The sequence below is a fragment of the Scleropages formosus genome, chromosome 6 (assembly GCF_900964775.1).
Source record: "Scleropages formosus chromosome 6, fSclFor1.1, whole genome shotgun sequence".
Taxonomy (NCBI): domain Eukaryota; kingdom Metazoa; phylum Chordata; class Actinopteri; order Osteoglossiformes; family Osteoglossidae; genus Scleropages; species Scleropages formosus.
Genome location: NC_041811.1, coordinates 14,978,691 through 15,101,228, shown reverse-complemented (window position 1 = coordinate 15,101,228; position 122,538 = coordinate 14,978,691). Strand labels below are relative to the sequence as shown.

The window sequence follows — 122,538 nt, the reverse complement described above, 5'->3', positions numbered from 1 at the left end:
CTTCATCTTTTTATTACTGTTACTGTACATGCCGTATGTTTTTTAAATCAATAAATGTAGCATGTACAACCATATTTTTACAACTATATGAGACAAACAGGAGAAACTGGTTTTACTTTACACTCTGTGATGGAGTGAAGTCCCATCCAGGCTGCACCCTGGCTAGCCAAGTACCCTGTACTTATGGGACATGCACTCCGGACCACACGCTGCTAGGACAAAGCTGTTATCAACAGTGTGTGGAAAAAGTAAAGTTTTCTAGAAACCCAGTTAAAACTTAATTGATAGATGCAGGCATAAGTTTTTTGAACCTTCCATTTTCAACTTTTTACAAGCCTTAATAAAAAAGGATGGCTATCTTCACATATTTGTGCAGAGTTGCAGTAGTCTGAGCTCATTAGTACAGCAGGAAAGTTATTGGTTATGGATGCAGACTCCAAAACAGGAGGTTATTGGTTCGAGTCCCCGCTCAACTCCTTCTGTAGCAGCCCTGAGCAAGGTGGTTGACCTTGTGGGCGCCACTCGGACAGCAGCTGTGCAAAAATAGTCAGGGACTGACTTCACTAGGGGCCTTCCAGCGTTTTCACTCCTCACCACACCCATGTGGCGACTTGGCCAGTCAGGCTTGCCCTGCTAAGGACATTTGAGGCGCTCTGGCGACGTGCTGCCAAGACTTGGGCGAAGGAATTTAATGCCTCCCGTAGACGCGGAAATCCTCTCACACATGGCTTTAGGAGACTTTCCCGTGCAGCAACTCCGCCCCCCGGCTGATTCTTCCCACAGATCACTCTCGTTCGGACCGTCACGCCACGGCGTTCCCGCTTCGCACTTCCAGCCGCTCTCTGGCTCGTCCTTACCTGCTCCCACCTCTCCCCACTCCCTCGTGCCCGGCCATGCGAGCTCACCTCGCCTTGCCCATGATTCTCTGCTGGATCTGCGCGTCCTTCTCCACCGTCCCCGTGCACGGGACGCGCTCCGCCAGCTTCACCTGCGCGCGCTCTCCTCCGGCACCCTCCTCGGTGCAGGAGCTCGTGCACCGCTCCGGGGTTGTGGTGGAGGGGAAGCTGCAGGAGGAGGGTCGCGAGAGCGACATCAACCAGCTAGAGCGGGAAGCTCTGCTGAGGGCGCGTGGCGCCGCGAACCGGACCGCGAGCGCCGAGATAGCGGACTTCGAAGAGCAAGTCGGCAAAGCCGCGGAGGAGTCCCTCCCGAACGGAACCTCGGGCTCCGAGCTCTACCACGTCAGGGTGAGGGTCCATCAGGTGTGGCAGGTGAAAGCCGGGGGTCTGGAGAAGGACTCGGTCGTGTCCCTGATCTGGAAGGTGCGCGAGCGCTGCGCGCCGCTCAAGCGAGGCACGCGCTACATGTTCTTCATGGAGCCCACTAACGACACGTCGGTGTTCCACGCGGTCTTCCCGCCCGTGGAGACCCGGAGGAGCGTGAGGAGGAACGCCACGCAAGTGCTCTGTCAAGGTTGCGGTGAGTGTCGTTTAATTTAATATACTGTGTCCTGAAATAGAATGACTTAGTAGAATTACCCGAAGATAAGTACTGAAAGCCATTTACAGGTGTGATCGCCGTAGCTACACCTCTCTGAGCGCTTAACGCCCCGCGGAAGAAGTTCCACCAACAATAACTTAAGTGCGTCGCACGGTCCAGCAACAAAGTTCCTTTTACTCGGTCACCTGGACTGGATGGAAGGCGTGTAGCTCTAGCTCACAGAAAGTTCGAAGCCTTTTGTTTGTTTTTGTGTGTTGCAAGGTTCACCCTTCACTTCAGTTCTGTGGAATTTGCCTTTCTCACGTCCGTAACTTACAAGGTTGCAATGTGTATTAACAGTCAGTGCTTCTCTGCCTAAAGCACTATGTCCTTCGCATTTAGTCTCACCTTGTGGAGCCATAGTGAAGTTCGGTGCTGAACACGAATGCAAATTCGGACTTTTCCTCGAGCTCGCTCTATTTGGACACGAGACCAATGAAATAATGCGCGTTTCTCTATGGAGCTATGCACTGAATTCAATGTGTGAATGGCCTTGTCGTAAACCATGGGACGTTCTGCACATCGGTGAAATGTGATGTTTTCAAACGGCCGCGGAAGCGTCATTAACGTAGACAGAAGTGGGGAAGCCGCTACAGCAGCGGAACGTGATCACGTGCTCGTGCCCGTGACGCCATGGCAGCGGGAGCTCTCCACAGGGTGTGGTGCTGAACTTGATTGACAGGGAAACCCCGCTTTCTTTGACACCCCCCCCCCCCCCTCAGTTTCCCCCCCGTGGAGTTTGTATCCGTTCCGTCCTGGCAACAGCACCTTCCATGTTAACAGCCAGTGGAATGATTGGGGATAGGGAAATAGCGGCATGTATTTTTCAACCATATTGCGTTTTGTGATCGTTTGAGAAAAATCTATCTATCTATCTATCTATCTATCTATCTATCTATCTTTAAATTTGAGAATTTCAATAACTAGATTAAAATAAGGTAAAAAGCACATTTGACTTACTATACAAATGTTAAACCCCTATGCTTTATTGGTGCGGAACACTAGTATATATATTATGTGTATTTTATAAATGTGCATTGCGGTGTTCATTTATCTCACCTCCAGCTCTAGTACCCTTGAGCAAGGTAGTTTCGCTAAATTGCCCCAGTAAGAATTATCCAGCTGTACAAATGGGTAAGTAATAGTAGACAGATTAACAATGTAAGTCACTTTGGAGAAAAGTGTCAGCTCGCGCATTGTCTGAAGCTGCTTGTCCCAAGCAAGGTCGCGGTGAGCCAGAGCCTAACCCGGCAGCACAGGGCGCAAGGCCGGAGGGGGAGGAGACACACCTAGGACAGGACGCCAGTCCGTAGCAAGGCACCCGAAGCAGGACTTGAACCCCAGGCTCCCTGCAGAGCAGGCCCTGGCCAAACCCACTGCACCACCACGCCCCCTTACAAATAAACATAAATGTAAATCTCCTGATTTTCCTATGCAACTCCTATTTTTGCCTTGAAATTAATGCATGTGTCCCCTCCCCCCTCCAGCCTTGCTCCCTGTGCTGCTGGGTAAAGCTCCGGCTCGCCGCGACCCCACTTGGGACAAGCGGCTTCAGTCAGTTTGTGTGTGTGTGTGTGTGATTAAAGCATGTGATTAATTCTCTGTGCGTTTAGAAGATGACAATGAATACTGTTGAACAGTTCAAGCGATACTGTATACTGTAGGTGTACTGCAATAATGGACACCTTTTCTGCTGAATATAGCTTAAGGATTGTACTCTCAGCTCATGCCCCAGAATGTCCCTCATAGAAATGCAGTACAGTGTGTCTCAGACACACATTTTTTTCAACAAATTTTTAATATTAGGAAACAGGTAACACTGCTGTTTCATGGCATGTGCACTGTTCCAGAGTGGGTGTTTGCATGTTCTCTCTGTGTTTCTGTAGGTTTCCTCCAAGTGCTTTTTTCCTTCCGTAGTCCAAAGACGTCTGTTTGAGAAGAATTGGGCAGACCCATGATGTGTGGTTGTATATGTCACACTGAGATGGGCTGGTATGCTGTCCAGTGTACACCCAGCTTATCCAAAACTATCACATGTGAAACATCCATTTTTAAATAAGGACAATGTTACTTTGACAGACATTTTTTCATGTTTTCATCTTTGAGTGTATGATTTTGCTGAGTGTTTTAGAATTTAATTATACAAAATTTATCCAATTTTCAGATTTTGAGTTCAAATATACTGTAATTGTATACCTGTCCAGTTAGCATTTAATTTGTTGACAAGGGACATTTTTGTATTTATTTGTACCTCAGAGTACTAACTACTTTACTTTTGGATTCAAAGCAAGATAGCTATTGTCCACTGGTCATATGATGTGTGCAAATGCATGACCATTTGTGCATTTGCACTCTGGCATCTGATTGTACAAGCTCATAAGGGGCTGTAATGCGCCAGCTGCATTTCTGGGCATGTCTTACAGTGTTGTAAAAGTATTTCTACAGCTGTTGCATGCATGGTGAAATAAAGACACATTTATGACTAAATGGTTGTACATGGGTGAAAGTGGAGTAAAAACTATAAACAGGAGCTAAGCAGAAAATGCTGTGAGCAGCGCATGAAGGATATGACACAAGTCATTTATCCTCAAAAATCAAAATTCCAACCAAGATCCGAATGTTATTGAAATTTTAAAAAGCCCCAACTTATTTTTAAGGAGTTTGACAGAGGGACATACAAAATTTTGACATGCTAATTTGCAAGGGTTGTGACTGCAGAAAAAATATTTGGAGGGCTTTTCAAAGAGTTGTGGTACTGGAAGTATTTTGTCACATTTTCAGCTATTCAGTGGTTTATGAGACAAAGCTGTACATGTAACAAAGCTTGGAAATTATTGAAACTACTTACTTTTCTATAATTATATATTACAGTATTTTAGGATTTCTGATTTATTAATAGTTATAAGGAAAATTATGTATGATGTTTCCATCACAGGTTTATTATATACAATACCACAGTCAAATAACACAAATTACTTTGGATTTCATCATAATTAATTCTAGTGTGTCTTTGAAAGAAGTTCTGGTAGAACAAAGAGTTTTTGAAGTATAATTAAATGTGCAACAGTGATTCCACAACATTTAAAATGTAATCTCTAATGTTTAATGATTTAATAATTTCATGTTTATGGGGTAATTGTATTGTAGATAATTATTTTCTGAAGGACAATACTTCCATTATTTATTGTGCTTTATCCACAATATCATTCACTCATTTACTTTTTAAAATTCTTGTCCTTCTCAGAGTTGCTATGTCTGGAGTCTGTCCTGGAATCAAAGGGTGATTTGGTGGTCTATGGCAAATATACCTTGGATGGGACACCAGTCCATTGCAGTCCACAATGTTAGTGAAACATTAAGTACAATAAAGTCTGACTGTGATGGACTGGCATGCTGTCGAGGGTGTGCACTTCACTAACATTACACCCTGTGCTTCCGGAATAGGCTCAGGCTAATGACTCTGACTTGGATATGCTGTAACCTGTAGTGAGTGAGTGAGTAAATAAAGTTTGACCCTACTAGTGTCTATGAACAAAAAATTTAGTATTATATACTGTAAAAATATAACTATCACATCTTCAGTATTGCCAAATACAAGTGGTTAGTGGCTGTTTAAGTGAGAATATGTGTGCTAATGGTTTGTTTTGCCTGAGTGAAACCGTTTTCAGTTTTGCAATGACACTAAAAAACTAGTCAGATGAGCAAGTTTTGGAAAGAGCTCTCTGTCATTGTCAATGTATGGTTTGCAGTGCACAGCAAGAATCAAGAAGTGGGATTAGCATTTATATCATAATCACTTATATTGTTATGACTGATTGGTTTACACCTACAATGTGAAAAGATTTATATTAAATGTACTGAGGGGGAACGTACTGTAAATGATGATATGCCAAACCTTTTCTGTTTCATTTCAGTTTAAAGCTCTTGCTGTACAGTATACGCCTTCAACATTGTTTTTCTGAACTTGGCTTCTGTAATTCCAGAAGTCCAAATCCTTGCTTTGCAACTGTTGCTTCACTGGGTATTGGTACACAAATAATGCTGTAAGGAGCTTTGGAGTGTTTGTAAGCTGAATGTTGTGTTTTGTTTTAGTAGTGTCCTTGAAAAATAAACAAAGCACTGATTTTACCCTGGGAACTAATTTTGTTGGGTCACCTCCAGAAGAAGGGTCCACATCATAGTACTTGTAAACAAGGAACTTGATTTGAACAAAAATATTCAGGGATAAGAGCGGTCAGGTGCTGTCAGATACTTTGAACAAAAGCATAGACTAAATAATTTTTAATAATGAAATAATGACAGAGATTAGATGTGATTATTAGTACACAACAGTGAGATTTTCAGGACTATTTTGTTCCTTGTAATTTGAACTTGTTCCCAGAAACCTCATTTGTATAGTAATGATGAACTGCAATCTATGTGTGGATCTTCTTATGTCAACATCACTATTTTTAATCCAAGGATTACAACCTTTCGGTTGGTCATTGACACGCCTTCCAAAAGTTTGGCAATGAAATCAGCAAATTTTTCATGTTTTTTGCACTCCTCTGAAAGTTGGAAATCTGCATGATTTGATATATTTTGAAAATTATTATAGATTAGGACAGCATGGTGATGCAGCAAGTAGTGCTGCTGCCTCATGGCACCTAGGCTATTTGGGTGTAAGTTTGAATCCAGCTCCATCTCTGTGTAGATTTTGCACATTCTCCACATATCTATGTGGGTTTTGTCAGGGTGTTGTGGTTGTTTCAGGTTCATTGATCACTCTAAAATGTCCATAGTGTGTGCATGTGTAAATCAATGAGTGTATGGGGCTACTGATGTGATGGACTGGCATTCTGTTCAGGGTATACCCTCCATGGCCTTGCTTCTGGGATGAACTATGGACTGCTGCACCCCTAACTTGGACAAGTGGTTATTGATTGGGAGTGAGATATTATATATATATATATTTTTTTGGTGGAGGGTGCGGTGGCGCAGTGGGTTGGACCTCAGTCCTGCTCTCCGGTGGGTCTGGGGTTCGAGTCCCGCTTGGGGTGCCTTGCGGCGGACTGGCGTCCCGTCCTGGGTGTGTCCCCTTCCCCCTCCGGCCTTACGCCCTGTGTTGCCGGGTAGGCTCCGGTTCCCCGTGACCCCGCACGGGACAAGCGGTTCTGAAAATGTGTGTGTATATTTTTTTGTTCTCTTCATCAGAATTTTCAGTTAGTGAAAATACAGGTCTGTGTCATGGCTAACAGAGGACACAGAGGAGAATGGACCTAAGTACATGATCATTTATTCAGAACCAAAGGACTAGACATGTTCTCATGATCGGGGACGGGTGAATGGTCGGACAATCAGCAAACTGAACAAAGGCAAGGATCCAAAGTCATGGTCAGTGGACAAGGCGGTCGTTATCAAAGAGACGTAGAACAGCACTTGGGGAAAGCAGCATGAGGTTGGTTCAAGAGCACAGGGGGGGGACAGTTGTCTCAAGTGAAATTGTGCAACTGGGAAGTGGTAGAGTGGTGTCTTTTATAGCCAAGTGCTCCGATTAGAGCCAGGTGCTTAACTGGACCCAGGTGCTATTGGTTGAGGTGCAGGCATGGTCGTGACAGTCTGAAGTTCAGTGCATGAACTTATAGCAGCTGAGGTGGAGACTGAATTGAAATACTCTGCAAAATGTTGATACTGAGGTGGAACAATTGCTTGGTTTCACAAAATTTTTTTTTCTGAATCACTGAGAAGCAGTAATTTGTGTGAGAACAGTAGTCAGAATAATGCTTGAATAAAGTTATTCAGGTGATTTTTAAATTGAATTGATGACATTTATTTATGACATGATTTATTAAACTGGGAAATTGAATGCTTCATTCACCACACCTGAGGCTGGACTTGCTAATTATGGAATATTTTGTATTCTTGGAGACTTTGCTGGATAACCAGATGCTATATGTTGTATTATTGTAAAAGCAGCTTGTTTCCAGGTATAACACCAAGGTAAAGTTCTTTAGTAAGCACAAAATTAAGTAAAAAGCAAAGAAAAAACTACAAAAGTATCCTTGAGAGGTCAAGAAACTTCTAATTTTGTTGTTTGTGTCAGTCTGCTCCTGCAATTTACTGTAGGGATGTAAACAAGCATAGAAACAGCTTGTAACAAACTGATACAATGAGAAAGTTGTAACTCATATGCTCTAGTTTATATTATTTGGATGGTGGGGTGGCACAGCGGGTTTGACCAGGGCCCCCTGTGTGGTGGGTGTGGGGTTTGAGCCCTGCTTGGGGTGCCTGCCACAACCCCACCCAGGACAAGCGGTTGCAGACAGGGTATATTTGTATGATTTTAACTCATTTTGCAGGTAACTCATGTTTACTGGTACTTGAAAGTGCAACAAATTCTACTGGATGAAAAAATTTTTTAAAAAATTGTTAGATTTTTCAGACTCTGTGCTTTACAACTTTCCATGTGGCCTGAAAAGCGCAAATGATACATATGATCTTTACTGCAAAACAGTATCCAAAACAGCTGTTGGGGTGTGGCGGGGCTGGGATGGAGTCTCAACAGGAGATATTGTCTCAGTTCCACTTATATGGACTTTCTACTGATGTACAGAGCAGTGTTAATATAGTGATTAGAGCTTTTACCTTGTGACTGGATGGCCCAGGTTGGAATTTTGCTTTATGCTGTAGTACCACTGACTAAAGTACTTACTCTGAATTTCTCCAGTAAAAAATACCCAGCTCTAGAAATGGGTAAATGATTGTAAGTAGCTTAGTGTACAAGCCTACCATTGTAAGTTCCTTTGGAGAAAAGCATCTGATAAATGTGCCGTGTGTAGAATTCTTGCAGATTTTAAACCACAAAGACACATTTTTGAAGTTTCCTCATGTTTCTGGTTTGACCTTTCTGTGTACAGTCTGTGGTGAACTGATTTTCCATTGAAGGTGTATCTTATACCTTATGTATAGGTTCTGTAAATTGGTGGATCCAGGCAGGTGGAAACTGGTGAATTTTTTATCTCAGGCAGAGAAGGAAGAACAAAGTAGTTTTTAATGCTTTGCTATAGTGACTTTGGGCATAAAACAGCTTTGGTAAAGATAAATGGTTTTAATGAATATATTTACTGAATTTGCTTTTTTAGATTGGGAAAGTTATTGTACTCTGTGGTAGGTTCAAAAAGCACAAACTTAGAAATAAGCTTCCAGTACCTTTGGGCTCTGCTGAGCCACAGCCTACTTCTGTTAATGTTTCATTTGTTTTCTTCACGGCTTTAAGAGAGAACCAACTGAGCAGTTAGTGAGAGTGCATTGTTTATATTACCTGCAGTCTTTGTTAAAAAGTAAAACAGTGCAATGTTTGTCTCGTATGTCTTTTGATAGAAAAAAATTGTTTTGTGACATGCACAGGGAAGATGTTACAAGGCAATCTGCTTAAAATGTAAGAGGCTTTTCTGAAGTGTTCAAATACACCTTTCAATTGAGGATTGCTTCAGCATTAGTGAACAAGGCCAAGACTTTCAATGCAGCAAAGATGATGGACACCCAGATAATTAAAAACACAAAGCCAATTTTTAGACATGGCCACATTTACAGAAACTGCTTAAAAGTAATAATGGAGTGGAAGTATTTTTTGTTATTTAGGGGACAAAATACCCTTTATTGTTGAACCATGGCAGTTATACTGATTCATTTGAAAGTCTTGCTGTTCCTCAGGCGGCAATGCCTTTTGATCGCCATGAAAGCACTACCATGTTAGTTCCTTTCACTAATTGATGGGTATTGATTTAAAACACACTGAACGGTGCATTTAATCTATGTGTTTAAGAATGTCGTTACGATAAAATGTTCCTCTCTTTGTAGACTTTAAGTAGCACAAATGAAAATATGAAATAGTTTTTAACCAGTATTTTTAAACATGTATAAATAAATATACACATTCATTCATTCATTACTGACCATGTGAATAACTACAGTATAATGTATGTTGGGCCGAACTGAAAGCACCAAATGGAAAAATGTACATATGGAATTATGCATTTTTATACATAACGTACTGGTTAAAAAACATTGTTGAACTTTCCTTTGGAATCTGCTATAAAGAGTTTTTAACTTTGCATTATATTTGTTGTAAGAGACGAGGCAGGAAACAGGAGATGCAGTCGCCCGTTGCTGTGGGCTTTTATTTGCCTAGACAGCGGAGAAGGAAGGAGATGGGAAAGGGGGAGTAGGGGACAGGTAGGGAGAGGTTTCGTGCTGGTTGGGGGGACTGGGAGAGTCGGGTCGGTCGGGACGTGGGCTTCGTCTCAGGGTTCGGGTCTGCAGTCGCCTCTGTCTGGTTCTCCTCCTCAGTCTCTTCCCCCTACTGCTGGGCACCAGGGAAGAAATAAGGGATGAAATCAGCCCCAACTGTGGCTGCTTTGCCCCCGTCTCCGCCCCCTCCCCGGGCAGCCTCGGCGTGCTATACTGTCTGATGTTGAATTTTCCTAAAAAACGCAACCTTGGCTTGTTTAAATAGAGACATTCTACCAGTGTTCATGCCCCTTACAACAAAGCTCCATGTTCTGCAGATGTACACATTACAATGTTATTGTCTGCTTTTCCACACACCTGCAGTACCTTTTGTCACAGTAGATACTTGGCAGCAAGCATAGGTTTAGGCATCATTATTCCTGGGGTCAGAGCACATGTTTACAGCCAAAACCCAATTAGTCCATTTACCAACCAAATTATGCTTACTATAGTCACTCTTTTACTGGTTATTGTTTATAGTGATGGATTTACACACACACACACACACACACACACACACAGTCTGAAACTGCTTGTCCCAAGCGGGTTTGTGGTGAATCGGTGCCTAACCCTGCAACACAGGTCCCAAGGCTGGAGGGGAGGGGACACACCCAGGACGGGATGCCAGTCCGTTGCAAAGCACCCCAAGCAGGACTCAAACCGCAGACCCACCAGAGAGCAGGCACAGACCAAATCTGCTGTGCCACCACGCCCCCATGTGATGGATTTATCTTGAGAAAATATAAATGGCCATTATGACAAATCTTGATTCTGCAGTAATGCAGTAGGACTATTCTGGAACTAATGTATGCAGGCTTATGCTTTTTTTAATTGCACTTTTCAATTTTTAACATTATTAAATGAAATTTTAATGACACTTGTGAGTTTTATGAAGAAGTCTTTCAGAAATTCACTGCAGAAAGACTGTACATATGCCTTAGTAATAGCTGAGGGCCCACAAAGGACTTTAGTAATGATCTTAGGTTTCATACATTTAAATATACCACATTTTTAAGCAAAGTTTCAAGTCCTAAAATCACTATGTTGGGAAGTACCAGGTCGACTATATCGCATGACTTTGGTCTGGATGGCATTATTTCTGTATGTTAATTGATACGTACATTTGCTTGATCAATGAGAGTATTGATACAGAAACAAATCCTAAAAGTGAACAAGGTGGGGAACAAAATAGGAACCTTCTGAGATGCTATATATGTCACTGGAAAAAACTGAAGTTCCTTAATTTTGACATTAGTTGTTACAAGTACATGCGTTTTTTCAGCGCATACATCGAGAAGTGGTATGAAGGAATGTAGGATATCATTTACAAGAAGTCTGTTCATGTGTTCAGCTGTTTCCCATTGACTTAGTGCCAGAGTTTATGGGCATAGCACTAACAGATGCATTATCCCCAGCTGGCAGAATTTTGCAGAGGAGCTAAAAAAATAATATAGTACTTATCCTGTTTAAGAGGCAATTAATTTCTCAGTTTATTTTCAAGAGAACAACCAAAATTCTTACAACATGCAAACCCTATTATTATTGAAAGTGAGAAAGTACCCTGGCTTTCAAAGAAAAACCTGTTACCAAACTGTAGACTTCACGTAAATTAAATATAATAAATTTATCAAAATAATTTGATACATTTTTGTAGCCAAATCTACTGTCAAGAAAAAAAAATCCATAGTAAAATGATATAATATCTTTTTATATATAAAAAAATCATATTTTTTTTTATCTCAAATGGCTGGTAGACACCGTGTATTTAATTTCAGTTCCTACAGTATTTTTATGTTTACAGCACTGGTGAAATGTTGACTGTCTTTATAGGTTGGCTATAGAAAATATAGCATATTTCCAGTGTATCCATTTTAAATAGCACTCAAAAGTCTTTTATTGTACCTACATTTACATTCACATTTATTCATTTAGCAGATGCTTTTGTCCAAAGCGACGTACATCTCGGCAAAAGTACAATTCATGCATTACGCTAAAGGAAAGAGACGTAGCTGCAGACATGAAAGTCTCAAGCAAACCTAATTTGTTACCTACCACTTGCTGCACCGAGGTTCATCATTCAAGTAGGTGCATAAAACACAGGATAGAGAAATCATGATACCCTCCTACCATTTTTTTTTAAAATAAATAATATTAAGACACACAAGCAAACAAATACAATGCCGGAGTAGTAGCTGATAAAAGGCTTTATCTGGTGATGCTCATGCAGTTACGATGCATGAACATTTACACTGTACATGAGCTGGAGAGTACCTTTGCAAGATACGGAAAAATACAGTAAAATAACCCAATAATTTAAAACCATGTCATTATAGGAGATTTCATCAGATAGCCTCAAATTTTTCTAATCCCGTATTTTTCAGAAGATTACCCAATAATTTCACATTTTGTGTGCTAAGGCTTATATTGTCATTACTTCAAATTTAACATTTCTTGATCAAAATATTAATTTATTTGTTTGAGGTCAATATCAAATACAAAGTATTAGAAATGCTTTTGTTAATATATATGGCTAATACATGCTTTAGCAGTATTTTAAATAGTCCTGCCATTTGACCCTAACATGACTGCTACACCCCAATCAGACTCCTTCACTTGTCTACTTCTGCTCGCTTTGTGGTCCTGCGCACGAAAAGTAAAGCATGGAGGTTCTTGCTTCTGGCTCCATTGTGGTGGAACGACCTCCCCCTCTCACTCAGAACTGCAGAAACTCTGTCTATATTCAAGAAGGGTCTGAAAACTCACCTTTTCCAGACTCACTTCCCCCAAGATCTCTCCAGCTCATGTATGGCATAAATGTTCATGCACCGTAACTTCATGATCATCCCCAGATAAGCTTTTATATAGCTGCTACTCCGGCATTGTATGTGAATGTCTGTGTACCTTATTAAAAAAAATTGTAATACAGTAATACATAAATACAGCCTTGTACCATGAAAATCTTCAAAGGGCATTAATCCAGAAATAGTCCCACCCCCCTAGCATATCATTACATATTTAGCTGACACTTATATCCAAAGTGACTTGCAATGTTAAAGTTACAATTATTTACCCATTATTCATTTATACCCAGTTTTACTGGAGCAACTGAGGGTAAATTACTTGATCAAGGGTACAACAGCCAGAGGTGGGGAGCAAACCTGCAAGCTTTGGATCTAAAAGCAGTAGCTTTAACCAGTATACTACCAGTTATCCATCCCAAAGTCATCACAAAAAAAATGTTAAACATTGTCAAACAGTATTATATTAACTATCTTGAGGAAAAACTGTCACCCATTTTCCAAGCTTTTGCAAAATGTGCACATTTCCAAAAAGGACTAGAAAGCTCAAATTAAAAATAAAACCCCAAAACCCTTTTTGTTTCTGGCTAATGACAAAGTCCTCAGTCCTTTAAAGGAGCGCCAACAAAAGTTAATCAGCCTCACCTTGAATTCACTTACATAAAGTCCTTACACAAGGATAGCCGTCAGTGTTGAAGTTGCGGATTCTGGAGTGCAGCCGCAGCAGCTGTTTCACACATTGTACTTCAGCCATAACCAAAGACTCCTTCTGACCTCCTTCTGTTAGGTCTTTCAGATGGACAGCTGGGTTTTAATCTGTAACGGAATTGGATGAAATTCTAGGCTTCAACTGATCCAGGCTAATGCTAAATACTCATACTAAATTCCTTTTGCTGAATGCTAAATTCCCCAAATTTATTCCAGTTGTGCCAACATGGAAAAATGTTTTAAGGCAAAGATCTCAAATAGATGTCTTCAAGACAGAATCAAGAAGTCATTCGATTTTTGTCTTCTTCCCTATTCCGTATCCTTTCATTGAAAGCATTACTGAGCTTTATAAGTGCACCAATGAAATGACTGACAGCTTCTCGATTCCCACATTTGCTAGCCTCACCAGAGGTTCTGCTCAATCGCCTTTGCGTACCTGTCTGCCTAACATGACACCTCCTTCACTCAAAATCTCTAGAACCACAGGCTTCTGTTCTAAAGCCAAGTAATGTACTTCATTACTAAGAAGCTTAGCGTTGTGCACATTGCCAGGAAGGTTACAATGTCAAAGCCGATCCCTTGTCACTTGCAATGTTTTTTGTGAAGTTTGAAGCTGTGGCAAATTTTTGTTGGAAAGTCTCACCTGCAACCAAGCATGTAAAAATTAATATTTAAATATATGGGTGTCTTTATACCAGTCGAGACCCTTGCCGATGGCTATAAGCACTGCACTTGGTTTGCATGTGCCATTCCTGCTGTGCCTTAGAGTACAATGATATAAGCTTTGTTTTCTGTTATTTTTTTTCAAAATCTCCTTCTTCACATTTAAGTAGAACATTCCAGGTTTCTAGTTTGTGCCTTTCTTAATCTAATCCTGAATCTCTCTATGCCAAATTACCTCACAAGGCAGGACAAGCAAAACATGAAATCTAAAATAAGGAATACTAGTGTTACTAGTGACACATTTGATGGGAATTTTGTCATTGTTTAAGAGACAAAAAAACATTTGAAATAATCACTCCACACATTGGCAAGAGCTTTATCCTGACAGTACTCATAAATCACTTTTGAAATGAACTCTCCAATGCAGCTTACTAGAAGAACTGTTCACTTTCAGTGGGTGCATCTTCCACTTGTGTACCAGCTGAATGATTAGATCAAAGGAAGCTTTAAATTATTTACAGCTTTCCCAACAAACCAGAGTGCGCATAATGATCTTACTCCAAAATCAAACTGTTTTGTATGTCTTTGCTTAACTACATTATTTTTTTAATATTAATAAATATATTATTTTAATGGAAATTACCTTTTCCATTTGCGCAAACATTTTGTTGTGTATCTCTTTTTTGAATGTGCTTAAGGATATGTGGATTATGCATATTTATAAGGATATTTAGCCTAGTTAATGGATTATTTTACTCAGATGCAGTTTTGTTATTTATTTTCCTAATAATCATTATAAGATATTGAAATGACATCCAGAAAAGCAAAAATATGTAGGGAAGAAAGAGTGGATTTTAATTTTCGCATTATAATTTACAAATATATTTTCAAATTGAAAGGCAGAATAGAGCATGTCTTTGTATTTCTTGCAGATCTAGGTTGAATGCAGTTTTAGTTTGTTACAATTGTTGAATCTCAAGTGTTCCCGCAGTTGAACAATCTGAATATCCGAAAGGAACATTTCATTAATTAAAGCCTTATTGCCATTTTCTCATACTACACTGTAGTTTATTTGAGTTTTCCCCTAAGACATTCCAGCATGCTTTACACTTACATTCTGGGTGTCTGTCTTCAAGTACAGACAGTAACAGTTCGGATTTTTTTTTTGAGTTCTTTAGACAAAGTCGATTTGCATGCTGTGGAGGAGATAGTGATCAGCAGACATGGAGATCTACGCTTAGTCAGCTGCTGATAAAGAATCTGCACACGTAAGCCAAATTCTTATCGCCTTTGAAGGTGGCTCAGGGAATTTGCACCAGGGAATTAATTTAAAATGAATATATTTTTACATACACTTTCAACAGGAAAACCAGACTGAAAAGCATTATATTTTTGTACAGTATTCTCCTCATCTCATGCCAAGTACATCAGTATCAGCCAGTTGCTTAGCTCTTAGTGAACGGTTAGTGAATATAACCAGCAGGACCCCACATATCAACATTATTGCTATAGTTTTCCATTGATGTATGCTTCATCTTTTACATTGAGTCATTTCAAAGTTAATTTCACCATAATGAACACCTGGGTACTTTGGTGACCATAGGAAGACCCACGTTGCCATCTAATGGGTAGTGCTGTGCTGTTTCTAACAGTGGGATTTGAACTAACCCAGTGACACTATCTTACTGACTCCTGCATAAAATATCAAAATGCTTAGTGTTCTTTATAGTTCATATCTTTGCCCGTTGGTATTTTCAGGACTTTCATTCTAACGAGAAAGCACAATGAATTTATATGAGATCATAGGCACACATTGATAGATTAATCCAGAAGGAAATTTCACAAAGGCCACAGCACCATACATTCAAAAATGTAGTGACAGGACACACTGGAAGGTTTTAAGTTGACAATATAATGTTTTAAGTGATTTTACAGATAGTTTTCCTTCACTAAACCAGTCTTTGTTTTTGTGCTTCTCTTCAAACCGCTTGGACTACGGCCTCTACAGCTGGATTAATTCAGCCTAATGGCCCAGATCTGTAAGCTTCTGACCCCTGTGGTCATTGCAGCACCAATACAATACCATGACACTTAACCAGAAGTAAAACCACTGATAACAGGGGCACTAATGTGATGAAGAAAGAAAGACAGAAACCCAATTCTTTGGACACATGGAATTCTTGGCCACTGAGTTCCACAGACATACTGCGTGGAGTGAAAATTAATATTTGACTGAATCCAGGATCTTTGGATACTGCATATACAGTTAGAATAAACAAGCTGGGATACAACATTATTTTTACAGTCCCGGCTGATGCTTAACATCAACCATTCATCTTTGCAATGAAACTGCAGAACATTTACATGTTTTCACTTCGCAGATACTTTTCTCCAAATTAATGAACATTTCAGTGTAAACAAAAATACATTCCGCAGCCGATGAACTTTAGACACAGACATATAATCAGCACAGTTTTTCCGATACTGCTGTTTTGCTGGCATACGTTTCTCATTACACATTACAGAACAGCAATTTAACAGACTGTATTTTTGTTTTCCGGGAATTTTTGCTCCCTGTGGAATATAGTTGCCCAGTTACACAAAATTTGAACACAAAGTCTAAGAAAGCTGTTCCTTCCCCCAGAGCAGAGAAGGGTATGTGTGTTCAAGAGCATAGCACTTGGGTCAGGGATTGACATATATGATGAAATCCCTGGTGGAGTCGTTTTGTTGCCCTTGCTCCCCACAGCAGCTGCTCCTGTTGTCAGAGGAAGTTGGCTTCACCTTTTTCATACGGGACACTTATTGAGCAAGTAGCTGAAACATGAAAACACGAGACAGGTGGTGTGTTTGTCATGTTTAGTGGCCTGGAGGCAAACATTTGGCCAGCAACTGTTTCATAGGTTCGGGGTGGCTCAATGCACAGCACTCAGTGGTTGTGAATTTTTTTCTTTCCTCACTGTTGAGGTTGTACATATACAGTAAGAAGACAAACTGCTACAGCGACATAGCTCATCAGATGCAAGAATCCTGCGGCAAGAATTCCTCAGGAGCATGTCACATACATAGTTCCATCTACTGTAAAAAATGACAAAATAAATACAAAAACAAGCTAAGTTCATTAGAAAAAGATTTCTCCCGCAGAATCAGGCTGAAACCAAGATGGCCATTTCTTACAATTAACATGATATTCATTGTTTGGAGCACCACAAGGCACCTGTGTGCAATACGTGCAGTAGCATAGTACTCAGTTCTACACATGAGGAAGAAGAATGCTGTCAATGTTTAATGAAAATATTATAGTTTACATTTATTTAAAGTTTTTCTCCAAAGTAACTTACAATATCAAGCTACATACAGCTGTTTAATTTAGGCACGTTGAGCACAGTTCTGAAGGGTACTGCACTGAGAGGGGATTCAAATCTGCCTCCTGTGAGTAAAAAGGTGCAGCTCTAACCACTATGCAAGCTGCTGCCTCTAATTATTATAGTAAGACTTCTCCTCGAAGGACACAGTGGATTCAGATGCATCTATTACACATCTATTGTTATGCTATTGTTTAAGTTTACTGAAAGCCGGATTATAAAATGATACTGTTGTAAATTACAAGACAATGACAGAATAAGAATTGAGCTCTCAAAGAAAGCAGAATGCATGGCTTTAGAACAGGGACTGCAAAAGTCCTGAAATGAAAACTGCAAGTACTGCAAGATATGAATTTGATAAAAAGAATGTTCACTTTTCCCCTCCCTACTAACCATTTCTGAAGACAAACTATATACACTTCTCCATGAAGGAGAAAGGATTTTTTGAAGAACAGAAACCATGAAATAACTCACTTATTTGTCCCTGTAAGTGAAAATGAAGATGCACACATCCTTATTTAGTTCCTGCTTGTCCAGTTAGGTTCACAGTGACCCACGGTCCGTTAAAGAAAGCACGGGGAGTACAGTAGGATAGACCCTTCATGGCATGCTGGTTTTCAGATATACTGTACATGTGTTGAATGAAGATAAATTAAAAAATGAAGTAAAACTTCAATAAATTACTTAAGTACAATTTAATTGAATTATCACACAGTTAAAATTTAATTATTCCTTGCACTAGGTGTGGTCCCTGTTAATGAATATTAAGCTCATTAAAACTACAGCAATGAATTCTTATGAATTAATGTAGTGTTTGTTGATTGGGACCCAGAGTTTCACAGCAGTGGGATGCAATTGGCACTGCCTCCCACTGGGGAAAAGAGGGCAATTCAGCTGGCCAGGTTATGCCGACTGCAACCCCTGCAGCGAAAGCCTGTTAGCAAGCTGCAGGTGCCCAGACGCCAGCAGGGATGAACACATTACACCTCCGATCTGACCATCCTTTCCACAAGGAGTATGACACTGAAATCTGTGTGAACCTTTAAATGTACCAAATAGTGCAAACTGCTATTTCTGGCCACATACACAATTTTCTGTTAACTAGCTTTGCTGGCATCTGATTACTTTCTAGTTTGTTTCTCTATAGCTGTGTTCATATACCAGCAATTAAATTGGAACTGCAAATTATTTCATCCACCATACAAGCATGTGAAATATTTTTCTCATTACAGGAGTATACTGTAAAACTTAATAATACATTAAAACCAGAGAAAATACACACGTTTAAAAGTTAATTTTCTGTTTACCTTTTTCATGCAATAAAAGTTAATACACAATGGTAGCAATGGAGAAAATTCCAGTTTTTTGCATTTTTGGATTGCTGTCCTGTATCACACATCTGATCGTATGGTCCGTAATGATTTTTTTATATTATGAATTAAAAAGCACCTTGTCCATGTGTGTGTAAGAGAGGGAAGCCTTGGTGGAGAGGAGCCAGGTGGGAGCTGCAAGTGGGGAAGCCATCCCAGGATCCCAGGGAAGTCCTGTGCCTCCCTGTGAGGACGCGGCATGCATGCGTAATGAGGTGTTCTACCCCTGCAGAGCTTGCTGCAGCCCACAGTACAGTAACACTGCCGCTGTAGCTGCTCTTCCAGGGCATCGATGCTACCCTGCACCACACACACAAAGATGTTTATGTCGCCAGAGCAGCATGTTAAGAATGAGCAAGGGACTTCCCTTTACTGCAGAGGAGATTCTGCTGGCAGTGCACACAATACAATACAGATATGCGTCGCAAAAATGGAAAATGCTTATGTTATATATCCATTTTTATGTACTGCGTGAAGCACATTAATTGAATAATAGTGGTAATGGACTTTTTAATTAAAAATTGGCTAACATAGAGAAGCAGAGTACAATATTTCTAGAGAATGATATTATTACTTATGTGTCTTGGCTCTGATGAGGAGTTCGTAGAAACATAATAAAACTGAATAGAGGCGATGATGATGACACTGAACAGAGGAAGATGGAACTTGTTCATCTGGTTCACATGCTCCTAATCAGAATAGTAATAACATTTCAGTCAGCAACCATGTATGTTTTTAATGTATTTTTTTCTTTTTCTTACTATTTTTATCATGTTATTATATTTTTGTTGTATTGTTCTTTATTATTTTTATTATATTTTACTTTTTTATTTTTTTTTTAGATCTTTCTGAGGTAATGCTTCATGGAAAGACCAAAATTAGAGCTCCAATTCACATAACGTGATACATATGCGCTGTGGTTGTTTCAAACGATACGTTTTTTTGCACATTTCTTCTGCATTTAATTTTCTTTTGCCTTTAAGTTCTGTGCAATAGCTGTAACTATGCTCTGATATTCATTATAAATAAGCCTATTAAAGCTCATAGTGATGTACATCCTATCCCAATCTGCCCTGTGAGTGAAGCATGTCTGGTGTTGCACACAGATGCAATGTACAGGGGTCTGTTTTCGAGCAACACGGCATGATGGACTGCAGAGACCGTCTTCTCCAGAAAACATCCTCTGCAGCACAAAACAAAGCAACTAAGCCTGGTGATGGACAGCTAATGAGATTCAAACCTTTGTGCCTTGTTTCACAAACCATATGCTCTTCAGATGGTCTGTGTGTGTTGCACATCAGAACTGCAGTCTCAGTTCATTTAGCACTGGGACTGCCAGCATCTTCCAGACAGCAGTCCCATCAATGATGGGAGGTATCAGTTAAGCTTTGCATGCCCCAGGCATATTTCCGGTTCATTGAGCATCATCTGGATGCAACAGAGTGTACGTGCTTTTCTCTAAATGACACATGACAATGTGTTGCCATTATGGGGGGAAGGCCAGAGGCAGACCGATAGTCGACAAAGAGCATCTCAATTCACCCTCAAATGTCTCAGAGTCTGACAGGAACCAGAAAAATGGTGAAGCATATCGAATTACTCGGTATAACCCATAGTGAATAAATATAAACTTGTTCTGCTGTGCCTGAAATCATTGTGCACCAACATAGCTGCCGGAATTCTATTATATGTTGTTATTCAAAGCGACTTCTGCAGTAGTTTTCTCCATTGATGCAGCTAAATATTTCACTGAAGAGATACAGTTTAAGTACGATACATTTCGAAAGCATCCTCCAGTAGGAGCCCATCTAAGACTCACACAGAAAAGCTTCCAGGTAGTGTTCTTAACATTAGGTGCTGCTCTGGAATATCCTTTAACCACGGATAATTACAGTATGTCATATCAATTAGAATTACGCTGGTATCACCAAAAGATTACCAGTCCAGTGGTTCTGAAGCGTATAGGGCCATGATTTCAGTAGGTCTGTTTTACTTAATAAAATTAGATTTGCAATAGCCCGTTATTAATAAATGGTCAAACACTGTGAGAAAGGATTAATTTTTTTAATGGAATTTAAAAATGGAGAAAATTACAAAGGGGACTGAAGAAAATATAAAGTAAATTGTGTCTCTTCAACCCCTTAAGAAAGCACCTTTAATAGCTAAAAACAGCTCAGGAAATCAATAGCAGAGAGCAGACAATAATGTAGAGCACTAATGGGCTTTGCGAATTTGCTGGTGTGTTGTCTCCAGTTTGAGTGCAGTTTCCATTTGCTGTGCTTTGTGCATGCAGGGTGGACACCAACCCAATCAGTTCTCTGATCACGTTGGTGCAGCTGCAGAACCAGTGCTTTGCTGCCTCACTCTCATCTGCATTTAGCATCACACCCCACATCTCAATGCAGCTTTTAATCTTTTTCATTTTTTTTTTTTTTCTCAGATCTCAGACTATAATTAACATGTATGGATTATTATTTGTTGCTGCTGCTTCACTTTGTTGGAGAAAGGAAATGCTGCTAAATTACCAGTACTGGAAAATACATTTGAACAGCTGAACAGTTATGAAGGTGCAGTCTAGAAGGAGAAATTTTAAAAAATATCTTTATTGCACTTGAAGGACCAAAGGTCAAACTCCATCCCCTACTCACCCTAAATTGCTCCAGCACAAAGGACCCAGATGTATAAATGAGTAAATCGATTTAGCTTGCTTTAGAGGAAGCTGTCAGCTAAATAAATCAGTTACATAATAGATAATATAAAAGTTTGTTACAGAAACACACAAAAACTGAGTACACTAAGCCCTCACGTGCAACAATAAACTACTAAAATGGCTCATGAAGATATATAACCTTCACTTCATACAACAGGCTTATTATTCAGAACTGCATGTTTATCCATTGTGTGCCCAGCTTAATTTTATAACTGGTAGAAAGAGCTGATTTAAGAAGATGTTCTTTGTCACGTCATGGTATTTCAGCATGTTGCAGAATTTTGAAAAGGAAATATTCGGTCCCAGTGTAATATAGTTGCCGTGCACCTACCTTCAGCCTACCTTGCACACTGGGACAAAACAGTTTGATGAGTGAAAAAAATGATACAATTTGCAAGTGGTAGAAGTGAATAATAAAAGAATGTCAATTGTCTTAATTGTATTATTTCAGCCAGTATTTTTAGAACAGGTTTGTACTTGGGCAGTACACTTGCACCTCTGCTTCCAGGCTGCGGTAAAAAATAGGTAAAAACAGGCTTTCGTTGAGTGCTTCCATATGTTTCCTCTTCTCAGTGTTTGCAGAACTGATATTTATTCACAAACACCACAACTCACCTTGGATAGCTGCTGCAATAGTGCTCTCCAGTTTCAAAAACCCTACACGAAGGCCATTTAAGCACCAGCATTAAAAAAAAAAAACACATATCATACTCTACAAATGTTGCAGAAAAGGAGCCTTTTAGTATAATGGGTTTTTTATTTTAAAAAGAGGAAAACAGAATTCTCACTGGTGAAGAAGTTCTTCAAAATAAGAAGTGTACAGTTTATGAATGAGATTTTAAAAAGATACCATTTTCCTCCTTTGTCAACATGGGATATCCCCAAAGAAAGAAAAGCACTGTAGCTTTTCCTCAACTGGCATTCAGTTCATGAGCCAAATAACTGGAATGTCATCATCCAGGGTGTACCCTGCTTTGTGCCATGTGCTTCCTGGACAGACTTCAGAGCACTGTGACCTTGCATTGGTAAAGTAGTTATTGATAACGAATAAAATAAAACATTAAAAGACAAGCTAGAACAAATTTTTTTACTAATGCTATCAAATAAGTTGGTGTTATTCTCGTACATTGTATTTATTGTCAAACAGGAAAATAACCCCCTCACAATGGGAATTCATCTAATGTGGTGATATAGAACAAATTAACCCCATTTTGTAAGGAGTGGGTATATAAAATAATGTGTGTTTATATGTTAAAGGTGTTTTTAAGACTGTAGAAATGCATCTGAATTTAAATTAAGAAACGGTAGTATTTTTGGGACTATGTATGTGCCATGTTTTTACCTTAAATGAGTATTGTGATATATTTTATAATAGCTAAGTCGCAGTTAAATCTTTTCTGTTAAAGTTGACTGTTTTTTACATCCTGTAGACATTTGCAAAGGCTTTAGGGCATTTTGATACTACCGAAACAGAAAATATGTCCGATATGAACCGTGTTTTCTCTCAGTTCTATCTGGCAGCACTTGAGCATGAGATGACCACCCTCTAGTGGAATTGTGACTGACTGGGCTCAAGCAGAGCTGTTGTGAGCACTTAGTAAGGAAGAAGAGCACTGCTAACCTGAGGTCTGTGGAACCATTGTGCAAAATTCAGCGGGTGCGAACGGCATGTTTGTAGAGAGATCAATTCAAATACGGTTTTTGAATTTTAAAATCGTTTTCTAGAAATGTCATATCAGAATGTTTATTTACTTTTCGAGCAATGTGTTGATTCCACTGGTTATAAGAGATAATTTCTTAGTTATATGACACTAACTTAAGGAATATCACCAAATCATTTCAAAAATTTGAAAGGTCAGAACCTTAGTTTGCAGGTCAAATCTCTTTCCCCTTTTAAAATGTCAAATGTCAAGAATCTTGAATTTCTGAAAATACCTTGGCTTGACCTCTGTGAAGGTAAAGGATTTTGTATGAGCTGCCATGAAATAGAGAAAAAATGTCCATGATTGACTGTGAATGACACCTCACTTGTAATTAGTTGGTGTTATTTTGGTAATATTTTGAGTAAGTCGTTTCCTATGTTGTAGTTCTACCATGTTACCATGTCATTCGCAACCCGCATCAGATAAGTCCAATTACATAAAAAGTATTTTGTTTCTGTTTTAAACTAGAGCACCATTTTAACTAGAGAGGTGCATTTGATTTAACTATGTTTCAAATCAGATGTTCACTATCAGGGGCTCATTCTTCCCAGAATAAGATGGGTGCTTGATAGCAGGTGAAGTGTAATTTGAATGGCTACTCTATCCTTTGGTGTTGAGTCTGCGTTTGCCTTTCCACTGACTTGGAGTGACTCTGGTATACTAGCACAACTTTCTGACTCTCCTGGAAAACCGACATCCTTACTTTCCAGACAACTAACTTACAACCAACTAGTTATAGTTATACAGTACTTGATGTGATTTTCATTTGTGTTATCATTGTGATGTACTTTCAGTAGATATCTCATGTAATATCTGTATTATTGTCAGCTGTAGGATGGAGAAACAAATCCACATTTCACAGATGTGTATAACAGAGTTAAGCATATCTGTGAATGGTCAGTTCCTTTTGTTGGATAAGTGCTGAAACATTTTGGTGTCATCTGGCTTTTACATGCCTTTACCTAAGGTTACTATTTAAAAGAAAAAGGGCACTTTTCTATTTAATAATTTTTCATTATTTATTTTTAAATACCTGCAGCCAGGGGTGCGGTGGTGCAGTGGGTTGGACCACAGTCCTGCTCTCCAGTGGGTCTGGGGTTCGAGTCCTGCTTGGGGTGCCTTGCGGCGGACTGGCGTCCCGTCCTGGGTGTGTCCCCTCCCTCTCCAGCCTTACGCCCTGAGTTGCTGGGTTAGGCTCCGGTTCCTGGCGACCCTGTATGGGACAAGTGGTTCAGAAAGTGTGTGTGTGTGTGCCTGCAGCCATCCAGGCTATCTTGTCAGAACTCTAATTTTAGAGAAATAGAATGAAAATAAAACACAAAAATAATAATGAGATAAATACTTAGTGCAAAACCATTTGAAATTATATTTCATGTACTGAGACCTTGAATTTCTAGACATGAAATGGTTTGTGGGGGCGGGGTGTGCAGTGGGTTGGCTTGAGTCCTGCTCTCCGGTAGGTCTGGGGTTCGAGTCCTGCTTGGGATGCCTTGTGATGGACTGGCATCCCATCCTGGGTGTGTCCCTTCCCCCTCCAGCCTTGCACCCTGTGTTGCTGGGTTAGGCTCTGGGTCCCCGCGACCCCGTATGGGGCGAGCGGTTCAGACAATGTGTGTGTGTGTGTGTGTGTGTGTGTGAAATGGTTTGTAGTTCTTTTTGATAAAAATAACAATACAGAAGGAGAAGTGTACAATCTGATCAAGGTATCAGTAATATTTTGATTCTGAACTTTTGTAACCAGTGGTTGGTGTAGGTGGATGTGCGTAAAGGGAAGCTGCAAAAATGACACATCCTAGCTGAGGAAAATGAAGTGAAAATAGAGGGACAATAGTGGGACAGTTCACATTTAATCAGTCAACTGATTAAGAGTTTAATAAAACAGAAAATAACAGTGTGGCATATGGTGAGGGTAAACTGGAAAAGTTTTATTTTCCATTTTTTTGTACACTGTGGCATTTGGGTTGGAGAGACAGAGAGCAGATTTAATGAGCTCTTAAAGGAAGGAATTTAACTTCCTTTAATGACCACACTTTCACAAGTTTTCCTAAAGATTAAGGGTTTTTTGCAATTATCTATCTTATCAATAGACAGACTCAATGACCTTTTCTTCCAGACTGAAGGTAATTTGAAGCAGATTGTGTAGTGCATGTTGCGGTGTTCCAGAAATCCACTTTCTACTGGAAAAATGGTCACAATCAGCCAAACTGCACGTGGTTTAAACTTCAGTATGCTGTGTTATTTGGTGTTGACAGAATTATCGTATTTGTCTTAAGAAGAATGTAATGTAAGTAAAACTGAAAATGAAACACTTGACACAGTACAAGAGCAAGGGATTTTGGAGTTAATTTATAATCATGCTAAGATTCATAGTATAATGTTGATTTGTACTGACAATATTGTGTATTTTCAAAACCGTTTTAGCTGTGTCTGTCGAATGAACATCTTTTGTGACATTAAAAGCAAATTGAAGGATGTTCACGAGTATTACCATAAGATGTTTATAATGTAAAAATGTACCGAGGTTCTCAAATTCCAGAGTCATACGTTTTCAACATTTGCCCTTCCTTTTGTACTAAAGCCGTCTCTTGGCCTGCTCAAATTCCTCCTAAGAGGCATTTCATTGATGAAACTGCAGTTGTGTTAGCGCCGTAGTAGTCTGATTTGCGCTTTGCACATAATGAAGAATGGTCATTTATATCATTCTCTTGAATCTTTTCCATTTTAAAGTTTTATTTACATGCTGCTTTAACACTGATATAATTCACAGTTTTTTGCCTTCAGCATCCACTTACCTGCCACAGGCTTGGCAAGAACCTCAGATCTCAATTTAGAATGACTGTGTGTAATCCACCAAACCTGCATGATTCTGAGTTACAGGGGGGGAAACCAATGTGAGCACTCCACACAGGAATCAAAGCCAGGAATCAACCACTGTTCCTCCCTCTGCGCTGTTCATATTTATTAATATTTCAGTCAGCAAAAGTACAAGCATTATTTTGTCTAACATAACTTGCAGAAAGTACAAATACACACACACACACACACACACACACACACACACATTTTCAGAACCGCTTGTCCCTTACGGGGTCACGGGGAACCGGAGCCTACCCGGCAACACAGGGCGTAAGGCCAGAGGGGGAAGGGGACACACCCAGGACGGGACGCCAGTCTGCCGCAAGGCACCCCAAGCGGGACTTGAACCCCAGACCCACCGGAGAGCAGGACTGCGGTCCAACCCACTGCGCCACCGCACCCCCCTCAAAGTACAAATATTTCACCAATTTACAAAGTAGCATATTAACTGAAGGAGTTTGAATAAAGTACGCAAGCGGTATTACTGTAGGGCGACTTGTGACCAGAAAAAACAGTAACACCATGTTTTAATCTGTTAAGCTCCGCTAAGCTAATATAATTAATCTCCATCTGCTTCAAAGCTTATCTAATGGGTACAACAGCACCTACCACTTATAGTATTTGACTGCATCCTTTGTTAGTGTGGCTAACTTACAAGTAGTGTACATTTAAACACTGATGTTGTTTGCCACTGTGCTATAAATTATACAGCATATTACTGTATATGGATTAAAGGGGTTTCTGAGCAAATGGCCAGAAGGCATGTTGTTGACTGGACCTCTGTGCTGCTTTTTAAAACAATATATCCTTCTTCATTAGAGAGAAATAAAATTAAAAGTATGTTACAATCTGTACCATTATACTTTTAACTTTTCTATTTGTCCTTAAAGCTGATCATGACTTACGATTAGAAAAATAAGATTAATATAAATGAATTGTGAACAATCCTCTTTTTTTTCAGTGAACGATGACATGACTGCAAAGCTAATAAAAAAACGGCACGGTGGCACACAAAGAGGACATGGGTTCGATCCCCACTCAGTCTGTGTGGAGTTTGCATGTTCTCCCCGTGTCTATGTGGGTTTCCTGCAAGTGCTCTGGTTTCTTTCCGCAGTCCATAGACTTGCTGTTCAGCTTCACCCACAGTGTGTGAGTGACAGAGAGTGTGTGTTCCACTGATGCATGGATGAGTGGCCCATTGTAAGTAGTGTATCTAGCAGTAAGTAAGTCACCTTGGTGAATAAGGTGTGTGGGCTGATAACACTACATAGTATCCATTGGAAGTCGCTTTGGAGAAAAGCATCTGCTAAATAAACAAATGTAAAAAAAAAAAGACTGCGTAAAGTACAAATTCTGTAAGAACTTCAGACCAAAATGAGGCCCATCATTTTTGCTTACAAAACACTTACCCGAAGTCAATTACACAACATGTGATTTTGCATTTTATCTAAGTGTAGAATAAGGTAAAATTCCTAAAACAGAATTAAAAGCCTTGATCAAAGATGCTACAGCATTACTCCTTGTGAGAAACTTTTTAGTTTCAAGTCCAAGTTGCTTTTCTTACTTATTGCATGACTACAACAAAGTCCTCCAACCCACACTGAGCAAGATTTATTCTTCTTTACAATGTTAGATTAATAATTCTAAAAAGCAATGATTAACTGTCATTATTGCAATGCATGACTCGCATCACAGCATCCCAGCACGAGAAATAGTTGTAAAATACCTTTTCCATGAAAGTCTTTTCCGGTCTGCATTTTGAAACTGTGCTGCTCTTCTGACAGCTGTGTGTGGCCACCTATGGTTATTCAGGGCATGCCCATGCAGACAATCCTAATGTTCACCATTCAAAGTCTCTATGTCTGATGGCTTTGTACTACTGGAATGTGATATCTGGAATACACTGATTGTTATCACTCAAAATCTCATCTGTAGCTTTCTAGAAGTTTCTGTTAAGTCTCTTGGTGCACAGCAAAATTAAAAAAACTTCCTCCGAATGCGAACAATGTTGAGAATTTCATGACTAATGTCAAGAATTTGATGTAATCTGGTTTCTCCACAAACAATACTGATGAAGGAGATTTGGGTTTTGTATTAAAAAGGTATGTCCATACATTCCAGTGTGCGTAAGGGTCGATACACACACACACACACACACACACACACACACACACATTTTCAGAACCGCTAATCCCTTACGGGGTCACGGGGAACCAGAGCCTACCCGGCAACACAGGGCGTAAGGCCAGAGGGGGAAGGGGACACACCCAGGACGGGACGCCAGTCCGCCGCAAGGCACCCCAAGTGGGACTCGAACCCCAGACCCACCGGACAGCAGGACTGCGGTCCAACCCACTGCGCCACCGCACCCCCACTAAGGGTTGATAACTGATATATATTACAGCATCTGTGAGGTGACACAGCAAGTTGCACTGCTGTCTCACAGTGCCTGGGTAGTGCAACAGGATGTGAGTTCGGTCTCCGCTCAGTCTGTGCGGGGTTTGTGTGTTCTCCACGTGTGTATGTGTATAAATTTCCTTCGGGTACTCTGGTTTCCTCTGAAAGTCTAAAGACATGCTGTCCAAGTGGATTAGTGACTCTAAAATCACCCATAGTGTGTGTGTGAGTGACAGAAAATATGTGTTTCTCTGGTGCATGGATGAGTGACTCCTTGTAAGTAGTGTATTGTAAGTCACCTTGGGTGATTAAGGTGTGGGCTGATATTACTACATAGAGTTCACTGGAAGTTGCTTTGGAAAAAAGTTTCTGCTAAATGAATAAATGTAAATGTAATCCACAAGAAGCAGCGGTGACCAATTTTCAGTCCTAATGGCCTTGTTTTGCCCACATGGCAATCCTGATTTATTGCAAACGTGCTGAAAAAATGGATGTTTTCTATACAACTACTTTTTCATTTGTTCATTCATTTGTATTCAAAATATATGCATAGAACGTATGATTTACAGGGAATGAAGTGGTTTTAATTTAAGCCTTTGTGGTTATCTATGTAGTTTTCACTTTTGGAGGTATGCACCTTTGAATTACTAGAGAAAACTATGAAAATCATTACCATTAATCCTCTTTATACCTCAATATTTATTAATATTGCTTTTGTTCATAGCAAATCAAGCAGTGTGTATCCAGCGAAACAGGATCCAACAGTTACAGAACTCTACTTGATACACTGGCCACCCACGGGGGGTGTGTCAAGTTTGCTAAAGGGGCTGATGCCTGTTTCCGGGGAGTGCCGGGGAAGCGTGAGTGGGCTGAGAGTTGCCTTTGAACTGGAGTCTCCAGAGGCCCTAGTCATTGACAACTGTTATGATTCATCCGTGGCAGCAGCGGGTTTGAAAAGGATTGTTTTCAGATCCTTGTGGTCGTAGCTCTTCATTTTGGGTGGTGCCTTTTAGAAGCTAATACAAGTCCTCTATTGTGAATTATTTCTCTGTCTACTGAACAGGCTTGGGCCTACACTACCTGAAATGGATTTAAATATGAACTTCCTGTGCAGAAGACCTGTATCCCACAGTTCTATATCTAGATGGCAGGTTGAAGGACCCTCAACCTTTTATCCAGTTGATCAGTTATGGTATAGATTTAACATTCATCTATTGCACTGATTGCTATTAGACATGTTGCATTAATATGTATTGTATAATTTAAATAATCTTCATAGATTAGTGGTTTCATGGCTTCTGGTAGCTGCTTGCTTGCCTAGTATTTAGGAGTCATTTACTGGAAAACTGGAAAAATTGGAAACCGTTTCATTGGTCAGCGAATGACATTATTATCTTTGAGGATTAGTTGTCATGTAATAAAGGTAAGGTTAAGCTGAATTTGCTCGTGAAAACTTGAGCAACACTGGGGCCTCTGTCAAAGTGTGCTGTACATTGTTATCATGTTTGGAGCCGCATGAATAATACATTTAAGAACGTATATTCCAAGTGCAAGACTTATTGACCAAGCCTGACCTTTGTGTTTCCTGCCTTTGTTAGCGGAGAGGCCTTTTCATGAAGCACTGCTGGCCTGCTTGACCTTTTCCATGGAAAACAACCCAGTTTTGATTTTCTGCAAAGCATCCTGTATTGATCATGGTTAGGATTGCAGGCCCTTCAGCTGAATCATTTTACACTCACGTATGCAGATACTTATCTGTATAATTAAGGTCCATTGACATTCCCGAACACACTACAGCAGACCTCCTCTGAGAGTATACTGAGGAATGTTGAGTTATTTGCTAGCATGACGCAACCTGGTGACTTTTTCATTTCAGAAAATTAACTCTTTTCTTGTTCTTGTAAAACGAGAAAAATAAAAGTCACATACTAAAATTATTAATATGTACAGCATATGAACGTCTACATTAACAATAGCGTAGAGTTAGAGCTGCTGCCTTAGGACCCACAGATTCAAGTATCACCTCTAATTATAGTACCCCTGAGCAAGGTATTTACCTTAAAATTGCTCCAGTAAAAAATTGTCCACTTGTATTAACGGGTAAATTATTGCAAGCAGCTTAACATTACAAGCTGCTTTGGAGAAAAATGTCAGAAATATATATAAGAAATATATTATCAGAAATGTGTGTGGTTATTGGGAACACATTAGCTGAACTTGTACTTCATTTTAGTCCATTTTTCTATTTTCGGTGTGTCATTGGCTCTGCCCCGCAATAAGCCCAGCAGCTCATTTCTGTTTCTTTACTCCTCCCCAGATATGATGAAGGGGCAGCGAAGTGTGCGGCAGGGGTGTTCGCCTTGAGGGTCCATGGGGTCTGTCAGGCAGAGGGAAGGAGGTCATTGAATTAAATGGGCAACGACAGCTGGGGAATGCCAGGTCAGCTATGCACCACTCCCTGACACAGGCTTCCATTGTCTGCTGCCTGCATGCTGCTGTCAGGCTTCTTGCCTCCTGTTTGTCTTGTCAAGGCACTAAATGGGTTTTAGGTCTGGGGAACTGTCCTGCACTCACAGGTGGCGGATGTGTAAGGGGAGCGTGCACACTGCCGGCATGCTTGCGGCACTCCATAGTAGTCAGCATTTCACCTTTTGGAGAGCGTTGTTTCATTTTGTGCTACAGCTGAACGCACAGGACTGTTGTACAACGCACATTTGCATTGAAACCCTGGAACATTCCATCATAATGCATTCACAAACTGACAGATGCGTACCTTAGAAGGAAACGTTATAGTTTTTCATATGTTGCATCACATTTTCCATATAGAGATTTTTGACGACATATAGGAACCACAACTATAAACAAACCAGGTAGGGTTTACAGTTGCACATATTTGGTATTGTTGCAACAAGCAGTGCATACAGTATGAAAGGGAGTGTGAGTGCTTCTTGTGCTCTCCAGATGGCAATGTTGTTTCTCTGTTCAAGAGGCCTCAAGAATAATTGGGCACCATGACCGACAATGTTAGTTTCAGCAGCTGATCACAGCTCGCCTGCAGACCCCTAATTTCTAGATTTTCTTTTGCATTCTTTCTCCACAACTTTGTTTGTTATATATTACACTGATTTTTGATCAAGTGTTTCCAGCTGCAGTCCCAGCAGATAGGAGTCCTGCGGTTTCCAAAATGCCATGTAATTAGCACCTGATTAACACCTAATGCTCCAGATAAGACAACTTACTATTCAAGCAATTACTTCTATAAAAACTGCAACTGAGCAAATTGGAGTGTGTTCATTTGGCCCTGGGGTCAGGGGTTGGAAGCCCAGGGCTAGAGTTACTTCTGGGCACATACAGGGCTTTCCAGAAAAAACAGAGATCCTTCCTATCTTGGCCAGATAGGAACATGGGGCAGTATTTGTAAGCTGGGTAGGTGGGGGTAGGACAGTACACCTGTTTTCCACTTGTTATCAGGCACCGGAAGCCCTGTGGACGCCTCTGCAGTAGCCAGCACAGCCAGCTGTCAGACACACCACCTTGACAGAGGAAAACCCTGGGGCAGCCATCCCTGGAGCACACAGATAAGGAAATTGGGTTGTTTCTGGCTATTCCTAACTGCGTTTAGCAGAGGAGTCCTCGTTGCATGAGGTGAGCTCAATGTGACATGTTGGACTCATTTTAATTTTGAAGTAACCAAGAGCACCATTTTTTTTTTTTTTTTTTTTTTTTCCTCTAGACTTGAAGTGTGTTAATGTTCAGGTTATTTACAGAAGAAACCTTTTAATTCTTTACCTATGTAAATAACATATCATTATTCAATGGTTTCTGAGTCAAAGATATGGAAAGTACATGAAATGGCAAGAAGTATCATGGGGAAAAATTTAAAAAAAAAAAAAAATTCTCACTTGTAATATGGGGATTACAAAATATCAAAATGTTTGTGGCTTGTCTATTAAATATTCATATCTATTATCAACCTGGACATATTCTTAATGTTCTCAAATGTGACATGACTTGAACATGACATCAAAACATATTAATCCATCTGCTTAAGTTTAACATGGCATATTCTTTTTGTCAAGCGATATTGCTACCCAGATAATTGCCGGAGCATGAATGACCTGCTGATAATATTGTTTATGGTAGTATCACATCAATTAGGGAAGTTTTCCATTTACAGATCATGGAGAGCAATCATAAACAAGTATTAAATATCACCTTGCAAGACACATCTATTGGCAAGCAGCTACATGTCAGTGTCCTGAACTTTTTTTTTTTTTTTTTTTTTTTTTTTTTAAACACATGTCATAGATAACTCCTGTCAGAGGACTCAAAACCCCCCCAGGCACAAGCACATCCTGGCAGAGAAAGAGAAACAATCAGCTGTGCTGCTTTGTTCGTGTTTGAAAAGCCCTGTGGTTTCAATCTTCCACAGAGCTGTCCAATTTGCTGACATTTACATGCATTCATTTGGCTGAACATTTTTCTCTAAAGTGATGTACAAGTCAGAGGAAACAAAAGTGTACTTCACCAAAAGACAAAGATGTGGCCATACAATTGCTGAAGTACAGTCAATTAGTCCAAAACCAGCATACATTTACTTGAATGGTTGCATACTGAACTGTGGATGAGCCCTGGACCTGTTCTTACAAATGTGAGGAACAAACCAACTCTTGGTCTGGGTTAAGTTTATAAGTAGGGTTCCACTTGTATTTGGCATAAATTTTGCCATCCCCAAAGATACACACATTTTTATCCATTAAAGTGTAAAGACTCATATGCAGACATCTGAGAGTATAACATCAGAAAATTCATATTACCAGAACAAGCCTTATCAAAAGGAAGAAGCAGTCAGAGTTTCCTTGTTTTATGAGTGTTTGCAGTTTGTATGATTTAGTAGGTGTGCATATGTGTTTGTGTAGGGTACTCATATGGTCTGGGTAGAAGATTTAATATGGGATTTAGTGATCATTGTTCGAGTCCCACTGAGGGTGTCTTGTGACGGACTGGCATCCTGTCCTGGGTGTGTCCCTTCCCCCTCCAGCCTTACGCCCTGTGTTGCCAGGTTAGGCTCCGGTTCACCGCAACCCCACTTGGGACAAGCAGCTTCAGGCAATGTGTGTATGTGATCATTCAGTACACTATTGCAAGTGCATCTGCTTTTTAAAATAATTTTAATTGTTGAAAGCACTTATGGCTAAATGCAGTTAACTAAAAAATGCAAGCAGAATACTAAAATATTTTACCTTGTTAACAGAGGTGGATACACTAGTCAGCAGTACTGCTGTAGTGACAGCATGTAGTATAATGGTTAGACTTGCTGCCTTTGGATATGAAGGTTGCAGGTGTGAATCCCCTCTACTGCAGTAGTGCCTTTGAGAAAGGTGCTTATGCTGAAGTACTCAAATTTTCCTAGCTCTATACAGTAATTGTAAGTAAATTAACACTCTAAGCTGCTTTCAAGAAAAGCATTAGCTAAATGAATGAATATCGAACCACTGTTACTCTAAGTGCTCATTTAGTAATTTCTTCAGTAAAATGTAAAAAAAAAAAAAAGTACTCATACTCAGTTTTATTCAAATTAAGCTTTTCAATGTTCTCAACCAGGAGCAACCTTAGGTACTTAAACATAATTTTAACTCATGGAAAATTTATCAACATATCTTTCCAATAAATCTGTTATGCCAATAAAAAGAACTATTGTCAATTAGGTTAATTAAATGAATACAAATAAAATTAAAGACAACTAAGCATCATAGCTCACTCAATGTTGATAGCCACTTGTCCAGTGCAGGGTTGTAGTGGTTTTGAAGTCTGTCTCAGAAACAAAGGAGGCAAGGCAGGATACACCCTATATTAGATTGCCAGTCTATCATGGGGCAATCACACACATGCCTGCTGACACACATTTACACCAATTTGCCTCAAACATATCTTTGGGCTGTGGGGGGGAAGAAAAAAAAAAAAAAAAAAAAAAGAACCTGGAGGAAACCCATGCAAACACTGGGAGAACATGCAAACTTCACAGAAACTAAGTTTTGAACCAATGTCTAAGTGCATAGCCTACGCACTAGGCGGTACCAGCACTACAAAGAACAAGTTCTTTATGAAAATGGCCCAAAATATATTTACCCTGGAATAGTTCAGGATAGGGGGGTGCTGTGGCTCAGTGGGTTGGACCACAGTCCTGCCTTCCAGTGGGTCTGGGGTTCAAGTCCCGCTTGGGGTGCCTTGCGATGGACTGGCGTCCCGTCCTGGGTGTGTCCCCTCCCCCTCCGGCCTTACGCCCTGTGTTACCGGGTAGGCTCCGGTTCCCCGTGACCCCGCTTGGGATGAGCGGTTCTGAAAATGTGTGTGTGTGTGTGTGTGTAGTTCAGGATAAATGCATTGCTCAAAGATAAAACCACAGTTGTAAGAGCAGCATTTGAAGTGAGAACGATTACTACAAGTAGAAGTCTTTATCCCAATTCACTACAACTCAACAAGTGTCTCATAATAAGAAAATGGAGACACAAAGTAAAACTATCCAAATATCTTGCCGAGTCAGTTTAAGGCAAAACCCTACACGGTTTGTCACATTCCATAAACTTGCTTTATTCAGTCAGTCTTTCTGATGTGGTAGTTACCCAGCTGCTCAATGGTTCATTTAAGTAATCAAAATTAGTGATTAACAGGTTTCGGCCCAAATACAAATTAGAGAGCTAGTTTGTTGCAGCTCGCTAAATGTTGTTGTACTTAGCTATTTAAGAGATGTTCTAGTGCTAATGCTGACACTAACATTCTGGCTATATAACCAACATGCAAAACTTGTTACCTAATCAGTGAATAGTTAGAAAGTTGGCTAAACAATTGGAGAAGTGCCACAACTAACTATATTAGAGTTCATTTCAAGTTCATGTTTACTTAGATTAAAATCCACTGCCAGACAAGAATCACAAGATGTGTAGATGGATGTGTTCTCGGTACAACTTTTAGGTAGTATTTTGCAGACATAATGGGTCAACTGGTTATTTTGGGACATAGTGTTGTGCCATAGAGAGGAGCGGGACAAATGGGAAAAACTAACTAATTTTATTTTAAAATGAGTAAAACCAGAAAAACATGGTCACAGTATTCAGCAGTTACAATCAGCTTAAATTACAGGAAACACAAATAAGCTAATAATTAAGAATTAGAACATTAGGACATTAGAACATTTATTTCAACATTCTCTTGAAATGGTGAAATTTTGTGGTAATGTGGCCCTGGATGCAACATTGTTAGTAAGTTGAACTGACCAACATAAATTAAGGTTAACTTCCAACAAATACAATATCTCTGTGCTGCTATTGCTGACCATCACTCTCTCAAGTTGAGGTACTGTATGTGAAGTAAGAATATCAATCAATGTATAAATTAACATTAAAAACCTAAGACCAATATTAATCTATATTTTAATAAAATGATACATTTATAACCCATGTAATTTTGTTACAGTTCTTTTCAAATACAGGTGGCCCCCAACTTACGATGGGGTTACGTTCCACAACACCCATTGTAAGTCGTAAATATCTTAAATCAAAAATGCATTTAATACACCTAACCTACCGAACATCATATCTTAGCATATGTGGGATGGCCATTATGGGCTTACCGCTTTCATGCTGGGCAATTATCTTGAGTTTCTCCTCAAGAGTAATTGCCCTCTTCTTCTTCCCACCAGTAGCAGCAGACACAGATGGGTGTTTCTTTGACAATATGGTTGCACAAAACACAACATATATACAGGGGGTATCTGTATAGCAACCGCACGACAGACTGGGAAATGCAGATCGCTGCCACTGCTCAACATCACGAGAGAGTATCGCACTGCATATTCCTTGCCTGGGATAACATCAAAATTCAAAGTTCGAAATATGGTTTCTACTGAATGTTTATCGCCAGCTCACCATCGTAAAGTGGAAAAATCGTAAGTCGAACCATAGTAAGTCGAGGAGAATCTGTATTTAAGCTGCTCTTAACAGGTTAAGAACATGCATGCAAAATGCCATTTGTTAGTCCTTATGCTTGATAGGAGTGAAATAGGAGTGATTCATTGAATGACTCAATAAAAAAATAATTTAAACCTGTTTAAAACTTGCATAACCCTTTTGCTGGACAAGAAAGAAATGTAATGAATGAAATCGTACATTTAAACTATTGTTTTTCTTCAGAGTTTATTTCTTTGGACATGAATGAACTAGGTTGTCAGTCAAGCCAGGATAAACCTCTGATTGGTCTCACTGCTGTTGAAATTAATTTGAGTTGACAGTAAAGATACATTTTTAATGGTTTACCATAAAAATGATTGACTAACAATAGACAATATTCTATGAAATCCAAAGAAGATATTGCATTGTAGCAATACTGACTTGCTTTGGATTCAGGAACGATAAAACATCCATCCATCCATCCATAGTCAACAACTGCTCGTCCCAAGCAGAGTCCCAGCAAGCCGGAGCATACCCGGCAACACAGCGCGCAAGTCCAAAGGAGGAGGGGACACACCCAGGATGGGACGCACTAAAACATTAAATGTGCAAAAGTAATTAAAAGCGTAAAATTTAAAAAACGTAAAGAAAGAAAAGTACATTTTTATATTTACAAATATGCTCAAGTAAAAGTAAATAGTATTGAGAAATTTACTCAACCACAGTTAATGGAATAAATAGGATAGGATATGGAATTTTTAAAAATTATTGTTACTCTCCTGGAGCATGAAAAGGTCCTCACTCCCGCTGCAGAGTTAAGGATAAGGCTGTTGACTTCTGTTGTGGCCGTTGTAAACAGGAAAGAGAGGGATATATAGTGATGTGGTGGAGAAACCAAGAGACAGCTTTTATAACAAAGTGCATTTTGAGCAAAACATAGTTTTTAAGTTTAATTTTAGATACATATGTTCGGGTCCAATTTTTGCAATTTGTATAGTTTGCTGCTATGTCGAATCAAAGGAATTCTTCTGGTTTGTCAATAATTATCTTAAATGTTATCTGTGTGTGTCAGCCTCGCAGAAAACTAATAGGTCTTTCTTTGCCTGACATTTCCCAGCGAATGATAAAAGGATGTGAATCTGCATACTGCATGAAACTGGTTTGTTCCCTGCTCTACTCAGAACTGGAAAAGTTCCACAGTAAAGTTTTGGCCTCTTTCTGCGAATGGTTTCTATGACTAAGATTGGGGGCGGTGGGTGCAGTTTTGTCGGTACGATAAGCACGATGACAACCTGCATTTGATGAGTCTCTGTGAGCAGCATGTTTTTACGGCTTAACCTGGCATTTCAAGGCAAAAAAGGACTTTTATCAGCAAAGACTTCTCTCCTTAAAATTCCACAATCCTTCTTAAGTCCACAGCATATGGCAGACAAAGGCTGCATTCCTCATTGGACGAGGATATGAACAGCCCAGTGAGGTACACATACGCCATGTAGTGAACGAGGTCTTTACACAGTTGTTTTCGAATGTTTATTCTTACCCAATATTGTTAAGAAATCTTAAGAAATCCTTCAATCACAGAAACAAAATCATTCTTTTAATCCCTTTATTGTTATTTCTTTGCTTAAAAGATAACTTCATCCAAAGCAAGTTAAAGCTTTACTAACTGCTAGAAACTTTCTTCCTTGAACTCTGTTTATATTGTACCCAGAAAATGGTGCTAACTTTCAAGGGGTTTAAATACAAATACATTTGCAAGGCACTGTATATCACATTACTAACATAATTACTATTTACAATTTAATTACTGCATTAGGTATAACTATTCTGCATACATAATAGTTGTCTGTGCTATTTAGTCTATATTACAAAGTTTGAAGTGTAATACAATACTATGCAAAACTGTTTTGAAAAGTCCTACATTTACTGCATTTATTTTTCTCTGTGTAGCAGTAAAGTAATGTCACTTTCAAGAGGATGTGTAATAAGAAAATGTTTACCCGGAGGGAATACTTGTTGGCATATATTTTAATATATTCATCCACTGTCTTGAGAGCTTCATTTGGTAGTCAGGCAACACACTAAAATCTGTGTCACAGATAACTGCTGTGGCCCCAAGGCTTTCAAGAGATGTTTCCTCATCAGGGAAACTCTACTAATGATGACTTTCAAATTTCAGAGGTGTGACGTGGGCAATACCTAGAATGAGCACTGAGACACGATGCAGAGTAATCGGCGAAGCTTCCACCATGCATTCCAGTGACCCAGCGGCGGAGCAGTAAGGACCAGTGGGCTGTGTAAGATTGACGCTGTCACTCAGGAGAAATGCCCATCAGCTGAGGGAAGCGTGAAGGGACACAGCTGTGCAATGCGGAGTGAAGCCATAGCGGAACTGTGAAGCCTGGGCTAATGAGTTTATGGCCGATTAGCTCTGGATTTCTTACCGTCTGCTTTGGAATACAACAAAGGAGTGGTGCCCATGGCTGTCTAAATTCAGATGCCTGTTGTAATTCGCAGGGAGCTCTGAGGGCTGATGCATGTGGTAAACTATTCAGCAGAATACCAGCAGAATTCCTTACATTTTGTACTTTTTTCATTTTAATGACAAAAGAAAGAGCTGAATATTAATCTGACTTTTATCGATCATACTCTATGCATACTTCGCAATAGTTTTTCTTTCCTTCATACATGCTCAGCGTATCTGTGTTTTCTGGTCACACAGAATACCTTTGACAGTTAAAAGTGCAATTACAGGATCCCATGAAAATGTCCAAATGTCCAGTTCATTGACTGTGCTACTTACTGCAGACAGTTTTTTGCGCTGAGAGAACAGAACCAATGTGTGGCAGTTAACACTGTAACACATTTTAATAAGAACTGATGTATGTTATGTATTTTACATAATGACTACCAACTGAGTATGATTGAGTTTTTTTTTTTCCTTTTGATTCCTGCCCTTTATTGTGTGACTATTTAACAGTTTGTTTAAAGAGTAGAGTGTTATTATGACCCGTCCTGGGTGTGTCCCCTCCCCCTCCGGCCTTACGCCCTGTGTTGCCGGGTAGGCTCCGGTTCCTCGTGATCCCGTATGGGACAAGCGGTTCTGAAGATGTGTGTGTGTGTGTGTGTGTTATTATGACCCACCCGCCTGTGCAATAAGGATAATTTCCTGTTCTTTTGCAGTAGAGGGCAGTATATTCCATTTGCTTTTGAAGGAGCTACTCTTACCAGCCAATCCCCAGACATTCCTGCAGAGAGACTTGGTGTCAGTGAGTGAAGTTCGCTTACCTGAGGGCTGCATTTCATAACTAAATAATAAATGGCTATGACCTAGTTTAGCAAATGGCACGACAGGCTATGAATCCACTCCAAAGCTGTAATTTCTTGACCTGATCGCTGTACGTCCTGACCCAGCAACTCAGGTCTTTCTTTTGCATCGTAAAATAGACATTTTATTCACGTTAGATTTATTAAACAGGAAATTTTTATAGGGAGTGCAGAAGCAGTAATTACTTTGTTTACAAGACAGCAGTCTTCCAAGGGTAAGCAGTGGAAATAAGGTTCAGTTTCAGCTAGATACAGATGTTTTTCAAAAAGTAAAGGTGCAGGAAAAGAAAACAAAGGATGCACATGGGATGTGAAACAAACATTTATGATGGAAACATTCATTATAACAAAAGTCTCAAAAAATTGCTTTAGTATGTGTACCTACAGTCAACTTTCTGGTGAGTGGCCCCTCTTTATTCCTATTTTATTGCTTAGGTTATACTTTCAGCAAAGCCACATATAATTTAACAGATTTATATACGTATAAGTGGAAAATCCAGGCTTAACGCCTTTCTCAAAAGCAGGACACCTCATGGAGCTTAAGTCATCATCCTCCAGGTTACAAGTCTACGTTAGTTCTGTGTCAGATAATCTGCTTTAATCATAGCAGAAAAGAATCATAAATCACAAAGAGGTTGTTACAAAGTAAAAATGAGAATTTAAAGTTTCCATGTTTTACTTATCATAGAAGAAATGAAAGAGGAAATAAAATTTTTCCCTCCAATTCATTGTGCAAGTTTTATGGACAACCAGTGCTACTGCTTTTAGATCCTTTCCTCCACCAGATTTGTACTAGAGAGAGTTGGTATATTGTTCTTCCATTGGTCTTGATCTGTCTCTAAGCTGTCCCATGTTAGTTTGTCTTCAACTGGGCAATTCCTACTTAAACATGCTGTTCGAGGTTATTGGGGTACAGCACACTGAGTTTTTTGCCCCATGTTTCTAAGGTCAGGGGGTGTGGTGGCGCAGTGGGTTGGACCAGGTCCTGCTCTCCAGTGGGTCTGGGGTTCTAGTCCCGCTTGGGGTGCCTTGCGATGGACTGGCGTCCTGTCCTGGGTGTGTCCCCTCCCCCTCCGGCCTTACGCCCTGTGTTACCGGGTAGGCTCCGGTTCCCCGCGACCCCGTATGGGACAAGCGGTTCTGAAAATGTGTGTGTGTGTGTGTGTGTGTGTGTGTGTGTGTTTCTAAGGTCAAACCTATCCCCTATGGAACTGAGACACAGTCTCAGAATATCCTCAATACATAGATGAGTGTGGAATCCATAACATTACACTGTTGTATGTGATACAATGCACAAGGTGATGCAAATATATGAAACAGAAGAACTATTTGCATTATGAAAATGCGGATCATGTTCAACCACAAAGCATCTCCTGCATGTAGTGCAACTCACACACACACTGCCTGAGACTGCTTATCTGAAGCAGGGTCACGGTGAACTGGAGCCTAACCCGACAACACAGGGCACGAGACCGAACGGGGAGGGGACACGCCCAGGATGGGACACCAGTCCATTGCAAGGCACCCCAAGCAGGGATTGAGCCTCAGACCCGTCAGGCAGTGGGCACAGGTCAAACCTGTTTTTTAGATTTATATATTTATTATTTAATGCACTCAAGATCCATATATATGTATTTATAGAAATAAAATTGCTGCTTGTAGAAATAAATTTCTAAAATAATGATATATAATAGATATAAAATAGCTATATTTTATGTTTTAATTATCGATAATAGCTAAAATAAAATGTCTTAGATTTGACCTGATAGTATGCTTTTAACACCATAATTCAGACTTATTAATTTTCATTACAATTCATTTTAAAAATATGTTTATTTTTAACTAATGATCTTAGTCTGTTTCAGCAAAAACTATTTTAAACCCATAGGAAACCGTGGGATTTACACACAAGATAACACTAATCTCAGTGGCTTCACCCACTGAAAGGTGATAATGCCATTTAAAGTAAACAGTGTGCTTTTTCAAACTTGTCACTTTAGGTTCAGCACTTATTATTCATCCCTAGGACACGTATTATCTAATACTAACTAAAAATAAAAGGCTTCATATTTCTATTGAAGTTTTAGAAGTGAATCAGTGCACTGCTAAGGGGTGGCCAAATAGTTTACAAAAACTGCAAAATAAATATATTTTTACTAAGTAAATCATATTAACGAGAAAAATAATAGAGTGTTAGGTGTCATTCAGACCATTGTGAAGTTCTTAATTTCTACTCAAATTTTCGTACAGTTGGTCCCCTCCTTACAAACTGAATTGGGACTGAGAGTTGGTTTGTTACTAAAAGGTTTGTAAGTCGAATGTGATCTGAGGGGCTCATTATTGGTTCTGTATGCAGCCACTCCTGTAATGCTGGGCAGCAAAAACAGCCGTTTCAGACAAAATGACTGTGCTCTAAGTATTGTGTGTCTCTTTGTATCTCTCTGTGAAATGTACTTTTCTTTATGTCTGAGTTGTATGTTGCTTTTGTCCACATTTAGAATAGAGGTAAGACTGCAAATTTTCTTTTTATTTAATTTTTTAAATAATAATTTTAATTTCTTTACCCTCTTTTTTTTTCTTCTACTCTACATTTTAAATGAATGCAGACATTAAAGACTAGTTATTTTATAGTTAGTTCTTTTTAGCCATATAGCTACTTTTTAAACTGGATCTATAAGACAGCGGTGAGCTACTAGCAGATATTTCATTCTTGCGGTGGGGGGTCGAGCATGGAACCTCTGCAAACACGATGGATCTAATGTAATTCCATAATTCCATAGTGCTATCAACTGTTGATTTAATACAAGCAGCAGGAACTCCAGCACATTGTCCCATTGTCCATTTGTCGGAATTTTTGGGAGGAGGATGACTAAACTGACATTTAAAAGCCTGAATGATATTTACAAAAGTAATGGATGATCAAGCTAGTTTATACAGTCCTCTTTGATACATATTTGTAAACATTAAAAGAAAGCATGTGTATTTATTGTTAGTGTTGAGCATTTTTCTTCACAGCACTGTGTTGGTCAGCGATATTAAATGTAAATTCTGACAAAATACGTGGTTTTTGATGGACTGAGGGTGAATGAGTTTGTTGACTTTTGGAGCTCATTTCCTGTTTTTGCCTCCACCAGTTGACCCCCTCGCTGCAATCCCCTCCCTCACACCCTGACTTGAAGTGTACAGGTGGTGTAGTGTAATCAAATTTGTTTATGCCCAAAAGCAGCAGTCTCTGTTGCCCTGTGTGCTCAGAGTACAGTATATATAAAAATACCTTTCTACACTTTTTCTTGATGTTGTTTTATCTATACAGAGCTATCATTTAGTTTCATTAGTCCAAAGTCTGCCCTACAAAAAAATTCAGTGTTTCCTTAATTCCAAACAATTTCTATAGACAAATCATTTCATTAAATGGAAGTTCTCATAGTTGGAATCAAGGGTTAGCCAAAAGTGGAGACTAATGCTGAATAATAACCATCAGAGGTTGGGTTATGAAATATTCGTGTCTGTTCTGTAGAAGCTCATAAAAACAGAGCGACAGAAAGCAATGACAAGCTAAATAAAGATCTGACATTAAAATAAGCATCCAGTCCTTTGTTGCCATAAGGAAAGACATGGTTTTATGAGCAGTGCAGAGAAAGTGGGCTGCTCCTGAATGACATTAATATTACTTTCCATATTTATATCTCCATGCAGTTTGCATTTGGAAACAATGTAGAAAAGCAAGAAAACACTGTAATGAAGTTAAATCTCTCACTGCTTGACAGTGGCAGGTGCTTGTCACAATGATAGCAGTTAGATTACAATTGATTCATTCCTGATTATAAGTGATTACAGCTCAGTATAAGTGATTAATTTGTAAGATAACTCAGTTAAAAACTGTTTTTATAACAATATAAATATATTTATACCTAAGAGGAATATTAGTCAAATAAACAGCTTTAATCATCAGAAAACAACAATAAGAAAACCAGACCTTAATATTACAGATTCTTTGTCGAGTTGGTAAATTATTTTATATGGCCATTTACATAATCTCTGTTTCACTGTTTACAGTCTATGTATACAATAACAGATTATGAATGTATGACATACAGTACGTCATGCATGTCAGTGTATCAATTGTGTAATTCCACACTTCTGGGAAAATCCCAAACTTAGTATTAAGTGTTTTGTATAAAGTGGATTTCAGTCTGAGATGAACTCAGGAGGTGATTCAAGGAAAAGCATTTGTAGTCAGACATCAACAAACAAATGAGGCATAAGAAATAAGATGTACATTATGTTCCTACACTGATGATTCTTCTTTTAACCGCAAATTTGGGGAGACGGTGTTTACTTCCTGTCACTGTGCATTACAGAATGAAGATTGCATATTGCAAATGTAAGTATTCTGCAAAAGTAGGGTAGGATATTTAAAATATAGATGATCATTTTGGAGAATATATTCGTGCTAAGTGAATTTTTTATAGAAAGGCTTTTTCTACCTGACATCTTAGTCAGTTCTTTTAGTTGTGGATATGGGGCATAGTAGTTGTATTCATACAGTATTAGTATTAACCCTATTTGTCCAATGTTACTTTCAGTGTTAAATGTAAAACTTTACAATGATTTAGCCCAATTATACAGCAGGGAATTCATACAGTATCAATCCAGGCTAAGTACCTAAAAGGTACCTTAAAGGTACTATAGCAGGAGTAGGGTTTACTGGAGTACTTAAGATTAGTTTGTAGTCTACTGTAGTTAGTAGACAGATACTATCTACTGCCCCAAAGTACTACAGCAGCAACAACAATACTTATGAATTATCCATATATGTTACTTAAGTCACCTTTAGGTAATGAAATGTCTCCTTTTTCTAAAAATCTATACAGTGCAAGTCGCATATTGTCTAATTCTGTTACGGAGAGTATGTATGGTCTTCCCCTATTAAATGAGTCCTGATATAACAAGGACTTACACATTTATGTATTTAGCTGATGCCTTTGCCCAAGGCAACCAACATTGTTTGATTTGTTTTCCTAGCTACTTTTATTTAGCTCAGTAATTTTACTGGACCAGTCTATGGTAAGTACCTTACTCAAGGATACTACAGAATTAAGAGGGAATTGAACCTAGCCCCCTTGATGGCAGGGCAATGGCTCTAACCACTACTTTATCAACTTCCCCCACATTAATGAGCGCTTGCAATTTGTACCCTAACATTCAAAGTACAAGTTATAAACTCATCTTAGAAATTTCTTATGGGAACTGATATTAAAAACATCTTTACAATGACTACACAACGCAAGCAGCCTCTTCTCTTGTGAATGGTGTGGCTTGGCTTCTTTAACTCTTCTCAAATGTCTTGTAACCTTGCATCCACTTAGTAGCTTCTCTCAGAAGCCTTTAGTTTTTTTTAACCATACTGTAAAACTGTCATCTATAACAATAATGGAGCCTGAAGCAAAAGAAGTTTAAACAAAGAGACAAAAGATGAATATGATAATTGCTGAAAAGACTAAATAACAAAGGAAAGCCTTATTCGTAGATTCTCTTCAGAGGCAATATCATTACAAATTACAAATGATTGTGATTCAATTTACCATTCATGTATTGCAAAAGATTCTTTAAAAACAGCTCATCAGAGACAGGTTATGAACATAAGTCATAACAGTAATTACAAAAGCTCAGTAACTGCCATGTGAGTATGCTGATATTTTGAATTGATTTTCAAATTAATTTTGAAAAATGTTCAAATTTTCAGGAACAAATATATTAGTTGCATTGTTGTAGGAAAGTCCAAATTTGGACAACTATTTTTGAAAACAGATTGTGAACACACTAACTTTGTTCTAACATTTTAAGTATATATAAATTTGAAGGGTAATTAAATTTTCCTTGTTGCAGATTTTGGTGGATTTTTTTTTTTTTTTTTTGCAAGAGAAAGCAATATATATTGCATATATTCTGCAGGGATGCATAATACTATGTGTTTGCATGATGCTTTAGCTGGTAGTGTATCTATTGAGCCTTTCATTGTTGGGTAGCATTTTGTTCCTTGACATGTACGGTGTTTATTAAACAAGACTACAGCAAACTTCACTTTCAGCAACACTCCGTGACAGGTTGTACACACAGACATCTGGAGACATCTGCACAGTAATGGGGGAAAAGAGTAGGTGGCTTTGATGATTCAGCTGCCCGCTCTTTTCATTTACCTAAATGTTTTAAGGCACTGAAGCATTAGTGGCAGTGTTTAGTGTTTTTAGCCCCACAAGATTCATAATATTTAGACAAAATACTTTAATAGTAGTCTTTGTGCTGTGCTTTTGGACAGGATGGCCTTTTAAGGGGGTGAATGCGCACACCTGCAAGGCCTGCCTCATGACTTTGACTCCCACACAACGCAGTACGTAATAGTTTTGACTTTGATGGGTGAAAAATATTTACTTACTGAAAGCTATTGCAAATTCTCGCTTTCTTATTTGTGCAGAAGAACCTAAATGATAGAAGCATGCTTAACCCTATTTAAAAGGGAATACTGAGTCACAGCAGTGTACTTTTAAAATTAATGAAAAATATGTAAGAATGCTTTTCAGTGAGTGTTCTGTTAAAATTGTTGCCACAGCAGCCATTTATCTTTTATTGTATTTTGTTTAAGTATAACTGAGATGACTGTTTTGTACCTTTACAAAAATATTTGCAAATTTCATGCAAAATGAGTGACATTTTTGATCTTTCAAATACTATATTAAATAACCTCTTAATAGTAACATCTTAATACATTTTTAATTTCATATTGAATATATACGTATTATCTGCGCCATTACAAGAGTTATATGCATCAAGTGAAGAATCACTTTTGACATTAAAATAATCTTAGCAGCAAATATGAGCAAGCAATCAAGCTACTGTAAGTGTACTGAGAAGACAACAGAACCAACCAGAAGAGGGTCCCGCATCAGTCAGGGTCCTTACTATGTGCCAAAGATCTTTGTGTCACTCATCATCATCCCACCCATGGCCTCCCAGGTGGACAGATATTATAAAGTTCTCTCTCCTAGAGATTAACCCTACAGTGCAAATTATGGTTTGCAGAGTCAGGATTGTGTCATTCCATGGTATTGGCTAGGATCCCTCCCATCAAGGTACAACAAGCTGCCACTAATTCACTGAGGGAGGGCGTGGGATTCTCAGTCAGGGGGTCTTGTGTGCTGACTTCTTCGAAGCTTTCTTGAGCTGTTTGCCAGGGGAAGAGTGGATCTTTCCGTTCTCTAAATCTTGAAAAAGATATCCTAGTTCCCATTGTCCTTTCTGACAATTCTTGTAGCTAGTTTAGTCATTGACTAAATATCTTTATACAAATAATGTCATGTGTACCATAATAAACATATATTTGTACTGCAAGTCATTACACTGATACTCAGTTTAAATCTCAGATATTCTCACTCATTAACTATTTGTAAGGATTTATCCCTCATTTTCTTATGTACATACTGTACAACTATGTTCTGCACAGGGGAGCACAGTTACCTTGGAAATTAATAACAGAACTACTGAACAGTATTTTTTTTTGGTAAACACAGCCTGCTATAATGTGTGTTTTAGTTCTGCAATTTGGATACAATGTAATTAATAAATACAGGAACACTATTTGCTTAACTCAAACTTTTGCAAGTGCACTTTGAAAATAACAGGATCCCATGAAATGATTTTTTAGCAGGTGATGGTCACTGTATCTTAAGAACTGTGCCAAAACCCTACCTCTTCACTGAAGGTATTATTTTCATTACAAGAACGGGAATGACACAATGTTTCTTAGGAACACAGCTACTGTGATGGACTTCATGCATGTTATTTTTATGCTTCTGAAATTGCACATTTTTTTGGTAAATTATAGGTAGTGAAATAGTTAAGTAAGTGGAAATGGATTCATAACCAACTGGTATGAGGATCCACTCCCAGGGGTGGTGCTGCTGTTTTATCCTTGTGACTGTATCCTTGTGCTGTATGAAGGATTAAAATCTCGTTCCCTCTCACTTGCTATGCATCGATGAACTGATACACATTGACCACTTCCTGTACTATTACTTTACCACTCAGTATACTACTACTCAGTATACTGTTCTTTAGACCTGCATGTGAGAAGAATAATCTGTAAACATTTGTATGATTTGCATATTTAAGATGGCAGGCCTTCCTATTTCACATAATCTAAGCATAAAGTTAATGAGGGAAACAGATAAGAAAGTGACATGAGCATTGGTGAGAGAAATGCCAAAATAATCCATTCATGTTCCAACAAGCTTTGGGGATAATGGGGAGTGAATGCAGAGAGGCACCTCCTAGAAACTAGAGTATCCAAAATACACACTTTGATTTGTCGCTCTGCAAGCCATCTGGAGTTTTGTGAATTACATATAGAGGAGGGAACAGATCACTGCACACAGATAGACTGTGGTGTATACTTATCGTTTCCTTAACCTTGGTGTAACAGTTCACCAGTATCCAGTGTAGAAAATTACTTGCTGAACGAAATGACAGCTTCGAATGAGAATTTCTAGAATATCTGCAAATGGTGCTTTGGAATAGCCAGTCAGATACATTCATTTTTGTTTTAATTTACATTTTGTTTAATTTTTTTTTAAATTTTGTTTGTGTCTCTGCTGTTTGGGGACAGTCAATATCTGTAAACTCATTGCCTTGCAGTTCTTCTGTAGTTCTCTCAGATTCCTATTCTTTAGGATATTGACACCTGAAAACACATTTCAGGCATAGAGACAAGAAAGGCAGTATAAAGATGAAAGAGAAACCAAGCACTGAAAAAGCAAATGCAACTCTGGTAGTCACAGATTTATATGTCCTTAAATTGAAATGTCCAATAAATGACTTTTTGAGAACATAATTTTACTTCTCATTAATTGATGCATGTAGTATACATCTGGAACCAGTACCAGTGTTATTAAATAGTGTTTTTAAGTTAGCCAAGATGTAATGATAGTGAATTAAAGGCTCCTGTTTTTATGGTTTTGTTTTGATTTTTTTTATTGGTTGAATTTTTTTAACATGTGGGTGTCCTGATAGCACTGATTACATAAGAAAATGCTCAGTTTTCTGAGAAAACACTCAGGGAGCTTGAAACCCATACAAGTGCTTTGACCTCATTATTATAAACTGTTTGTATGAAGCTGCTTGGAGTAGGTGAATAAGACCCACACTCAACTCAGCTAATTTAATCATTGTTTTTAAGACATGACGCGAAAGAAAACTGAAACAGATGTTTCGGTCAAATAAAATAAATGTATACCATTTTGTAAGAGTCAGTATTGACTGGTATAGAAGACATAGTACTCCTGGGATTTTGAATACATTATTGGATTGTAACACACTATTATGTTGATATACTTTCTTTTCTCAGTTTCTTTAAATCTATCAGCATGTGTAGGATACTGATGAAAAAGTCCTGAAAAACAAATCGAATGTCCGTCTAGTTGTTATTTAAATTATGAAAAATTATGTCTTTGGAATGTAACTTTTCTCTTTATAGACTTTCTATAAAAGCTGTGATAGTGTTTTGTTGTTTGTTTCTGCACTTTGTCAGACAAATGATTAAATAGAGATTGTGCATGGAATAAATCCATCCTATTTCATTACATCTGAATCCTTTTTTTCGGAACCTAATTTGTCATGTAATCTGACTGTTTGATTCAGAGCAAGAATCATAAGACAAAGTTACTCAAAGGTTCCTAGCTTTGTTCACCTTTGTTTGTTATTTATGCTGGCATTAGACTGCTTTTGCACCTGATTCCCAGTCAAAATCAAGTAGCCAGCAAAAAAAAAAAAAAAAAACACCAGACTGGCAGTTTCTGGAAAGACCAGTATCTTGTGTTGTGAGAAAGTGCTGGAGCAGTTCAGTGACAGAACCAGATTTCAGATTTGTGGATCTTAGTATGTTCGGTCAACCCATCATGTGCTGGAAAGAAGACAGAGCACTATCTTCTGTGTACAATTTCCTCTGCCACATTCATTACAATGATCATCTGTGTTTTGCACATTTTTAAGGGGCTTCTTTCTGGTAACTCCGGATTTCTTTGGAAAGCTCTGTGGTGCTGTTGCTTCACACTGATCATTTTTAGGTGGGTTACCCTGACATAGGCTTTGCCTACATGATGACAAAACAGGTTCTCACTGTGAGTCGCACCTATATCCCGACTGCTCCAGTGAGGCTCTGTTTGTGGAAAATAAGTGAAAGTGAAATTGTTTCCAAGAGAATGAGACAGAGTACTTTGAAGTGTGGCTAGCCGATAGAAGTACTGCATTTAATACACCACCTGCAGTTTCAATAAACACCCACAGACTGAAACTGACGGATTGTGACGGTTGTAGGTTCCAGAATTACTGCAAACTACCTGTTAATCCAGGAACCTGCTCCTACACGTCTGACAGGGATGACTGGATATAGGACCACTACAAGGATCACAGGAAGCAGCAGAGAACAAAATGGCAATGTGAAATGGCAAATCTTACAGTAAAAATGTAAACTCAGCCACACGTTATAATTGTTAAAGTCTTAAAGTTATGAAAGCTGAAAAAACAGGTCTGATAAACACCTGATAACGTGTATATCACTGCCGTGCAGTTGTCTTACAGGGAAGAGCTGTGAATGGGGAACACTTGGTGGTAAAGTAGTCACCCATTCATTCATTCATTCATCCATCCATCCATCCATCCATCCATTCAGATTGTGTATGCAGACAGGATCACAGTGCCTGTCAGTTATGAAGTCATTGTTTACATTCATTTCACTTCTCTCAGTTTACTCATGAACAGTTATCATATTATTAGGTCTCACACGTGACATCCAAGAATTGCACTACTGACAAAGCACAACTATTACAGAAGACTGTCACTGTTTAAATTTTTAAATATTTCAATAGCTATAATCATTAGTCTTTAGTTAAAAGAATCATTTAATCATTAGTTAAACTTCTGCATAATTCTAGGAACAACTTCGAGGGTTAGGCTCAGGGTTCAAATATCTCTCAAGCCACAGCACATCCTAAGTAATTTGCCTTTGTTACAATATTGTAGATCTACCCAACAATGAAAGGCTCAATAGATACACTACCAGATCAATGCACTGCTGGATAAAAATTTTACTGTATGTAACGTGCTTGTGGTGATGAACCATGTTTGCTACAGTGCATTTACAACTCTACTGGTACACTCTGGATGGTACTTCACTTTGGATAAAATAATTACATATTAAAGAAATGCATATGAAAACACAAAAACTTTTGTTTCTACATTTTGGAAGGTTCCTGTTGAAAAAAGTAGTTACCTGGGAACATATTAAATAAGTTATGTCATTCTAACCGTTGTATACAAAGTTCTTCTAACAACTGAAAACTTTTAATTTTATGATGCAGCATATAACAATATTGTTCAGAACATTTTATTTTCACAAGAAACCTGAAGCAGACAAAAAGTAATTTACAACAAATAGATGGATTGGATAGACTGAATATTTTACTGCTGTATTTTTGAAATTCTATAACAGAAAAAGCATGGGTATTTTTTACCTACACAAAAGATTAATTCAAATATTCCAGTGGTGTCAGTGTCATAGATAAGATAATTTTGGTAAATGAAAGAAGAAAGTTTCATATCTTTTGTACCTTTGCATTTGTTGTGGGATTATAAAAATTCACCACGAGGCTAACTGCGTCACCAATTCTTATCGTTTTTATCGAACTACTTCAAATAATATCCAACCATTCATTTCACTTTAGGTGAAAGAAAGTTTCAATGAACAGGCCTAGTCTCGCCCCGTACTGACATCAGCTGGCGGCGAAAAAGAGTCAATATGACTCAACTACTTGCACAACATCCGTTTGCATTTTGTACTGGATACAGAGCGTGAATGTTGCATATTCCTGTGATCAGTCTCGCAATTCACATCTCATCTGGAAAGGAAGGACAGAAACGGTTGTGTAAATGATTTATTTGTATGTTTATTTATTTTGACAAAATCCAGCTCTGCTTATAATGCAGCAGTTGTTTGTCTGCTGGAGCATGTGTGGTTGTATAAACACTTGTAAATTTAAAGGATTGTGAATATGTCCCTCCATTACACAAACTGAAAGACGTAACTCTCGGCTGTTTGTTTACTGCTATGTCTAAACAAAATGGCTGAGAGATTAGGGATGTATATATTTTTGATAGTGGTAATGAATGACGTCAGAGCAGATCATCGAATGGCGTTTTACACGACTTCAACTGAAAATATGTGACGCAAATCCAAATAAGCACTTTTTACTGATGTGATTTTCCTTGTTGGTATCCAGTCAATTTCCAGTCTGATTGTTGCCATAATTTTAAATACAGGATCAAACTCACCAATTTAAATACATTCTAAATTTAAAAAAGGTATTTTAGTGAAACTGTCAAAAATAAGGACCAACACATCTCCAAAACAGTGTGTGGTGGGGACTCCTCTCTACATCTGCATCAAAAAAAGTTGAGACCATACTGTAATTTTTTAAAGGAACTAGAATACAGAATATATTGTTATTGCCTCAAATCGATGAAAACCTTGAGAGTCTCTTTCAGGGCAAATGACATTTTTTAATTTACAAGCATTAATTTAATTTACATGTTTAATTTCTAAAGTATTATGAAGAAAATGCTTTAGACTTGGGACCACTGCAGCCATGAAGTAGCTGATGAAAGTGGGAAAAACAGGGAATGGGAATACTACAGATGTAAACGTGTTATGCAGGATCAGACGTATTGCTTCAGACACACTGTTAAAAGTAGTTCATAGTAGTAGTCCATAGTTCACGGTACTTCATATCTGAGGTTATGTCATGGGATAGCTCAAATTGTTCAACGTAGTGGATGTCAATTGATTTGTCTTTGGGGAAAGTTGTTCTCAAAGTGCTGGATTATTCGCTGACGCTGGAAAATTGGTGAGCCTCAACCCATCCTTGCTCTTGAATCCTTTTTGGAGGCTCCTTATATACTGTAACACAATTAGCTTGTCTGTTTAACATCACCTGTTTCACATAACCTTGTTATTTCAACTTGTCACATCATTATTAGTCCTAAACTACCCCTTCCCAACTTTTTTGGAATGTGTTACAGACATCAATTTCAGAATAAACATTTTTTTTCTTTTTTTTCCTGAACCGCTTGTCCCATACGGGGTCGCGGGGAACCGGAGCCTAACCCGGCAACTCAGGGCGTAAGGCTGGAGGGGGAGGGGACACACCCAGGACGGGACGCCAGGACGGGACGCCAGTCCGTTGCAAGGCACCCCAAGCAGGACTTGAACCCCAGACCCACTGGAGAGCAGGACCCAGTCCAACCCACTGCGCCACCGCGCCCCCCCCTCAGAATAAACATATAATCTTCAAAAACAATACAGCTAATTGGGTAAAATATGAAAATACCTTGTCTTTATACTGTTTTAGTTTGAATACAAGTCAAAGTAAATTTACAAATCACTCCATTTTGTTATTAGCATTTTCCATACTGTCCCAACTTTTCTGGAATTGGGGTTATACTCCACCTAATGGCATCAGCTAAGATTTAGGGATAGCAGTGCAGCTTCACCTGTCTGCTGAAGGAGTACTGGAATCATGTGATTGTGCCACAAGTGTGTGTGATGTCACCATGTGAGGAGATAACAAGAAAAAGCAATCATTCTTCACTGGCTAGTGGCTGCTAGCTACACTAACAACTCCAAATAAATGACTTTGATACTAAAAACCAAGTTTACATATGTGGTTTTAAATCCCAAATCACCTACTATGTAAATTTCCTTTACAGCCATTAATTTCATTATGATATACTGTACATACCTTTTCTTTCCAGGAACACGTTAATACCACATGGCACAGTACAGAATTTTCCTGTGAAAAGTGTTTTGAAATAATGTACTTTGTTAAAGTTTAGTCCTCAAATGATCAGAAACAGTTCTGCTGAAAACTTTTGCTTTGAGTCTAGTATCTGGTATTATCCTTTTGTTTAGTTTTTCTGACTGCAGTAAGTTAACGGCTTTTGTGATTTGTTATTTAATTTGGGCTTTTATTGTTTTTGACATTCAATAAGCCATCTCTTATTATTCGGATTCAAATTTAAGATATATACTTTAAATGGGAATCAGACTATTTCACTGTATGAGTGAAACCGGTTGTTGGCTATGAAACCAATTCACTTGCATTCACATCAAACTTCAACCAGTCAAAACCTGCAAACCGCCTACAAAAAAATGTACAAAAAAAAAAACAAAACAAAAGCAAATGGAGAAATGACAACGTGTTCTTGTGTGCATGAAATTCAATCTTCCTGCATTGCATTTTGGCCTCGAATACTGTACCGGGCAGCAGTACAGGTTTGGATCCACAGACCTGAAAGACACAAAAAAGGAAAAGTGAAGTCATTCTGTTGAGGAATAACCTCACGCAGGACAGCATGGTGGCACAGAGGATAGCGCTAGTACCTCACAGCTCTTGGTCTGTGGGTTCCAACCTAAGTCTGGCTCAGTCTGTGTACAGTTTGCATGTTCTTCCTGTGTTCACATGGGTTTCCTCTGGGTGCTCTAGTTTCCTCCCCACAGTCCAAAGATATGTGTTTAAGGTGTATTGGTAACTGCAATCTGTTTATAGTGTGTGTGTTTGTGTGGGTTACCCCTGCTGTTCAAACAGGTAGGTCATGTACAGACAAAATTTTGGAAGAGTGAATAAATAGTAGGAGTTTGCATGTTCTTCCCGTGTCTGCGCGGGTTTCCTCCGGGTGCTCCGGTTTCCTCCCACAGTCCAAAGACATTCTGTTCAGATTCCCCCATAGTGTGTGAGTGACAGAGAGAGAGAGAGAGAGAGAGAGTGTGTTCCACTGATGTATGGATGAGTGACCCAGTGTAAGTAGTGTATCTAGCAGTGTAAGTCACCAAGGTGAATAAGGTGTGTGGGCTCATAACACTACATAGTATCCACTGGAAGTTGCTTTGGAGAAGAGTTTCTGCTAAGTGAATAAATGTAAATGTACACGTAAATGTAAATAAACAACCTGACAAGGTCACGCTGATCCGGAGCCTATCCCAGAGTCAATCACTGGGTGTACACCCTGGATGGGAAGCCAGTCAGTCCATTGCAGGGTTACACTGTACACTGTCACATTCATATATTTATTAATTACTGAAAGTGATACATATCTAGTTATTCAGCTTTCAACATTACTGAACTAATTAGCAGTCTCACCAAACTTTCAAAGACAAGCATCCTAATAAGACGGTCAGTGGTAGGACACCGAGAGAATTTTTCTTTGCCATTCATTTTTACCACGTCACACTGTCTTGTTTCAGCGTTAACAGCCACTCGGGGTCTAGGTAAAAGTAAAAGAACAATATCATGCAAAAGTAAACAAACGAATACGTTAAGTGTTGAAACATCTGTTGGTCCTGAAGGGGTCAAACTGCAATACCAAGTTTCACTTCCTTCACCAGACTCCGCCCGTTTAAAACGAACCTGGCGGCGAGCGCGTGCCGCCTGCGTGTCACTCACTGCTGTTCGGCGGCCGGCGCATCTGCACGCGCGCACCTCCAGTGGAAGAACTTTTTTTTGCGCGTTCTTTTCGCACAGCGTGAGCGGCACCGAGCGCACGAGGAGTCCCGCGTTTCCCCGCACCCTCGCGGCTGTTTTTGCTCCTCTCTCACCGAAACGAAAGGACTTTAATTACTCTGAACGATGGCAGAGGAGAAAAGTGGAAAAAAGAAGAATCGTGCGCAGAGTATGTATGACTTTTCAGCGCTTGTAACTCTTAAACTCAACTGTACTCGTTCCATAATATTTGCTCCCCAAGCCTTGCCTAAGCGATGGAAAAGTCGTTACGGTTAGTTAGACCGCGGGAAAGCGCAACAGGTGCCATAAGTGAGGCGCTGAGAGGGAAGCGGCCGGTTTGTGTTCACATCAGGTGGTGTGTGTCGTGCGCGCGTGTCACAGTGACAGTGACAGTGTCACACTCGTGTACTGAGTCACCTGCGCTCTCTCCCTGTGTGCGGGACAGCAGCACGCCGAGGAGTTCCTCCGGTTACATATCAGAGATGAGTACGCACGTGTGCAGCGCGCGCTTCACACTCACTCGGCACAGCAACCGACTGCCTGGCACTTGTCTTGATTTGCAGAGAATGAAAAGCGCTCAAGCAAGAACCTGCGCGCTTTCCTCCTGTATGTATCGCTCCGGAAGGCAGGCGTACATTTCAGAGAGACGTCATCCTACACTTGACTGGTTTTAACTGTTATTTTATCTGACGCATTTAGCCAAGGCGACTTGCGCTGTTGATCACCTTATAAACCCATTTATGAAGCAAGGTACTCTTACTGTGTCCATGTCCTACATGATGATGTAGAGCACGTAGCAATCAACAGTGTGTGGCAGAAGTGGGATTTGAACCAGCCTTCAGATTGCATCATGGCAGCAGTTCTAACCAGAATGCTACCTGCTGCTCTAGATTTCAGAGATACTTGTCATGCTTTGTGCTCACGTGCCAGTGTTTCCCCTTACGTGGCTTTCTCATGCACTGTACTCTTATTTCCAAGCTGAAACCAGCTTATTCTGAAACGAACACGTGGGCTTCTCTCTTCATCAGTTCTGCCTGTTTCTGGATCATTTTAAAATGGAATTCAGTAGTAGCCGGAGATGTTTATAACTTACAACAGTTAGCCAGGACTTGATCACTATTTTAAAATAACATTACCGCAGTATACTGGTTCCTCAACTTACAACCACATTTTTGACCACAAGAAAGTTTTTGTAACTCAGTTTGTTTGTAAATCTGAAATCACTTTTACCACCTACTCACAGTCACTAAAAACATTATGATACAGACATTGCTCAATTTAATTGTCTGATTAGGTTCTCTAAAAAACAAACAGATTTTCTAAAAAATGATTTCATAGCTTTAAAGCTTGTATATATATTTTTTTTAAACTTGTTTGACAGCTTTTGGCCTCTTTAAACTATCTACACAACCAAAAGCTTAATAATGTGGATTTCTGTTTTACAAATTTGGTTCAGTAAAATTTTCAGATAAAGCAATAATATATATTTTAAAAAACTTTGAAAACTTTGATCATTTATTAACTTACATCTACATTAATATAAAAAAGCCTGTTTAAAGTTATTGGAAAAAAATGTCTCTACAAATTGCCTTTCAGTGCTGATTGTAGACCAATTTGTCTTATAGACATGCACAAGTATCCTCCTTTTGCTATTGTTGTCTTGATACTTAGAAACCCCAGACATGAGCTCTAAACACTGTGGAAGAGAATTGAATGAAGGTGGTCCTGCATGTCTGTTCTGTTTCTTTTGTCTGGGTACATTTTACTGCCAACTAACAGCCAGATGTGGAAGCACAGGTCACTTTTATTCTACAATAGACAGGAATTTTACAAAATGAATAAGTAACTAAAAATAATCAGAAATGTTCATGTCTTCAAAACTTTACTTGAACATTTGTAACATAAGGAGCTGTTGTACTGAATAAAACCTTTTACAGAACCTGTTATTGTATGACAGGTAAATGCGAAACACAATGAGAGAGCATTGTGTTGATAGACTGTTTTTTGTATCATGATGAAACTTGGGGTAGGAAGCAGTGCAGCGGGTATGGGTTTGTAACTTGAAGGTTGCCTGGTTTAAACCGCATTCCCCACTGCTTTTGTGGTAGTTCTCTTGGTAATCACACCGAATGGCTCCAGTGAAATTCTATATTTTGTGGGTCAGATTCTATAAGGCATGTGATGACACATGGCACCTCTCAATTAATGTGTATTGTTGCAGTCATAGTATCAGGTATAGCCAGTTGACCTTTTTTCCCCCTTTTTGCTGCCCTGTGTGTTGCTTTAAGACTACAGATCTTTGTTATTGATCTTACTTTAGAACAAGGTGCTTTCTTTATTAGCTTGAGGGCTAGTTTGTGCAGATGATAAACTGAGATTTTGTAAATTCCATTTGGATAATTTCTAAAAACTGCAAAACAAATGCTTGAAATAATTTCCAAACATTTCAGTTTTATATATACACACACACACACACACACACACACACACACACACACACCTTCTGAACCACTTGTCCCATACGGGGTCGCGGGGAACCGGAGCCTACCCGGTAACACAGGGCGTAAGGCCGGAGGGGGAGGGGACACACCCAGGACGGGATGCCAGTCCGTTGTAAGGCACCCCAAGCGGGACTCGAACCCCAGACCCACCGGAGAGCAGGACCCGGTCCAACCCACTGCGCCACCATGCCCCCCAGTTTCCTGTAATGTATTAAAATTGAAAAGTCCAAACTTTTTTGTTGAAATTTGTTACACAATTTGACATTGTTGCATATGGATTCTTCAGTATTTGTGTACCTAATTGGTTTGTTTCTGATCTACTGACATTAATTGTTGACATTTTAACTGTTCAGAATATTGACATTTCTTCCATAGAATTAAGTCACCCCTGAGAAAGTTTTATATAAATGCTCAACGAATATAGTGTTTCCGCAGAGGGTTAGTAGAAATGGTAGCATTTAAGAACAGACCTCTAACCTAAAGTTTTTATTTCATGTTCCACAAGTGACTATTCTGAAATGCTATTGAGTGAGATACTTGTCCTGAATAACTCTTGCTTTAGTTAAAAATTCAGGCAAAGTAATGAAATGCTGAAATAGTATTAGTTCAAAGAAAATATGGTACATTACAATGTATGCATTTACTTTTTTCTTGTAAATTCTATGCAGTATTGGACAATTGAGCTTCATAATTTAGCAGGCTGAAACGTTTAATTTACCACCCATCACAGAGTATGTTACCAAGTCATTCAGCGTTACAGTTGTCGTGTGCATCCTCTAATTATGATTAAGTTTTTAGTATACAGAGACAATGATATAGCTCCAGAAGCCTTGTAATTCAAAAGTACAAGCTGACATTTAATTGTGACTTAGGTTTGTGTGATATTAATTTTATAAAGTGAACTGCTAAACCATTTTACAAATATGCAGCATTGCAATACAAAAATGGTTTCCATTTTAATCGGGATTGCATTTATGTGCTTGTTTCTGCACTTGTCTAAAAAGCATTTTAATGTCAAATTGATGGCATAACATTAAGCTGGTTAACTACAAGTTTTTATAGGTATACTCAAGCTACTGCTGTAGTGCTTGCCTGGGCTTTTGTTATGATTTGGCTCCCAGATAAATCAAACTTGATTTATTGTCTTTGCAAGGCAAGTGCTTTATTTTTTCAGAAGGTCAGAATTACTTGTGAAAGCATGTAAATATATTACTGTAAATGTTTATTTAGATAGATTTTCTTCCAGCTAACAATGTGAAATACTCCATCTGATAGAAATGTCTTGATGTTGTCTTCGACACTTTTTTCCACTCTGAATCATTGCTGTTCCTTGAAAGCTTACCTCTATATAATGCATCCTGTATTATGTAATAAAACTTATTTTACCCAGTTTACATAGGGATGCGATTTCGAGGCTCCACACAGCTCTGTTCCTTCTCATTACTGCCCTCTTAAGGTTGTGTTCTGTGAATGCCATGAGGATGTTTATTTGGACCCATTCGTTCCCTCTGCAGGTCTCAGCTGTTCAAAGATTCATCTAAAATTTCTTACTGCATCTGTGGGACTGTGACTGCGGTGCATGCACCGGCATGGCTGAGAATCTCATTTTAAAGCTCTTGGCAATTTAACCTTAAAAGAAAAAGACATGCAAAATGGAAATCAGGGGTTTGGTTAAAAAAGAGTTATCTGTAGACTATTACATAATTACATTGGATCTCTCTTTTTGCTAGGCAGCAGCATCAGTTACCAGATGACCAATGTAAGTCTTGGAATGAAAACTCAAGCTTGCCCTTGTCAGAAGCCCCACATTAGGTCATGGAACAACTCGGTCACTGTGAAGGCTTCACATGAGGGGGAATGTGGGCCATGATCCGTGCAAATCCGAAGTCCGGAGGAACGTGTAGGAGTTCCCCATGGGGAGCTCCGCTGTGACACAGGGAAACAGCTGGCACAGCCGCTGCCATTCACCACCATCTCAGCTCTGGGAAAACAAAAGATTCCAGTCCTAAACTGTTATCCCCTTGCTGTGGAAACACTTTACTGGGCACCATGATGGATTTCAAAAGACATGTTAATGGAAAATTGCTTCTTGGTGCATTGTTTGGGGTGAATCACTGCTCAAATAGGAGGAAGTGATGTTTGTGTATATGGAAGTACATCAATAAATTGGAAAAACGTTTTGTGTAAAATTGTGTAATTTCCAGTAAATTTCTTTTGGATAGTCAGTTTTGGGCATCTTCTTTCCTGAAAATGCAGTTGGTGATAAACAGCAAGGAGACATTTTTAAACCTTTTCAGCCTTGCTTTATGCTGTAAAACGTTGCCACATTCACTGTCCAGATTTTTTAATCATTTGTTTTGGTCATATATCCCATTCATTTTTTGATCCAACTTCTCTACAGTGGACAAGACTAAAAGTAACAGCTGCATGTGAGTTAATCTACAGGAAATAATTGGAGACACGAATGCACAACCGTTCAAGTTTGGTGGGGAAAAACCATTTGATTTCTTCCAGCTCGACCAGTTTAAATGCTGCAAATTCTGTCAGTGAGTAATAGTTTGAAAAGACCTGCCCATAAATGAAAGGCTGAATTAGGCTTACCTCAGTGGCTGCTGTCTTTCTTAAACTGAAATTGGCATCCTTGTTCATAGAAAGAGATCACAATGTACAGTCTGCAGGGGGTGTTTCGAAATACCTTTAAAGTGAAACCATAACCTTGCCTGCAATGGAAGATCTTGTGGTTTAATTTTAGTCCTGGTCTGGTAAAATAGTAAGCCTTATATTCAAAATCTTATTTTCTGATTTGTGACTGGTATTTATTAATGGTTAACCAAATCAGTTCAGAGTAAAGGCATGCAGGCATTGGTTGTATAGGAGCACATGTTCAGTTAAGGAAAAACTGTATCTAACAACTGAACTCCCTGCAGAGAAAAACAATGTAATTCTTTAGAAACTTCAAAAACTTTTTCACAAAAATCTTTATTTAGTACAGATTCCTTATGGGCACCACACTGCTCTCCTGCTCTCCGGTGGGTCTGGGGTTCGAGTCCTGCTTGGGGTGCCTTGTGACAGAGTGGCTTCCCCCTACTGGGGGTGTGTCCCCCCTCCCCCTCCAGCCTTACGCCCTGTGTTGCCAGGTTAGGCTCCGGCTCCCCACAACCCCGTATGGGACAAGCGGTATCAGATGGTGTGTGTGCGTGTGCTTTAACAACTGCGGGGGAAGTGTGCCACGTGGCCTAAGTGATGTCTTTGGACTCGAAATCTATGGAGTATTTCCTTCTTCCACAGTCCTTTCAAATATCCATTTTGTCAGTCCAATATCAGTGCATACTGGCATCGATAATTTTTGCAAAAAATGTGATCATTAGACAGTCAATGGTGAGTTCAAGTTCATGCAATGTGCTCAAGATTGCGCATGTGGAAGAATATTTCTGAATGCATATATGCATGTTTTTTTCAAGATATTTGATTTTCATCTTGGTTTTCTTGGTTGAAAAAAGTTTAACTCTGTCCCAGTTCAGGTGATCAAATTACAGATTCTCAAGACTGATTTTATTTCTGCCTCTTTACCACCCAATAGCAATCCAGCCTGTGGGTGGTAGGGCACTTTTTTCCACTCCTGATTCCCAGCAACTACCCTTCATGGACAGCTGCTCTAAGAACCATGAATCAGATTCAAGTGTGGGTGTCCTGTTTCGTGGTGTTTTCTTTGAATCTACGTCGTAGGGATTTTATGGAGCCTTCTCATTAATGTTTTGAACTGTTGTGGGTGGTGTGTGCGAGCACCATGAAATGAACAGTGCTGGCAGTGTTGTCAGAGGTTGTTCCAGTTGCATTCTTTTAGTGTCGGTCATTGAACGTTCTTCCTCCTCATTTCTTGGCCTCGTGCCTATGTTATCTACAGGACGGACATCCTAGTCTTTAATGGACAAAGTCCTAGTTTCAGCTTTTACATTAAATAATTACTGAAAAGTTTACAGGTTTGCTGGTAGATTTAAAATGTACACCCCTCATTTATGACAGATTATTCTGAGTACGGGGGGGCGCGGTGGTGTAGTGGGTTGGCCCTCGTCCTGCTCTCCGGTGGGTCTGGGGTTCGAGTCCCCCTTGGGGTGCCTTGTGATGGACTGGCGTCCTGTCCTGGGTGGGTCCCCTCCCCCTCCAGCCTTACTCCCTGTGTTGCCGGGTTAGGCTCCGTCTCCCCGCGACCCTGTATGGGACAAGCGGTTCAGATGGTGTGTGTATTTTGAGTACACGTTAAAATCCCATGGATGCAAGTTGTTTAATTGAAAATTAACTCTGTTCTTATTACCTGTGTATCGCTGACAGAAAGGAACTACCTGGAGTATACCTGTGTGTGATTTGAAACCATGAGATGCTTAGTGCAGCCCAAGGAAGGAATACAAGATGCAGTCATTTGTTTGAGGAAGAGCTGCAGATTCTCTGCTCTATGCCTTTTATTTTACTGAGCCATCCACTGGCCCTCAAGTGGTCTTTGTCCTCTCTGTGACCCCTTTCATGGATGTTAACATTAACTAGAGCCTGTGTTTACACTTCTTGGTAAAACTACATGGATCCTCTTTGAAGGTCTTAGTTTACAGAATTTGGTGGCATGTTCTGCTTATCTGCTCTGTTTGCACTGTTTGTACCACCATAGAAAGGTGCACAACTGACTATCGTACATATTTTTACTCTCTTCTGACTTGTGAAGACTTGAAAATACTATAGATGTATACTGATAATGGATATTCCATATTGTTATATTTTCTAACTTTCAGTCTGAGGCTGAGTCTAGGTTTATTTATAATCATTACTTTAAAATTTTCTGGTAGCTTAGTGATTAAAGTTGCTGCCTTTGGACCTTAAGGTTGCAGGTTTGAATCTGTAGTTCCCTTAAGCGAGGTACTTACTCTAAATTGCTCCAGTAAAATTGCCCAGTTGTATAAATGGGTAAATAATCATATGCACAATGTGATAGCTTAACATTGTCATTTGCTTCTGAGAAAAGTGTCAGGTAAATGAATAAATGTAAAATTGCATTTGGTTTTAATGAAATATCACATTGATATACATAAATCCACATAGATTGTGTCTCTTAAAATATGTTGATTTGCTTTTAATTTCATTTTGCAGCCTGTTTTATTTTTCTACAGATTTTTATTCTCCTGTAGTCTCTTGCTCAATTTCTTGTCTCAAGAAATTGAGCAACACTTTGGCATTTGTTTCAAAGTTAGTCTTGAATACTTAATTTCAAGACCAGAGACAGGGATAGGTGTACTTTGTTCCGGTTCACTGTCATCCCCCCCACAAACACTTTGAAACATTGTAGACATCATTGGTGTTCCAAAGAGCTGACACTTACAATATGTTATTGCTTCTACAATTCTGTGAATTTCTATTAACTTTGTTAATCATTATTCCACTGAGGTATTGGAAAGTATATGCCATTGTTTTAAACTGAAGTTATCAGTAACATGAATGTTTTGCTGTATGGGAAATACCTCTAAATCATAAAGCTAGTCATATCAGCAATGTCTTTAAACTTTAACAGTAGGACAGCACAAGTAGGTGCATAAAGATTCTCATTTACATTAGATGGCACATGGAAAGCAATTAGTTTTTGGTTGCTTAGTATGAGCCTTGGCCACTTCATAGACCCACACAGGAAAACTAATATGGTTAAGCCACATAAATGTATGCATAGTGAAAATTAAGTGGATACAATTTTTTTAAGCGTGTAATATTTTAGAGGACTACAATTTTGGGTTTATGCTCAAACATGAAATTTGGTTTGTTTGCAGTACACCCTCTGGAGTTCACCTGAATTTCATAACCAGCCAGACACTTTGTCCTCATGTATTAAAATGGTCTTCATGCCACTGACTAAGGTTTGTTCTTCTCCAGTGGAGCCCAAACTGAAGAACATGAGGAGTGTGGAGGTGTTGGAGGGCAAGAAGGCGGTCCTGAAATGTGAATTCAGGGCTGGGCAGACCATCACACCGCTGAAGTGGTACAAAGATGGAAAAGAGTTTGCTGGCAAAAATAAACCCAAAAATGTTAAAATAAAAGTGTAAGTGAAAATGTAAGATCTTACTTTGTCCTAATTTGTGAAACTGATAAAAATTCTTGCAGATGAACTTCTTTCCTTAAAATTTATGTCCCAAGGCAAGATATAGTTTGTTCATTTCTTCTAATGAAAATGCATCAACTGTATATTTTGTACTTGTAGTCTGCTGTCAGCTAAATGTAGGTTTCTTTTTTCCTTGTTCCCTTAGTAAAAATCCTTCAGAACTTCGTTTCAGGAAAGCTAAAGTATCAGATTCTGGTTTATACACCTGTGAAGCCATCAATGACTTTGGGAAAGCCAGCGCAAGTGCAAACTTGACTGTCATAAAAGGTAAGGCATTTTTATGACCTAGAGACAAGTGTGTGTTAAATCTACAATGTATGCTGTTAAGTTGAGTCAGGGACAGGGACTTATAAAAGGTATACTTCATCTAATCGGCTAATACAGTTTTACACAGAAGTGAAAAGCTTATGAGTTAATTTTCGAATGAAGACCTTGTCTCGTGCAGTTACATTTAAAAAACATATGCAACGTCATCATGCTAGAGCAACATGGTGGGTCAACACATAAGGTTCAGCCTAGGTTCAAATCCTGGAGTTTGCATGTTCCCTTTTTTTTAATGGGTTACCTCTCGGCGCTACGGTTTCCATTCAGAGTCCAAAGACATTCTTGTCAGTTGAATGTGTCACTCTAAATTGTCCTTTGAATGTGCATGTGATTACTTAGTGATTGCCTGGCATGCCATCTAGGGTGCGTACTTTGCCTTGCTCCCTATGCTTCCCAGAACTGGCAACAGACCACTGCAGCCCTTTACTGCAGAAGCAGATTCTGAAAATGAATGAAAGGATCTTTCAGATGCTGATCCATAAAAAAATATTAAGATGCCTTCTGTACTCTTCATTGTTTAGTTCAGACATAACCTATATTTTGTCCTTAGCTGCTACTTTAACTTGTGTGACCTGCTTTGCTGATCATTTCTTGGCAAAATCAAATGTTGATAAACGCAAGGCTGATGGAGTAAAACCCAGGGACCATTAATATTGTCGACAGGCAAATGCCTGTCCAATCTCCATTGCCCTGTCGGAATTTTGCAACATCGCAAGAGTGATTACTGTGCAGGGCATTTTAATCTGACTTCTTAATCACTTTTTTCAATTAGTGAGTAGTACTCCTCTGAACAGCTGCCAAGAGGCAAAGTCGCTGTTTCATCCACCTCTTTACGAAGACATTAGCACAGCAAGGACAAGAAAGAATTTAATAAAGCCACTCTGCAATGCATGGAAACTGTATAGTATTAAAGCATTTTCCTTGCTCATTTGCTGAGACACCTGAGCTGCATAAAAGTAAAGCTTACTGAGAAGAGTAGAGTTTCCCTGGGTTTTTAAAAAATTTTTAGTCTTTTCAGATGTCAATGTGAGGTTATTGTTCATGTCATATACATTAGTCACTGTTGCACCACACCCTTGATGTGTCCAGGGTGAATTTTAGTGGGCCTGAGAGAGATTTTTACAAAAGCTTTTTGAATTTACAATAATTACTCATTTGGTACATTAGGTGGAATAACTTATTTTAAATCTTGATTTACTGTTTTTTCTTTTTGCTTCATTACACAAGGTCTTCAGTAAAAAGTCAAACTCAAAGAACTTCTCCAAGGCTAAAAATGCTTATTTGGAGGAATGCATGTAATAAATGGAAATACTAAATAGTAGTAATTTATGTGAATGGTTGGAGTTAGGGTAAAAGGAAAGAAATCACCTTCACATTACTGCTGTCAGTTTCCTTCTTTAAAGTCCCCCCCGTGCTGCTTTTACGTCAACATGCTTGGCACCATGAATGTGTGCAGTCTCCTTGCTGTGCTCCGTACCTGTGTAATGGATCTGCCTTCTAGGAACACTGTTGGTGGCCACTCCTACTGCTAATAATTATGATTGCGTGTAACTGTGACTTGCTTCTCTAGTCTGCCTGCCTGAAGAAATTCTTTTATGCTTGTGTGAATACTGGGTTGGTGATGTGGCTGAAGCTACTTCTTGTATGTCTCTCCTTTATTGGTGCACTCTGTTTTCTTTATGTTGATCTGAGCCAGTCTCTGCAGTGGACATTTTTTGAGAGAACAGACGTGCTGCATTATTTACAACATTTTAGCTTGAGTTTGAATCTTTGTCATAGTTCTTAAATGGTATAGGATATTTCTAAAGGGCCACAAATGGTGGAATTTTGTCATCTCAGTAATGAATAGGTTTATCTTGAAATTTTCTTTCAAATAAGGATGATTAACAACTCATTTTCATACTTTTTGCTGTATTAAGATGGCTTTTGGCAAGCCTGAGTTTTTTTTCCACTAATGTTAATAAATATGAAAATAAATCTGTTTTGCAGCTTAAAACCGTAAGCATTTTTTCAGCTCGCAATTCACCATCTAAAGTTTCCATTTGCCTTTTCAAAAAGATCTTGGTCCTAGAACAACATGACCTGCTTCTCTCTGTGTACCAGAGAAGAATTTATTATTCTTGTTATTACTGTTTTTAATTTATTATGATGTATTCATACTTGGAAAGGGATAACAAGGATAGCAATATTTACACATCTATTCATAAACAAACCTGGTAAATGCCAACAGATCAACCTCAGCAGGAAACCAAGTATAAAATTACTGAAACTAAGGGTAGCATGCTCATTGAGTTTTGGGTCAAGCTGAAGGTAAGATATAGTGTTGGCCTTTTACAGAGAATAGTTCCAAAGCACTCATAGTAACTTGAGCCATTAAGTGTTAAAAAGTAAATGATAACCTCAGAGGCAGGAAATCAGTGGCATGATCAAAAAAGATTTTTTTTTAGCATTGACAAAGAATGACATAGGAAGCTAGCTGTTCTGCTTTTGCTAGAAATCCTGTTACACCGTCAGGATTTGAGGGCAGATGAGCAGTGCCTTGCAAATTTGTGTTGAAACATGATAAAAGCTGATGCCAGATCTACTGGTAAAACAGTGAGTGGTCTGAAGGTCTGTGGGAGGGCTGGGGTTGCAAAATGGTTAAGCCCTTAGACTTGGTACCGAAAGGTTGCTAATTGCTTTGAGGAAGCCTTGGGGCTTCACCTTAGAGTCAGGCGCTTCGTCCCAATTCCTTTACCACAGAAATATTTAATGGAAAATATAAGTAAAAAAAATAGTAAACTGTGAAAGTCATTTGAGGTAAAAGTATTTGAAAGAAGTAAGTGATGTAATATAAAAAAAATTGTCATTACAAGAAATGATGTATGTTAGTGGAGAGCTGCAATAGAAGATATGGGGGGAAAAACACTACAACAAGGGCTTTTAGAAATGGGCAGAAGTGTTCCTTTCTTGAACAAGATGCTGTTCTGAGGAACTGCATGCATCAAATTTCGAAACAATGGTACTGATGCTTGATTTGCCAAACTGATTTAAAGCAATTTACACACTCCTTTAAACTTCAGGCAGTTGTTCTTCTCAAAACAAATCAAGGAAAATCCAGGAAAAAAATTCAGGTTCAGAAATGCTCTCATACAAGTTCAAAAATTCAAATTTAAACATGGCCAAAATGCTTAAATATTTAAAATTGTTTTATTATTCATGCCATTGCTTAAACCGTTTCAATGGGTGACTGTGACCACTTTTTAAAAAGGCTGAATTTGCCTGTAACATTGTATATCTGAGCCTTGTCAAATTGGTTTTCAGATTTTTAACAAGGGAGAGGGGTTTGCACATTTTCCTCCAATTTGTGTATTTTCTTGCTTCTCACAAAAGGCCCAAGGCAGACAAACTGCCCAAGAGAATATTGCACCTGTCACGATGGAAGAGCGTTCTTAACATCCACAAAATTGATGAATATTGATTTAAGTTTTCTTAACACAGCATTTTAATCTTGCCAGAGGGCTGAAGGAGGAAAGAAAATGGGCTCACTGGATATAAGATTCCAGCCAGCTGACATTGCAGTTGGAGGGGGGAAAAATGATGGTGTAGCTCAGAATGCTTAAACACAGCTGGCAGAACTAAACAGTTTGAGATCATTAGCTCCATCCATTTGTTTTCTGAAGATCAAGTAGAGGGGCCCCTTTTTCTAGCCCCTGCATTCAGATGGGGCCTCTCTGTGGTCAAGCAGTAAGTTTCACAGAGGGGAAACGATGAGATCACCAAACTTGTATTTTCTGTCTGTATTGGGTAAGCATACTTTGCTTTTATTTCCATATCTTTTGTACCATCTTCAAATGTTATTTTGCATAGAATGTGTTGATAACAATGCTTCTGCTATCTTCTTTGGCAAATCAGTCTTAACCAAAGAATGAAATGCATTTCAGAATGTACAGTGACTGTAAAAATGTTTTAAACTGTGAAATGATCAATATTGTCATTTAGAATGAATGAAGTCAAAAACCCCATCCAAAGCCTTAAAACCCGTCCACTTGATATTTGTTAAAGCTAGACATAGTTTTCATAATCAAGTTAAGAATATCTGAGTAGATAAAAACATTTTTTTGTATGTCTCCCAAAGATAGATAAGTATGTACATACTAGAAGCTATAAAGAACACAAGCATGATTCCAGTAGATGATTTTTAGACTTTAGTGCTACAGTACCTTCAGAAAGTATTTAGACCCCTCTACTTTTTATTTCCTGTCTTATGTTGTAGACTTATTTCAAAGTAAAGTACTTTGTAGGGCCACCTTTAGCAACAGTTACAGCTCTGATTCTTCTTTAGTATGACTGAGATCTAGCTTTGCACATCTGGATTTGGGCAGTTTTTCCCCATTCTTTCTTGCAGACCCTCTCAAACTTTTCAGATTGGATAGGGAACTTCAGTGAACTGCAATCTTCAGAGCTCTCCACAGATTTCCCATAGGGTTCATGTCTAGACTTTCCCTTGGCCAGTAAAGGACATTCAGAGTACTGTTCCGATTCCACCTCCAGCATTGTCTTGGCTCTGGGCTTTGAACTGTTATGCTAAAAGGTGATTATTTGCCCTAGTTCAAGGTTGTGTGTACTCTGCAACAAGTTTTCTTCAAAGACCTCGCTGTGTTTTGTGCAATCCTGACCTAGTTCTAGTCTTTGCTGTTGTGAAGGATCCCAAAGGCATGATGCTGCCACCACCATGTTTGACTGTATGGATGGTATGAACCAGGTGATGGGTGGAACCTGCTTTTTTGCCAGACATAGTGTTTGGTTTGAGGCCAGTTTTTAATCTGATTAGACCAGCTAAATCTATTTTTGTCATTCTGGATCCTGTAAGTGGCATTATTGTTTGGTAAAGTATCAATAGAGACCTCATTGATACTACAGAGATGGTTATCTTTCTGGCAGGTTCTCCTATCTGCACACAAGAACTCTGAAGCTCTGTTAGAGTGGCCATTGGGTACTTTGTCATCGCACTTATCAATGCCCTTGGCACCTTAATACCCAAATGGCTGGAAGTCCAGCTCTAGGAGGAGTCTTAGTGGCTACAAACCTCTTCATTTTGACAATAATGAAGGTGACTGTGCATCTAGGTACCTTCAATGCATTGCAGATTTGTAAACCCTTTTCCAGATCTATGCATTGACACAATTGTATTAGTCTGTTCACAACTTTTTGAACTTCATGATATTGCTTTTACTCAGGAGAGATTTGGATACAGATATGACTCTAGAGTACAGTTAAATTGTCACAGTCCACCATATGAAGCAGTACACATCACACAAATAGCTGCATAAAGTTTACCTCTTATTCAACCGACAGCAATTTCTAATCACAGAATTATCAAACATTTACACATTTATCACACACTTAAGAGATCAAGGGAAAAGAATGCAAGTGAGTCATGCTTTGTTTTGGAGGTGCTGATATTGTTGCTCAGCTGGCTTAGGAGTCATGCATATTGAGTGTTGGTAAAGTTCTCAAACTGAAAAGTATTGAACGATTTTAGATAATGGTATCTGAGTTTTTTTTTTTTTTTTTATTGAAATTATGCTACATGTGTATTTTATCTTAGCCTTTGGTCTTTCTACATTGTTCTTCACCTCAGGTTGTTGTCACTTTTTTGATAAACTAAATTTTGCATGTAATTTATTTCAGAAGTAAGATGTGATTTTATTTCAATTTCTGTGGCAGTATAGTACATAAGTCCGTTCCCTTGCAATCTGAAAATTCCTAGAATCCCATTCTTATTGCTGTAACCTTCAGCAAGGACATACCTTGATTTGCTAACGTAAAATACTCTGCCATATATATGTTAGTAAACAAACCTAGTACTGTAAGATACATTATACAAAAGGCTCAGCTAAATAAAGAATAATAAAGAATACTAACACCATCATTTGGGCTGTGTTTGAGATTACAAAGTGAGGTCTTTTTTCATGGGGTGATGTTTTTATTATCTCTGATATGACTGCAGTCATTTATATTATGTATTTTACTCATTTGTAATAGATGGAAATTTGGTATAAGAATTTAGTCAGCCTGACAAAGTGCCTCTTATCTGTTTTGCTGTTGTGTTGTGGTCTATTTTCTACATCAGTGCTTCTGAATATGAACTGTAGGAGTAAATTTTTGAAGTTTACAATCCCACTTGCACTCTGCTTATGTTATACTGTTTTCCTTTGGCCAACAGCTTTCAGTTTCTGCAGCTTTTCTTGTTTTCATTGCTGTCTTTTTATATGCTAACCTTCATTGCCATTTCTGTTCAGTTGTGTAGGATATTTTGTCTAGAATTTTTGAGCCAATATGATAGTATGTCATAATGCTTTTAGATCTTGTACACTCATTTGCAATTTTTTATGCATGTTGGATTTCTTTGCGTCGTAATGAATGAGTTTTCCCTCAGTGCGATTTACTTAACTTTTGTTGTGATCTGTCTAGAATATAAATTACATTTTTCCCTTTTCATGATCCATCCATCCATCCATCTTCCTCCGCTTTTATCCGGGGCCGGGTCGCGGGGGCAGCAGTCCGAGCAGAGTGCTCCAGACCTCCCTCTCCCCGCACACCTCCTCCAGTTCCTCTGGGGGAACCCCAAGGCGTTCCCAGGCCAGCCGGGAGACATAGTCTCTCCAACGTGTCCTGGGTCTGCCCCGAGGCCTCCTCCCAGTGGGACAAGCCCGGAGCACCTCCCCAGGGAGGCGTCCAGGAGGCATCCGGAACAGATGCCCGAGCCACCTCAACTGGCTCCTCTCGATGCGGAGGAGCAGCGGCTCTACTCCGAGCTCCTCCCGGGTGACTGAGCTCCTCACCCTATCCCTAAGGGTGCGCCCAGCCACTCTGCGGAGGAAACTCATTTCTGCCGCTTGTATCCGCGATCTCATTCTTTCGGTCATGATCCAGAGTTCATGACCATAGGTGAGGGTAGGAACGTAGATCGACCGGTAAATTGAGAGCTTCGCCTTACGACTCAGCTCCCTCTTCACCACAACAGACCGGTACAATGACCGCATTACTGCAGACGCCGCACCGATCCGTCTGTCGACCTGCCGCTCCATTTTTCCCTCACTCGTGAACAAGACCCCAAGATACTTAAACTCCTCCACTTGAGGGAGCAACTCCCCCCTAACCCGGAGGGAGCAATCCACCTTTTTTCGACTGAGAACCATGGCCTCGGATTTGGAGGTGCTGATTCTCATCCCCGCCGCTTCGCACTCGGCTGCAAACCTCCCCAGTGCACGCTGCAAGTCTTGACTTGATGAAGCCAACAGGACCACATCGTCCGCAAAAAGCAGAGACGAGATCTCGCGGCCACCAAAACAGACACCCTCCGTTCCCTGACTGCGCCTAGAAATTCTGTCCATAAAAATAATGAACAGAATCGGTGACAAAGGGCAGCCCTGGCGGAGTCCAACATGCACCGGGAACAGGTCTGACTTACTGCCGGCAATGCGAACCAAGCTCCTGCTCCGGTCATACAGGGAACGAACAGCCCGTAGCAACGAGCCCCGAACCCCATAATCCCGAAGCACCCCCCACAGGATGCCACGAGGGACACGGTCGAATGCCTTCTCCAGGTCCACAAAACACATATGGACTGGTTGGGCAAACTCCCACGAACCCTCCAACACCCTAGTGAGGGTATAGAGCTGGTCCAGTGTTCCACGGCCAGGGCGAAAACCGCATTGCTCCTCCTGAATCCGAGGTTCGACTATCGGTCGGATTCTCCTTTCCAGTACCCTGGCATAGACTTTCCCAGGGAGGCTAAGGAGTGTGATCCCCCTGTAGTTGGAACACAATCTCCGGTCCCCCTTCTTAAAAAGAGGGACCACCACCCCGGTCTGCCAGTCCAGAGGCACCGTTCCCGAACTCCACGCGATGCTGCAGAGGCGTGTCAGCCAAGACAGCCCCACAACATCCAGAGACTTGAGAAACTCGGGGCGGATCTCATCCACCCCCGGAGCCTTGCCACCGAGGAGTTTTTTGACTACCTCAGCAACTTCAGCCAGGGTAATGGACGAGTCCCCCTCCGAGTCCCCAGCCTCAGCTTCCTCTACGGAAGGCGTGTCGGAGGGATTGAGGAGATCCTCAAAGTACTCCTTCCACCGCCCGAGAACATCCTCAGCTGAGGTCAGCAGCGCACCACTTCCACTGTAAACAGTGTTCGTGGAACACCGCTTCCCCCCTCTGAGTCGCCGGACGGTTTGCCAGAATCTCTTTGAGGCCGACCGAAAGTCTTCCTCCATGGCCTCACCGAACTCCTCCCAAGCCCGAGTTTTTGCCGCGGCGACTGCCAGAGCCGCGCTCCGTTTGGCCCGTCGGTACCCGTCAGCTGCTTCAGGAGTCCCATGAGCCAGCCAGGCCCGATAGAACTCCTTCTTCAGCTTGACGGCATCCCTTACTTCCGGTGTCCACCACCGTGTTCGGGGATTGCCGCCGCGACAGGCACCGGAGACCTTATGGCCGCAGCTCCGAACAGCCGCACCGACAATGGAGGAGCGGAACATAGTCCATTCAGACTCAATGTCCCCCACCTCCCTCGGGACCTGGTTGAAGCTCTGTCGGAGGTGGGAGTTGAAGACCTCTCTGACAGGGGCCTCCGCCAAACGTTCCCAACAGACCCTCACTATGCGTTTGGGCCTGCCAGGTCTGTCCAGCTTTTTCCCCCGCCATCGAATCCAACTCACCACCAGGTGGTGATCAGTTGACAGCTCAGCCCCTCTCTTCACCCGAGTGTCCAAAACATATGGCCGAAGGTCAGAAGAAACGACTACAAAGTCGATCATCGACCTCCGACCTAGGGTGTCCTGGTGCCAAGTGCACTGGTGGACACCCTTATGCATGAACATGGTGTTCGTTATGGATAAACCGCGACTAGCACAGAAATCCAATAACAACTCACCGCTCGGGTTCAGATCAGGGAGGCCGTTCCTCCCAATCACGCCCCTCCAGGTATCACTGTCGCTGCCCACGTGGGCGTTAAAGTCCCCCAGTAGAACGACAGAGTCCCCAGTGGGAGCGCTTTCCAGCACGCCCCCCAGGGACTCTAAAAAGGCCGGGTACTCTACACTGCCGCTAGGCGCATAAGCACAAACGACAGTGAGAGACCGTTCCCTGACCCGAAGGCGTAGGGAGATGACCCTCTCATTCACCGGGGTAGACTCCAACACATGGCGGCTGAACTGGGGGGCTATTAATAAGCCCACACCAGCCCGCCGCCTCTCACCCTGGGCAACGCCAGAATAGTGGAGAGTCCACCCTTGGTCGAGTAGAGTGGTTCCAGAACCCAAGCCGTGAGTGGAAGTGAGCCCGACTATATCTAGACGGTATCTCTCAACTTCCCGCACCAGCTCAGGCTCCTTCCCCGCCAGTGAGGTGACATTCCAAGTCCCAAAAACCAGAGTTGGCGCCCGAGGTTCGGGTCGGCCGGGCACTCGGCCCCGACCACCGCCCAAATCACAACGCACCGGCCCCTTATGGTTTCTCCGGCAGGTGGTGAGCCCACCGAAGAGCGGCTCCACGTTGTGGCTTCGGGCTGAGCCCGGCCAGGCCCCGTGGGCATAGACCTGGCCACCAGGCGCTCGCATGCGAGCCCCCCCCCCAGGCCTGGCTCCAGGGTGGGGCCCCGGTGACCCCATACCGGGCGGGGTAAACGGACGCCTTGATTTTTTTGTCATAAGGGGTTTTTGAACCGCGCTTTGTCTCGTCTGTCATCCAGGACCTGTCTGCCATGGGAGACCCTACCAGGGGCATGTAGCCCCAGACAACATAGCTCCTGGACTCATTCAGGCACTCAAACCCCTCCACCACGATAAGGTGGCGGTTCACGGAGGAGCCTTTTCATGATTAAAACAATAAATGTTTGTATATGCTGGTGACATCAATCACTTTTTAACTGCACAACCCCAGAGATGCTAGTATGGGTGAAACAAGTTTTGTAGTTTAGGTTTTTTATTAAGTATGCATGTTGCATATATAGTATTTTGCTGTGGATAATATGCAGACAGTTTCTGAGCAGTCGTCTTATGTACATACAAACAAGTTACACTTCAGGTGTAGTGATTTTGTGCAAGAATGCCAGGGACCCTGTTATCTGGTTTTGGATTACAAGACTTTTAAAGCATTTGCGTCCAGATTTCTACAAGACCTGCTCACTCTGGATACACTAGCAAGAATGCACTGTTTCTCCATTTTTGGTCACTTTACAGTCCCATTCATGAGATCGAAAACTGAAAGTTTTTAGGATCAAAAAGGGTCTCAAAATTAATCTCTTCCAGACCCCTTCTCTCCTGATCTTCTGACGGCTCAATTAATTTGCATCATGGCATCTATCATAAGTTCCTTTGTATTTCCTATCTAATATTATAGGCAACTGCCTGTGTAATGTGTGCTGGCAAAAACAGTAGTGTAAGACAAACTACCTATGCTTATAGAATTGCGAATAGAGGTCTTGCACAATGGAATTTAGTTTAACTGAGTTGCATGTACCTTTGGAAAAAAGTTGTTTGCTAAGTGCACAATAGTAAAGTTAGTATTTTTGCACATTATCTATGCGTGCACTTAGAAAATACTGTCGAAACTTCTCTAAAAAAACAAGTGTCACCCAATTTTTAGGTTTGCAGAAAAGAGGCTTTTGCACCCTGGCTGGAAGTATGTCACGTACTTCTGTCAGTCTTGTAAACAGTATTAAAAAAAAGAGAGAGAGAAGAATCCATCATTGATTCACCGTCCTATGTGAATGAGACAAGTCTGAGAATGCACTTTGCAATGCTGAGTCCCACTTTTGTACTGCTGTGTAACACTCATGTAGCCTGTCACTGAAGTAGTGGCCTTCTGATAAGTGAGAAAGATTGACTTGCTTTTAAGCATATCCTTGATGAATGGATATGATGTGTAGTTGCAACTCGAGAAGGTCTGCAATTAAGCTCCTGTACTTGTCTCAATCAGTAGTCCTCCGTGGCATAAAAGATTGGTACTGGAACAAAAAACTGTAGAATATCATAGAATATAATATTGTATTTCTCTGTAGAGGGTAATTATTGGCCATTGTTTTCTTTTCATGTTGCAATTCTAAGTTATCTATGAAAGCAAAAATTAGATGTACAAGTGGACATCACTGATGTCAGAGCATTAGTATCCTTTTGATCAATTTTAAGTTTGACATCTATTCAAGAATTATACATTTGAAGCAGAACCGAAACAAATCCTGTGTTCTTCCGTACCTAAGACCATGTGCCAGCTGTTGTAAAAAATGGATGCTGTGACCTGGATTCAAGTTTTAAAAAAAATGATGCAGGTAGTTAAGAGATTCATTATTATTTAACTTCTACAGGAATCTTCAGCTTTTGCTGCCTTCTGTTTGGTTGTTATCAAATGATTGATCACCTACATCTATTCATGCTTTTCTCCAAAGAGACTTAAAATTATTTACCCATTTATACAGCTGGGTAATTTTCCTGGAGCAATTTAAGAAAAGTACCTTACTTAAAGGTACTACAGCTGGAGATGAGACTCAAACCTTTTGGGTCCAAAGGCAGCAGCTCTAAGCACTATGCTACCACCTGCCCCAGTCTATTTAGGCTTTCCTTAGAGATGGCCATTCAAAAAGAGTGGCATAGTTTCTAATTAAGTACTGTCACTTGATAGTCTACTGATATCTTTCCAACCCCATCATTCTTTGACCAGCCATCTGGAAGAAAGAATGGGATGATTGCCAGTAGTCTCATGGAGATTTTTTCTATAAATGAGAGGCTCAGAATACTTCCTCTCATTGATGCTCATCAGATGATTGTCAGCAGCTTCAGATGTATTGTAGTCGAATGGCTAGGAAAGAAGAGATACTTGGCACCAGACTAGAAATTAGAATGAAATTTGTCAGGCTGTGAAATGACTCATTCCTTAACTTGTCACTGCCTTCACTGAGGGACTAGACTTTGTACATGTTGAGCCACATTTCACTTCTCTTTTCGATAAGCCATACTAATGTGCCACTTACACCATTATTATTGTACTAGAATTGGTTAAAAAAGGTCAAGAAGTAATTTGCAATTAAGTAATCTAAGTAATTTCACAAATACTGGCTTCTCCTTTTCCACATGAGATGGTTATGGTACTCCTAAAGATCAATTAATAGACCTATTAGGATACACTAATGGAGTGGACTTGTGTACTTGTTAATCCCCCCCCCGTATGCTTTTTGGGGTGTTTCCATAACGAATTGAATATCGTACACGGAGCGCTAACAATAATAGCGGTCATTGCTCCCCCAGTTGGATGACTTACTTCCTGCCCAAAGCCTTATTACCCACACAGCTGGGATGCCACAGATTGCGCTTGTGTCAGGCAACACCCAGAGGTCCCTTAGCTGGAGATGAATGAGCCACTGCCGCAGGCACCAGCCAGGCGGACAGGAGCAGAGGAAGGAAAGGGGGCAATGGTGCATGGTGATGCTGGCATTCTCCTCCCTCCTGTGAGTAATTATGCTGCTGTGTTTCAGCAGGGTGGGAGGTATCAGATTACGAACAGCTTCCCTTCCTCATGCTGGTAATATTTAATTAATTAATTTCCTCTTTTTTTCCTACCCTCCCCCTGCCTCAACTTCGCATGTCGGTGGACATGAGGGTGGAACCTTTGCCTCCAGACAGCGGTTGCCCTCGTCATGTTTCATTGCTTAGAAAGGGGAAGGGAATGTTGTGTGTGTTTCTTTAAAAGCCCCTTCAGAGTCTGTGCGTCAGCAGGGTAGACTGCTTTATTGAATTTAAGCCTGCCTCCAAGAGCTTGTCCTATGTATGTTAATAAAAGTTATGCGCCACCATTGTTTGGCAAGATTTCCTTCTCATCCTCTAATGCATGTGGGCCTGCCAATATGCAGACATTTTCCTCCCTCCCTCCCTTTAAACATCACACTGAGTATTTTCTAGGTCAGGTCCCTCTGCCTCTCTCCTTCACCATAAATAATGCATTGGACTTCCGGTAAATGGCTGAATTTAAAAGGAAATTAATTAATTTGAATTTAGCTAGCCGAGTAATAGCTGATGGGTACTTCCTGATTTCTCTTCTCATTTTCACATTTAATTTCAAATATCTTTAATAGTTGATATCTCTTTGAAAACAGTAATTTGACTGTAGTCTGAAACCATGTGTTTTTTTTTTTTTTTTTTTTTTTTTTTTTTTTTAGAAAAATCCTTCCCTGTGTATTCAAGGAACATTTTTAACTGATGATTGGGAAAGGAAGAAATTGGTGCTCTAATAATACTGCTTATGTAATTGTAGGTAAGAAGATTAGAGGAAATTTTATCTGTTACATTTTGAGAAATACCCATTTTTAATTAATGTGTTTCTTATTGAGAACAACTAGTTATACTCTAGAACTAACGTCTGAATAATACTGGTTGGCAACACCAGCACAGCTGAGGCTGCATTTGACATTGAAGCCTTTGCCCTTGAGTACTGTCCTGTATTATAATATTTTAAGTCATGTGTTAACTTCTTTCATCCCATTTACTGCTGAAACCATGTTTGGTACAAAAAAAATATTTTACAAGGAATGTTTTTGTGTTACTTTTAATTGCCATTGTGGCTTAGCATTCTAACAAAACTGTTTGAAATGCGGATCTAAGCTACATACTACGAATACTACTCAATACCGAAATGTAGAGTTTTGCGTTGTCTTTTTTGTATCTGGACCATTTACAAATTTTTTTTTATTTTTTTAACGCCTCCCACACACAGAGAAACTGTTCTTCTCTATTCCTGCAGGAAATTGGTGATTTTAAGGCAGTGGGACCATGTGGACAGGTTATTGCTGTACAAATTTGCTTCTGCGCTTCCTCTTATAGATGCATGCATTTCATAATGCCTGATTCTTTAGTTTACCAAAAAGGAGGGGAGGTGGAATTATATGGCTTGATAGTCTATAATGTTTTTGGTTATTACTCTTGTTTCATTCAAGGTGTTTTCTCATTTTTGGATTTGAAAGACAACATGTATTGCTTTTATTAATAATTTCTTGTGTTTTACTGTCTAGATTCATTCATCCGTTCCCAAATACATGATCATTATGCTGATGTATAGATCTTTAACTAACCTGCGGTGAAAGAAATAGTGGAGCAGCACTAACGCTGGTGCACCCCAGCACTGTTCAGAGTTTGGACATTCTCTCCATCTTGATATCCAAAGACAAACACGAAAGACGGCTGTGGTAGACGTCTTCCCAACCCTGCCTTACTATGAAAACAATACGAGTGGTCATTTAATCTAATTTGACTTGATGGCATTTACACTACCCTTGTGAAATAAATCTCTATAAGGATTTTTAAAAATTCAAGGAAATGGGTGAGTACAAAAATGACAAGAGTTTGAAATTTAAGACCCAGTGTTAATTCTGCTGTAAAAGTCCCTCATTTGGAGACTGACAATGACCTAACCTTTTTAAAACGTTTTCTTCAATTTAACCCTCCTACCCACCTACATTTGTCCAAAGCCCAACCCCCCTCATTTAGTCTGGATTGTCCTCACAGCCTATTAGTATAGAGGGAAGAGCTTAACAGCTCACTGGGGGGGATTTCTGCCTTGTGAGCATGGATTGTGTGATCAGTAATCCCTGCACTGGCCCTCAGCACTGTGACAGGCAGTGGACACACCAACAGAGGATTTCCCTGGATCTCTCAAAGCACTATTTTAATGCTTAAGTGTAACTCTGGGGAAGTGTGAATTGCAAATAACTTTTTATTTTTAATTTATTGTATGAATGTATAATGACAGTTTGATCACAGTTGGACCTTAAGCACTGAATTTATAGGTATGGATTAAAGGTATCTTTACAGTGAGTGAGGAGAAGTTTGACGAAGCACAATGTTCCCCTATTTTTTCAAATTCCGAAGCTACTTAGCTTGTAATATGTAACGTTATTGCAAGCCTGTTAAACAAAACCATATCAAATCCCAACTCTGAATCCATAAAAAATTTCTTTTTGGCTTTATTTCTCAAAGCAGCTCTAATTCATTGTGTGACGGAAGAGCTCACTTTTTTATCATGGGACTAAATTAGCATGACCAGACAGTTAATGCTGTGTGAACATCTACGTCTCCCAGTAGGAAGAAGTTGATGAAAGCCCCCCCCCAGTGTAGTCAGTTCATGCTAATTATCCATCTGACAAACAACACACAGGTTATTAATTAAAGCCTGCTGGTATCACTACTGGCAACATCCTTAAAATACTTATTTATTACACAGTCGTTAGTTTTGCAGAAGCTAGGGCAAAACTACTTTTTAAAATGAAATGCGGCTATTTCCTCCTTCACCACTTCAACTGAAGGAGTCTGGTTTCATCCATTATTAATATCCAGTTAGTGCTGTTTATGGACAGCCTTCATGGTACTGGTAGTCCACTGTGTCAGTGGAACAAAGATACGTTAATGATAAATGTAGTTATTACAAGAAAAAGGGTAGGTTCATAATGGCTACTAGCGATATCTGTGTATGACCTCAGGAAATGGAAAAAGAGAAAAATGATTTGAGTTGTGGTGGCAGAATACAAATTAATTTTCAAATGTATGGTTGCAGTGTGAGTCAATGTCTGCTTTATTCCATAATCCCCTTTCCGTAGTCATCTTGGACGTGAACAAATATATTTAAATTCTTTAAATGGAAGACAGATGAGCAATATAAAAACAGTCCGTCTCTGGGGGAAGCATCATATGTCGGCTTTGCCAGTTCAGCTATACCCTCAGCTTGTTATATTAGCATAATCAATAGTTCAAGCAACAAGGAGTAAGAAGGAAATAAAAAAAAAAAAAAAAAAAAAAAAAACTGTCTGCTTGCCTTTGATTCGTGGCCGTTCTTCTTAATTGGATCAAGTACAAATTGCTTAGCTGTATGCTTCTGTATTCAGAGTAGGAGAAGGAGTGTGGACATAGTTGATGGGGGGGGGTGTGTGAGAGAGAGAGAGAGAGAGAGAGAGAGAGAGAGAGAGAGAGAGAGAGAGAGAGAGAGAGAGAGAGAGAGAGAGAGAGAGAGAGAGAGAGAGAGAGAGAGAGAGAGAGAGAGAGAGAGAGAGAGAGAGAGAGAGAGAGAGAGAGAGAGAGAGAGAGAGAGAGAGAGAGAGAGAAAAAGGGGAGTATCCACACTCGCTCCTCTTCCGCCTTGTGGAAGCTCCTCTCCCTGAATGACGATGGTACGATTTCCCGGTGCTTCCGCAAGAACGGACACCTGCTGATACTCAGCAGCACAGCCTGCCTCAGCTGCTGCCTGAGAACAACAGCATGTTGCCCACACAACCGCTGCTCCCACCTTCTCTGCTGCCTCTACGCCCTGTCCCAGCTGCTTCCAAGTCGGCTGGCTTTCATTCCAAAGTGTGCAGGTGAGTGGGCTTAGGGTCCCTCTCTGGGATTGCACTCTGAAGTGGACTAAAAAAGAAGGCGTCTGGAACAACTTTTCCTCTTTTTCCATTCATTTCTGTTAGTGTTTTTATATTTATAGGTGTGTTCGTATGCGCTCTGTATGTCAGCGGGCAGGATGCCTTGAAAGCCGTTCCCGAAAGAACTCCGTTGTGTGTGTCGCTGTGTTTATGAGACCTTAAAAAGGTTACTCCCCGATTCCTGAAGAGCATTGTCTCTCCGCTGCACGTACAACCTGATGCGATAATGGAAGATGCACTTTATTATACCCGCCTCCTGCTGCTGCTGTGGCTGCTGCTCTGTAACACCCTGAGTTAGAGTCCCAGTGACGTTTGTAGATCTTTTTCCGAGAGAGAGGATGTCGGAGGGAGCGGAAGACTCCTCTGCAGGGCTAGTTGCCCCTCCTGGTTCGACGTCCCCCACCATCTCGGGCGCAGCCCCTGGGGAAGAAGCGGTGGTGGATGCGGCAGGTGGCAATGACAGCATGGAGAGGGGTGCCCCCCTGGGGCTGGCGGGCCTGGCAGGTACCTGCTGCATCTGTATGCAAGTGGACCAGGTGCGTGGCTGCCTGCGCTCGGAGAAGATCTGCATACTGCCCATTCTTGCCTGCTTGCTTAGCTTGGCTCTCTGCACGGCCGGCCTCAAGTGGGTTTTCGTGGACAAGATCTTTGAGTACGAGCCACCCACGCACCTGGACCCGAAACGAATAGGACAGGATCCTGTTCTTGTGGCAGACCCCACTTTGGGGCTCCCAAAGCTATTCTCAGACTCGACTCTCTTCACGCCCACCGCGGGACATGGTGAAACCTTTCCTAAAAATGAACCCACAGAGGGACCCTTCGGGCCCCTGTCCCCTCAAGTGACTCACTACAATCCTACTGCAGCGCTAACGCTCCGCACCAACGCACCTGCCTGGCCAGGACCACCCACAACCACCAGATCCATAAGAAAGGCGACACCAACTTCATATCCTGAGCCCACTCTGGAATCTAATGACATTTATATTCCCAAGTTCTGTAAGTACCTGGCATATGCACCTTGTTTCTGAACGTTTCATCATGTCTTGTATCTCATTAACATCCCATTTCCATTTATTTTAAACTTCTCTTTTGAAGTGTTTTAGGTAGTGTCAAAAAACCCATATGTCTGCATATTGCAACAAAGCTGACAGGTTCATGGATGTACTATAGCGTGGTTTTATAATTGAATGTATTTGAAAAACGTATGGCGAATCACTGATAAATCCAGATTTGATATCAGCAGAAATAGTTAAAGGTGCAGGGCAGTATCATATTGGTTTTCTTGAGTATCTTTTTTTATTTTCAAGTGCATTGTCGCTTGCTTCTATTAGAACATGCGCTCTATGGAATTTTGTGCTTTTTTTTTGGTATAGGTTCATAATACATACATGTATATGTATTCAGTCCTGTTTGTTTGCTGATAATGTAAGTGTATTGTTGAGCTCTCTGGCTGCAAGTGGGCATGCTGTGTCCTGTCTGTAGTAACACAAGTTCCTGTGACTACACTCTGAAAGAATGACTACCTCACCTAGGTATTTTGTGATTTTGATACTCCCTTTAAATCAACAGTACCAGCTATGGGGGGAAAAAAACCTTGAGGGAATCAAAATCATTGCCTTTGTCCCATTAATTCTCTCTCTCTCACTCCCTCTCCCACTTTCTCCATCACTCGCGCACACGCACACGGGACATGCTGTTCAGGTTCACCCCTTGAGTGAGTGAGTGAGTGAGAGTGACAGAGAGAGTGTGTTCCACTGAAGTATGGATGAGTGACCCATTGTAAGTAGTGTATCTATCAGTGTAAGTCACCTTGGTGAATAAGGTGTGTGGGCTGATAGCACTACATAGAGTTCATTGGAAGATGTTTTGGAGAAAAGTGTCTGCCAAATAAATAAATGTAATTACTTAATTTTTTTTTTTTTTTTTTTTCCCCCCCCTCCCTGGTGCTGAAATACAAATGTGAATGACAGTTAAGCTCATCAACCTGGGCTCGTGAAGAAGGTCCTAAGATCCATGTCCGTGCAAGTTCTGTTTGCAGTGAATGAGAAGTGCTCCAATCGATAGCAAACATGCAGCTTCCTACAATGCAGTGCTGTGGCTTGAGGAGACTTCCTCCTCTCGGGCTGAGCTCCATTTCAAGGTCAGAGTCGGCTGCAGACTAATTGATTCCCCTCCATCCTCACGATGCAGAGAAAGACAATCCCAGTAATGCTATCTAGCCACTAACTGCTTTCCACCCTGATTTTGAAAGCCAGGAGAATTATGTCTGGAATGTTGCCAGCCTCCTCCGGTCTTAGGGCAGTCCTATTTCACTTCCGTCTCCATCAGTAGGCTTTTATTTATTTATTTTACTGCCATTGCTTTAAGTGAGACATAACAATTGGAGGACTGTTCATGCAAGTCTAAAGCGCCCCCAGTGTTTGTGCAGTGCTCTATTAAGAGCCATTGCTCATATTTTTAGTCCCCTCTAAGTACCTGAAGTTCTTTCTCCCTGTACAGTATTATTTATCATCATTATCATGTGGGGGGGCGTGGTGGCGCAGCGGGTTTGGATGGGTCCCGCTCTTTGGCGGGTCCGGCCTTCGAGTCCCGCTTGGGGTGCCCTGCGACGGACTGGCGTCCCGTCTTGGGTGTGTCCCCCCCCCCCCCCCCCCCCCTCCAGCCTTACACCCTGTATTGCTGGGTTAGGCTCCGGTTTGCCACAACCCCGCTTGGGACAAGCGGTTTCAGACTGTGTGTGTGTGTCGTCATGATGTGTCTAACTTCAGATTTCACGTAGAACCCTTGTCAGTTTTTTTATGTTAATGTCACAGCATTATGGAAAGTCTGTGTTCATGCAAGATTCTGATTGTCCTTACACACACAGCTACAATATTTTAGTCAACTAGCTAAACTACTACAATCATGGTGTCCTTCATACTCAGAAAAGCAATTCCACAAATGTCAAGATTTCTGCAGTGAATGGTACTTTATGCATTCTAGTTGGTTTGCTGTACATTTCTATAAATACGATGACCATACACTTTATAGTTGAAGGTCCATGGCCTAATATTCAATAGGCGGTAAACAGATTTTGGACCATTGCACTGTATTTATGAGGTGAGGACAAGAGCTGTGATGTTGTAATGGATCTTTGTCAGGTCGTGAATAAGACCGAGTAACTGAAATTTAGTTTCACTGTGTAAAATTATGGGAGCAACACTGTGTGTACTTTCTGTCCATCTCCAATATTTTGCACGGTGGCCTTGGTGTTGTAGTCATGTCAAAGTTTAGGAGAAAATGTTATCCTCAGAAAGGCAAGGGTACTACTAGCTGTCAGGAATAACCATAAACCTCTGAGAGAGTTTCTTTTTACTGCAATGTAGAATGATTCCCCCCCCCCCCCATTATAAACAGTTATGTTACATTATTATAAGTTATTCAGAAAATTCATTCTGTTAATGGCTTCCTTAGTTTCTGTAGAAAAAATTCAGTTTACCCCAGTATAATTTCCTTTATCTGAAGTCTTAGCTGTATGGCAGGAAATTTATTGTATGTATGTATTTATTTATTTATTAATTACTAAATCACCACATTACAGACAAGTTACCTCACAATGAATGTGCTAATGGGCATGCATGTGAAAGTGAATGGAATTCATCTGGAATCAAATTTTATACCCAAGAATTAAAGTGACACTTCACCTTCACCACCACATTTTTTTTCACTTCATATATAATTTATTGAAGTTGAGGTTCTTGAGGTAGCATGATAATGTATTTACACAAGACTTCACAGGAAAACGTAAAGAAGCAAGCAAAAACATATTCATATTTAAATAAACCAAGTTGTTTTCCCTTGTGAATCAATTATGGAGAATAATAGACATGATCATCTGTTCGTGCCTTCTCATAAAGCCAAGGAATTCTTAAGGTTTTTCTTAGTTACTGCAAGTCAAAGGAATGACTTTTTTTAAAAAAAAAAAAAAAGACTTTCTTGTATGTATTAATGATTTATTGCAATGATAGACATACCAAGAAAAATATCAATTTTATTAATTATCCAGTTCTGTCCCTTGGTATTGCTTGTGAAAGCTGTAGTGTCCATTAAACCTTCTCTGTCAACACCTTCTGACTACAAATTAGTCAAAACTGTTTCAAAGACTGGAATATTATGAATAACAATATGGAATTCTGACATGATTAATTTCTCTGTGTGAAGAAGTTTTGAAAGCCCATTAAATTTGATTTATATTGAAAATAAGGAATAAAATTAGATAATTTTAAATCTATTTTTGTGGAGAGTACTTGTTTTTGGGAAATTTAGGTTAATTTCTGGCTGAGAATTACAACTAAAACATTATCTCTACAAGGAGATATCCATTATCCATCTTAACGATACAGACCATAACGTCAGATTGTGTATGTGTTTGTAATTTATATATGCTATAGTAAGATGCAATGAAGAAATGTATTTGTGAAGTCTTTGTAGTAGAGCTGTTATGTGACATGAAATTAGAGACTAATACATTGACAGCTGCTATATATATTTTCTAATCAGAATATTTTGGTGTTTTTTTTCTGTATTTGTTTTTTGAAATTTGATGAATGAATATTTCCGACGCTAACACTAATTGTCACCAATTTCTGACATTTTTTTTTCCCTGCTTAAGATTACCGTTTAATTTGCATTAAAGCCTTGGATTTTTGTGCATAAATATTTTGGTACTGGCAAGAATTATGAAGTACTGAATACTTCTGGCAGCAATAGTACAATGTATTCATTTTTTGATGTTACCGTTTGACCTTAATTCAGTTGTTTGTCAATAATGGCAAGAGTTTCTCTGCGTGTATGTACATTTGCTGTAAATAGGGGAATGTCACTTCAGTTCAGAGGACACACACAGTTTTATACTATTTCTGGCTCATATTTTTCTAAATGTAGTGTTCGGGCAGCAAACGCTTCTTTTGCCGTTTGGTCATTAGATGAATTAAGCACTGCTGTAAAGTGGGGATAAAGCTCTCCTTTTTTTCTTTTTTAAAGGCAAGATCAATTGTGTAGCCCTGAAATGGAAATGCAATTGGCCACTTTGGTAATTTCAGTCTAAATCAATATCCTGAGAGCAGTTCAACTGTCTCACCAGGAAAGCATGTGAAACCGATAGCAACGCTGTCTGTGGCCTGCAGAGATGCAGCCTCGTTCTGTGGAAACGGAAAACGGCACTATAAGCCGTACAGAAAGACGAACAAACAGATGGCGAGGGCTATGCCTTTGCTCAGGCTATTTTCAATGCACACTTCTTGTTCTAGCGCACAAAAGGTGGATTTTTCCATTAATAACTTGCCCCTTGTGAGGTCAAACACTAAAAGCCTTTTAAGATGTTAGCTGGGGAGTTTAATGACCTTTTCAGGTATTGCTTAAAACCATTCACTATCAGTATGCAATGAAACTTTGATTTTACTTCACTGAATAGAAGGAAATATTCATATTTTATCCCTTTTTCTCTTCTTGCAGTCTTCTGAGTGAAAATATTGAATAAAATGTTGCAGAAATACTGAATGATATTCATTCGCGAATGGAAATGCTCCTTTGCCTCCTGTAGATAAGCGTTTAACAAACATTACTCACGGTCTATATAATTTTGGAAGAATATTTAATATTGGTCTGCTTCAGCAGAGTGCCAGTGAAAAGTGTGTGCATTAAGGGTGCCTCGACACACCTGCTTGTTCCCCATTTGTGGAAATTGTTTGTGCTCAAGGTCGATGCCCCAGGAGAAATAGTCAACAAAACCTCATCAGGAAATGGCAGATCTGCTGCAACAAGATGGCAGTGATTAATTGCACAGAGCTATAAAATGAGTTATCCCTTGAATGTCAAAGTGGACAACTGGAGCAAGGAAATACCAAGCTGGGTAAAAAAACAGCCCATTTATGGCACGTTCAGTAGGTTACTGCTTATCATTATTGGGAAACTGGTAAAAGCGTAGGTGTCGACCGGGACATGACGTGACGTGTGGTAACAAAATTGTAGGCCTGTAGAGAATTACCCAGAAATAATGGTGTATACCTGTGCCCCCCCCCCCCCGAGCTTTCACACTCGAAGGGCCTATTGTACTATTACTGCAGCAGACTGCTGTCTTTCCTGTGTTTTGCATACCAATGGGATGCGTCTACTACAGCACTCCTTTTCAGCGAGTTCTTACAAGTGGTGGACAGATTGCATCGCTACACAAGTCCTGACAATATTATAAGAAACCCATTGTTGCAATCATAATGAATAGGCTTTGATCCTCCCCCTTAGTTTGACACTTTGTCCATTTTTTCTTTTTTCTGTGTTTATGTTCAACTTATGAATTTGCCCAAAGGACTAACCCGGTCTTAATATATGATCATCATTATGTTGTCATGTTACTTACAGGTTTACCTAAAATAATGATAACACTGTATGTGTCAGCATGGACCACCTCTCTTGTAGTATTGTGAGCCTGGAAAGAAATGGTAAAATATGTTTTACACATTAGGCTGAAACAGCTGTAGTTTTTAACCTCTGTAAGAATTAATGATTAATTGGAACTAATGGGTAACTTCTGTGTTCTGACCATTTTTGCAGTGTGTGGAATAGCTTTTCATTCTTAAATAACTGTTAAGGGAATGTACAACTTTTTTTGCAACGTCTGTAACAGAATTTTTAAATGTACTAGCTGTCTTTTGAGTGGATTTTGGCCAAAATGTCTAATTATATTCTTATGATTTTACATTTATTCATTTAGCAGACTCTTTTGTCCAAAGCAATGTACAACTCAGTAAAAGTACAACTTATGCATTACATTGAGAAAATTGATAAAAATTGATAAAATGATCAATTATTTCTTTGTGCAAAACCATACTGTGTAAAATTGGTCCTCAAATTGTGGAAGTAGATCAACTTTTACATGCAGCCTGTGGGTATAAGTGACAAAACGGTGCTTCACCCCTTTCCTATAGCTGACAAAAGTCTTTTTGGAATTTTTTTTAATAAGAGATCAGATGCTTTATAGGCACTAAAGTTTGCTTTATACTAACAGTCCTCCAGCAGACAACATTCTTGCTGGTATTAGCAGCCATTTTCAACATCACAGCCATCATGGAGCGCCATATTCAGATATAATTAGATTACATGGCTAGGATATTTGTCGCCGTGCGTGACAGCCACAAAATACATCACCCGTAGGTGTCTGGGGCACTTTTCATCTGCGCACTGCTTCATTACATCACACAAAAAGGTAATGACATATTGTCATACAACTCAAGAGTAAATAAATTTGATTCCACAATTCAGACAGTGACTACCCGCCCCTCTGTCCCTCCCCTGGCCACGCAAATTGAGTACCAGAAAAAATTGGGTAATCTCTTTCATTATTCTTCTTAGTTATAATTGTCTGAGAGATTTAATTTTGAAGTTAATTATGGTCTTTTCATTTGTTGTTTTGGCAAATCTGCATTTTTTTTTTTTTTTTTTTTTTTTTTTTTTTTTTTTTTTATTTATTTAATGCAATTCAAAGGGTAAGGGAACTCTAAAATCACATTTGAGTTTTTTTAAATATTAATATCTGTCAGCAGTTGCTTTAATAAATAAAAATGTACTCAGATCACTCACTTTTGTTAACTGTTTGTCCAATTCAGACTCACTGCAGTCCAGAAGCTGTTCAGGAAGCATTGGGCACTACACTGGAAAGGGTACACGCTGTTAGGGTGCCAGTATAGTGCAGGGCAATCACACAGTCTCACATACATTCACACTCTATAGTCACTTTAGAGCCACCAATTAAGCTGAAACATGTCTTTGGACTTTGGGAGGAATGTTGGGACAGGGCTGGAAAGGCCTGATAACACTACATAGAGTTCATTGGAAGTTGCTTTGGAAAAAAGCATCTACTAAATAAATGTAAATATTCTATTCAGCTGCTTAAGAAAATGTAATATTGTTATGTGTTGTCATACAGTATGTGATATTAAAAAATTGAAAAATTTTAAAGAAAAGTTTTAATTAAAAGAACGCTTTTCTTAAACCTCATGTTTACATGCAGAAAAAATAATAATGGTTTGGTGGGTTGCTAATTTTACACAAATTTCAAAAGACCCGTAGGTGTTAGCTGCAAAACCAGAACATGTTCTTAACTGGTTCATGCAAGATTTTAGTATTCTTTTAATAAATTAAATTTGAATATATGCATTAATTAAGTGATATGTTACTTTCAGACCAGAAGCTGAAAAAGTCATCTTCTCATTTTGACTCTCTTTAAATACACAAAGCCCTTGAAATGGGGTCAAAAGGTTAATTCATTAGACAAAAGGCCACCTGAGGCAACACTTCCTAATTTAATTAAGAGTAACGTGAAGTGACATCTGGCAGTAAGTTATCAATGAGAGACATTGCCATTGCGTTTATTTCATTCAAAACAAATTGCTCTAATGGTTTGGTGTGTATCCTTTGTGTCTCTTCAGTGACTCAGCAGGAAAGAAATGGGGTGGCCTTGTCCTTTACAAGGACATGTCTTTAACTTGCTAAGAGTTCGGTTGTTTGGGGGAAGGAGGTAGTGATGGTAGTAATACAAAAAAAAAATTAAAATTAAAAATTCCTTCCTGTGTGCTTCCTGAACGGAGTCCATTATCTACTTACGTGAAGAACAGTGATCCTTTGAATTGCAGCCGAAGTTAGTGTATCATTTACTAAGAAGAGATCAGATGCTTTTTTTTCTCTCCCTCAAATGAGTACTTCTCGTCGCCTGCTTTTAGGGGTTTCTTCATTCATTTGGCCTTAGGGTTGCATATTTGTCATTCTGAAAGTTTGACAAAATGATCCAATGATAAATTCAACACTGTCTCGGAGGGAAATAATTTACATCAAGCCTCTTCTGTCTTAAATTATGCATCTAAAAAGTCTTTCTTAATATATTCAGTAAAAGTAATAATACTAGGACAACCATTTAGACTGTAGCAGAGAAAACTAATGCAAAACCCCTTTTTTTTTTTCCCTCCCCCTCCTTTCACCCTGTACTTTTAAGCACAGATAAATTAAACACTGCAGTGGAGTTTTTGAGAGCTTACCAAGGCCAACTGGATACAAAAGAAGATTTATTGCATTTAGCATGCATATAATTACAATGTTGATCTGTTGTCCCGCACCCATCAGTGATAGATGTGGAAAATGGCCCTTTAGTTTTTCTTTTTTGCCAGTTTGTAATATGACACTGGTCATCTGTGTACTAACAGGAAGTGAACCAAGCTCTTTGATGTGTTTTTTAATGCATATCTGTAAATAAAATATATATATTTTTACTACTGTATTTTTAATATAAGTGTAGTTGTTAGGAGACAGCTCAGGTATGGTCAGTACTGTAGTATGCTGTCTACTGTATTAGTCTCTTGTGTTGTGCCATCTTTAAGGTGATGTGTGCAGAGGCTTTTTATGGTGCAGTCCAGTCATGAGGAGAAACGTGCCCACATGCACACTCTTCCTGCCCTGTTTCGTTCACTTGTCATTTACTGTGTTGGACTTGTGCCAGCAGCATAATGGATCATGACCAGTTTCATTATGCCTCTTAGTAAAGTCCAAGTGTCTGGATGACTTTGCGTGGCCTGCTGAACCACACACTTTGAGTGGTAACATCTCATACTTTTCATCTGCTGTCAGTCCAGCAATTCATGTATGGTAGATCATGAAACATTCAACACACAACCATCAACCCCTTCACGAGTGTGAAAAGCTCTCTCTGGGGAGGGGAGAGACTTTAAAATATAGGTAAGTATGCATGGACATGTCCTCCATAAGGGCTAATGGTAGTCGTAATTATTGTAAGGCAGTAAAACCACCATCAGTCGGTGAGTCGATTACGCACAATCCCTGATCTCTACCTCTCGCCTCCGCACCTCGAAACTGAAAGCCCTCAGAGTAGCTGAGTCATCTGCAGTTCAATTAAAGGGGCCTTACATTCTGGAGTCCCACCAGTACAGAGGAAGGTAAAGGTGTCATTCATGTTTGCTCAGCATGCAAGTTTGACATTAGAAATTCATGCTAAAGAAAAGCTGACACACCTGTATATGCTACTGAGACTTTTATTTCGAGTCTGTAGTAGAGTCTCAACAGTTTTTTTTTTTTTTTTTCTCCTCTTCTCTCTCTCTTTCCTCTCCCCTTCTCTTCCTCCTTGGAGTTGATGTGCACCACACACACACCCACCCACACAGAACTGTTTACTTCTCCTTATGTTCACAAACCTTACTATTATTCCCAGTACCATTTCTTTGAGCTCTAATACCACTGGTGAAACTGGATGAAATAGAGCCTCTGCCAGAGGGGATTGGTCCCCTACTAGAATTAGTTTATTGTTCTTGTTTTTCATCACGTCCACTGTCATTCTCCAGTTTACCTTTATGCAATGTGTAGATATTGAGAGAGGGAGCTGGAAATGTATTATTTGGTATGAAGGATCAGTTTGTCTCATTCAGGAACCATGTGACATTCTTAAACAAATTCTTGCTTTTGGTGTTCTATTACCTTGATATATGCTGAGGACTGGTATACTTTTTTAAAGAACCAGGTGTCAGCTAGCAAAATACTTTTGTACAATAAAATTGTTTTTCCTGTCAAGTTTTTCAATAATTTGTAACCATTTTTCTTAAATTTTTGATGTTCAAATTATTTCAATTACTAGTCAGACTTTTTGGAAAAGATTATTGTAAAGATATCATTGTGGCTTGGTTTTAACAGACCAATAATTGAAAAAAAAAATGACAGGGATGCACTTACTTCCTTTTGGTGGATGACATTGATGTAGGAGAGTCAATCGGTGAAATTAACTGCTTCATTAAATGGAAGTGTTTATAGGAAATAAATTCTGACTGGCTGTGACACACCGAAGACTGATTGAATGCACTTTTGCCTTTCATTAATTCACTCCTAGTAACTCGAGAGCTGTGATTCCTGTACATAATCATTCAGAGATTAAAATAGTGTGATAACGAAGAACAAATTAGTTATATTAAATCAATGCATTGTTTAATATTAAAAGTGAAATAATATTTTCCATTTAATGTTTTTAATTCCTTGTTTTCTATAAAAGTATGTGGACCTGCATATACATGATTTATATTTCAAGGATATACTATGTTATGATGGAAATATTGCATTAAATCTCAGGGAACTCTGTAGTGGTGTTCATTTTGCAGGCAGTGAATAATAGAAAGTTAACATTTTTTAGCAAAAAAAGTTGACCAGTAAATCATGACAGGTGTTGAAATCCTTGCTGTATCTTTACTCGTAGTTGATTGTTGTCTTTCCTGTCATAGCAGTTGCAGTAATAGATATGTCTTGACATGATTGTCCAATCTGGTAAAATTGTCATGTATGGGCTTTTGTAAAAAAAAATAAATAAATAAATAAAATAAATAAATATATCACTGGTGGAATGATGTCAGCAAATGAAACAAGTGCAGCCTTTCCTCTGCTTTAGTTGGTAATGTTTCTTTATTTGGTGCCTGTCTTTACATGCTACATTTTTTGTTGTTCAGAAGCATGGCCATTTTCTGTTTCTTTTGACCTGTCCACAATGGTGGAAGGACATACTGTAACTGAATTACGCTTAGGGTACAGATATATAAAGAACAGTCCCCTTGTGGAATCAATGACCTTATGTAGTCTTGTGAAATGTCCACCATCAATATGCTGTTTCTCTGTAGCCTGTAACACTAGTCTGCAGATGGTTAAAAACAAAACAGTATCATGTTTTAAAATGGTTTTCATGATCACCTCAATGCTTTTTTGAAACTACTCGCATATCTAATGGTTTTGAATACCATGTGTGAAGAATTTATAAATGTAAAGTTGAAAAGAATACATGTATTAAATGAAAGAATGAGCTCTATTGACCATGGGTGCTGCCTTGCACAATAGCACCCAAGGAAGTGCAGTTCTCTAAGTTATTGGAGATTCACAAGGACAAATTCAAAGTCATTTAGTCAATACTGCCTTCTACATTATGCGTAGAAGGCTGACTTATTGTACCGATGGGTCACAGATCAGGGTTACAGTCAGGGATGCCAAAGCTACAGTTCCAAAGACACTTTTATACATATCACAGTCTATAAAAGCTTAAGGAATCCCTTAAAGAATAATAAAGAATCATTGATTAATAAAGAATCCCTTGATTTGCGGATAAGGTCCTATTAAAAAAGAGGGGGGGGGAAAAAAAAGAGTATAGCTATATCCAAGGTTTATCTTAAACTATTAATTATAATCACCAACAGTCACAGACAGCAGACATTAGTGCTGTAAACAGTGCAGAAGTGAGAAGGTGATCCAACACACCTATTATGTTTGTTTTTCACTTTTCTGCCATCTGTTGACTCAGCAGGTAAGCACAAGTCATATTCATTCTGCAACAAAATTAAATTTTTTTTTTTTTTTTTTATAAACTGAAGTGGTGCAAATGCAATGAAAAATAAGCACACTGAACAATGTTTGTGTCTTTGATCATTCATCATTTCAGGAATTTGTAACTAGATGAGTCAGTTTCTTTGTAAATTTCCACATTTATGTGGAATTCAGCACTACAAGCAGGTGTCTTTCCCAACTGGTTAAGGTTGCTGGCATAGAACAAATTAAGCTTTGCAGGATATGCTGAACCTTTCAAAGGGTCAGGTCATCTTTCCATCTCTGTTTGTTTTCTCCAAGTGAGTCATTGTTAATTCTAAGGTAAAGGGGTTTATCCAATTGATGTATTGGGAAATGGCACTAGAGGATAGTTTCCCCTCTTGCTTCTGCTACAGTCATTATGGCACAACCTTGCAAAAATGTGCAAATGCAGGAATGATCCTGCTTCAATTTTTTTTTTTAAATATATTTTGTGACTCTAATAGTTAGTACTGCTTTCATATACAATCTGTCTAGTATTTCTAGTTATTTCAAGTCTCCTTGAATGTGATTGTTTCATAATGTAGAACCCTACAGTACTGAATGCTTGTCACTGTAAATTTCAGAACGTAACATTTTGGATTTACATTGCCTTTTGAATGGTGCTGCTTTCTGACATGAAACCTCCCACACTGAGATGGGGATGTGTACTGGAGTGTGCTTAAATCCTGTGTGAAGTAAACAAATACAGTTTAGTGCTTTGCTGAGATCTGTCAAGATTTTGCCCTGATCTGTAGGGAGAACTTCATGAAGATCAAGATCTTGTAGAGGGAGCTTATACAAAAAAAGGGAAATAGCTGACCTGAATGTGTTTCACTTCAGTGGAATCAATGTGAAGAAAAAAAAAAATAGAGTGATACATATCCTGCTAAAAGCTATGCAAAAGGAATATTGTCTCTTTGCCAATTGACTATCCAAAGTACTAACCGTATCCACTTTATTGAAATGACGCTTAAGGTTATGTTTTCAATGTTTTGTGACCACACAGCACAATGTTGATGTCACAGCCATGGAAGTCTTGCAGAGAGAGTACTTGAACAAGAGACATCAGCAAAACCTTGACATTATATCTAATGTGAAGTCCAATCAAATCTTTTGAGGCAGATTTGATTTGTTGCTATAGCAAATTTGCCTACTTAATTGGTGATTAGGAATATCATTAAAGGGATCAATGCATGGTTAAAGTATGCTTGCAATCACTAAATGGGCTTCACATTTTGTTTCTGCTTTTCAATTGATTATACACCTTCTGCTTCACTGCATTTTGCTGGTAAATGTCATCATGAGCCAAAAAATGAACAGGAAAAAATTGTAACTTAAGTTTTCAAGAAATGTTGTCCTTCAGAGTTCACTTAGGTAATTATTATCTGGCAATTTAGTGTACCAAATGGAAAAAAAAAAAAGAGAGCTACACACAGCAGATGTAAGACAGCTGATTAAAAACAAAGAAATATGATTTGCAAATGGATTGAGTTCACAGAGGAGATGTTTCATTTCTTGAGAGCTGGGTGAGAAGTACAGTGGTCCCAGGTAAATCTCCACATCTCCTGACCTGCTTGCTGTCAAGTCATGGAAGTCCTCCATATGTTAGGAAAAGGAGACAAGATGCCCAGGGGAGAATTAAGGGCGCAATCAGGTTGGCTGTTCCCACTAACAACTGAACATATCGCTTGGGAGAGAACAACCCTAGAGGCATTCACGTGGGCTAGGAGGATGGCTGTGTTGCCAAGGCCTACCTCTTCCAAGCAGCCAGCGCTTCCGTCCGCCCAGGCAGATAACCTTGATGGATTAGGGAGAAGGGCTGATGTGATGGTTAGCATTGTTTGTGTAGAGCAAAGAAAATGTCAGGGGGACAAGACGGACCTTTAAAGTGATTATTCTTTTTATTATTTCCTAAAAGTTTACAAAAGATCCTGGCTAGAAGGTACTTTCAACATTTTACACAAATATGAATATCCATTTTTAATGATGTAATTTTTGTGTATATATATTTTCAAATTAAGATTTTCGATCTAGTACAGTAATTAAAGCAAAATTGCTTTCGCCCTGACAGAAGAAAAAATGCAGACTTCTCTGTTAGAGGGGAAAGACCGTTCCCCTTGAAGCAGCTCTCATTTTGTAAAGGCAGCTTTCTGTACGCAGACACCATGGCTGCAAATTGATGGAAATCAGCATGAGAGTAATTAACAGATCATATGACGCTCCTGATTAAAACAGATGCTGTTTCTCCCATTGTCTGGCATCCCCTAGTGCTTTAACCTATAAGCCCAGAGTATCCTCTGTCAGGAAGTGGCTGGTGACCGCAGGTTTCCTCACAGCTCTTAAGCAGCACTAATAGCTGTGTAATTGGTGTTTTTCCACTCATAGGTTGAATGGGAATACCAGTCACTGTTAGCTTTGTGCACACTCATGTGAATGGTGAGCTGGTTTTGGACGCTAACTCATACAGTGGAACTTTAATAGTGTGTAATATATTTGAATGTTAGCCATTCCGATTTGCCATTCAGCCCGGAGCCTTTCAGTCAGGCACATGTTCTTATCAATGTGGTCTCTGAAACAGGCTTATTGCTCCTCTATAGCTAAGTGGCTTGTAGAATGTGCCAATAAGTACACTTGACATGATGATTCATCTGTAATTATTTTGTAAATGAAATAAAAGGAAACATTGGACTCTGACCTTTAAACAGTGCAGGCTTTGGAAGGAGATGAAGGATGAGAGTTTTTTTTTTTTAATTTTCTGAAATTAAATTTAAATGAATTTAGTTTTTTTGCACCTGGTAGCATGGTTAGAGCTGGTGCCTTTGAACCCAAAAGTTACAGGATCGAATCCCACCTGTAGGTGAAGTACCCTTGGGCAAGGTACTTACCCTAAATTGGACCAGTAAAATTACCCAGGTGTGTAAATCTGTAAATAATTGTATGTAGCTTAATTCTGAAAATGGATAAATTTAATGAATAAATGAATGCATTTAAATGCATTATTCTGCCAAATTTTGGTGCTACTGTTTTAGGAGTTTGGCTCAGCACCTCAGAAAAAAAGAATTTCCAGAGTTTTGTTTTGTATAACCTTGATGTTCATGTGAAGTTGGTTATGTGAATTTCATTTACACTGGAAACTGAGCCTTCCCTTTATACAGAAATATGAGTTCTCTTTTGTCATTTACAAAATTAATATTTTTTTCTGCCATGACACAATTTTCACCATTAAGAAGGAAGCATTTTTCATATTGTTCCCTTTTCTTATTCATTAGGGTTATAGAATATGCTTACAGGCAGAAACCAGGACTGGGGAATGAACACTTAAAAGGCTTTTTTTAATTTATATGGGCACTAAGATGGTGAAATTTTATTTTTCACAGACCTACTTGACTTAAGCAGATTTGCTTCCAGATGGAATTGCGCTAGGCTGGTTGATTTGCATTTGTAGTGGATATGTCACTGGTTTAGCATAACAATACTCAACGCAAGACCATTAAAATGAATCTTTCCTATTGTTTCAACATAGGATCATCGCCAGTTTTAAAAAAAAAAAAAAAAAATTAAAAAAAAAAGATAGGTATATTGCAGTAGGTTTCTTTTCGGAACCTTTTTCTTTTTTCCATGTATGGATTTGTAAAAATGTGCATATTCCTGGAAATAGCTTGTGTTTTACAGAGAAGTAGCATAAAAACTGTGCTAGTGTATATACCCACAGAGACTGAATAAATTTGGATAAGTAAAGCATCCTGATGAAGGTAAGCCTATGTTGTTCACTGTCCCCAGGATGAACACAGCTGTGGAGTGATTTAGTGTCTTGTGGAATTCCACATGCTCGGGCAGAAAAGCAAATGTGCTTGTCCCTCCTGTCAGACAGAAAGTTGTTCTTCTGCCTGTAAATCCAGATTTCAGACCTATACCTAACCTTTGCCAAATATACGCAATCATTTACTATGTGCCCTATTAAGACACAAAGCAAACCCCCAAGGATTCTGGATTTAGCTTTGTTGTGTGGAAGTAAATTCAACACTATCTTAATTTCCTTAAATTAGTCTTATGTAAGAGGTGCACATTTGGTAAACTGTAAACTCTGACAGCTATGAGGATGTTTTATTTCACACTGACAAAATATTGGCTTAACCTTAACAACAGGAAACAGTTTGCGGGGGAGAGTCCATTGCTAAATCTCTTTTGCAGCGAGGGGAAAATGTAAATTTAGTAAGACTGCATTTTTAACTTGATTTGTACATTGCTGTAGGATATTTGACTGTGAAGACACAGGGATTCGGAGTGACTGCAGCTCATTGCTACAGCCCAAATTAGCAGCACTTGCTAGCTTTGCATTTAAACACTGCACTTAGCTGTATTACCTGTATTAGCTGACGATTTATTGATCCAGGAGATGTGACTTCAAGGGCCCTTCTCTGACAGGATACGTTTCCTTATTTAGAGTTCAAGGCAACATGTCTGTTTATTTATTGAAAGCCACCATTGTATCAGATCTTAAGGTATGTTTTGGGTATTTATTTGAAGGTAGAGCTGCCATTGTAGAACATGTGCAGGCAGATGCTGACTCCGTCATGATCTCAGAGCAGCTGGGGGTGCACCTGTTCAGCAGTCGAACCCCAATGCTCCTGCATCACCAGGGGATACAGTTGTGACAGAGCGGAATTCAAGAGCATGTTCCCAAACCTTGGCTGATTTTTTCCATCCTTCCGTTCTGAATTTCTCTGATGCCACATTAAACCGTCCAGTGAGTTGCTAAGTTGGAGTATTCAGGACATATAACCTGCTGGTACTGTCATAATATATCAGCTTCACTATGTTATGGCAAAAAAACTGCAGATGTATCTCCTGAATACCAAGTGAATACGTGTCAGTACAGTGCCTCTGTCTTTAAAATCGCCATTCCTGCTAACTTAACCTTATTCATATGACTCTAATTGGCAAGATTATTTCACTTTTATGAGTGCCAGATATATAAGATCATTTCTAAACATTACTGCATTATTGAAACACATTGTAGGTCTCCTTTTTGTTTTATGGATTATAGAGTTGGAGGCGCAGTGGGCTTGGCCAGGTCCTGCCCCCTGGTGGGTCTGGGGCTCGAGTCCCGCTTGGGGTGCCTTGCAATGGACTGGCGTTCCGTCCTGGGTGTGTCCCCTCCCGCTCCAGCCTTATGCCCTGTGTTGCCGGGTTAGGCTCCGGCTCGTCATGACCCCGCTTGGGACAAGCAGCTTCAGCCAATGTGGATTATAGAGTTGTAGTCCAAATAAAAATATTTAACTTTAAAGAATGACTAATCAGGAATTTAATTGCCAACTGTGAAAATATATACTTATGTCTTATTGAAAACAGCCACAGAGCCATTAAAATGAAATGTTTTGTGCTTTGTAATTGTAGAGATCTGACCTTACTCAGGGTGGTCCATTTTTGTTAGGAGTTTAGTGGTGGCCCCTGGTTTCCTGCAGCGTGTGAAACGGGAGCAGAAGTGGTGCAGCCGCGTGTCCTTGACCACTGTCTGTCTGCCTCTGCACATGTGGCTGGACATTGTAATGTGCAAGAACTGCAAAATCGCCAGACAAGTGTAGAGTCAGCGAAGAGCAGGGTGGGGAGTGGGTGGGGTGTGTTACTCCTTGCCGTTGCTGCATCGTACCACATCTCCGCATTCAAGTTTTCAGTTTCTTTGTGCAAGCAAAAAAAGGCAGCAGGTTGCTTCTTACTGTTGGATTGTAATGCTCAGCACCACTGCAGTGTCAGAAAATATGTATGTGAATTTTGCTTGCTTTTAGTGGTTCTCAAAATTTTTCTATATTTGATATATAGGGATTGAAGAGAAGGATATAATTACAAATATCAGATTTTTTTCTTGTCACATTCCTTATTTGCTGCCATGTTGATATTTAAAAACGAGTGGAGACTTTTGAGGTTCACTTTCTGAAATACATTTGGAAGGTTATCCTTTCCTCAAGGCACTCATGTTCCGGAGGTGGATGTGTGTACTTAATCATCCCTGTTTCGCACCCTTTTTTAAAAAAAAAAAAAAAAAAAAAAATGCTGAGAAATTTGTGAAGCCAATGTGAAAAAACTGTGATGGCTGAACCTGCTAAGCTAAACCCAGCTGACCCCATACTCCTCCTTATTCACACATAGGTTGCACTGAATTAAAATTTTCTTGTTTGAGTAACTGCAAATGCTGATATCTCCTAGTATCTAAGAAGTTTAATTATACAACTTATTGCATAATAATTGTTGCAAAGTCCTTTTGGTGCAACAAAGATACCCTTTGCTACATACACTGTCCTGTTTCATACTTTTTATTAGGAACCAGAAAATGTCATGTCATAAGAAACTTGCAGTTTTCACTGGCCTTGGCACAATAGAAGAAAAAAAAATTAGATTTTAAAAACTAAAAGCAATCAATTACATTGTCAATTATTCAGGAAATGCTAGCTTTACTTGAGAATAATCATTTTAAGAGTTTAATTTTTGTCTAAATGCAATTTCATTCAATGTTTTAAGCTTGATGGAATCTGTGACCTATGAAATCATTGCATATATAAAATGACAATCTATACCTTAACTCAATTCTCTTGTGAAAGAGAAGATGTACTTGTGCTGCAGTGAAGGCTTAACATTCTAATTTTCAAAAATTGACTCACGCTTCATTCATGTCACGAAAACTTAAGAGGGACCATGAAGATGGAGATGCAAGTACTAGAGTAAAATAGGAACGTGTGCAGAAATGTTCACCAGGTCCTAGTGAAATTTGGCTCCGTGAAGGAGGTTGCTAATGGAACAATTAGTATGTAGAATCACACTCTGCCTGGTCTAGCAAAGCACGAGGCCCCTGGGAGCCGCCTGGGATGCTTATTGATTCATTGCCATGACATTTTTTAGACAGTCGTTTCTGAGCCCCTAATCAGTGAGAGATGAATGGAAACATGGCTGTGTGTCTGTGCCTGAGGGTGCCCTCGTTTATCGCAAACCCCATTTCCTCTGGGTACGTTCTCCCGTTTCCTTTTGCATATCAATGTCCTAAAGGTGCAAAAAAAAAAAAAAAGTGTTCACGTTCCATCCAGGTTCTTACGTCTTTCCCACTGCAGCTGCATTTCCGATGCGTAAAGATCTCTGATGCCAGAAGTGACGTCTGGATGAGGCGTAGAGATGGAAAAGTGCTTATTTAAAATGTTGCAGCGTACAGACAGGTAGTGACGAGAAAGGCATTAGAGGCAGAGCCAGAGTGCTTACAGCTTGAACTATTGATCCTTCAGGGAAACTTGTCTTGGTTCCGATGGGCAGGATAGGAGAAACGCGTCTCCATGTGTCCAGATATCAGAGAAACTTTACGGGTGAGCCTTGGAGAAATCATTTTTAATGTTCTTTAAGTTCAAAATCTTTTTTGATTTATTTAACAGCAGTTGGTGCACTGTTTAATAGCATGACCTGCAGAACTTGTTAAAAGTAGTCATGAAATTGTATTAATAATGCTGTTTAAGAGACTACACTATTAACGTTGTTTTTAGTGTTGCCAGTGTGTTTGATCATGATTTTTTTCAATCTAGATATCACTTCTTTGAACATACAGTGTACGTATCAATAGCTTTCAGTACATCTTGTTATTAAGGGTTTAATTTAGTTCTGATATTTCAGAAAGGCAAAGTGTACATCTGCCGACGAGGGGGAAAAAAAAAAAAAACCTAAAAGAGAATATTAGCAGATGTATTAAATATCAGGCACTTTGCTCAAGGTCATATGTCTGAACTGGTGTAGGTGTACGAGAACGTCCTTCACTGATATCATGTCTGCTGATGTAGGTCTTTGTTGTCTTACAGTTGCAGATTATTTTGCAGTTGGAAATTTTCTTGTTACTTTACAGCTCAGAGATGGGCAGAGCAAGTACTGAGAGTGCATGTGAAAGCAAGCCGTTTTACCATGGTCTCATTTTCATATTTCTGCAGCTGCCACCAGCACCACAGCCCCTGTGAAAACCTCAAGCCATGAGAAACAGTGCCCTGAGAAAGAGAAGAACTACTGTGTGAACGGGGGAACATGCTTCACCATAGAAGTTGCTCCTGGCAACGACAGGCTCCTCTGCAGGTAAGACACAAGGGATGTCCAGCACTTTGCAAATGTTTCATGGGGGTATTAGCAGAGCTTACGCTCCACGGCCGTCGCTGCTAGCAGTACAATTGGTAGCAACCACTCGGAGCACTGATTCGTTCATCTGTGAGCTCAAAAGTGGTGTATTGTCAGGCACAAGAACACAGTTCAGTGTCGGGGAAATGCTTAGTGTACAGGTTAGTTTGGAAAGTTTTTTTTTTTTTTTTTTTTTTTTTTTTTTTCCCTTTCCCAAAGAGAATCTGATGTTGAAGTGGACTGTCCTTGAATAGTGTTCCAATTAGATTGATAATGAGGACAGTTTTGTACAATTAAGTTCAAATAGAGGCAGGGCAAAAAAACACATTTTTTTTGTAATCAGTTTCAATTTTTGAATGAAATATTTGACACGATTACTACACCTACATCTCAAGCTATTTTTAGTGAGAAGATGTTTCAAGTCCAGATGTGTTTCAGTAAATTATTGCACAACCAGAGAGCAGCAGGTAGATAAGAAGGAGAGCTTGAAACATCAGAGCTGACCAACGTAGGCCCCTGTGCTGTGATTCTGAGCCAAATGAGCGCTTATTGTGAGCACGATAACATCTCTCAACCGAGGATATGCTGAGGGCAGAACAGGTGGAAGTCCCAGTCTGCTGGGACCTCTGCAATATGCATTATTAATGTCATCCCTCATCTGGGCCCATGGCCTGCGCCTCTGCACTCCAGTTAATAAAAACTAACTTGCATCAGAGTGCTTCTGCATTATGGCAGGTCTCTTCCCGTTCACCTTGGGAACAGTGATAGTGCATTTTCTGGCTTTGCGAGTAACCTCTTTTCTTTGTGAAAGTAAGGTTTAGACAACAAGTATGGTTTACACAAACAACATCGAGTTAGTATTTATTGTCTGCATGCTTTATCTGTAATGTTCGCCCTAATCTTGGTTAATTATTTTGAGAGGCGGTTATTTACATTTTAAAGACCCAGAATGCAAAGCTAATGGGCAGATTATAGCTCTACCACGGTACTTTGTCGTCACTAGGGGAAGAGACTTCTGTCTCCCACAGCTGTGAAGGTGGAGGCGACGTTCTGTGTGCGGTCCCTTACCTTTAATACACTGCAGTACGATGTTTTTCTTTGTGACGTGATGGCTTTCAGAACTGGCTTCTAGTCTGCAATGTTATTAATAGTTAGATTACTTTTTTGTAACGTCATGATAAAGGTGTCGCCATGGAATACAGTAAAAAGAATTATTTTGAAGGGGCTCGAGTTGAAGAGAGTAAGTCACCTTGTCTGTTGACCTTTACAGAAGTATTTATTGGCTTAATATAAGAAAATAAGTGCACTAGCTATAATGGGGGAAAGCAAGCTGAAATAAGTGTCTAGACATAGTAATGAAATGACTGGAGTCCCGGTGCACTTTTGAAGTATGTCACCTCTGCTTCCCTCCCGTCACCATGCACATTTTGACATTCTGCATATAGCTTGCAGTAAGAGTGTAACACCAGAAATGATCACTGCAGCTCTGTGGTGCTCCTCACTTTAAGTATTTGACACAAGCATTGACATTGCCAAGAATACAATTTGGCTGGCTGCCTTCCATCAGGCAAATAAGAGGAGGGACCGCTTACTGTCCACCGTAAGATCAAGTTTCTCCTTTAATACTTCAGTGACTAAGCAGAAAAAAGCTGCTGTCTCCAATGGCTTTTGTTTCCTTTTAGTAAGCAAATTGAGGCTGTCAAATTTTTAAAACTACCTCTGCATCTCAACATTATGTATTGTCAGAAATACCTGAATCTGCGGAAAGAGCCCATTTTCCTGAATCCTCATGAGAGCAGATTGTTGAGGTCATAGTTCTCTCTCACCCAGGTCCACCAACAGACACAGGAAGGTTATCTATGGTTCTGTAATTCTATTGCATGCAGGATGTAAGCCTCATATATCCTATGAATACATAAATGTTAGATAACTGTGTTTCACATCCATATTACTCTGTTTCCAATGAAAACTATAAATGTAAAGAGAAAAAGTGAGTCTTTAGCACAATCATCTGCAGTAAAAATAATTTAAAGCTTATTTCATTTTCACTTAACAAGGAAAACTTAAGAACAAGTTCTCATTTACAATGAGGTTTTAACCAAAAATCACAGAATTCCATATAACAAGCAGGGTTACTTGTTTATTACAAAGGGTAACATGAAAGGTAATAAAAATAAAATGTCTGAATGCAGCATGTCTAATATTAAGCGACTAACTGTAGTTACCTGTTGCAAATTATTAAGATCTCGCATATAAGATGATGCATTCTCAGTGTTTTGTAAATTAACAAGCCAGTGTAATTTTTGTGTTATGTATAATGTAGACCAGTTTGAATGTACCATGTACTAATTCTTGGTGTGTTCCTTACTGGCAACCGATGAAAAAATTATAGGTTCCACCCTTGGTTGAATCCTCTGAGATCATTCTGTGGTTGACCAAGTGAAGGGAGATGGGCATCTCCTTTGTCCTTATGGCACTGTTCCTTCCCTGTGAATTTCATCTGTTGTTTCTCTCTACTGCTGCAGTCCAGTAGGCACTGCAGTTGGAAGGTGATGCCTCACACGCCATAATCAGTGTCTTCAGGAAGAGTATTTCCAGCCCTTACTCTATCATTAGCCACAAGATGGCCCAATGAACACCAAGCACTGGAACAAGGGCAACCTTAGCTGATGACCCTAATTCAAAACTATTTTTGTTACCAACATTATCACAGAGGCATCGTGATGATGGCCTTGTATGTTGAGTCATATACTGCTTCAGACGATATCTCTGCCTCTTTGTCCTAACTATGGATTGTGTGCAATGAAAATATGCAGCAAAAATAAATACAAAAAAGATCTTGATGAAGACATCTATGACACATTGAGCAACACTACTTTGTTGGAAATACATGAGTCCGTACAGGTTCATGTAGCATCACGCTTGAAGGTCAGCTGTCTCACTGCTGTGAAAACAAAACATCAATGCTTCTCATTACATGGACATGAAAAGGCACTGATTCATGAGTCAACCAAACTGCAAGGAAACAGAAAAGCAATGATCACATTGATAATTAAGAGGTTGGTAAGGTCACACCAGGCACAAATGAGTCACTGCTGTTCCTTCTATACTTTAACGCCATTTCTACAGCTGTTTACCTTCATGCTGTGACCATTTGTTCTCGTCAAACAGTTCTGTGCATTTACCACTTTAAGTACTATAACAGGCGTTTGCTGAGATTGATCACAGTTAAAACATGTGAATTCCAAGAAATGTGTTGGAAGATAGAATGTTTGGGGGGTTTTATTATTTTAAATTGTCAGTGTTTGTCAGTGCTGTGCATCTTATTCCATTTTTACTCCTTAGGTGCTTACCAGGATACAATGGAAATCGATGTCAAGACATTGTGCCCATGAAAGTCATGAACCGAAAACGTATGTGCAAATACAAACAAAAGCACACGTGTCATCTCTGGTGTTAAACCGCTTTTCCAAAGTTCCAATCATTGTCTCCCTCATGGGGATAATTCAGACCCAAACAGCCAATCTGTCCATCCACTATTTGCTGTGGACTCATGTATATGTGCGCATGCAGTTTGTAAGAAATTCATGATTAATTGTTGAAGGTAGTACAATTCTAATTGGAAAATGAACTTGTCATCTCCAAGTCATATTGCTTGTAAGTTAAACAGAGATTGTCTGCACAGCTTATCGCAGTGTGGCTCAATTGTAATCCTTTTAATTTTCCTAAATCATAGTTTACTAAATGTATGGACTAAAGCAACTGCACAAGTTAACAAGGCTGTTAAAGACACTGATTGGCACGTCTTTCAAGTAAGTATGTTTTAACAAACATGAGCGCGTGATGTTTGTAAGACATTCTTGTTCCTTGATGGCCAGACACCAGTGATGCACGTGGGTCTACAAAGAACTCTGGTGTAAACTCACTGTCTTCTTTCTTCTCTTCCCTCTTCTTTTCTCTGTGACTTCTGTTTCTCTCTCAGGTGCCCAAATGAATTTACTGGTGATCGCTGCCAAAACTACGTAATGGCCAGCTTTTACAGTACGTCTATCTCCTCTACCTGTCTGTGCTTGGATTGGAGCATGCTCAGTCAATGCTGTTCCCGTTGCTTTGTTTTCCGCTCAGGTTATAGGCAGATGAGGTTTTTGTGTGTATGTTGTGTGTCTTTTTCCATACCTGTTCCTTGCATGTTCAGACTTTTTGCCTTCATGCTTCAGTTAAATTTACATGCTAACTTAAAATTTAAGTACCCTCTGGGGTAAAATGTATAAAATTTATCAGTGCAAAGAATCTAGATTTACATTTATGTGATAATCTTATAAATCTGAGTGGTGACATAGGGCCCTAGAAGTCTATTATTTTTAGTGCCTGAAAGGTGGTCATTACATGTTCAGATTCATTAAGACATTTAAGTACCCTGAGTTCTAACATTTTCATCGGAGTTTCCTGCGAATCTCAAAAGAAGCGCAGTGAACAATTTGTAAAGCCGTCTAACATTGTAGAGGAAGAATGGTGGATAGCCAGTGTTCTGGAAAGTGGGAAGAGGCCCTGGTTGCTTCGATGTCGCCAAGACTAACAGGCAGATGAATGGCAGTCGGGCCTCTGGTGCACTTTATCAACAAAGCTCACTCACTGCAACCTTGTGCTCCGGTTATGCTCGTTGTTATAGGTAAAAAAAATAAAGCAGTGGGCACATTAGTTTTCCCTTTGAAGCATGGTACATAACTTGTACATAGAATAACTGTACTAGAAGGAGCACCAAACTGTGGCAGCTGTATTTTTAGCTTCTCAGCTATGTCAGCCTTTGAAAATTTAATTAAAGCAATACTGCTATCAGTTGTCATATTTACGGACTGTTTTTCACAGGGGGCAAGTACCCTGCTTGTGAGTTACCGAGCTGCAGGAATAGAGAACTGTGCCAGCGATGCAACAGGAGATTGTTGTGCTTGTCAGAGGGATTCTGGGTTGGAGGCTGAGAGGGGAAACAGCAGTGTCCTTGAAGATCAAGGAACATAGTTCCGTAATATGAGGGAGTGGAGATATTAATGCCTTATTGCCGTCGTTTCCTGTTGTCAAAGCTCACCGGCTATCCATCTCTGGGAACAAAGCCTAGGCTGCGGAGGACGAAAGGACAGCCGCATACGCAGTGCAGATGTGCTGAGCAGGCCTTTGTTTCACCTCTGTTGAAGGAGGGCAGGGGACACAGCATCTGCTCTAGACAGACTACTAACAACCCCCGACTTATTTATAGATGATGGGTGGACACCAGGGACCCACATAAAAATGAGACACTAGCTTGGTTCCAGTCCATTTACAGCGTGAATTCCTGTGTCCAATAGAGTGTCCACTACAGCTGATTACATGTCTGACACTGATGTGCTGCAATAGGTCAATGTGGCCTGTAAGGACAGCTTTTTGGTTGCTGGACAACAATTGCTTGACGTAAAAAAAAAAAAAAAAAAAAAAAAAAAAAATATTTAAAGAATCTGTACAGGCTGAGTTCGTTCTAACTATCTTTACTGGACTGACTTATTTATAACACTAGCACTTGTACATTTAATCCAGCATGATGCAAACCTACAGAGAAAAGAACATAACTGACTAGGACAAATTGGTCAAATTAGAGGACATTTTGTGTGCCCAAAGTTCAATTTCTCACGCAGTATTTTGCAAACAAGAGGACATGTTGTTTTTGGGCTGTATAGAATCAATATGGAAAAGAAATTTCCAGATGCTAAGATGCCATAAGAGTTGTTGATCTGAGCAGTTTTATTTCTGGAAACACTGGCCTTAGAAATGTTGCTACTACTAGTGTGTTGTTCTGGAATATTGTCTTATTTAAATGTTACTTCTGCTTTTCTGAAGCTGAGCATGGGAATTCTTTTGTAGATACAGCTAAGTTTTATGGATTTCGAAGAAAAACTAATCAGGATAAGAGCCTAACTTAATTGTATCGCATTTCTTTCTGGTAATATTCACAAGTTTAAAGATGGATTACTTTTGCTGTGGGAGTGGCTGGATTAATTTGGGAGTGGCAATCATTTCTGAGTTTTGGAAGCATTACAAAAAAGGAATGTGGAGTATTATGATTATCATGAACATTTGAGTGCTAAGTGTAGACAGCAGGAATGCATGATGCTCACAGCATGCTAACTTGAGGACAGGATAGAATACGTTGTCACATGCCATATTTTTTTCTGTAATACTCATATTAAAGCTGCCTGTTTTCGAAAAGTTTGCTGATACCAGTTTGTGTATAACATGCAAACATAATGTTTGCATGTGCATGTATCAGAATCTGAAGTTACTTGACAGTGCTTGTTAGACACACATTTGATGTGGCTGAACAATGAAATAACTTAATGTGTTCGCATGATGAGTAAGAGAGAAACAGATTTACATGTAATATTTGATTTAAAAAATCTAATTGTAGTTAAGTAATGTAATGTGGAAACTATAAATATACATCTTCTATGGCAACAAAGGTTATCCGGAAATGTTATGCAACTGATTATTATGGTCCTGAGTAATTCTGAATTCTTCAACTCTTTTTTGTTTTTTTTTTTCTTTCTTTTTGTCAACTTTCTGTGTTGGCAGAGCATCTTGGGATTGAATTTATGGGTATGGATCGCTCATTCTTTCTAGACTGCAGATATAGGCTTCTTAGGAGCTTGAGCCTTTCCTCCAGCTAGTTTCCTTGTGCAAATGAAGGGATCATACAGCCATAACATTACTGTAAAAATGAAAATCAACAGTAAACATCTTTCAAGCTAACGTCTCTTAAAGAAACAAAGCAAGCAGCTGATGCACATCTTTCTGAGAACAGCTACTGTTACAATATCAAAAGGATCAGCTATGTCACAATTTTTGGATATATAGACATGTGATGTTGACATTAAAGAGGACTGTTAAAGGTGTCTTCAATTATTTACAGTGAACTCTATACAGCATAAAAGCAGTAGCTCACAATCACTGCGTGCACAAAAAAATTTAGGTCATAAAATATGCAGAAACAGCATCGGGCCCCGTATTCTGTGTTGACTGCAAGACTGCTTTGTTCAGCGAACACTTGAAAAGGTGTCCATGGAGTTTAGTGGTTATGCTGTATGGAAAGATCCCTTCAGTGTTTGCTTTTGCCTTTGCCTCCTTGCACTGTCCCCCTTCATCGTTTCATCCGGTGTTGAGCATGCTGTGTCTCAAAAGCAGATCATTTCCCAGTTCCTCCGTTCTTTTTTCTTCTCGTTTCATTTTTTTTTTTTTTTTTTTTTTTGTCATGGCCTAAAAAGTGATTCTGTGTGTGTCCCAGTTTTCATCATTGTCATTCTGTTTTCTGTTTTTGTTTTTTCCTCCCCCACCCCTCTTTAACACAAAAGTGATGCCATCTCTTTTAGATGACCTCCACATGTAAAGTTTAATTACTGTTGTTATAAATGTTTTTGTTCCAAGATTTGCTCACAGGAGAATGCTGCATACACTAATACAGTTTGGGAAACACCATCACCTCATTTAAAAAAAATTGTTCATGAGCATAACCTAATTGAATAAAACAGTCTGCCAATTAAAACCATTTACATGGAAAAAACTTCAGTGCAGTAGAAAATAATTACAATGCACTTTAATTTGCAATCAGTTTTCAAATTTATAAAGCATTTAGTCCTGTGTACAAATCTACTGTGTGAAATTAAGATTGTATGTGATTTCCATTTTTTTTATTGGGTAATAGTTTTAAGTAATTTTTGGACCGGTAGTCTAGGCACACCAAGACACACACATACATACACGAGTTGATAGTGAATATAATCTTTGTAACCCATCGTAAGAACTAACACACTTTCAAGGTAACATAGGCAGTTGATAGTGTAGTGCTTAGAGCTGCTGCCTTTAGATCTAAAGTTCGCAGGTTCGATCCCCACCTCCGGCTGTAGTACCCCTGAGCAAGGTACTTACCCTGAATTGCTCCAGTAAGATTACCCAGCTGTTTAAATGGGTAAATAATTGAACGCTTGTGATAATTGTAACCTTAACATTGTAAGTCGCTTTGGAAAAAAGCATTAGGTAAATGAATAAATGTAAGATAGGGGTTATTTGATTAAAAACACCACCAAGGATGTATGTTAAATTTGCTGGTCTACTTCATTGCCCTCCTGGCTTGCTATACAAGTTTTTTTTAGTAAATATCTCCTGAAGTGTAACCAATTAAGGTATGCAACACTGTTGTGTTAAAATACTTGATTCTCAACTGTAGAAAAACTGATCCATTTCAACATGGAGAACTGATTCTAGTACAATTGTGGTATCATTGTTGTTGTAAAACTTGTGGAAGTGCTGTTTTTTTCCCCAACAATAAAGATAAAGTTTATGAATATTTTTCTTCTTTTCCAGAAGCTGAGGAGCTGTATCAGAAACGCGTGTTAACCATTACAGGAATCTGCATTGCGCTTCTAGTAGTGGGCATTATGTGTGTTGTTGCCTACTGCAAGACAAAGTAATTCACATTTAATGTTCATAACTAATTTGAAATACAAAAAAGTAATACATTTGTAAAAGATATGTTTTATTTGCATTTTGCAGTAAAAGGACATTAGTAGTTGCTTTTCACTTTTCTTTCTTGCAAATGTTTAGTATTTTTTTTTTAATTACAGAAATTAACCACAGAATTTTCAGCCTTATTCAAGAGAATTATGCAGAATTTTTTGATCTGTTAAAGTGGTTTGGTACCTAATGAATGATTTATCTCCCCATGCAGAAAGCAAAGGAAGAAGCTCCATGACCGTTTAAGGCAGAGTTTGCGAAATGAGCGCAATGCTATGGCTGCCATGGCCAACGGACCTCAAATCTCCAGCCCACCCACTGAAAGCCTTCAACTCGTCAGCGTAAGTGTGCGCTTTATTAACCATTAATTAACATCCGCTCTGGTTTTGTCTCCTGCTCAATTCATTAATTTATTAAAAAGCAGTATAATATACAAGGTTTAGGCAATGGTTTTCAAAGGTATGATCATGATTCTGGATGCAATTTAAGAGTAATTTTTAGCATGTATGGTTTAGATGAGTAGAGGTTCAGTAGGTTTGCTTTATAGCTTCAGGGAACTCTGTGCTGTTGTGAAAAGGATTTATGTATTTCAGACTAAATAAAGTATGAAGATTATTGATAAAATCACATTTGATCAGTAAACTTTCCACAGTTGTGAATAGATTCACAAATGTCAGTGCTATTAAATATTGCTGTTATAAAGTGTTCTCCTGTTTTCTGTTTACTCCAGCAATACATGTCCAAAAATGCCATCCTTGCAGAACACACAATTGAGAAGGAAACTGAAACTTCATTCTCCACAACTCTGTGCACTTCATCCACACAAAGCTCTACCGCTGCAACTCAGACATCCACCAAGAGGTAACAGCCACTCTCTCTGCTTTTAATAAAACAACCCTTGCTTTGACTTTTGGGTACTTCAGATTAATACATGACTGTGAGGGAAGTGCCTCTCAAGCAGGAAGCAGAGATGTTGCATCCTTTAGCTGCGAGGTTTTTTCCCCCACAGCTTGACATCAAGTTCTGGATCTTGCCACTAAAGCAAAAAATGTACTTGATGTGCTTTGTGTGTGTGGGAAACACAAGCTCAATGCGCTGCATGGTCTGCTAATGCATGAAGCCGAGGACACTGCCGGAGTTTTACACACAGTGTGCTCTTTCAACACTTTTAATGATTTATAGCTGCCAGGTACCATTACTCTTGGCTTCCTTTTGGTGTCTTGTAGGCCCTATAATTGAGCCTTTGCCTTGGCTAACACACCCAGGGTAAAAAGCCGCCGCCTTTCCCTATTTAGGGTTAGTACTAATCTAGTGTGTGTAGTGAACGCTGTTTCCGTCCCACCCAGTTGGAGCAATGGACGCACTGAGATCATCGTCTCTAACAGCCACTCGGTCCTGGTCACGTCCTCAGAGAGCAGTAAACACGTCACTCCATCGAGCCGCCGTGGCCGGCTGAACGCCACGGGCTGCGTGCGGGAGCTCGGTGCGCAGCAGAAGAATGCTAGAGACACTCCAGACTCCTACAAAGACTCTCCATACAGCGAGAGGTAGGGCCTGGGGGCTTCAGTCCACTGCAGGACAGATATGTATACTGCATCTGTTCAAGTAAATGCGCTTTGGTTGCAGTGTTCAGGAGGTGCTTCATTATATGTTTGTACTGTGATGGGCTGTAATGGACCCGTTGAGGGTGTATGCTGCCTTGCACCGTATACTTCCACAGCAGGCTGCGGATGCCCACGACAAGGTGCTGTTGAAAATGAATGGATGTATGACAACACTTTACAGTGATGCAATGAGTTTGAACAAATGACAGTACAGAAACATTGGCATGAAAAGTAACTATGAAAATGGCTTAGCAGATATTCAGTCTGTCAGGACCTTCTCCACTGGAGAGCAGCTTATTACCTACAGGCAGTCCCTAGGTTACGAACGTCCGACTTATGTACAAACCGTAGTTACAAACCACCGCCTTACTGACTGGAACTTAATTTGTCACCCTTAAGTAACACACACACACACACACACACACACACACACACACACACACACACACACACACACACACATACACATACACACATTTTCAGAACCACTTGTCCCATACGGGGTCGCGGGGAACCAGAGCCTAACCCGGCAACATAGGGCGTAAGGCCGGAGGGGGAGGGGACACACCCAGGACGGGACGCCAGTCCGTCACAAGGCACCCAAAGCAGGACTCGAACCCTAGACCCACCGGAGAGCAGGACTGTGGTCCAACCCACTGCGCCACCGCACCCCTCCCTTAAGTAACAATCAAATGAAAACTTCATAATTAAGCCTGTTATGTTAAAAAAAATTTTAGTTACTGTACATACAATGGTTCGTAATAACAAATGGGCGCTACTTTGCGACATGCATCAAAACATTGCGTGTCTACAGCAGTCCGTCGGCTGGACACGCAAGCCCAAGGTAGGACAAAGACGTCCTTCTTTTCCTATTAAGTGTCTTGTGTGTTACTGGATTTGGCTTTAATTTTTTTGTTTTTAACCCTCCTAACCATGGCAATGCAATGTCTGTAACCGCTTGTCCCAAGCTGGGTAGCGGCTAGCCGGAACCTACCCCGCAACGTAGGGTGCAAGGCTGACGCGCCCTGGACAGGATGCCAGTCCGCCGCAAGGCACCCCAAGCAGGGATCAAACCCCAGACCCACCTTACAGCAGGCACAGGCCAAATCCGCCACGCCACTGTGCCCCCCTAACCATGGTATCAAAGCATAAATGTGATGCAAGTGATGGTGATGCATCAAAGAAAAAGGGGAAAGTCATGATTGAAACTAAAGTGGGAATAGTAAAGTGAAAGGTGAAACGCCAAAAAACACTAGAAAACTGAACGTTAAAGTTCCTTTAATGTTTTGCACACACACACTCTCTCGCTCTCTCTCTCTCTCTCTCTGAGAGCATTCGGCTATAAAAGACATTTCTTCCCAGGTGCGGAATCTCACTGGCGATAACCCCCCCCACATTCTCCAACCTCCCTCGCTTTGCTCTTCCAAATCCTCTCCCTCATCAGTCCCCAGTCCCGTTCCACGTCTCTTTAATAACGACTGCCTGCCTTGTCCCTCGACCACGATTTCGGATCCTCACCTCTGTTCAGTTCACCCGTCCTCGACCACAAGAACACGTCTAGTCCTTTGATTCTGAATAAATGATCCTGGACTTGGGTCCAGCCTCCTCTGTGTCCTCTGTTCATCGTGACAGTAGTAACATTATCACCTCTTTCTATGTCTCTCTCTATTATAAACACTGTAGTTACAGTAATAATAATGGTAATAAATGTATTGTTACATTAAAGATGTTTTAGTGTATCCGGAAGTGTTTCTTTAATGTTTTTTATGCATAGAAAGGTATACTATATACTAAGACAAACATCTGACAAACTGATGTTAGATACCCACCATACTTTACTGTTCCGACTTACGTTAAAATCCGACTTAAAGGCAGACTGAGGACATGGAACTTGTTCATAATTTGGGGACTGCCTGTACATATGTTGACATCACTAGTTAATAGCTGAAGATAAAATTAGAGACGCACATTATCCGAATGAAATAATAAACCTTACCAGTTGTGTTACTAGTAAAGGTAAATTTTCATTGAAGGAAAAATGTTATGTGGAATAAATGGAACTGGTGAATAAACTTGGTCAAGACTTACTTCCGAACAGATCCTGTGGACTTTGGTTTTTGTGGTCCAGAACTTGGTTCTTTAGTAATTTGAGGGAAAGCAAAGCTCTTTAAAATCAGACTTCTGTTATACTTTTGAGGCAGATGTTTCCTCAGGAGGTTTTGAAAGGACAATAACCATCATTTTTCAGCTACAGCAGCTTCTGATTAATTTTGATTTGCAACTGGAAACGTACTAGTATGAAGGAGCATTAACAGATTACCAACATCTTTGTCACACTGAAGTTATATACACTGAAGAAATCTGCACATCCCTGTTAACGTTCTACTTTTGCATGAGAAGCAAATGTTTTGTAAAATCTTTTTTTATACCATCATCTTTCTTTTATTTTGCATTTCTCTGTGGTGATGATGATTCACTGTCTCTCTCAAAGGTACGTTTCAGCCATGACGACACCGAATCGTATGTCTCCAGTGGAGCTGCTGTCCCCAGAGTCCCCGAAGTCTCCACCCTCTGAGATTTCCCCACCCCTTTCGAGTCTAGCCATGTCAGTCCCCTCAATAGCTGTCAGCCCCCAGGGGGAGGAGGAGCGTCCCCTGCTGTTCACCACGCCCCCTCGGTTGCGTGACAAACAGCGCCAAGACCAGAACCCCACCTACCAGCGTAACTCCGCCCACTACAACCACGCCCATGAGGCTCAGAGCCCCCCTCCGAGCCCCCAGAGAATCGTGGAGGATGACGATTATGAGACAACGCAGGAGTATGAGGCGGCTCCCCCTCAGTCTTCAAAAAAACTTGCCAACAGTGGCAGCAAAGCCAAAAGAACAAAGGTCAACGGGCACAGCGCTCACAAGCTGGAGTCAAACAGCGAGAGCAGCTCGGAGAGCAGCAGCAGCTCGGAAAGCGAAACCGAAGATGAGCGGGTCGGCGAGGACACGCCCTTCCTCAGCATACAGAACCCGCTGGCTGCCAACCTCGAGTCGGTCGCCGCCGCCGCCGTTACCGTTTCCGCGGCCCCCGCCTCCGCCTGCAGGCCCGCCGAGAGCAGCAGGACTAACCCGGCGCTCAGGCTGTCCGCAAAGGAGGATCTGCAGGCCAGGTTATCGAGTGTCATAGCAAATCAAGATCCGATTGCTGTATAAAGAAACGTACCTGCTCAAAATACTTAGGTCCAAAAACAGGTCACCATGAAACCTTTATTTTATATAAATTAAGTATTTGAGGGAAATAATTTAAAAAATAAAGTTTTATTTTAGCGAAGTAGTGAATAAAGTCTTTTATAAATTAAAACGTGTGTAAATGTGTTCGTGTCATGGAAGAAAGTGCCATACACTAGTATGTAGCAAAGGTCACAGTATTTCAACAGAAAACATATCAATGGTGCCTTTATTTTCAGTTCTGTGAAAGTTAGGAAACTGCATTATACGGGCCATATATTCAATAAAGTAATCGACTCACTTTAACTTTTCAGTGTAATGAATTATTCCAGCCAGCAAAACTGATTTAATGTTCACTGCATAAAGATTAAGGATGTAAATTACAACTTGCATGAGGTATAAGTGTGTTAATGAGTTAACAAAAAAGGAAAAAGAAGAAAATCTGATGAAATTTAATATTAGGCTCAAGGTGTTCTTTACTGATCACGTAATAGTGTAACACTGTATGTTTTCAGGTTAAATACTATGCAATTTTGTGAAATTCATAAATGGGTAAATATGAAAACCAGAGAGCAATTCAACGGCTTTCCCTTTATTCACATTTTGTGTGCTGCAAGTTCACCGTAACACGATGGTACACAAACTGCAAAATAATACAAGCTATTTTGCTCTGTTTATTGATGACCATCTTCGCTATCAGATTATGTATCTTATAATCAGATTTGAGTAATTCAATATACTGCCATGAAAAAGTACAACAATATTGAGATTTGTAATTATAATTTTTCATGGGTAAAGGGGTCAGCGTCTGAATAGTTAACTGGCATCCCTTTATTACCAAAATGTTTTTGAACGTAAGGATATTGATTTATAAATATGATACGCTGAATAACTTATGGTCAAAAGTACAAAACCCTCAAATTAGAAAAGTGCAATGCACAAATTTTTTTTTTTTTTTTTTAAAAACTTACATGATTTGAAAAATGTCAGAGATTGAATATATGGCTCACTGCTTCAAAGTGTTTTCATACATCCATTAGTCCTTAAGTAATGCATTGTGGGGATTATAACAACTCATTATAGGTAACTCTATAGATACACAGCGTGTAGTTTTACCAATCTAAATACCAAGATTTACTGTTGCGCTTTTTAATATTATGTAAAATGCTACAATATCAGAGTGTTACTTTGTGTTTTTAATTCCTTTGTCCATTGGATTTGTTTTGTGTATGTAAAATTTTATTCTGTAAAGTACCATAAACATGACTTTATAACACTAGTCTTAGCTTCAGAAAACAAGTGCAACAAAGTATACATCACATGTTTTATGGAGCTATTATTCATATACAGGCCCACTGTTGCTCACTGTACAGAATACTGCACTTCTCCAAAAAAGAATAAAATGACAGAACTAAAGTATGTATTTGTCCTTGGTTATGAACTCTTTTGGGCTTGACTACACTGCCACACAGTTTGTTGCTGTGTGTTTCTAAAAGTGCAGTTTAAACAGCCTGTTAAGTGTAGGTATGCCATTCAAGATCGAACTGTGATATGGTTTTATTAGTTCTGATAATTTCTCATATAACAAATTATTTAGTGCTAGCAGAGGCCCATCAAAGATGCAACAAGTTTATATTTATTATATTTATTTATTTATGTATTTATTTATTACTTGGGCCTTATATCTCAGCAAATACTTAGTCCATATTTTTATTCAGTATTGTTGTAAGATCTCAGCCTTTATTTTTTATAAGATTGCTTTGTGTTTTGCAGTTTCTTATGCTTTTTTTTTTAAAAAACCTTATGGGGTCAAAACTGTTACCCACTGACCAATTTAATGTGTTGTTAAACATAATTAAGATGCACTTTTTATTTTGGCTGTTCCTACCCAAGTGATCAGCTGTATTTCTACAAAAATGTGAGAAATTCTTGCATGTCAATCTCAGTTAAGATGGTGACTTTTTTTTTTTTTTTATATGTACACCTGTTATATGCCTATGACCGAAGCAACACACCCCATGATGCATTGCTTTCAACCCACAATGTCCATTTATGTATATACACCCTGAAATCATTGACTCCTTTGGATTTGAATTGAAATATTAAATCCAGTGTCCTGTGTTTATCAGTTCCCTACCACCTCATAGCCTTTGTGTCTCTCTCTCTCTCTCCTGTCAATGCGGTCATTCATGACACTTATAAAAACAGTTTAATTTTTGCCTTTGGGTTCCAGTTATCTTCCAGACATTTCTGATCTACTTTTACGTTAATCTTCTGCAGAATGGTAAACTCAGAAATGCTGGGGCAAAAGGCATTGCATACATGCATGAACACATACGCCTAAGTGCATGCATGCATTGCATAAGCGGAATGTGTGCATGACAAAGATGATGAGAATGAGCCATCGGTATGGTGAAACCTATGTAAAAACAGGGCTTTTAGTCAAGATCGCATTCTGGATTCTCATTAAAGAACTGCTAATTCCAGCTTCGGTTGTGTGGAATATACTGTACAGTATTACGATACCTCACCTCATGTCAAACATTTCTCTGAAACGTCTCTAGCAACATCTCATCAAGTAGTCAGCATACCACAATGTACGTTATGATTGCAACATCACTTTCACTTGCCGTTTACTCAATAAATCTTTTTCACCCTAAATTTATTTTATGATCAAGTTTTTTTTGACAATCTTATCCAATAATAAAAAATACAGTTTTTCCTTCATTCTTTTCCATTAATAGCATTTGAGGTTTAGGTGTTTAAACAATGGAGCGGACTTAAAAAGCTTGTGTTTATTAGTCTTTTGTTGCCATCAATAATGCACTACCATGGAATGATATAGTAACTATAAAAAATATATGCATAATAATATAGTGCTTATGTAACTGGTTCCAATCTGAAATGTCAATATATAAAATTAATTTATAATTTAAAAATTACGTATGAGAGGCTGTATGAATTCAAAGCACATTGTCAACAAATTGCACCAAAAATTTTAAATGGTTTGATCACTAACACAGCTACTCTGGCTCTCGGTATGTCTTATTGAACATTTGCTAGTATGTTTAAAATATTTTTCCATTTAATTCATTAAATTTTATAATCCTTTTTTAACACTCACATACATGATGCATGTTACTACTGTTGAAATCACACATTTAAAAGTTATTTCATATTTTGCTTTGGTAGAAATTAAAGTTATATTAACTTGATTTCAAAGTATGAAGTCAAGTAAAATGTATAATCACTTAAAATTATCTAAATGCCTTCTCTACAACCTATGAAAATAATCAAATATGGTGAGAAAGCTGCATTTTTTTAAAAAAAAAAAAAAAGTCAGATCTTTATGAACCTAGATGTACGAATAACTTTCATACATTTCTACATATTTTGTACTGTGTCATGACTGAAAAGTATTTTTTGTAATACTGCAGTTCTGAAGCTATAACTTGTTTTATTGTAAATGCCTTGTTTTGTTGAAAATTATAACCAATGTCCTCTTTGCAAGTGCATTTTGTATACCCTTGAAAAACTGGAAAAAAATAAATACAAATAAATCAAATTAAATAATTAATATGCAATATGTTAAATGGCAGGCTACTCAAATATGGTATTCTACCTGTAAAAATGTTCTTAAGTTTTCACTCATATATATTGCTCAAAGGAAGGGAGGAGAGTCTCTCCACGGGTTTAGCCGAAAAGCCACAAAGCAAGTACAAAAGATTTAAGTACTTCCTTTTACAAGTTTGTCAGTTAACGTGGCAGTTGGAAATTAACATTCAAAATGTGCAAAGAATGTAATGCGAGTGACAGATTTTTTCCGAAGGGCAAACGTCAGAGTGTTTCGAACACACACAAGTTATGCCCCTCACACTGGTGTTCCACTCTCTTACAATGCTGGCTTTTTCATAACACACATGGTTTCTTTGTACTACAGTACACACCTTGACTCCAACGCTGATATAATCTGCCCTTCTGCACTTAAAAATTCCTATGCTACACTGATGTATGTCAGATCTGCTATCAAAACATGTGGACTGTCTACTCAAGGTCTTGGTTAATCGTACGGAAGGAAAATCATGCCATTGGATCAAACACGTTGAACCAGGTTGTAACAACATTCGCAGCAGCCCGTGGCCCATGCTTGGTTTGCCGGAGTTGGCACACCCGTGGTCAGAGGGCTACACGTTACACAGCCCTCCGCTTGTGTGCACTTCGCCCCCGAGTACCAGTCCTTCACTTTCGTGTACCTGTCCAGGCGTGTTCCTGGTCAAAACCGCATTCCTCACATACTTTCCTATGTGTGCAACCAGACCTTTGTCACGCTGGTGAAGGAAATGACCAACTGAGGTCAGATGACTGCAAAGCGTGACACCGATGAAGAATCTGCTCCTTGCAGATACTGACACGAAGCCTGTGAAGAGAGCTGTGTCTGCACCGTACGGGTTTCACCTGCACGGTTTTCCTGATAGAACTGATGACCGTTTCCCTGTCCCAGATTACATATTGCAGTTTGTCCTTTTAAAGAATCATCGAAACAGTGGAGCGTAAGGAATGGTTATTAAGAACAACGGTATGTGAAACAGTGCCAAGATGGAAAAGTTCCTATGTCAGCATGAAAGAGCAGCTACGACCGAGTATTCGTAAGAGTAAAGGTGAGGAATTTGATACAGTTCAAACTGGAGTCACAGAGGACATGACTGCTCTCTTCACAAGCTCAGCAGGTGATCAACTGAACTTGTGACTGAAAGATGACGAGTAGGTTCAAATTCCTGGAAAGAGACTACTGTTACACCTTCAATGAAAGGGTTCAAATGCTACAGTAGAAATGCCAGAGCAAATGACACTGTTATACATTTCTTGCTTTATAAGGTAAGATGAAACAACACTGTACGAAGGAAGTAGCATGGTGGTGCAGCAGACAGTACTGGTGCCTCATAGCTCCTTACCTATGGTTGAGATTGGGCGTTCAATCCCAGCTCAGGGTGTGGACATTCCATGTTCTCGCCTTGTTTGCGTATATTTCCTCCCACAATCCAAAGACAATCGGAAAAATGCAACTGTTAACCACTCTGTACCCTCCCTAAGCCCAAAACCACACACACAATCAACCTTAACACAGTGGCACTTACCCTACCCTCACCCACTGTAAGCAAATAGCATACCTAATGTATCTAGGGGCAGCTGACACACGGTGGTTAGAGCTGTTGCCTGCAGATCCAAAAGTCACGTGTTTGAATCTCGTCTGCTGCTGCGGTACCCTTGAGCAAAGTACTTAGCCTGACGTACTCGAGTAAAAATTACCCAGCTATGTAAACAGGTAAGAAACTTACTGTGAGCTGCTTTGCAGAAAAGTGTCAGCTCAACAAATAAATGTAAATGCATACAGTGAAAATTAAATATGTTGGGAATACAGCAACTTCTCTGATACAACATATACTGACATCCTACATTTTCTCAGACCTAATTAAATGTTACATTGAAATAAAGAGTTTTGGTGACAACTTCATGGTATTTATCTGCGACGAAAAGTAACTTTGAATCAACGCGTCTTATTTGTATGAATATTTTATTTTACAAAGAATTTTCATAATACTTTCAGTTTCCTCACTGTCTCCCCAGCTTCCTTGCCTTTCAAAGTCGAATAAAAACATTAGACAAAATTCTTTACATTTTTTGCGTGTGACTTTCATTCTGTGCAAAAATGACAAGACAAAAATATATTTTGTGCTCAAGAGTTCCCCACCGTAACTTACATAACCTCCTGGAAAAAACTAGGCTTTGCAATCATGAGGTTGGTGCATAAGTGAAAACCATTAACTGGAATGAATTTTTTAATCTAAAACTGCTGATCTTTCAATGCTTAAACTCAAAGCCACCGGAATGAGGGTACCATCATTATTCGCCAGGACTGCCACACAGTGAATGTGGTTTCTATGATTGCTGAAAGTTCATATGTCTTTTGGCTACGCTGTAGAAAGACTTTCACAGAAAATCTGAAACACTGCCATCTTCTCTGTTGCAAATTATCATCATCACCACCTCTTATAAAATAAACATTCCTAATGTTTGCATTGTTTTCTTATTTTTATTGAAAGACAGCAAACACATCAGTTGCTCGTGGTTTTTAAAACAAACATTTATTGGTGGGTACTAATTAGTACATCTACATACCTCTTATTAAAGTTTATCTACAGCCACATCAGTGGTTCCGTTTCAAGGACTTCAGCAGGAGACAAAGCCACTGATGTGTACATAACGTAAAACGAAAGTCACAGACTAACCACTGTATAGTTACTAAGCATAATTGTATATGGCAGCATGTATTGTAACATTAACCAACACATGAACTGTGTAAATCAAATTAACACCAGGTAGCAACAGCAGCTAGGAAGAAGTATCCCTTTATGTTCTCATCTACATGTCTTTTCAAACTGTCAAAAGTTGTCTAGCAAACTGATAGCTGTGAAAATCAGCCCTTGTGCTTAAAAAACCTTAATGTAAATCATGTTTTTGAAAAGACATGCATAAGCTCCATATCCAGTTATGCCTGTGTGTAAAGTTGAAACAAAATATTTACTTTTTACTGATATGTGCACGTGGATTACAAAAAACATACTTTCCATTTTAATTTTCAATAAAAACCGCATCCGTATGGATTTATAAGTTTAAACCCGTATTCAACAGATGGGGATTTTGATCAGCTCCGTCACATCCCTAAATTCTCTTCACATTAATCGTTCAACTAGCAGCACATATGAATGATCAGTGGGAATACTTAAGTATTGTGATCAATATTTAATCATGCTAAAACAATTTTTCACAATTTCTCATCTCTCCATTTACCTTTCCTCACTTAGTTGGCTTTTTTAAACTAAGACAAAAATACATTAGACTGCCAAACAGCAAGGCTTTACATATTGTAATGCTTCTCAGTAGCTTTCTGTATTATAATTTGGTTATTCTTCTAAAGAAATATCCATGATTCCTCACTGACTCAGTTTTGTCAAACTTGAAACAACCAAAACAGCCAGTATGACTTACTTCACTTTTGTCATTTTCCATCAAAGGAAGCTTTTGAAAAACTTTAACATGACAAGTTCACTACATTCTAAGAGCGTCAGTTTCGTTCTTCACACTCAGGTTTTGGGGGGATGGGATCTGCACTGAACAGAAATATCTGCCGTATACAAAAGCAAAATTCGATTCCTTCTCTAGTTCAAAAATATGTTTAACCATCAATTGAAAAATTCCCCAGTTGAACCTGTTATTCAGTAAATAAGCTATAAGTAAAAACAGAAGACTGGGGCAGACAGACCACAACTAGGACCGAGGAACTTTGTTCTGCATGGCATTTCTGAGGAGCAGCCACACCCTTATAATGGTAACCTTTTTTTTTAGCTTGCATCATTCTAGTTAAACTTCATTTTCATTGAGAATTTCTCATAACCTTGAACTTAAGTCCACCCAGTGAGCACGAATCACCACAGTGCAGTCAGCTGGACAGCTCCAAGTGTAAAATCCATCCACAGCAGGAGAATCCCACTCCAGCACACATCCCTCACTGTGTCTCACTAGCACACGTGCTCGTTACTGAAATTGATCCAAGGCACTCCACCGACAAACAGCACATACACACCATAAAGAAACTGCTTCTCCTTAAGGAACAGAACAAAAGATGCAGTGTGACATACAAGCAAATGAAAGAGTAGATGCAGCATGGGCACTCAAACAGTAGCCTGACAACTGTGGAGATTAAGCTTTTTTTCACCAGCACAGGATTACTGGGTTAAAACCGGGAGATGGCAGATGTCACAAAGCTACATAAGAGAAGAAAGGAGACCATTATAAAGGCATGAAACTGTAGCACATGTCATGCAGCTGGGTCCCAGCTTTGGGTCATAGTCAGTGATCCATCTGTATAATTTGCTTTTCAATTTTAAGCCTAAAGATGGTCACTCTCTTAACATAGTTACATTTTACTGAATGCCCATAAGAAAC

General features: G+C 39.5%; 1 protein-coding gene across 7 annotated transcripts; it reads left to right on the top strand.

Moving 5' to 3' along the window:
- The first annotated feature begins 55,199 nt into the window (after positions 1 to 55,199).
- nrg1 (neuregulin 1) lies at positions 55,200 to 117,185 on the top strand. 7 transcript variants are annotated; one of them, XM_029252625.1, is made up of 10 exons: positions 55,200 to 55,424; positions 63,661 to 63,826; positions 64,032 to 64,153; positions 101,006 to 101,144; positions 105,166 to 105,224; positions 109,566 to 109,668; positions 109,930 to 110,056; positions 110,446 to 110,576; positions 111,062 to 111,262; positions 113,811 to 117,185. In XM_029252625.1, exons 1-10 carry the CDS (start codon positions 55,382 to 55,384, stop codon positions 114,517 to 114,519), a joined length of 1,800 nt encoding a protein of 599 aa, XP_029108458.1. In that variant the 5' UTR covers positions 55,200 to 55,381; the 3' UTR covers positions 114,520 to 117,185. The 7 variants fall into 7 exon arrangements, with proteins under 7 accessions (XP_029108458.1, XP_029108457.1, XP_029108456.1 ...); XM_029252624.1 differs by lacking the exon at positions 105,166 to 105,224 and adding an exon at positions 104,529 to 104,596; XM_029252623.1 differs by lacking the exons at positions 55,200 to 55,424; positions 63,661 to 63,826; positions 64,032 to 64,153 and adding an exon at positions 80,308 to 81,638 and having other exon boundaries at positions 109,569 to 109,668.
- The last annotated feature ends 5,353 nt before the right edge of the window (positions 117,186 to 122,538 follow it).

Coding starts and splice junctions, on each gene's coding strand:
- nrg1 (XM_029252620.1), top strand. CDS start 80,981: ATGTCGGAGGGAGCGGAAGACTCCTCTGCAGGGCTAGTTGCCCCTCCT. Junction 81,639..101,005: donor CATTTATATTCCCAAGTTCT/GTAAGTACCTGG, acceptor ATATTTCTGCAG/CTGCCACCAGCACCACAGCC. Junction 111,263..113,810: donor GACTCTCCATACAGCGAGAG/GTAGGGCCTGGG, acceptor TCTCTCTCAAAG/GTACGTTTCAGCCATGACGA.